Here is a 141,184-nt window from a genome sequence, read left to right on the forward strand (position 1 = left end):
TTTCAGTTCTCATTTGGTAGACAGCAGGTTAGATAAACTGGGACACCATTATTACAGCCCTACTTGTACCCAAAAAACAATTAAATTCAATGTTGTGTGACTAGGAAACATCTGAGAATTTCAGAAATGTATCATGTGTTGTATATGTTGGATAGATAAAAAGTGTAATTTTTTTCTGAATTCATTCAAATAACAGTACTAATAACAGTAAAAATAACAGTACTAATAACAATACTACAAGAAAAAATGAACAAGGTATAGTACTAGAAGAACCAGAACCTTGCCTAACCTAAGTACAGGTATTCCCTAATGTAAACTGGATCTTTCCTCCATTGGAAAAGCCTAGAAGACTGTCCTACTTTAGCTAGCTATGTTTAGTAAAGCGGGACAACAAAAAAGTGCTGAATTACAAAATGTAAACATAATTTTGGCAACTTTTTTTAATTTTAATTTTGATGCACCAGTAGTATGCACATTTACATCACAACTTGACACTGTTCATTATGAGTTGTATGACCTTAACAGAAAAAAGCTATATGTCACTGATATTACTGTGCATTGCAAGGTGAACTTCCTGTTTGAAGCTTGCTCTTGGTGCTTTCAAGACAACTGGGAACTCAGAGAAAAAACGAGGTCAAATCACGACGTCCAGATCGGATATCTAGAAAGAGGTGTGATTTCCCGACTTGGAATTCCGAGTTGAATCACTGTTCAAAACGATTTTCCCAACTCAGAGCAAGTTTTCTTTCGGGAGTTCCCAGTTGATGTGAATTCACTGAAGTCGGAGATTTCGGCCTAGTACCCAGTTGTTTTGAACGTGGCATCTGGCCCCTCTGTGATGTCACACCAACGAAATGATGTGATTTTTATCATGTGGTTGGTCTCTCTGCAAGGGCATTTGTTTACGGTTACAAACTGTCTTTCTACTTGTGCAACTAAACTAATCGGAACTAGGAAACTCAGAAATGTCCGCTTTACTAACTAGTTGAACATGGCTCGTGCATAACTACAACCATGTTGGCAAGTGTGACATTTCCGAGTTTCCTAGTAACATCTGAACGTGGCATTAGTGTTGGTGCTTTCAAGACAACTGGGAACTAAGAAAAAAACGAGGCATCAGTGATCTTCAGGTCGAAAGCCAGAGCTCTAGAAATATGCCAGAGTCTCTGACTTGGAATTCCGGGTTGGATGACCCTTCAAAACGTTTTTTCCCAAGTTCCCAGTTGTCTTGAACGCACTGATGTCGGAGATGTCCGAGTTCCAAGTTGTTTTGAACGTGGCATAACAATAATTTAGATTTTCTCTTGTCAGACCAATAAATATATGCTTCAGGATTAAGCTGCCCCAGTTTATATGATGTTCTACTTTCTGAATTCACCCTATAGGCTTTTACAATTTCGACACAATTCCATTGCACAATATTTTAATTCCACAAATGTTTAAATGAACAAGGAAAAAATGAAAACTCGCACCAACAAAATTTTTTATTGGCTTCAAGCGAAAAGCTTTAGAAATAATATACTAAGGTTATATCTGTAACCGTATCACCCTAAAATGTTTGAATAATAAAATACACAATATATACATAAAGAATCACGATAAAATATTTCTATCCCCTCCAAAATGCTCCTCAGATAATGTTTCTAGTCGCGCGAGCCACCTGGTCCAAAACAAATATTTTCAGACATAACTTTCTTGTCACACTTGGAACAAATGAGATTACAACACCATAAACTTCCTGTGAAGGAAGCTGGGATAAACAGCGACACATTTATTGCACCATTCTCTTCCAGTATGGCAATATAGTCGATCACATGACATTTTTATACACAGTGGAAAACCTGAGTGTGATTTATTTGGTTGTATAGAAGCATGGGATTAAACATTGGAGGCTTGTAACTTTGAAGATTTGATTTAGACATTTACAGTATCATCAGATTCAGTATATCAGTGTTTGTTTGAAAATTAGGAGAGGCATAATAAGACTATACATTTCCACCATGAAGCTGCCAGAATGTGTGTAAACTATGCACCTGTTCAACAATTCCTGTGTAATAACAAGCCTATTCGATGATACAGTATGTTTGCACAATTTTCTTGGAAATTTCAGTCTTCATTTCAGAGCACTAAAGCCTCAACAAGCACTGTCCATATCCTGAGAGAAGATGAAAAGTAATTTCTCTTAATTCTCAATAGTTGTATCAATAAAACTGAAAAATCAACCAAACCAAAGTAATACAAAAAAAGGCAAGGTTCTCCCAATATTGATTTCAAATAAAAGTCAATCAATGATGTATCTATCAGAAGAGCGATACCTCCAGCCCTTGCCGTTCTGATAGGAAACATGTAAAGATTTGGCTGTAACAGTAAAGAAAGTAGTATATAGTAGAGGAGACTGGATGGTTTTGAGTAGCTAGACTAGGCTCTGTAGGTCCTGAAGTGACAGCTGCTGCATCAGAATAGAGAGGTATTTGACTGATGTCAGGCTCTTCAGGGCCTCCTGTACACCGGGGACACCTCTGATAACCTGCAACACACAAACACAATATGGTCAGGAAAAACCAAGGGTTGGGTTATCCTACAAAGCAGGTTTGAGGAGTTAGCGAGGTAACTTTGGTCAACTCTTGAGTTCAACTCGGGATAACCGGTCATTCAAAAGTGGCTCACCTTTTAGCCTGGTAAATTTATATTGCAACGAATCCATCAGAACTATAACCTGCTCTGGGGAAGAGCAACTCACGGCTAATGCCACTTACCCTGAATTAAATGACTGAGCCACGAGTTGAGGACCAATGAAAATCAGATTCCCTCCTTCATTTGAGGAAGACAACTGATTAAATATTTTATTAAAATGTCTGTTAAAAAATACTAATGTTAAAATATATCACATTACCCATTTAGTAATGACAGAAAGCATTTTAAACTTCACGCACAGTAACACTTTTGTATGACCAGAGTGGGGGGAAAGGTGTTTGTGCATTGATAAGCACACCAAAGCAAACCAAAGTCGGCATTAACAATAATAAAATACAGAAGGCACTTCGAAAATACTATTTCACGCCAAAGCTTGCTGAATTTGAAAGAGAAGGATTCTTTAATTTTGATTTCAGCACAAATGAAAATGTGGCACTGACTCGCCCATATATTGACGTTTCAGTATTAAGTCACTGAAGAGTTTGTCGTCCGACTAGCCATGTGCTACATGCACGCGCAGTTACAAACCTGCTAGTTAGCAGCAGGCGGACGAGCAATATCCACCGTCATAGTACGGACGAAGCCAGATGAAATGCGAAGCTAACTGAAGCTGATTAGCTTTAGAAAACCCTGAGTAGATCTAGCTTGCGTCATAGGATTCCCCTCTGGATTCTATCAGATCGCACCTTGTCGGCTATGCACCCTTTGGGCTCCGGAGTGGCGCAGCGGTCTAAGTTTCAACTGAATCTTCTTGACTGCAATCCACTCTAAAGTGATGGGTCACCTTTTGCAACATGGCAAATTACTTTAAAGTAAGGTCTGATAAGCTCTTGAGTGGCGCAGCGGTCTAGAGCCGTCACTACAGACCGTGGTTCGAGTCCAGGCTGTATCACAACTGGCCGTGATTGGGAGTCCCATAGGGCGGCACACAATTGGCCCAGCGTCGTCCGGGTTAGGGTTTGGCCGGGGTAGGGCGTCATTGTAAATAATAATTTGTTCTTAACCGACTTGCCTAGTTAAATAAATGTTAAATAATAAAAACATTAAAGGCAATGTTCCCACGTTTGCTGAGACCGCATTCCATAAATGATACATCTGTCGGCTCAATAGTAAATTACCTTTGGTGCTAGCAAGCAGACTAGATAGTGCTAGGTATCAACAGACAATCCAGAAGGGGCTGGAAACTAGTGAGCATCGATTGGCCAACAGTAACGAGATGTCGCGGAGTATTTGCATAAAGTTCCACATTCCCCAACTTTGGTCCCGCCCTTTTCCAGTCCCTCGCCCACGTTCTTATTGCCCAACGGTACCCGAGCCCACTTCGCTTCTGTCATTGAAAATGAACGTGCTTCTGTTGTTTCATCGCCCCCAACGTGACATGTAGATCTCCTCAGGCATCTATAGTAAATATGTATATGATTTCTGGGTGGCAATATGACTAATCTCCTCAGCAGCACAATGCACATGTTTGTAAAGTCTACAAAGCTGTGTGTTTAAGGGCACACTTTATTTTGTTTAGCCAGTAGGGATGTAAGACATTCCAGATGATATATGTGCCTTTGGTGATGGGAAAAGTATCTCGGAAATAGGCTAACCAGAGGGCTGGTAAATATGTGTTAGGGATACAGGAGCACAGTGTGTATATGTCTCCTGGAGCGTAGCTGCTACCTGGGTCTAGTGTTGCATGAGGCCCATCCATTATTCACACGATTCACCTAACCACAACAACAGAGGCCCGACTAATTACACAGCTGCCATGCAGTAGGTGGGCCTCAACTGCAAATGATTCATGAGATGGATAGTTGGATAGTTGACTGAAATGCTAATGGCTTGGTACTGTTCTATGGTCCTGCAGATATATTGTTAGTAAGTATAAAAATAATGGATAACACTTCGGATAAGTATGTATGCTTTATGATGTGCTTATAATGCAATGTAAGACTTGTCATAAGACTCATTTATCCTTTCTTATAATAAACATTATGAGCCTGACTAAATACGAGACATTTTGAGTTACCGGTAGTTGAAACCATACTGCAGCCAACAGCCAGGTACAACTTTCAATTATTTGTTGAGCACCTCACTCAATAAGGCATGTTCTTTATTATCTACTTATCAGATTGGATGAAGACAACATCTGTAGCCTAGATAAGGTGATATCAACTCAAGAAAGCGTCATCTCTCATTTATTTAGACAGCTATAAATCAGAGCTGAAGTTATGTCCCTGGTCTCCTCTCTGGGGTGGTGTACACAGTGGATCAGTTAGGGACCGAATGGAATGTTTCCCAGGGCGTGTGTGTGTCGCCCCTGGCTGCTGCATCACGGATCTACAGAGGGTTAGGGTTGGGGGGGTAATCAGGTGGAGGAGATAAGGCCGAGAGGCGTCTGTGTGTACACAGACGGGAGCAGCACGGAACTGTCCCACACAGCGCCTGCTAGGCTCACGCCCTGCCACCGACCTGCCTGGGGAAGTAGTGCGCACACACACCACACACGCCATCTGGCACAGGTCAAACAATGCAAGGGCAAGCACACAACGCAGATTGGAGATGCCACACACACACACACACACCACACTGTATATTTCACAGGGCAACATAAAACACAAGGAAACCTTTGAATTGCTGAGCCTGTGGTTATGTGTATGCGTTTTTCATAATAATGAATATACAAATTCTAATTCTATGCATATCTTAATGAAATCATGAGTTTTAACAGGTTGGTATTCACTTTTATGATGTTTAAAATGTACCAAAGAGAGCATCCAAAAGAACACACACACTGCAGTGCACCCTGGATACACACAAGTAGAGATAAATCACTAGGTTAAGTTTGTTGAGAGGGTGTTCCCCCAGGTAAAACAATGTTCCCTGATTTCCTCTGCTGATCCCTGACGGATCCTACTGAGGCACAGGCTCTCCAGCTGTTCCTGCAACAGCACATGACACAGAAACACACACACACACACACACACACACACACACACACACACACACACACACACACACACACACACACACAGATAGAGGAGCACCATAACGATCATGGTCCCCTCTGGGCCTTTGTGAATGATGTTGGTGTTTGTGAACCTGCCATGGGAAAAAAAAGACTGTATAGTAAAAAAATGGCACAGGTCTTGAGAAGCTGAGACAAATTAGTACCGACATCGCACTGCCACCAGGCCTGACATCGCACTGCCACCAGGCCTGACATCGCACTGCCACCAGGCCTGACATCGCACTGCCACCAGGCCTGACATCGCACTGCCACCAGGCCTGACATCACTGATTTTCCATGAAAGAAAAAACACAACAGTCTCTGTCCTTTACTTCAACTTGGCACTGAAAATCTCAAAATCATATTAGCCTAATGTCCAACCATATCAGAGACACCTCATCATATAGATTCAACAATTATAGGTGTTTACTTGACAGTTTGCAGTGTAAGCTCTGGGTGCTGTTCCAGCAGGCCTTAGTAGCTAGCAGAGAATTCCTGGAAACAGGCCTCTCGCTGAAGGTGTGACTCAAGGGCCTCGCTATTAAATCAGAGCTACAGGAAGTCAATAGCACTCTGCCAATCACTACTTCCTGTTGACTGCACCTCAATCAGCCAATCACAGCCCACCTAGTGCCCATGACAGGAACAGAGTTCACCTCTGGCAGTTTGGGGCTACCCTGAAAAGTTCACTCAGTTCGTTGAAGCCTTGTTGCCACATAACTTCTCCATAAATACCAGAGCATGTATTCATAGTGTCTCAGAGTAGTAGTTCTGATCTACGATCATGTGTGTCCTCGTCTCCCGTCCATGTAATCTTATTCACTATGATCAAAAAGCCAATACTGATTCTAGATCAGCACTTCAGAAGACGGTTTATAACTACGGGACCATGTAAATACTGACTGAAATAAGAGTGTAAAATTTCCAATTTCTCTCCCAGACACAGTATTGGATGTTTTTGTAGGAAATGGTGTGTTAAAACAGCAATCTGCAGTGTAATACATCCATTTTTGGACTTATAAATTAACCATACATACCCATTGATTCTTGAAGAATATAACTTATTCTTAGCTTAGTTTAAATGTCATACCCCATCAGAACCCAAAATATAAGCTTGTTTCACTCCAATGTTAGTAAACAAGCATTTAGCTACACCCTCAGTAGCATCTGCTAAATATGTGTATGCGACCAATAAAATTAGATTTCAAATATAAACAAACACTGTATTGCCTCAAAACATGCTTGAAACTCTAGTCTAGGACACTCAGTCCTTGCATCCATAGTTCTGTCTATGAATTTGAGAAGAGTTACATTTCTCCAGGCCCATCCTTCAGCTTTTGACCAAAACAGAGGCGGGGAGGCATTTTTTATTGTTTCAATTAAGGATTGGCCCTTTAACTCTCAGAGTTGACATTGGCACTGACCTGAAGGTCCTGACCAGGTTGTTGAGGTCACTGGAGATGTCAGTCATGGTGAGACGCAGGGAGACCACGATGTTTCTCAGGCTTCACACCACCAAGATGAGGAAAACCGGACATATAAATGCACACACATATACACAGAACTTGGTTTCATTTCTTAAGTTGAGTTCAACAAGCTATAAGACCGAGCTAGTACTTACCAATGCTTCTGCAATATTGCTGGTTGTCAACTATCAGCACATCAGTGACAACATTTTCATTGCATAAAACAGTTTTTTGAACTTTGAAAACCGTAGCAGCATTTTCATACAGACACACACACACACCCTCTAGTGAGCTTCTCAACCATTATGTGTTTCTGTATGAGGTGCTGGGCATGGGGGGGGGGATGGAGAGAGAGCGTGAGAGAAAGAGTGTGAAAGCAGGAGAAAGAGCGTGAAAGCAAGAGAGAGAGCGTAGATGGGAGAGGAGACAAAGAGTGAGGGAAAGAAGTGAGATGAGACATAAAAAAAAAGACATAAAAAAAAACATCTTCATGGTAAAAGCCAACCTCAAAAACAAGACCATCGTCATCATCACGCTTAACATCTCCAATGCTTATACATAGTGCCCCCATCTGGACACTGACGGTTACTACACCACACTTTTATCCCCCACTCACCTCTGAGTCTCAGGGCCCGTTTCCCTGACACCCGGTGGGCTTCCTCCCTTTTGTAGAACTCCCTTACACTCAGCCCCAGCTCCTCTGTATCCCTGCGTATTGTGTCGTAGTCTGGGGATGGAGCAGAGGGTCTCCATGGACCCCCTGGGGACCCGCCGTCCCCTCCATCCCCAACCCCTTCTACAACATCCTCCAGGTTATCTTCATCCAGTTCTTCTTCTTCCTCCTTCTTCTTCGTTTCTACTGTTGTTTTATTAAAGTGGTCTGGGCCATATAGGAACTTCATAGTCTCCTCAGTCCACCATTCGTCGAAGGTCCTCCATAGGCCTTCATCAGCCAGGTTTTGGAGTAGTTTCGTGGCCCTTGAGGAGCCCCTGGGCCCCCCTCCTGCTCATGCCCACCTGGCTGATCCTGAGGCCCGGCTGGGTGGGCTGTGCTGGGGTTGAGTCCCACTGAGGGTTGGGGGTTGGAGCTGGATCTTGATTCTGTACACTGCATTGTGTTGAGGGTTGTTAGTACAGAAGATGTAACCGTGACTGGATCTCTATCCTGCATTGTGACTTGGCTCAGTAGTGCTGCGGCATCCTCCATAGACCGGCCCTCTGGTGAGCCTCTCTCTTCCAGGAAAGGCTGCTGCTCACTGGGGTTGTTTGTATCTGTTGTGTGTTGTTGGGGTCCATCTATGTCATTGATTGTCTTTGTTGGTTCTTTCTGTGATTCTTCTGTATTCTCCTCTGTCTTGTCTTCAGCCTTGTTTGTTTGTTTTGGCATCTTTGTGTCCTTCCCTCCCGACCTTCTCTCCCTCTCCTCGTTCCCTCCCATCCCCTTAGTTGGTGTGCTTGAGCAGACTGCCCCAGCGCACCCTGGGTCCCTGTTGCTGGGAGACCACGCTGGAAACAAAGTGCTGTTCTGTGTCGCTGTGACCGGCTGTGCGGGATCGTCTGGGGTTCTCTGGCGCCACAGAGTACAGAGGTTCCTCACATCCTCCTCTCCAGTGCTACCGCTACAGACAGACAGAGGGAATCAGGTGGAAGTCAGTCAGTCAAGCCACCAATCAATCAATAAATCAATGGATCTATAATTTAATTTGATGTATACAGTCTGTGAATTATTTAATTATTATGCCGTAATGATTGATGAATGGATTCGATAAATGGACAGTTGAATGACAGCTACACATCTTATCAATTAATCGAGACTGTATGAAATTGTAAAAAAAAACAACTAATGTACATACCAATCTCCTTTATTCATTAAGTTTACATCTGGGGGGTTGCAAACAAAAAGAGGAAAAACATGGTCATAAGAAGAGGAGAGTCAACATTTAGGTCATATCTCGACCTAAAGGAAAATGGCGGCCTACCTGAGCACGGCTATATCTGTGGTTAACCATGACTCATTGTAAAGTGAAACGGAACATAATTACCTCTCGTGCTGCCTCAACCACTGAGGGCTCTTTGATATCTGCAGCTCAAAGGACTTGGAGGCTTTGTAGAAGAATTACTGCAGAAGGACTGGGTCAGAAAGGAAAAGGGCATTGTTTCAGTCTTATATCAGTCACGTTCTTCAATGGTGCTGGTCATAACACAACAGAATATCTGATTCTGTACACGTACCTTGCGTTCTGTAATGTCATTGACTTTATTGGTGTTGGTGGAAATGTTTAACTGTTGAGTGGGGACCTATGAAAATAAATATCAGAATAAGTTGGTTTTGACAAAACACTATTTACTCAAAGGCAAGTAAAAAAGGGAGGCCTTTCATAAATAAATGAAACGTTACCTAGCCCAGTTCATTTGAACAGACAGGATAGCCACACAGCTTCACAATAGATCTCTCCTCAACTGTCTTTGTAATTGGCAGAAGTGATCAAGCTTTCCTGCAAAACAAGGACAACATCATGAATACATGACAGATACCGCACACTACCTGAAATAGCGATGTGGTGCTCCTCGATCAACTGATATCTATTGACAGTAACTGTAAAATCTTTCCATGAGGTCATAGATCCTCTTCTAATACTCAAAAGTGGAACCGTTCCAAATCCGCATGTCACCATCTCAGCCACCAACCACAGATAAAAAGAGCAATCTTGTATTTGGATCAGTGTATTTGTAGACCTCAATCTCTATGGTACTCACACAGTCAACCAGGAAGTCCTCCACTACGCTATCCTCCAAGAGACACTCCACCACCTGCACAGGTCTCTTCTCCAGGTCCAGTTTCTCTCTCAGGGTCTCCCTCACTGCCTCTCTCCTGGGGGGCAGGGTTATACACACATAAGCACCAGAAAAACACTAGCCACAAACGTGAGACTAACAACATTGGTAAGAAAATTCATCCAAATATCAGAACGTTTTCAACCTCCACATATGGGGAACATTGACGCAAGCAGGGGGGTGAAAATACCTTCTTGCTTCCTCTGCAGAGGTCTGTGCTTTGACACTTTCCCCATCTGTCAAATAAGTGAAATTAGGTGTCCGTGCTCATGACAGAACGTAATAAGGAAGTTAGCTGTAACCTATACTGTAATTAAATATTAAAGGCTAACGTTCTATGGTTAGCTATGAAACATGTTAGCTAACTATATGTAAACACAACTGTAGCTGCAAGAATGATATCTCCGTTTTCAAAACTTTTTGAGGACTTACAGAGACCCAACAATATCCAAACACAATGTTAATACCGGTCTGATGATGTCTTATAAAAACAAACCCTTTTTCGTTGCTCCTTCTTCATGCTGGTCCAATGTTTTGTGCTAATTTCAACTTTGACCTGTGACGTATTAAATCTACGGCAATTCATCAGGGTCAACGCAGCCGAAACACTTCCGAATCCACGCGACTGACAGTGTCTCCGATAATTGACATGTAAGTAGCAATTCCTCTCATTAATTAAACCGATTAATACTTTAACTATGCCCTTATATTCTTATCCTATGTAGCTTTATGAAACGATTACACTTAGGATCTATTGTTGCCTCGATTTCTCGCCTCAAGGCAAGGCAGCCACAATAATGAAGTGATTTGATCATCATTATCAAATCACTAATGATGGAGTAAAACCAAGATACATTTCTGACATTACATCCATTATGAGTGCCACTCACTCACAGCAAATTAGCTGATGCTTACTAAATAGTCCTACTTTGCCTTGACTCTCTGTTTTGTGTGCCACGGTTTCATACATAAAACAAAACTGTGATGACTGCATTCGAAACGTGTTGTTTAATAACCCGTATTACTGAACACACATTTTTTTCCCTCACAGGAGTGTTTAGTGAAGAGATACCCTCTGTTGGAGTACAGCCGAGACAACGAGGATGGCTCTAGAACAACTGAGTGATATCGTCCAGAGATGTGTAAGTCATAAGAGTCCACATAAGGCAGGGGTGTAAAATTCCATTTAGGGCTTAGTGTCTGCTGGTTTTTGTTTTTTCCTTTCAATTAAGACCTAGACAACCAGGTGAGGAGAGTACCAAATTAATTAGTGACCTTAATGTATCAATCAAGTACAAGGGAGGAGCAAAAACACACAGACACTCAGCCCTGCATGGAATGAGTTTGACACGTGTCCCATGGCAACTGAGTTCACCAGAGCATTGTGTTATGGCTGGTCTCGCTCACCAGACGTCCTCCCCAAGCTGGTCTCGCTCACCCAGACGTCCTCCCCAAGCTGGTCTCGCTCACCCAGACGTCCTCCCCAAGCTGGTCTCGCTCACCCAGACGCCCTCCCCAAGCTGGTCTCGCTCACCCAGACGCCCTCCCCAAGCTGGTCTCGCTCACCAGACGCCCTCCCCAAGCTGGTCTCGCTCACGAGACGTCCTCCCCAAGCTGGTCTCGCTCACCAGACGCCCTCCCCAAGCTGGTCTCGCTCACCCAGACGTCCTCCCAAAGCTGGTCTCGCTCACCAGACACCCTCCCCAAGCTGGTCTCGCACACCCAGACGCCCTCCCCAAGCTGGTCTCGCTCACCCAGACGCCCTCCCCAAGCTGGTCTCGCTCACCAGACGCCCTCCCCAAGCTGGTCTCGCACACCCAGACGCCCTCCCCAAGCTGGTCTCGCTCACCCAGACGTCCTCCCCAAGCTGGTCTCGCTCACCCAGACGTCCTCCCCAAGCTGGTCTCGCTCACCCAGACGTCCTCCCAAAGCTGGTCTCGCTCACCAGACGCCCTCCCCAAGCTGGTCTCGCTCACCCAGACGTCCTCCCCAAGCTGGTCTCGCTCACCAGACGCCCTCCCCAAGCTGGTCTCGCTCACCAGACGCCCTCCCCAAGCTGGTCTCCGCTCACCCAGACGTCCTCCCCAAGCTGGTCTCCGCTCACCCAGACGTCCTCCCCAAGCTGGTCTCCGCTCACCCAGATGTCCTCCCCAAGCTGGTCTCGCACACCCAGACGCCCTCCCCAAGCTGGTCTCGCACACCCAGACGCCCTCCCCAAGCTGGTCTCGCTCACCCAGACGCCCTCCCCAAGCTGGTCTCGCACACCCAGACGCCCTCCCCAAGCTGGTCTCGCACACCCAGACGCCCTCCCCAAGCTGGTCTCGCACACCCAGACGCCCTCCCCAAGCTGGTCTCGCACACCCAGTCGCCCTCCCCAAGCTTGTATCGCACACCCAGACGCCCTCCCCAAGCTGGTCTCGCACACCCAGACGCCCTCCCCAAGCTGGTCTCGCACACCCAGACGCCCTCCCCAAGCTGGTCTCGCACACCCAGACGCCCTCCCCAAGCTGGTCTCCGCTCACCCAGACGCCCTCCCCAAGCTGGTCTCCGCTCACCCAGACGCCCTCCCCAAGCTGGTCTCCGCTCACCCAGACTTCCTCCCAAAGCTGATCTCCGCTCACCCAGACGCCCTCCCCAAGCTGGTCTCGCTCACCCAGACGCCCTCCCCAAGCTGGTCTCGCTCACCCAGACGTCCTCCCCAAGCTGGTCTTGCTCACCCAGACTTCCTCCCAAAGCTCAGATGCTTCGTATAGCTTGTGCGCAGTAGCTTGGGGACGAGGTTAGTAAAGGACAGACCTACCAACCCCCCTTTCCATCTCCCTCTCTCTCTCTTTTTCTCTACCCCTTTCTCATGCAGCAAGCCATCCAGGATGACAACTATACGACTGAGGATTATTCCGTGTTCCAGATAGCTGGACGTACCTGTATAGAGGATGGAGAGAGTGCTCAGGTTCTGAGTATCGTCGTAGATGAGGAAAATAAGGTGAACTAAAGATTGAACCAGACATCTATACCAACTGTTTAGTAAAAAATAAATACAAGTTGTATTATCACATACACTGGATAGGTGCAGTGAAATGTGTTGAAAAAGAGTCGCTCGCTGTGCTGTTTTACAGGGTCAGTCATAGTAGTACGGCGCCCCTGGAGCAAATTAGGGTGAAGTGCCTTGGACATCAACAGATGGTCATTTGGATGTGGTGTGCTGCTTCTCAGCTGAAAGGCTCTCTCTCTTAAAGTAGCCTATATATGTACTTTATAGGGATGTATGGTTGGAACCTGAGGTTTTCCGAACCACATGATCTGACCAGGAAAACCTCTGGGTCATAATTATGGCATATGTTAGTTATTACATAGTGAAGTAATACTACTTCTCCCCCTGTTTTTCTGTAGAACATAGTGAGATGTATGGGCTGGAACCTGCTGGGTCCTCTGGTTCAGATTCTGCTGAAGAAGGAGGAAAATAATCTTCCTCACTGCCTCGCCATCCTCACACACCTGCTGGAGGTCTGTTTACATGTTCTAATTATTATACGTTATTACAAAGGTCTAATACTCTGCGTTTTGACCAATCATATCAGAACTTTACACATAAGCTCTTTTTCCGAGCTGATCTGATTGAAATGGGCTGCCTGTCTAAACGCAGCCATATTGTTGTTTTGGTTATAAAATGTAAATGTTTGCTAGTCTGGCCCCAGATCACCATAGGAGTTGGCAAGATATTACAAACAGATCTGAGATTAGGCTACATGTTTGCATGTCCAGACACGGAAGTGCATTGACACAGAAAAAAAACCACAAAAAAAACTCTCTGTATTCTTGTGTGTGATTGGTCAGGTTTGCAGTCCCAAGGAGCTACTGGTTGGCTTGCTGGAGCAGGTTGAGGAGGCCCACCCTGACTCTATCGCAGAGACCGTCATCCTCCTGCTGCAGCCACTACAGAAAGGTGAGGAACACCTTTCTGTAGTGGCTGAATGGAAAACCTTCAATATTGTTTGACATTCTTGACGATTAAGAAGTTTCTGTATCCTGTCCCTTTCCAATTCCTTAATGCCTACTCTCTGCTACCACTCTCTCAATCTACACATCCCTTATCACCTATCCACTCTCTTACTGCCTTCCCACCCACATCCTCTACTCTCTCTCTCTCACTCACCCTAATGCCCTTTGCCCCTACTCACATTTCCCTGTCTACTCCCACCCTTTTCCCCACACTGACCCTCTCCCTTACTGTCCCCACCTCTCCACCCTCCCCCTCAGTGTTGTTGCGGCTGGGCGGCCGGAAGGCCTCCTCGGTGGGCATGGCTCTCTCCACTCTGCTGGGCCAGGTGGCCAGGCTGCCCGTGCCCCAGACCAAGGAGCAGGAGGAGGACGACGTGTTCAACCTGTGCCGCTGCTGCTCGGCCCTGCTGGTCTTTGTCAGGCCCTTCGTGGAGGAGGCCAAGCAGAGCAGGACGCCCACGCCCAAAGAGGATGAGCTGAGGACTGAGCTGCTGAAGTTGTAGGTCTACATGTTTTATTGGGGAGCTATTGGGTTAAGTGAATGGGGGAAGCTTTGTTAAGATGTGGATTGTTTTATTTGTATTTTTTTACATGGGGACAGATACAATACATCATCATACTGTAGCTTAGCAGATGAGCATTGGATTCTGATTGTTTAATAGTCACATGTACAGGGTTGCAGGTGTGATTGCAGGGTACAGTGAAATTCTTCGGCTCCGAGCTCCAACGTGAAAGTACGGTGCATTAAGTGTCTAGGTGCATGAACAGAGTGTGTGTGTGTGTGTTGTCACCCTAGCTGTATGAAGAGTCTTTGTGAGCCTCTTCTGGAGGTGCAGCTGAAGGATCCTGAAACCCTAGCAGAATCTCCCCTCAGGAACTTTGCCACAGAGATTCTGGTAAGATGCCTGCTCAGATTGTGACCATTGCTCCTCTCATAGCCTGGTTCCAGATCTGTTTGTGTTGTATATCTAAATCATATGGTCATTGACCAGACTATAGGAGACTGTTAATTGTGGCTATATAGCACAAACAGCTCTGGAAACAGGCTAGCTCTTTTTATACTATTCATGAAGATTACATTTGACTTCCATTTAAGTGTTTACATTAGTCATTTTGCAGACGCTCTGGACTTACAGGAGCAATTAGAGTTAAGTGCCTTGCTCAAGGTCACATCAACATATTTTTTTACCTAGTCGGCTTGGGGATTCGATCCAGCGACCTTTCGGTTACTGACTCAACGCTCTTAACCGCTAGGCTACCTGAGTTCTCATACAACTAGGTGAAACTTCATCCTGTATAGGGGTAACTAACTAATAAAGGGCTAACCCTCTCTATACTTTGGTTAACTCTGCTCCTCCTGTGTGTGTGTTTTTTTTTTTTTATTGCAGGGCATCCTGTCGGACATCGGGGAGTCCCTCCCTGACCTACTGTCTCACAGCCTGCTGAGGAGGAGAGAGGTGCCTGGGTTCCTGGAGGAAGAGGTGTGCTACCCCAAAGAGTCTCTGGCCAGCCTGGCCTACCTGCTGTTCGTCCAGCACATTGCCATGGATACTTTCCCCACAGTCTTCAGGTAGGGAATAAAGACTGTGTTTTCAGTTCACATTACTCTGAAAGTACTGTTGCACCTGGCTAAGAAGTTTTTTATTCAATTTGTATTGTATGCCTCGGTGGTACTGGGGTTGGTTGGCTCTTAATGTAAGTGCTAAAACAGTGTTGATTGTCCTAACACTCTTTTCTTCTTCCAGCTCAGTGTTTGTTCTTCAGTGTAATATGGAATACATCAACCTCTTCTTGAGCAGGTACATATTCATTTACTTTTGACTTTCTTTTCCAATTTATGTAAATGACAAAGTACAGCATTTTATAGACTTCTGTAAAGTCTTGAAAATTGGTTTTGATTGTGTCTAAATCCAAACAATATATTTTGTGCTCTTTTTCCCCCCCCAGAACAGAAGAATCCAGGCTGCAGAAAGGACTGGTAAAGGTTCCTCTGTTTAAAAGTCGGAAGACCAGCAATTATTTACAAGTAACACTTTCTCATTGACCTTCTACGACTCTTAATTGCTTGTTTGTCCTTTACTAAGGACCTGTATGAAAAGAGCCTGGTTAGGGTTGAGGACAACAGTCTCCCAGTCCAGCTAATGGAGCTCAAATCCTTCTTCAGTGTCCCTCAGGTAAAACAAAACGTCCTATATTGATGTAATGCCGCAAATACTTGGGATAGCTTGTGTTTAATCAATCAGTAGAGAGGAATTGCTTCATCCCATCTCGCTGTGTGAATCACGATGACATTTTATCCTTCCTTTACATTTTAGAACTTGGTGAAAGTCATGACATTGTGTCCAATTCAGCATTTGGTAAGTAACCTGTATACATATGTTTACCATGACTACTTTGTCCTCTGGAGGTTGGATTTATATATATATTACATATATATATATATATATATATACATATATATTACTAACATTAGCGGTCAAATGTTATTTTCTGTTCACAGAGAATTAAAGGACTGAAAGTGCTGCAGTTGAGCATCGATAAATTTGACACGGAAGCCAAATACAAATTCTTCCAGTTAAGTTCACACCTGTAGAACAATATGGCCGCTCTCTTGTTCTGACACTTTTCTGTAAGATGCTCAGTCTTTTTCTGATAACTTTTCATATCATTTTAGGTGCATGCTGAAGACAAGTCACCATGCAGGAGTAGAGGGCTACATCATCAAGAACATCAAAAACCAGATCGACATTGCCTTAAAGGTATGGCGCTCATGGTTTTGCGCCTTTTCAGATTTACATGGCTAGCAAATGTAAATGATTTGACATTTTTGGGCTAAAACTTCAAAAAAGTGAACTATACCTTTACCAATGGTGCTATATTACCTATGTAAATGTACATATCTCTCCTCGTCAGCCGGACAAGGGTAACGAGTGGTTCATGGGGGCACACCTGTTCCCTCTCCTGCGTCAGGTGCTGTGTCTCCCCCAGGGTCCTGAGACCGACCTCCTACAGAACCTGGACAGGTCAGTCCACTCCACCCCAACTACCAGTAGTTGACAGATGCAATGTTTTCCACCCACCATCCAGGCAATATTCACTACAATAATTGATCGATTCAAACAAGTTTTGCCCAGTGATCAGTAGTAGGGTGTAGTGAGACTAAACGCCTTTGTCTTTCTAACAGGGTGATGGAGTCTCTGAACCTGCTGCGCTATTTACTCATCAGAGACAAAGCGTGGAGGAACCAGGTAGCTACTCCCTTCTGCAATAGCCATATTGCAGAAGGGATGCATGCAATGTTTATGAACACAAAAAGTGTAATTTTGATATAGTGAGGATGACTGATGATGTTTACACTATTGCCTGGTCTTCTTTGGATTAATTGAATGCACACACTAATCATTCTCTGGTGTCCAGACGGGGATCTGGACTGAGCTGTATAAGATTGAGGACTACTACATGAAGCCACTACGCATGGGGTTGAACATGTCCAAAGCCCACTACGAGGCTGAGCTCCAGAACACCAAAGACAACAGCAAGAAGACCAATGCTAAAGGTGAGACACAACCACTTAGTCTCGTCTAGTGCCAGCTGGTATTCTTCCTAACCTCAGCAAAAAAAGAAACGTCCCTTTTTCAGGACCCTGTCTTTCAAAGATAATTCGTAAAAATCCAAATAACTTCACAGATCTTCATTGTAAAGGGTTTACACTGTTTCCCATGCTTGTTCAAAGAACCATAAACAATTAATGAACATGCACCTGTGGAACGGTCGTTAAGACACTAACAGCTTACAGGCGGTAGGCAATTAAGGTCACAGTTATGAAAACTTAGGACACTAAAGAGGCCTTTCTACTGACTCTGAAAAACACCAAAAGAAAGATGCCCAGGGTCCCTGCTCATCTGCGTGAACGTGCCTTAGGCATGCTGCAAGGAGGCATGAGGACTGCAGATGTGGCCAGAGCAATAAATTGCCATGTCCGTACTGTGAGACGCCTAAGACAGCGCTACAGGAAGACAGGACGGACAGCTGATCGTCCTCGCAGTGGCAGACCACGTGTAACAACACCTGCACAGGATCGGTACATTCGGACATCACACCTGCGGGATAGGTACAGGATGGCAACAACTGCCCGGGTTACACCAGGAATGCACAATCCCTCCATCAGTGCTCAGACTGTCCGCAATAGGCTGAGAGAGGCTGGACCGAGGGCTTGTAGGCCTGTTGTAAGGCAGGTCCTCACCTGACATCACCGGCAACAACCTCGCCTACGGGCACAAACCCACCGTAGCTAGACCAGACAGGACTGGCAAAAGGTGCTCTTCACTGACAAGTCGTGGTTTGTCTCACCAGGGGTGATGGTCGGATTTGCATTTATCGTCAAAGGAATGAGCGGTACACCGAGGCCTGTACTCTGGAGCGGGATCGATTTGGAGGTGGAGGGTCCGTCATGGCCTGGGGCGGTTTGTCACAGCATCATCGCAGGCAATCTCAAAGCTGTACGTTACAGGGAAGACATCCTCTTCCCTCATGTGGTACCCTTCCTGCAGGCTCATCCTGACATGACCCTCCAGCATGACAATGCCACCAGCTATATTGCTTGTTCTGTGCGTGATTTCCTGCAAGACAGGAATGTCAGTGTTCTGCCATGGCCAGCAAAGAGCCCGGATCTCAATCCCATTGAGCACATCTGGGACCTGTTGGATCGGAGGGTGAGGGCTAGGGCCATTCCCCCCCCGAAGAAATGTCCGGGGACTTGCAGGTACCTTGGTGGAAGAGTGGGGTAACATCTCACAGCAAGAACTGGCAAATCTGGTGCAGTCCATGAGGAGGACTTAATGCAGCTGGTGGCCACACCAGATACTGTTACTTTTGATTTTGACCCCCCCTTGTTCAGGGACACATTATTCAATTTCTGTTAGTCACGTCTGTGGAACTTGTTCAGTTAACTTATGTTCTTACAAATATTTACATGTTAAGTTTGCTGAAAATGAACGCAGTTGAGTGAGAGGACATTTCTTTTTTTGACAAGTTTACTTCTGTGGTGTCTATTTTGGCTCCCTGGCATCTTAGGGAATTGGCTTTAGATCCATGTTTTCTTCATGTGATAGTAACTTCTGTTTGTCTTAGCAGAGTCCCAGATCCAGGAGTCAGTGTGCTCTTTGACAGTAGGGAACGAGAAGATGCCAAACATGACACCAGAGATGCAGCTTCAGGTAAAACATTTCGATACATCTGTATACAAATATTGTTTGTTGTTGGGTAATTTGAGAATTAGCATGATTTATACATTTCTGCCTACTTTGTATGTAAATGTATTTTTAATATCATGCTTGCCATTTGTCATTGTAGGTTCTGCACTCGGCACTGCACACGTTTGACATGATGGAGAGCGTCTTGGCGAGAATAGAGGAAATCATCGAAGTGAAAGAGAAACCCTGAGCAGCAGTAGAACCGGGTAACAATTTCACTGTGTTGTATTGAGGCCTCATAATTGAACTCCCTCCCTGTTGCCTAGATAAGGGAACAGGTGATCGATAGAAAAGCGATTTGGGTCATTAAGCGGATCACTTGTTTCTGGTGAACTTTCTTTGGATTCTGACAATGTGATTTTTTTATTTTGGCATCGTTACCTAAATATGTCAGGTTCAGGCATAATGACACCAAGACCAGCTTCTTGAATAGCTGCAATAAGAAAGCATGTTGAGTCTTCAACTCTACCAGACTAAATGCTCAATGGCAGTTATTTAAAAATGATTGTCTGCCATTTATTTAGTTACTCAAATGCCACTAAGTTAGATCATGTTGATGGATCTTTGTTAGACAGTTAATAAACTCAAGCCTTTCTAACCATGCTGTGCAAATGGTCTTCATCAGTTCCCAAGAGTGCTTTAATACATTTTATTCTGAGAATGTAAGTACAATTTTTGTATTTAACAAGTCAATCATAAATTAAATGGTAACAAGGAACAATTCAAGTAAATAGCACATCTACACATTTGAAATTCATACAGTCCTTGGCAAAGACAAATGAAAACAGTAATCTCAGAGGTCAGTAAAAAGTGGATGCTGCAGTGCCTGTGTAGCTGTGATGCGTTTGGCTGGATTCAGGTCCAGCAGTCTATCCAGCAGGTCGTAGGCCTCGTCAGGCACCCTGTCCCATCCCATCTCATCCTGGGCCTCAGGCTCTGCTAGGGTCTGGTCCTCCTCTGGGTGGTGCTGTCTAGAGGGCTCCCCAGGGGGATGAGTGGAGATGGGGGAGTCATGGGTGTGGTGGTGGCGTGTGGTAGTGTCTCTGTGGGGATGTGGTGTGGCCTCATCGTCCGGGGATGGTCTCCTTCCTCTGAGGGTTTCACACAGGGTCCTCAGGTCCTGCCGGGGGAGCTCGCGGCTGCACACCACTGATTTACCTGTGGTTGAATAATGGTCATGTTATGGTCAGACTGCTGTACTTTACTCTGGGTTTACGGTTTGTAATATTACCAGTGGCATCCTGCCCTTACTCTTGTAATTCGACTCAATTAAAGCATTTTAAATAGCTTAGCTTTTTTTGTAAATGGCTTTTTATAAAGTTATTAACTAAAATACATTTAATTGGAGCCTCTTATTGCTGTTTAAGTGACATGACTAAGAGGAAATTAGATTATCCAAACAATTACATTGATATCAGTAACAGGTCTTAGGTAGGCCCATTATGACATCATCAAGATACGGGACTTTCCTTCTATGACGTAGGTGAAGTGATGTCACAGTGACAACTTTGCAAATACAATGGCTTGTGACTCAATCTGGTGCTCAGTGTTGCTTCCACAAGTAACGGAGCAACAACCAAGATGTCTTTGTGGCCTCCAAGCATCCTAGTGCACAGAAGAGTCTGAAGAGCAACAACAAAAATACCATGGAGGAAGGAGAGGAAATGATATGACAGACAAAAAGGTCTGTACGAAGATTGAAGAGCAGTTGAGGGTCCAAGGAGATGTGAGAGACCTCGTCTGAGTTGGTTGGGGGCACCTGGGGTGTGGCCTTGCAGAAAAGGGGGCAGAGTGGTAGAGTTGACCACACCCTCGTCCCCTCCAGGGAGGACATGAAAAATTAAAAAAATAATCCGACTGAGACCACTTCTCCTAGATGGATGGGAGGCTTCCTGGCCCTGGGGCTACCTGCACTCTTTCATCCAGCAGGAGCTGACACTGTTTCTCTGGCTGTTCAGATGCAGTGTCTCCTTCCTGCCGGGGAAGACCCTATTGGCTGTCCACATGGCAGCATTGTAAATTTTTTTTATGTATGATATTTAGCATCGAAATCACAGTGCAACTTGGGTAATTTCCCTAGCAACGTTCCGACATTGCTATGTTTCACCTTGGTTACTTTAGCTATACACCGGTACAGATAACCATTTGTAATAGTTGTGGTCAGTATAGTCTGCCTGGCACTAAATCAGAAAATAAACAATGGCTGACTGGGTTGGGAAAGAAACATCTGCAGTTCTTCGGTTTCAGGACGAATTATAAAGGTGAGCCAGCAGACCTGATCGAAGTCACTTGCAGAATATGCGATAATCAGGGCAAAGGATGGACAGACTACAAACATCAACATTTACAAGTTTGCTAAGCTGAGTTTCCAATTGCATCTTATTTGAAAGACACAAGCTAAAATATTTCCGTACTAATTTTGTTTAGGCTACATTTAGATTTTGTACAGTTACATATCCCTTTTTCCTATTTGTTTTTAGCCTAAGCCAATGTTTATTCATTTTTAAGTGTTAAATAATACATTGGTTATCTGATTGTATATTTAGGATTTTTACAGTTCGATAGGCAAAAGGCTTAGCCTAAGCCAATGTTCATTAAAGTGTTAAAGAATGTTATAAACTGGATGGGTCGAGCCCTGAATGCTAATTGGCTGACAGCCGTGGTATATTAGAGCGAATACCACGGGTATGACAAAACATGTATTTTTACTGCTCCAATTACATTGGTAACCAGTTTATAATAGCAATAAGGCACCTCGTTGCGTCATGCCGAAGAACAACCCGTAGCGTGGTATGTTGGCCATATACCACCCCCCCCCCAGGCCTTATTGCTTAATTATAGGCTAAATAATACATTTGTTTTATTTGATTGTTGTTGACTTTTATATGTACAATTTGTAAGCTATTCAAAATAAAGTTGTTTGCGAGACAATTCTGACAGATTCATCATTAAATGTATTTTTTGTTCCCATTTATTGAAAATGCTGCTGCGGGAGCTTATGCCCGATTGCCCGTTGCACAATTCAAGGACATGAATAAACACTGGCAATATTATAAAATGTTAGTTTGTAAGTTTAACTTGTAAAAGTAATATTTACTGCAACTTTTATTGACAGTACCCTAGTGTAGGCCTATATTATTGGCTGTTTGTTTTACAAGGAGGGATTCTCCGACGGCACAATTTATTTTGCCAACACTTTGGTAAAGTAAAGCAAAAACGAAATGTGGACTTCCTGTTCGATTAGTCGACTTCCTATTTGATTAGTCTATCTTGCAATTGTTTGTTCTCTCCCTCTCATTATTACTATACTATGTTTTTATTCAGGCTATTCTGAGATGGAACTCTGTTAGGACTATAGATTCCTTCCATGTTTGATCAAAAAATTAATAGGCTATGCCTAGGTCAAAAAGTCATTCAAATCAAAAGGGAATTGGGGAGAAAAACAGACAAATATATTTAAAAAAGGAAGATTTTAAAACAACAAGCCAGACAATGACAACAGCGTGTCCACTGCAAAAGACCCATGATCATCAGACGGAGGAGGAAAACACGTTGGACCCCATGTGACATGTTCAGCTGTTTGTGCTCTCCTCTCTTTCTACAATCCACATTGACTATTAACATAATGCAAGTGAACAAACTACCACATACGTATTAAACATTTAGGCTATGGGGAATAGGGAATAGGCCATTTGGCACGTTGCCCTGCTTTGTGCTCACTGAGCTGTCATGCGTTGCCAGATTCCAGCGGTAAAGTCAAGTTCAAATATGCTAAACCATCGTTTGTGACATCAAGATGTCGTCACCACCGACAATGGCTGTCAAACATGGTCGATAAGACGAATACACACCGAACGTCTTGGCAGCCTGGATGGTTTCTCTGGAGCCTCGGATGGTCATGATCTGTGTGAGGGCGATGAGGTCGTCACTGGCTTTGAAGAAGGGGTACCTGCCACTCAGCAGGGAGAGCAGGATCACACCAGCTGACCAAATGTCTATGGCTGCAGGAAGACAGGAGTGAAAAATAAACAAGTTGACATGTACTGTGAAATATGATTGAGAACACATTCTTATTTACAATGCAGAGAGCGATATTGCAGTGGAGAGGAGTATTAGTAGAGATGCGAGGTGTAGTACTGCTGAGGATGGTGTCTGTTAGTCTTACCTGTTCCCTGGTTGGGACATTTGGTCAGGACCTCTGGTGCTCTGAAGCCAGGGGTTCCGGCCCTGGGGGCCACCTGCTGTTTCCTGGACATACAGATGTTACAGACTCTGTCGGTGGAGTAGCAGCTGCAGGTGAAGCCCAGGCTGACCGCAGCAGGGGTCATCCTCTGGTTGGGTCTCTGGTTGCTGACAGGGGTCCTGACAGGTACTGGGCGCCGGTGGGCAGAGACAAACGTGCGTGTGGCAGGGTTGTCTGTTTTGGTGGGCTTCACCAGCTGCCCCAACATAGACACAAAGGATTGTTATGATCGGAAGAAAGTCTTTCCAAAAAAAATCTACAGTTCATCATCTGGTTTGTTACTGCTGGAGGGCAGTCTAACTGAGTATCCAGAAACATGTATTTGTTGGTGACAACTCCAAAAGACTAAAACAGAGTTACTGCTAGCTAAGAGAGAACTGAAAAGTATACCAAACTTGTGCGGCAATATGTCTGTCAATCAAATGTGTTCAATACACACTGGACAACAGAGTAGCTATGGATTGAATGTAAGAGGAGAGAAGGCAACCATTTCCTACCTCCATCTTGGGGTCAGTGGTTTTGGTGGGGACGGGGGTAAAGCTATTCAGGTTCCTCTCTCCAAACACGGCCCGCGGTGCTTTACACAGACCTAAGAACTCCTGGTTTAAATTTAAAAAATAAAAAATAAACTAAGTCACATCATGTCACTAACGAACGCCGCAGACAAAGTTCATACAGCAAATATACTACATGCCACCGTATACATTACAACATCCCTGAAGTATGTTTTCAGCTCAAAACGTCTTCAGAGTATCACAACACTGTATGGTCCAATAACTACAAGGTCAATGAGTTAACCTTGTCGCAAAAACTAAGCCTATAGACAAATACCATAACACCACTGTAACCAAATGAAGTGCAAGAGATAGATCCAGTGAAGACAACCTTGGTGTGTTTAGAGCGGGTGGTGGAGGTGAATGTGGAGATCGAGACCCTCTTATCTGGTGGTTTTGAGGAAGTGGAAGAAGAGGTAGAGGAGGAAGAGTGAGGCGCTAAGGTCCTGGGGTGTGAAAGTGATTGTAGAGGTGGGGCTAGGGAGGTTGGTGCCCGTTTCCCCTGTGATGTCTCCGGTTTCCCCGTGGAGCCCCCACTCTTTTGGGTCTTCTGCTTCACCACCTTCAACAGCTCGATCTGGGTGTCGGTCGTGCCCTGTGCCAGCCCAAAGTCCACCAGGGCAAACCTGCAAACCACCATGAAAACAATATATGGTAGGAATACGCACCCCAACAAAATGTGGGGGAGTTGCAGGTAGCAAACATTTAAGGGGTTTATAAATGCTTGAATTTTGGAATAGAGACCATTCAAGACAGGAGATTAATGATCTCAGTCAAATGTGGACGTCAGACCAGAAGACAGGATCTCTGGACCTGACTAACTGAGTCAAGTATTCCAGAGTGTCATATAGAGCTGAAGGTTAGCTCCAGTGATACAGAGGTATTCCGTACTCACATCTTCTCCTGGCGGTTGTAAAGGAAGTTGGTGGGCTTAATGTCACGGTGGATGATGCCAAACTGGTGGATGTGTCGGAGGGCTTTCAGCAGGTGGTAGATATACTGACGCACCTCCTCGAAACTCAGCAGGCCAATGATATCCTGATAGGAGAAAGATTTCCGTCACTTTGCTAGTGTTATGCCACAAACAAGGTATAAACACACAAACCAGGTAACCAACTACACAGTATTGACTCACCACAAAGGTTTGATGCTCCATATAAGGCATAACAATCACACAGTGATCATCCTTTCTGAAGCAGTAGGTCACGCCCATGACGTTTTCTTTTCCACTTAAAGAGGGAAGAAAAACATTGAGCACATTGTGTTGTCTAAACCTGGGGTCTCCAACTTTTTCTAGCATGAGAGATACTTTTAAAAACTCAAACATGTCGCAAGCTCCTTTTTCTAGCTTTCAAATAGTCACATTCTTCTCCTCTCCCCCAGGAGAGGAGTACTAAACTGTAAACTAATGCAGTGCAATCCTATTCATGCATCTGTTGAGAGAATGTTCCCCTACAAGTGGATCAGTCAATGAAAATATTAGTGCTTGTGGTAATATTGTTCCTACACCCAGAGCATGTAAAGTGTGATACTTACCCAGCCACAGTGAGGCACTGGAGCTCTGCAGCGATCCTCACAGGGTGACTGGTGGGGATGAGGTGCTTCAGGGCAAACTTCTCTTTCGTCCCATTGGCCATCAGAGCCTCACCCAGGTACACTGAACTGAAAGTACCTACATAAAACAAAGTATTTTGTTGTTTTGCCATCAACAACAGATATAGGATAACCCTTTAATTGTTAATTGCCAAACTGTGGCTAACCTGCAGTTGTCTGCATATGAAGACATACAGAGTACTACTACATACCTTCACCAATTTTGTCTAAAATGTGGAAAACTGTGGAGAGCTGAGGAACAGCTTCGTAGAGGTACTCAATGTCATTCTCCACATCCACTGGAGAAAAATAGAGAGTTACCATACAGAAGGCATAACATAATTGGTAAAGACAATATCACCGAAACAATGCCCCTACTTCCTGTTGCACGATCAAACTCACTTGATAGTTTTCTCCTTCCAAAGTGCTTGTCGGCTTTGACTTGACTTTCTCTGCTGTTGCCGTCATCGCAGACAGAGGGAATGACTTCCATTTTTTCTGAGGATCTAGAAATACAGATGAGCATTTAAACCAGTAAAAATTCTGACACATGATGAATGTGATGAAATTATAACATGTAATTGGGAAATTTAAGTTGACTAAAGTTAATATTTAGTTTAGAGTGATCAACAATGTTTAGCATATGTCGAGTTTCTGTAATACACATCTTCCTGTGTTCTGTTTGTGACTGTCAAGATGCGGGTTGACTAGAGGCACAATGACCAAGTACACACGGATTATTCTGTAGAGCAACTGTCAGCTAACCAAGTTACTGTGCATGGGATAGCTGGCAAGTTAGCTGACTTTTAGCAATCTGCTAACTCTGGTTTGACAAGCTAACTATGTTGAAACAAGGTTTTTAATAAGGAAACAAGCAGATACAAAAAAAGGTACTTTATGCTGATATTACTCAATTGTATACTATTCAAACAACACAGAACAACTAGCTACAAGCTCAACTAGCTAGCTTCTAGTTTGGAGAATGTACACTGAACAAAAATATAAACGCGACATGTAAAGTGCTGGTCCCATGTTTCATGAGCTAAAATAAAAGATCCCAGAACTTTTCCATACGCACAAAAAGCTTTTTTCTCGCAAATGTTTTGCACAAATTTGTTTACATCCCTTAGTGAGCATTTTATCCTTTGTCAAGATAATCCATCCACCTGACAGGTGTGGCTAATCAAGAAGCTGATTAAACAGCATGATCATTGCACAGGTGCACCTTGTGCTGTGGACAATAAAAGGCCACTAAAATGTGCAATTCTGTCACGCAACACAATGTCACAAATTTCTCAAGTTGAGAGAGCGTGCAATTGGCATGCTGACTGCAGGAATGGCCACCAGAGCTGTTTCCTGAGAATTTTTGGATAATTTCTCTACCATAAGCTGGCTCCAATGTTATTTTAGAGAATTTGGCAGTACGTCCAACTGGCCTCACTACCGCAGACCATGTATAACCACGCCAGCCAAGGCCCTTCACTTGCAGGTTCGTCAGAGGGGGAAGGCGGGTGCTGGGGTGTATTTCAGCCTGTAATAAAGCCTTTTTTTGAGGAAAAACTGGTTGGCTGAAAAACTGGCTCCCAAATGAGTGGGCCGATGCCCTCCCTGGCCCTACCATGTACGTGCCACTGCCCAGTCATGTGAAATCCATAGATTAGGGCCAAATTAATTTATTTCAATTGACCAATTTCCTCATGAACTGTAAATCAGAAAAATCTTTGAAATTGTTGCGTTTATATTTTTGTTCAGTATATATTATAAGACAAATTTGAACTACCAAGCTACTTGCTGATTAGCTAACTTAGTTGACGTCTAGGTTCAAAATATATCCCATCGTCAACCTAGGCTAACGAGCTGAGCTAGCCAGCAAAGTTCTTTGCAAATCGAATTGACGTTACAAAACTTTAATTTACCTTTATCGTACAAATCACTTGTAAAGGATAGCCGATGAGACTAATTGAATACTCTCTGAAACAAATGAAATAAAAAAATAAAAAGATATCCTGGAATATTACAAAGCAGAACTTTATAAAAGACAAGCAAATCCAGAAGTGCTCTCCCCTCTCCTTTTCCGCAAACAACAAACTCCGCGCTAAAAATGTACGTCAAATGACGTTTGACGTGGTACGCACACACGTTGTTCAGGTTTTATATATTTTTCTAGTAATGGCGTCTTTTTTTGTATGCACTAACTGCGCTATGGTTCTTTGAACAAAGCCTATGGAAATGTATGGAGTTCTTGTAAAGTGTTTTGATAAACGCCGAAAATAAGGTCTGTGGTAAACACAGGCTTAGGAGATCTCATACTTTTTGTTCTATGATATAATCGCAATCAGCTAACGTCACTTTTTGTGAATTATGTAATAAATAAAACAAACGCACATAAAGGCTTCATAATTCATAAAGGTCATGCTAACTGACTGTTCTATAGAACAAAACATATTAGATCTCATAAACCTGTGTTAACCTCAGACCTTATTTTCGTCATTTATTTCAAAACCCTATTCTTTCCCCGTTAATTTTGCCCATAGAAATGGTTGAAAGAAAATGGGGATACCTAGTCAGTTGTACAACTGAATGCCTTCAATTGAAATGTGTCTTCCGCATTTAACCCAACAATCAATCAGAGAGGTACAGGGGGCTGCTTTAATCGAAATCCACGTCTTCGGCGCCCGGGAACACTGAACATACCATAATATTGTATAGCTCTACGTACTGTCAGGAATCCACAGATATGTTATTTGACTCACTGAATAATGTTCACTCTATCAGTGATATAGAATCTAAACAGTGTGATGAACCCATCAAAGTTGAGGAGATTATAGAGTCTATCAAACATCTAAAGAACAATAAATCACCAGGTGTTGATGGAATTACATCAGAATTTTACAGATTATTTTCTGAACAAGTAGCTCCCTTCCTATTTGAAGTCTTTTTAGAGAGTATTAAAAACAATGTTCTCCCTCCTACAATGAGTCAGGGGTTAATAACACTGATACCTAAGCCTAAAAAAGAAGTGCTGCTAATCGATAACTGGCGTCCAATTTGTCTTCTTAATAATGACTATAAGATATTAGCCTTACTACTTGCAAAAATAATTAAAGAAGTCCTGGATGCAATCATTGATGAAACACAGTCTGGCTTTATGAGGAACAGACATATTTCTAACAATATCAGACTAGTATTAGACATACTTAACTAATCAGAACTAATAACCGAGGATAGCTTCATATTATTTTTAAATTTTTATAAAGCATTTGACACAGTAGAGCATCAGTTCCTCTTCCACTCCCTTGAGAGACTTGGCTTTGGGGATTTTTTCTGTAAGGCTATTAAGACTCTCTATGCAAATGGTAACAGCTCTATCAAATTGAAATATGGCACCTCACCTAGATTTGAGTTAAAGAGGAATTAGGCAAGGTTGTCCTATCTCTCCGTACCTGTTTTTATTAATCACCCAACTTCTTACAAATTCTTTAAATAATAGTCCTGTACAAGGTATTTCCATAGCTGGTAAAGAAATTATTATAAACCAGCTGGCTGACGATACTACACTTTTTCTGAAAGATGCTAACCAAATTCCCATATCGATCAATGTGATACAATCCTTTTCCAAAGCGTCTGGTCTATATCTTAACATTAATAAATGTGAACTCGTGGCTGTCAAAGATTGTGTGACACCTTCATATTATGGTATTCCAGTAAAAGAAGAACTTACATATTTAGGCATAACCATTACAAAGGATCAGAAGTCTAGAGGCTTACTAAATGTTAACCCTCTTATTAAAAACCCCCAGAAGAAGCTAAATCAATGGCTACAGAGGGACTTATCTTTAAAAGGTAGAGTCCTAATAACCAAGGCTGAAGGTATCTCTAGACTAACATATGGCGCTCTATCTTTATATCTTGACAGTAAAATAAGCAAGGAGATAGACCAGATGCTTTTCAACTTTCTGTGGAGAAACCGTACCCATTACATTAGGAAAACTGTTGTAATGAACACTTATGAGAATGGTGGGCTGAATTTTCTGGACTTTACTACCTTAAATAATACTTTTAAGATCAATTGGATAAAACAATTCCTAAGAAGACCCATTTTATTCCTCATCATGTCTTCTCTACTTTTGGTGGCCTTAACTTCATGTTGTTTTGCTATTATAATATTGACAAAGTTCCAGTGAAACTTTCTGCTTTTCATCGGCAGGTTTTCTTGTCATGGTCCTTAATTTATAAACACAATTTTTCTCCACACAGATATTATATATGGAATAATCGGGATATGTTTTATAAAAATAATTATTTGTTTTTAGAATATTGGTTCCGAAATAATATCCTATTGGTGAGCCAACTAGTAAATGCAGAGGGTCTTTTACTCAGTTATAAGGAATTCTTATCACTTTACAAGGTCCCTGTAACACCTAAAGATTTTGCAATTGTTTTAGATGCCATTCCCTCAGATGTTGCTCTATTATTCAGGAACGTGTCAAGACCTGACCCTCAGAGCCTACCTTCTATTGACCCTGTTGACTCATCAGTAGGAAAGATTTGTTTCTCTTTTGGTCCATTCAACAACAGAGCGATACAAACCTTGTTTCAGCAGGATGTTGTATCTATCTATACCTTATGTCATGCCTTATTGGAATGGATTTATTGATAATATCTGTTGGAAAAAAGTTTGGATGTTGCCACACACATACCTACTTGTTAACAAAATGAAGGAAGTTTCCTTTAAAATGATTCATAAATATTATCCTGCCAACCACTATATGATGAAGTTTAAGGAAAACATCAACTCAAATTGCTCCTTTTGTAATGACCACCCAGAAACAGTGTTGCATCTTTTTTGGCATTGTATTCTTGTAATAAAACTGTGGCAAGACATCAGTAGATTTATATTTGAACACATTTATGAACACACTTACACTATTGTGGAGAGATGTACTGCTTGGATTCTTTACCTACCTACGATAGAAATAAGCTGAAACATTTTTATGTAATTAATTTCATAAATGTTTTGGCCAAATTTCATATTCACAAATGTAAATTTACAAACAAAAAAACACATTTTCTTACCTTACAAAAAGAAATTGAAGCTCAATTGTCCATTGTATATTATTCATATATACTTGTTCCCACATGTACTTCCTGTATTGATTTGTTGTTAATAAAAAAAACAAAGGTAAATCATTTCCGTTTTTTAGGACTACAAGCTGACGAGCTCGTCAGCTTGTAGTTCTAAAACCCAGAAATGAGTTAGCTTTATGAATTATGAAGCCTTTGTGCTTTTTTTGATTACATACATGCTTCACAAAAAGTGATGATAGCTGATGAAGGTTATCTCCTAAACCTGTGTTTACCACAGACCTTATTTTGGAGTTTATCCCCAAAAAAATCCCCTTTTTCCAACGAACCATGACGGAGTTAGTGCCTACAAAAAGACGTCATTTGTGCTGTCCTCACTAAAGCTTTATTCCCTTTAAGCGTTTTTTTTTTTTTATAGCTACACAGTCGTCTTAATCATTAAGTCTTCCATGTTTCCGCCTGGAGACACAGTATCTTTAGTTGATTTAATTCAGAAGTGTAAAACTGCAACACGAGCACACAGGATAGATACAAAAGGTAAGTCGAGTTCCATATCTTAACACATAGGGTACATGAATAGCTGAATAACCTATGACAGTGACAAAACAACATTGTGTGGGTCAATTACAGGTTTGATGAATAATAAAAAAAATTCTGATATAAACATATATTTGCTGGGCCTCCCGAGTGGCGCAGTGGTCTAAGGCACTGCTTCGCAATGCTAGCTGTGCCACTAGAGATTCTAGGTTCGAGTCCAGGCGATGCGTCTTCCGGGTTAGGTAGGGGAGGGTTTGGCCGGCAGGGATGGCCTTGTCCCATCGCGCACTAGCGACTCCTGTGGCAGGTCGGGCGCAGTGAAAGCTGACACAGTCGCCAGGTGTACGGTGTTTCCTCCTACACATTGGTGCGGCTGGCTTCTGGGTTAAGTGGGCATTGTGTCAATGTCAAGAAGTGTCAAGAAGCAGTGCAGCTTGGTTGGGTTGTGTTTCGGAGGACGCACAGCTCTCGACCTTCGCTTCTCCCGAGTTCGTACTGGAGTTGCAGCGATGAGACAAGACTGTAACTACCAATTGGATACTACAAATTTGGGGAGAAAAAGGGGTAAAAAAACATTCAAAAAACAAACATATATTTGCATACAAAGTAGCTAGAATTAGGAAAATAGTAGCTACGAACAGTGCCTTCGGAAAGTATTCAGACCCCATGACTTTTTCCATAATTTGTTACGTTACAGCCTCATTCTAAAATGGATGAAATAAAAAAAAATCCTCGCAAATCTACACACCCCATAATGACAACGTGAAAACAGGTTTTTAGAAATGTTTTACAAATAAACAGAAATACCTTCATTTACATAAGTATTCAGACCCTATGCTATGATAATCGAAATTGAGCTTAGGTGCATCCTGTTTCCATTGATCATCCTTGATGTTTCTACAACTTGATTGGAGTCCACCTCTGGTAAATTCAATCAACTGGACATGATTTTGAAAGGCACACACATGTCTATATAAGATCCCACAGTTGACAGTGTATGTCAGAGCAAAAACCAAGCCATGAGGTTGAAGGAATTGTCTGTAGAGCGCCGAGACAGGATGGTGTCGAGGCATAGATCTGGGGAAGGGTACCAAAAGATGTCTGCAGCATTCAAAGTCCCCAAGAACACAGTGGCCTCCATCATTCTTAAATGGAAGAAGTTTGGAATCACCAAGTCTCTTCCTAGAGCTGGCCGCCCGACCAAACTGAGCAATCGAGGGAGAAGGCCCTTGGTCAGGGAGGCCACTCTGACAGAGCTCGAGAGTTCCTCTGTGGAGATGGGAGAACCTTCCAGAAGGACAACTATCTCTGCAGCACTCCACCAATCAGGCCTGGTAGCGTGGCCAGACGGAAGCCACTCCTCAGTAAAAGGCACATGACAGCCCACTTGGAGTTTGCCAAAAGGCACCTAAAGACTCTCAGACCATGAGAAACAAGATTCTCTGGTCTGATGAAACCAAGATTGAACTCTTTGGCCTGAATGTCAAGCGTCATGTCTGGAGGAAACCTGGCACTATCCCTACAGTGAAGCATGGTGGTGGAAGCATCATGCTGTGGGGAAGTTTTTTCAGCGGCAGGGACTGGGAGACTAGTCAGGATCGAGGGAAAGATGAACGGAGCAAAGTACAGAGAGATCCTAGATATAAACCTGCTCCAGAGCACTCAGGACCTCAGACTGGGGCGAAGGTTCACCATCCAACAGGAAAACGACCCTAAGCACACAGCCAAGACAACGCAGGAGTGGTTTCAGGACAAGTCTGAATGTCCTTGTGTGGCCCAGCCAGAGCCCGGACTTGAACCCGATCGAACATCTCTGGAGAGAACTAAAAATAGCCGTGCAGCAACGCTCCCCATCCAACCTTACAGAGCTTGAGAGGATCTGCAGAGAAGAATGGGAGAAACTCCCCAAATACAGGTGTGCCAAGCTTGTAGTGTCATACCCAAGAAGACTCGAGGCTGTAATCGCTGCCAAATGTGCTTCAACAAAGTACTGAGTCAAGGGTCTGAATACTTATGCAAATGTGATATTTCAGTTTTAAAAAATTATTCTTCTAAAAACCTGGTTTTGCATTGTCATTATGGGGTATTGTGTGTAGATTGATGAAGGGAAAAAAGCAATTTAATCAATTTTAGAATAAGAATGTAACGTAACAAAATGTGGAAAAAGTCAAGGGGTCTAAATACTTTACGAATGCACTGTACATTTGAATGGGGCTAGCGAACAGCTGGGCTAAACATTACATCTCTATGGCAATGGCTAATGGTTGACCGCTAACGGTTAGGACTGTTTGGCTAGCAATCTATTTGATGAGGCAAAAAGTAGGAAATTACTTAATAACATGTAAGCATATAAAAACATACAGGAATGTAAATACTTACAGATGGTGCCAGCATAAGGGCTATCAAATACAGGATGAAGGTATGAATATTTTACATATAGGAATGGTGAACTTTTAGGTAACAACAACCAACTGCTTTCTGGATTCTACATCTTCTCCCATCGCAAGCACAGGAAGTGCAGCAGGATGCTGGATGTTACTGTGAGGCGGATTCAACTCTGAGCCGGATCCTGGATGTAACTGTGAGCCGGATGCTGGATGTAACTGTGAGCTTGATGTAACTCTGATTCGGATACTGGATGTAACTCTGAGCTGGATGCTATACTGTATGTTACATCCAGCTCAGAGTTACATCCCCTACTGTCTTCTCCCATAGTGAGCACAGGAAGTGCAGCTACAAGCTGCAATTTAAAGACAATCCACTAAAGGGAATAAAACGTCATTATATGGTCCATGACACCATTACTATTGCTCTCTACACCCTCAGACTTCCTCTGAATAAATATTGTGTTAATTTAATGAAGTACAAAGAAATATACATTTTTTGGAATCCTGCTAATGACGATTGAAAGTTCATACTCCTAGATAAACATTTTCAAATAGGACCAACAGTAAATTTAACAGTGAATCTCAAACAACAAACAGTATAAATAACAGTTTAAAAAAAATACATACACAATAACATGACAAATCACCATGAAACATTATCATGGAACCAGTCCATACAACTATAAACACTACTAAAATAGTCCATCAAATATCCCCATGAATGCCTCCACTTCCTTACAGTAATCCTCTCCCTGGAGCCTGCAATGATGAAGATTAATGCTGTCTGTCAATGATATAAAGTTAATTCATAATCATGATTTCAATTAGTATGTATGAAAAAAGTTAAGAAAATGAAGTATGTTTTCTCTTTAGTCCCTCCTTACCTTTTGCCAGTCACATTGTCATTGTTTGGGGTAGTCGTCTTTGAGAAGAAATCAAACCGTTCTCCCAGGGTGGGCAAGCTAGTGTCAGTCTGTTTTGGGAAGGAGGGTGGTGCCTTCATGGGGGGTTCACTGAATGTCCTCTGCAGAGGGCAAAGATGTATGTTTCAGACTACTTTTCAAATGTGTACTGAAACAAATGGGCTGCTAAACCTAAAACATAACATTGCTATCTTTGATTTCAAAGCATGTGAATTGTGTGATAAAAGGTAACTTTTCATTCTACACTCAGTGGCCAGTTTATTAGGTACACCCATCTAGTACTGGGTCGGACCCCTCTTTTACTCCAGAACAGACTGAATTCTTTAGGGCATGGATTCTACAAGGTATTGCGTTCAAACTTCGCTCAATTGGAATCAAGGGACTGAAGGTGTGCCAGGAAAACATTCCCCGCACTATTACACCATTGGGCAGGATGGGTCCATGGACTCATGCTGCTTACGCCAAATCCTGACTCTGCCATCAGCACGACACAACAAGAACCAGGATTCGTCGGACCAGGCAATGTTTTTCCACTCGTCAATTGTCCAGTGTTGGTGATCATGTGCCCACTTGAGCCGCTTCTTCTTATTTTTAGCTGATAGGAGTGTGACCCGGTGTGGTTGTCTGCTGCAATAGCCCATCTGTGACAAGTAGGGCCGAGTTATGTGTTCCAAGATGCCGTTCTGCACACCACTGTTGTACTACGCCGTTATTTGCTGATTCTTGCCATTCTCCTTCGACCTCTCATAAACAATTTTTGTGAACAGGGTGGTGTACCTAATAAACTGGACCCTGACTGTATATAAGAACAGAAGCCTTGGCTTTGTCTGCTGTCAGTTTCATGTTGACCTCAGATCCAGCATTGAGATCAAGTCAACTGATACTATGGGTAGATAGTAACTCACTGTGGCCTTGTTGTCAGAGTGGCTCCAGCTAGCATTAGCCTGGGGGTTGTGTGGTCTGACAGGGAGAGTAGTAACTGGTATCTGAGAAACAACTGGGGAGGTCGACCTGAGACACACAAATCATTACATAACATTGATAATCAATTGCTCAGGGTCACATTTATCAAGTATTTGCAACAGTACCAAGTTCCTTCCTACTGACGTCTCTTCAACCAGAAACCAGTTTTGCCCGCTGGGATAGACTATAGATATTTCATTCAGTGAAATGACAGGGGTTTGACAGCTTGTGGAACTGTGAAGTCCTAGTTTGTTACGAGCTGAGCTCACCTGAGTGGGGAATTGGATGTAGTGAAGCGGGGTTTGGGCAGTAAACAAGTGGATGGTAGTGGTGTGAAGTTTCCTGAAACATTAATACATTTAACTATTAAATCATTTGCCCCACTGAAAAAGCATGAACAAAAAAATTATGTTATGTTAATATGTTAAAAAATGGCTCCCTCTTAGAATACCTTTTGGCCTATCACAGTCCAGGTCCACCCTTTTAGTTTTAGCAACAGTGGTGCATGGCTTCTCGTTGGCGTGCACCAAGTTGTCGTCCTCAAAATCGTCCCACTCGTCTCCCAGGTCAAAGGTCACGCTGGGGGTGATTGACGATGAGAAAAAACCACTGTCGTCGGTCAAGTCTACAATGGAACTCTGAGAAAAAGACCTGCTCTGGTTTTGGGGGGTACTGTTACCCCTGCTCTGGATTTGGGCGGTGCTTTTACTCGGAGGGTAACTCCTGCTTTGGGGGGTGCTGTGGCTCTGAGGGTAACCCCTGCTCTGGCTCTGAGAGATACTTTGGGAGTAACCCCTGCTCTCGGGGGTGCTATTACTCTGAGGGTAACCCCTGCTCTGGCGGGTGCTGTGGCTCTGAGGGTAACCCCTGCTCTGGCTCTGGGGGGTGCTGTGGCTCTGAGGGTAACCCCTGCTCTGGTGGGTGCTGTGGCTCTGAGGGTAACCCCTGCTCTGGCTCTGGGGGGTGCTGTGGCTCTGAGGGTAACTCCTGCTCTGGCTTTGCGGGGTGCTTTGGGGGGTGCTGTGGCTGAGGGATCTTCCAACGTAGGCATTGGGCTTCCTCCACATTGAAGTGCCTTAAAACAAAAATATGGATGGGTTATGACTGTGAGAACACGTTATTGTCTGTTTGCAGTAAATTCGAAGGAAGTAGTCTACTAGAAAATAATCTGTGTGTAAATTTGATTGAATCTACAATAGGTCTATTTCACGGAATCGTGGGATATAACAGTTTAAAAAACAACAAGACATAGGATTTTTTTGTAACTGAGACGTCCTACTTTGTGACTCCGTAAGGGTTTGAAGTTGAACAGGTGGTGGTTCCAAATCTCCCGTTGTCTGAGATATGTCTTCCAGGTAGTCATTATACTCTGTAGAGACACACATATGTTCAGTTACTCCTCTCAAGTGTCCATTTAGCACCATTTCACTACCACACTGCTGTATTGAAGGTGAATGGAGTTAGAAGCCTCTAGAAGCATTTCGATACTAAACATACCATGGCCATAGGTCACAACATGAGCCATCTCTTGGGGTGTTGCAAAGTCCTCAGCTGAATCTACACTCTGTGGTCTTGCCAAAGCGCCATACTGGTTACCTTCATACCTTCAAAACAAGTTAAGAAAAGATTTGGAATGTGTCATATACAGTTTGAATTAGTAATCAATTTACTCCAAGCTAATTAACTGCGTCTATGTTTTGGGTAAAGGAGGGTACGTACCTGGAAGAAGCAGGTAGGATTGGCTTAGGTGAATAAGAGAACTGCTGCATGTTCGCAGCTCCCATCCCGCCATTCATTTTCATCTAAAGGAACCAGCAACAGGCAGATGAAACATTAATTCGGGTAAAAGTTCCTCGTTCAGTTAGTCGATGACAAATCAGCTAATGATCATGAAACACGTGTCACTTGTCCTTTAACTTCAATGCATGATTTATGTGACAGTATGAATAAGTATTTTGTTTTAAGCCTCTCACTCTCTCTCTCAAATTAGAATTTTAGCCCAAAGGGGTTATATTTTAAACAACTGCTGCAGCTGTTGTCAGTTGTTCTCCCACCTTGAGGCGTTTGACTGGAGTCTCCGTCAGTGTGTCACTCCTGGTCTTCAGGTCTTGGAGGTAGGAGGTGAAACTCGAATGCTGATTCATCTGCCTTTTCAGAATCCCCAGCCCTCCATTTTTACCTGGGAAATGGATAGGAGGAAATTGAAAAAAACAATGTAATCATTTGTGAATAAACAATTTGAATGATTCTAAGTGTCAATTGAGCAATGGAGAGTTTGAGGACAAAAAAACTTGACTCACAGCAGTCGTGGCCACATTGATCCTTGTTTTTGCATAAGTGGTTACATTGTCTTTTGCCTGGATCTGATTGTGAGGAAAAAAAGATAACGGAAGTTGGGTTAAAAAAACAATAACAGTCCTTGTGAGTCCGCAAGTACAACTTAGCAATAGCTCAAAGTATACAAATGTAAGGTATTGAATATAAGTCTACCCTTTTCTGTGGCACATGTGGATGTGGAGTTTCTCTTCTGTGTTTGCTGAGCTGTTGGCTGTGTTCTCTGTGTTGCTCCCTGTGATCTCTGAGCATTATCCTGTGCTTGCTGCACAGTGTTATGTTGCTCAGGTGTGAGTGATTCAGCTCCGTACCTCTTCGGTCCAGAGAAGAAGGGACTAAACTTCTGTTGAATGTCCAACCCCACTGAAGAGAGGAAGATCTCAATGTAGTTAATAGAATATATTCTTACTTTTCATAAATCTCAATTAAACAATTCCACTCTACTTAAACTGCCTTTTACAAGTTTGAAGCAGTTTGTAGAAATGTATTTGAACACAAATCTATAATAAAAGTGAGAGAAAAATGTCCTGATAGTTAGCTGCCTGACCGTATTCTGAGCTGACCAGATTCACATTGATCTCCTCTCCTTTGGAGGCTTTCGCCACTTCAATCTTCTTTGACCAGCTTCCCGACTTCAACAGCATCAAGTCTCTGGACGAACACACAACACAGTCACTCTCCATTTCATCACTCTTTCCCCTTTCTTGGTCTTGCTCTCTTTCTTTCACTGTTTTCCCTGTCTGAGTATATGACGGTAACACTTTACCTAAAGCCTGCAGGCAGGAATCATCAACTAGATTCAGCCGCGGGACGATTTTCTTTCTCTAGCGGATGGTCAAGGGTCCGGAACATAATTAAGCAATAAGGCCCAAAGGGGGTGTGGTATATGGCCAATATACCGCGGCAACGCAGAGTGCCTGGATACAGCCCTTTGCCGTGGTATATTGACCATATACCACAAATCTCTGAGGTGCCTTGTTGCTATTATAACCTGGTTACCAACAAAATTAGCAGTAAAAATAACTGTTTTGTCATACCCGTGGTATACGGTCTGATATACCACGGCTGTCAGCCAATCAGCATTCAGGCAGGCCTCGAACCACCCAGTTTATAATTACAAATAAATTTTAGACCGCAAATTGACTGCAAGAATCCCAAACAGATATGTTTGATAAAAACATAATCATTTCAAACCTTGTTTACATTTGTATAAGATCACGTGTCTCACTATTATGGGTGGGAATACCTGGAAAGGATTTCTTAAATTAAAACCACTTGTAGCTATTTCTTGGTGTTTTTACAGTGAAAACTCACAACAAAATTAACAGATATTAATATACAGTACCAGTCAAAAGTTTGGACACACCTACTCATTCAAGGGTTTTTCTTATTTTTTTAAACTATTTTCTACTTTGTAGAATAATAGTGAAGACATCAAAACTATGAAATAACACATATGAAATCATTTAGTAACCAAAAAAGTATTAAACAAATCAAAATGTATTTTATATTTGAGATTCTTCAAAGTAACCAACCTTTGCCTTGATGACAGCTTTGCACACTTTCTCTCAACCAGCTTCACCTGGAATGCTTTTCCAACAGTCTTGAAGGAGTTCCTACATACGCTGAGCACTTGTTGGCTGCTTTTCCTTCACTCTGTGGTCCAACTCATCCCAAACCATATCAATTGGGTTGAGGTCAGGTGATTGTGGAGGCCAGGTCATCTGATACAGCACTCCCTCACTCTTCTTCTTGGTCAAATAGCCCTTACACAGCCTGGAGGTGTGTTGGGTCATTGTCCTGTTGAAAAACTAATGATAGTCCCACTAAGCACAAACCAGATGGGATGGCGTATCGCTGCAGAATGCTGTGGTAGCCATGCTGGTTAAGTGTGCCTTGAATTCTAAATAAACCATAGACAGTGTCACTAGCAAAGCACCATGACACCATCTCCTCCATGCTTCACGGTGGGAACCACACATGCAGAGATCATCCATTTACCTACTCTGCATCTCACAAAGACACAGCGGTTGGAACCAAAAATTAAACATTTGGACTCCTCAGACCAAAGGACAGATTTCCACCGGTCTCTCTTCTTGTTATTGGTGTCCTTTAGTAGTGGTTTCTTTTCAGCAATTCGACCATGAAGGCCTGATTCACGCAGTCTCCTCTGAACAGTTGATGTTGAGATGTGTCTGTTACTTGAACTCTGTGAAGCATTTATTTGGGCAGCAATTTCTGAGGCTGGTAACTCTAATGAACTTATCCTCTGCAGCAGAGGTACCTCTGGGTCTTCCTTTTCTGTGGCGGTCCTCATGAGAGCCAGTTTCATCATAGCACTTGATGGTTTTTGCGACTGCACTTGAAGAAACTTTAAAAGTTCTTGACATTTTCCGGATTGACTGACCTTCATGTCTTAAAGTAATGATGGACTGTCGTTTCTCTTTGCTTATTTCAGCTTTTCTTGCCATAATATGGACTTGGCCTTTTACCAAATAGGGCCATCTTCTGTATACCACCCCTACCTTGTCACAACACAACTGACTGGCTCAAACACATCAAGAAGGAAATAAATTCAACTATTTAACTTTTAACAAGGCACACCTGTTAATTGAAATGCATTCCAGGTGACTACCTCATGAAGCTGGTTGAGAGAATGCCAAGAGTGTGCAAAGCTGTCATCAAGGCAAAGGGTGGCTACTTTGAAGAATCTCAAATATAAAATATATTTTGATTTGTTGAACACTTTTTTGGTTACTGCATGATTCCATATGTGTTATTTCATAGTTTTGATGTCTTCACCATTATTCTACAATGTAGAAAATAGTAAAAATAAAGAAAAACCCTTGAATGAATATTAGTATTTTTTTTTGTTGCTTAAACTTGGGGGCCAAATAAAACCCCCCACGGGCCAATTTCGGCCCTGCCTGCAGGTATAATGCTTTATAACTTGTTATCATGTATGAACCTTTAAAACATCTTACAATACGCTTTTAACAAGTTGTCTCTACCGGCAAGCTTTAGATAAAGTGTGTCTCTATGCATGTATCAGTCTGTGTGTGTGTCTGTGTGTGACTCGAAATGTCAGTCCTCCTTATCTTACGTGAGTTTTTGCAGGAAGACCACGTTGTTGTCACAGTCCCCGATAATCATGGTGACATAGTGGTGGTCAGGAGCAGTTCTCTTTGACAGCAGCTGTTCGTGGTTCTTCACGTTCACAGTCACGACAATCTCTGCGGTGGCGACGTTGTATCTTGGAAGCTAAAACGTGAGAAATAAAAAATGAAATCAAAGGTTGTTGGGGAGATGTATTAATTGATCAGTAATTGAAAAGATACTCAGCCGTAATATTAAATGATATAAGTGTGGAAAAAATTCTGTTATGTCCCGACACCAAATATCGCTACAATGATTAATCTTGATCACCTTTTCCGTTCTAACAAAAATTCAACCAAAGCAAAGGTTTTTACCTGCTCCAAACAAACTTCATACTTGGGGAGATTGATGATAGCCTCTCTGATTTGGTTTCCGAATGGAGGATGTCTGTTGACGATCTAGACAGCAAATATTTGCATGTGAAAGCACTTTGTGACGACTCTTGACGTAGAAAGGGGCTTTATGAATAACATTTGACAGACTGATTTAATTGAATGCCATGAAACTGCATTTGTGTTTCAGTGGGTATGTCAATAAACCATGGAGAAATTGAAACAACAGGGTGTTTAAATGAATTACATTTACATTTACATTTAAGTCATTTAGCAGACGCTCTTATCCAGAGCGACTTACAAATTGGTGCATTCACCTTATGATATCCAGTGGAACAACCACTTTACAATAGTGCATCTAAATCTTTTAAGGGGGGGGGGGGGGGGGGGTTAGAAGGATTACTTTATCCTATCCTAGGTATTCCTTAAAGAGGTGGGGTTTCAGGTGTCTCCGGAAGGTGGTGATTGACTCCGCTGACCTGGCGTCGTGAGGGAGTTTGTTCCACCATTGGGGTGCCAGAGCAGCGAACAGTTTTGACTGGGCTGAGCGGGAACTGTACTTCCTCAGAGGTAGGGAGGCGAGCAGGCCAGAGGTGGATGAACGCAGTGCCCTTGTTTGGGTGTAGGGCCTGATCAGAGCCTGAAGGTACGGAGGTGCCGTTCCCCTCACAGCTCCGTAGGCAAGCACCATGGTCTTGTAGCGGATGCGAGCTTCAACTGGAAGCCAGTGGAGAGAGCGGAGGAGCGGGGTGACGTGAGAGAACTTGGGAAGGTTGAACACCAGACGGGCTGCGGAGTTCTGGATGAGTTGTAGGGGTTTAATGGCACAGGCAGGGAGCCCAGCCAACAGCGAGTTGCAGTAATCCAGACGGGAGATGACAAGTGCCTGGATTAGGACCTGCGCCGCTTCCTGTGTGAGGCAGGGTCGTACTCTGCGAATGTTGTAGAGCATGAACCTACAGGAACGGGTCACCGCCTTGATGTTAGTTGAGAACGACAGGGTGTTGTCCAGGATCACGCCAAGGTTCTTAGCACTCTGGGAGGAGGACACAATGGAGTTGTCGATTAATTACTTTGTTTGTTATAGTCATCTATAGAGGCTGAATGCTCACCAGCTCCAGTTCCCTGGCGTTGGTCTTCTCTATCTTATTGAAGGTGGTGAGCCCAGCGTTCACCATGGCGGCTGAAAGAGTCAACCCTGGAACAGATAGTCATTTGTGCCGTTACAGACAAATATAATTATATTATAAATAGAATCTCATTTATCATTTTAAAATCAGCCTCATTATTACATTTCTAATTTAGCAGACTTTGTAGTGAGTGCATACATTTTCATACCGGTCCCCCGCGGGAATTGAACCCACAACCTTGGCGTTACAAGCACCATGCTCTACCAACTGAGCCACACAGGACCACTATATTTATATGCTCACAGCAACTGTACTACTTTAATTTGTCTAGGAATAAATCAGTTGGTCAATGGATTTCTTAAAAAGGGTATCTGAACACAGTAACAGCATAGTAACCATTAACTACACATTTTCAACAAGCATTGACAGTATTTTTTTACATGTTTCAATGTCTTCCTACCTATTTTCTCCAGCTGCTTTGAGACGTAAGGAGAGTTCTCCCACAGCTTGGCACTGAAGCACTTGGCCAGTATCAGGGAGTTGAGCAGAGCAGAGAAGCCTGTCTTGGAGCGCTGGTTTAGAAACTCTGCCAAACCTGGTTCGTAATCAAAACACATCTTGGATCAAAGAGTGTTTTTTCAAAGGAAGCTTGCAAGGCTCAATGCAAATCATCTTCTACTATCAAAATGTTAAGTGATTGATGACTTACATCTGCTGATTCGGACTCCATTCCGGAAGATTCTACCGGTGTCTTGTGTGAGTCCAAACTCTTGGATTGGAATGGAGCCAAACTGGGCCTGAATCAAGCTGAGGTGGAAGACAGGTATAGTGGGAAAGAGATGAAGTTCAAGAAAATACTTTTGAGATTCACCCAAAGAGAATACATGGTGGCGTCAATGTCATCCTCCATCTTCTCATGTTGGTACACTGTACGGGCCACTGCTTGACTTACCAGTTCACCTTCATCTCATTGTTTTTAATCTTTCCCTCCATGGGATACCTGGAGAAAAAAGCCCAGATATGAGCATTTACATTTTTTGTATGTCACTTCACCTCTTCTTACAATGTATCATTGGATTGTACTCTAACCTGATGGTGATCCTGTTCTTGTCCTTGTTCAACGTGTTCAGGGTTCTCTTCTCGTTGACTCTCAGCTGCACGTCAGTGAACTCTCTGCCCTTCGCCATCAATTCTATCTGTGTGAAGAAGAGCCAGCTTCCATCTCAGTGGGAATCTCAATACAAAATCTACTCAACTCATCTATTCTAATTTCCTATGTAACAAACAACACAATACAGAAACTCAATAAAAACAGTGCATGTGCATATGAGACATGCTACAGTGTTACCCTATTACTGTATACCTACCAGCTCAGGTAAGGTCTCAGTGCCAGTCACCTTGCTGAACTGCGTCATGGTGTCAAACGCCACACAGTACCTGGCCATCAACCTGCCTCCCTCTGTAGGGGATGAGCACAATTACACATGTCAAGAAGAGAACAGACTTGAGTACAATGGCTTTTCGATGCTGGAAAGCAAATGTAGGAGATATCTGTATTGAATAACACCAAACATGTACAGGGTTTGTTAGTTGTTGTACACTTCTGATTATAACTAATGAAACAAACAGTAAAAGGCCATAGTAGCCACGCAAAAACCAAAATGGGTTGCCTCTCTCAACCTGTAGCTTTGATGTTGACATCCTCATCCATGGAGACCAGACCAATGGAGGCCAGGGAGTTCAGGTTCTTCAGACAGAGCTCTGGAGCAGAGAGTATGGAGAGACATAATACAGTTAGTTACTCACAAACACATGATAGAGATGTTCTGTGTTTTCAGATACGAAGTCCATATTAACAAAGAAAACACAGGAATGCCACACCTTGCAATTTGGCTTCGATCCCACATCGGTCCAAGTCGGTGGAAAAACCTGCAACAAAAAGTATGGACAGTTGTTTTCTCACGTATGATGTGCCAATGTATGTCTGTGACATTTATGACGTTTGAGAAAGTGTTGTAAGGATGTAGTGAGATATTCTAAGTACATGCTATTAACTGTACTATAATAAGCTAGCATCCATGTTAACAATCTAACTGCTGACTACTGCTGAAATATATTGTTAGCATGGGTGCTAGGCTAACTGGTTAATATTGAAATAGATTGTTAGCATGGGTGCAAGGCTAACTCGTTGATACTGAAATAGCCGAGCATCCATGCTAACGATGTAGCTGACTGGTGCAGAAATAGACTAGCATCCATGCTAACGATGCTGGCTAATTCTAATAATGACTGGGTGATGTCCAGTCTGTGTGTACTTACCGTAGTGTTTGGGGTTCTTCAGTGCTCTGATGTAGAGGAAGGTGGAGCGGATCCAGTCCAGGGCCATGTTGACGTCTGAGATGGTGTGGAGGACGATCTCTGCGTTCAGGTGCTCCACAAGGTGGGTGTGCAGGCTGAGGAGGACAAAAATACTTCAACCTCAATGTGAGCCACAAAGTGTATGAAATCAAACAGAGATTTAAAGAAAGGTACCGGTCTATGTAGTCAAACAATCATCATCACAATATACTGTATCATACAAATTAATGTAAAACCAAATCATATAAGCTACACTCTGAAACAAGAGTTGAGGAACTTTGATTGACACTGTACAGTCGTGGCCAAAGGTTTTGAGAATGACACAAATATTAATTTCCACAAAGTTTGCTGTTTCAGTGTCTTTAGATATTTTTGTCAGATTTTACTATGGAATACTAAAGTATAATTACAAGCATTTCATAAGTGTCAAAGGCTTTTATTGACAATTACATGAAGTTGATGCAAAGAGTCAATATTTGCAGTGTTGACCCTTCTTTTTCAAGACCTCTGCAATCCGCACTGGCATGCTGTCAATTAACTTCTGGGCCACATCCTGACTGATGGCAGCCCATTCTTGCATAATCAATGCTTGGAGTTTGTCAGAATTTGTGGGTTTTTGTTTGTCCACCCGCCTCTTGAGGATTGACCACAAGTTCTCAATGGGATTAAGGTCTGGGGAGTTTCCTGGCCATGGACCCAAAATATCGATGTTTTGTTCCCCGAGCCACTTAGTTATCACTTTTGCCTTATGGCAAGGTGCTCCATCATGCTGGAAAAGGCATTGTTCGTCACTAAACTGTTCCTGGATGGTTGGGAGAAGTTGCTCTCGGAGGATGTGTTGGTACCATTCTTTATTCATGGCTGTGTTCTTAGGAAAAATTGTGAGTGAGCCCACTCCCTTGGCTGAGAAGCAACCCCACACATGAATGGTCTCAGGATGCTTTACCGTTGGCATGACACAGGACTGATGGTAGCGCTCACCTTGTCTTCTCCGGACAAGCTTTTTTCCAGATGCCCTAAACAACGGGAAAGGGGATTCATCAGAGAAAATGACTACCCCAGTCCTCTGCAGTCCAATCCCTATACCTTTTGCAGAATATCAGTCTGTCCCTGATGATTTGTGAAAATGTATATTTGTGTCATTCTCAAAACTTTTGGCCACGACTGTAGAAGTAACCCATCACTATACCTGCTCTCAATAATTTCTGCCCCATTCATGAACTGCATGTACTTGTCTTTGGTGTGAGTCTTGGTCATGATCACTGCGGTTGCTGACGTATCAAACTGGAGAGGAAAATAATTCAGAGTCAAAGCCTTACATCAAATCAATGGACCGTCCACTTTCAGTGACACTGCTGCCATGGATACAGTGCCTTGCAAAAGTATTCAGACCCCTTGGTTACAAAGTGGGACTAAAATCTATTTAATTGTCATTTTTGTCAACAATCTACACAAAATACTCTGTAATGTAAAAGTGGAAGAAAACATTTACACTACTGTTCAAAATGTTTGGGTCACTTAGAAATGTCCTTGTTTTTGAAAGAAAAGCAATTTTTATTGTCCATTAAAATAACATCAAATCTATCAGAAATAAATACAGTGCAGACGTTGTTAATGATGTAAATGACTATTGTAGCTGGAAACGGCAGATTTTTAATGGAATATCTACATAGGCGTACAGAGGCCCATTATCAGCAACCATCACTCCTGTGTAACAATGGTACGTTGTGTTAGCTAATCCCAGTTGATCATTTTCAAAGGCTAATTGATCATTAGAAAACCCTTTTGCAATTATGTTAACACAGCTGAAAACTGTTGTTCTGATTAAAGAAGCAATAAAACTGGCCTTCTTTAGACTAGTTGAGTATCTGGAGCATCAGGATTTGTGGGTTCGATTACAGGCTCAAAATGGCCAGAAACAAATACCTTTCTTCTGAAACTCGTCAGTCTATTCTTGTTCTGATTAATGAAGACTATTCCATGTGAGAAATTGTCAAGAAACTGAAGATCTCATACAACGCTGTGTACTACTCCCTTCACAGAACAACGCAAACTGGCTCTAACCAGAATAGAAAGAGGAGTGGGAGGCCCCGGTGCACAACTGAGCAAGAGGACTGTTCTCAACTGGCAGCTTCATTAAATAGTACCCACAAAACACCAGTCTCAACGTCAACAGTGAAGAGTTCCTCTGTCCAGTGTCTGTTCTTTTGCCCATATTAATCTTTTATTTTTATTGGCCAGTCTGAGATATGGCTTTTTCTTTGCAACTCTGACTAGAAGGCCAGCGTCCCGGAGTCGCCTCTTCACTGTTGATGTTGAGACTGGTGTTTTGCTTTACACCAGAAACTGGGAGAGGAATTCACCTTTCAGCAGGACAATAACCTACAACATAAGGCCAAATCTACACGGGAGTTGCTTATCAAGAAGACAGTGAATGTTTTTGAGTGGCCAAGTTAAAGTTTTGACTTAAATCTGCTTGAAAATCTATGGCAAAACTTGCTGTCTAGCCATGATCCCCCAACACCTTGACAGAGCTTGAAGAATTTTAAAAGAATAACGGGCAAATATTGCACAATCCAGGTGTGCAAAGCTCTTAGAGACTTACCCAAGAAGACTCTCAGCTGTAATCGATGCCAAATGTGTTTCTAATGTGTATAGACTCAGGGAGCTGAATACTTATGCAACGGCTATATTGTAGTTATACATTTTTCTTCCACTTTGACAGTGTATTTTGTGTAGATTGTTGACAAAAAAATTACAACTCAATTTTAATCCCACTTCGTAACACAATAAAATGTGAAGAAATCCAAGTGGTCTGAATACTTTTGCAAGGCACTGTATATTGTGAAAAAACTATGGCTCATTTTCTTATCCAATGCATTCAGATTTGAAAATACAGCATGGGCACTGGCTACAAATCAGGCAAAACTAGTGGAAACGTCATAATGAATAGAACACTTTGTAATTACCTAATTTCAACTCGTTTTTCCCGCTGCATAGCGGGCAACTAATTTTGCCCGCTGGGGCAGCAGGTAGCCTAGTGGTTAGAGCATTGGCCAGTAACCGAAAGGTTGCTAGATCGAGCTGACAAGGTAAACATTTGTCGTTCTACCCCTGAACAAGGCAGTTAACCCACTGTTCGTAGGCCATCATTGTAAATAAGAATTTGTTCTTAACTGACTTGCCTAGTTAAATAAAGGTAAAATATAAAAATAGGAGCTGGTTTTGGACTATGATTTGTACCCTAGACCACTTGACCTCCCGGGTGGCGCAGTGGTCTAGGGCACTGCATCGCAGTGCTAGCTGCGCCACCAGAGTCTCTGGGTTCGCGCCCAGGCTGGGCTGGGTTTGCGCCCAGGCTCTGTCGCAGCCGGCCGCAACCGGGAGGTCCGTGGGGCGACGCACAATTGGCATAGCGTCGTCCGGGTTAGGGAGGGTTTGGCCGGTAGGGATATCCTTGTCTCAGTATGTAAAAATGTAATAAAATGTATGTACTCTACTGTAAGTCGCTCTGGATAAGAGCGTCTGCTAAATGACTAAAATGTAAATGTAGAGGGCGTGTCTGTAATCTGTACCTGTGGCCGGCCTGCTCGGCCAATCATCTGCAGCATGTCGGCGTCGCTGTACTCCTTGCAGGCGCCCCCGATGTAGTGCATGGTGGACTTGATCACCACCAGGTGGGCTGGCAGGTTCACCCCCATCGCCAGAGTACTGGTTGTAACTAAGAAACCACATACACTGCCTTCAGAAAGTATTCATATCCCTTGACAGCCTGAATTCAAAATTATTTTTAAATCCCCTCTCACACATCTACATAATGACAAGTAAAAACACGTTTATTTGTGCACATTTATTGAAAATGAAATACAGAAATATCTAATTTACATAAGTGTTCACACCCCCAAGTCAATACTTTGTAGAAGCACCTTTGGTGGCGATTACAGCTTTGAGTGGTAGTGGGTATGTCTGCATCAGCTTTGCAAATTCTTCCTTGCAGACTTTCTCAAGCTCTGTTAAGTTAGATGGGGAGCGGCGGTGAACAGCAACCTTCAAGTCTTTGCACAGATTTTCAAATGGGATTCAAGTCTGGGCATTGGCTGGGCCACTCAAGTACTTTCACATTCTTGTTCTGAAGCCATTCCAGCATTCCTTTGGCTGTATGCTTGGGGTCATTGTCCCTTTTGGAACATAAATATGTGCCCCAGTCCATGGTCGTTTGCACTCTGATACAGGTTCTCATCAAGGATTTGCCTGTATTTGGCTCCATTCATTGTTCTCTCTATCCTTTCCAGTCTCCCTGTCCCTGCCGCTGAAAAGCATCCCCATAGCATGATGCTACCACCACCATGCTTCACGGTAGGGATGGTGTTAGACGGGTGATGAGCTGTGCCTGGGGCAGGTTGAATAAAAATAAACAATACCTTGGAAAATTTGTGAATCTATTATTCTTGTGCAATTTATATAGGTTACATTGAGGTTTGTCTTTCATTATTTTAGGCTACCAGGTATTAGTACATAAGCTTTAGGGCCTAACTGTACACGCGCTAAATAGCCTACACAGCCAAATAATGCTTTGGGAACGAGCAGAAAAAGTTAACTTCAATCCACAGAGGCAAAAACAAAATGAAAAAACAAAATGAAGCACTAAATGTAGGCAAAATGTGAAGAAATATGATTAATTTATTTCTGCATCTTGAGAGAATGCAATGCTCAGATACCATCTGTAGAGGTGCTCTCTTCATCATAAAAGTTGATGGTATTTCAACCATATTAAATATGCATCGAAGCCGAAACTGAAATCTTATCAGAAACACCTTGGGTTGTTTTCACAGCATTATTTCCCCTTACAACCGGTCAAACTGATGTAATTTGGACATTTTGCACATTAAATCTTTCCCGTGTTTTTTTGTTGTTGCGTTAATGTATTTTCTCCACAGTCCCTAAACGTCTTTGCTCTGCGAAAGACGACAGAAAACTTTACCGATGTCAGCTAGATTGAAGCATTCATTCTATCGATCTATGACATTATTCTGTTGAGCAAGGGTTTATTTAGTCTTCTAGGGCAACATATAATGACAGAAGAGAAGCTGCATGTATCTAATTATAGCCAAGTTGACTAACAAATAGCCTTACAAAATGTCGGCAATTATAAGCAGAAACATATCTAAATCAGGCAACAACAAAAAATCATCCATCCCGTCCAAAAATGTGTTCTGCCGTCTTTGGCTGTAGCCTATAGGGCCTCAGATTTTCACTTTACCACATATACACTATATATACAAAAGTATGTGGACATACAGTTGTGGCCAAAAGTTTTGAGAATGACAAATATACATTTTCAAAGTCTGCTGCCTCAGTTTGTATGATGGCAATTTGCATATACCCCAGAATGTTATGAAGAGTGATCAGATGAATTGCAATTAATTGCAAAGTCCCTCTTTGCCATGCAAATGAACTGAATCCCCCAAAAACATTTCCACTGCATTTCAGCCCTGCCACAAAAGGACCAGCTGTGTGAGTGTTGACGAGGACAAGGCTGGAGATCACTCTGTCATGCTGATTGAGTTTGAATAACAGACTGGAAGCTTCAAAAGGAGGGTGGTGCTTGGAATCATTGTTCTTCCTCTGTCAGTCATGGTTACCTGCAAGGAAATACGTGCCGTCATCATTGCTTTTCACAAAAAGGGTTTCACAGGCAAGGATATTGCTGCCAGTAAGATTGTACCTAAATCAACCATTTATCGGATCATCAAGAACTTCAAGGAGAGCGGTTCAATTGTTGTGAAGAAGGCTTCAGGGCGCCCAAGAAAGTCCAGCAAGCGCCAGGACCGTCTCCTAAAGTTGATTCAGCTGTGGGATCGGGGCACCACCAGTACAGAGCTTGCTCAGGAATGGCAACAGGCAGGTGTGAGTGCATCTGCACGCACAGTGAGGCGAAGACTCACTGGGACAGACTGATATTCTGCAAAAGGTATAGGGATTGGACTGCTGAGGACTGGGGTAAAGTCATTTTCTCTGATGAATCCCCTTTCCCATTGTTTAGGGCATCTGGAAAAAAGCTTGTCCGGAGAAGACAAGGTGAGCGCTACCATCAGTCCTGTGTCATGCCAACAGTAAAGCATCCTGAGACCATGCATGTGTGGGGTTGCTTCTCAGCCAAGGGAGTGGGATCACTCACAATTTTGCCTAAGAACACAGCCATGAATAAAGAATGGTACCAACACATCCTCCGAGAGCAACTCTACCAACCATCCAGGAACAGTTTGGTGACAAACAATGCGTTTTCCAGCATGATGGAGCACCTTGCCATAAGGCAAAAGTGATAACTAAGTGGCTCGGGGAACAAAACATCGATATTTTGGGTCCATGGCCAGGAAACTCCCCAGACCTTAATCCCATTGAGAACTCGCTTCAAGAGGTGAGTGGACAAACAAAACCCCACAAATTCTGACAAACTCCAAGCATTGATTATGCAGGAATGGGCTGCCATCAGTCAGGATGTGGCCCAGAAGTTAATTGACAGCATGCCAGTGCGGATTGCAGAGGTCTTGAAAAAGAAGGGTCAACACTGCAAATATTGACTCTTTGCATCAACTTCATGTAATTGTCAATAAAAGCCTTTGACCCTTATGAAATGCTTGTAATTATACTTCAGTATTCCATAGTAACATCTGACAAAAATATCTAAAGACACTGAAGCAGCAAACTTTGTGGAAATTAATATTTGTGTCATTCTCAAAACTTTTGGCCACGACTGTACATACTTTTTGTATATATAGTGTATATGTATGTGGACACCCCTTCAAATTAGGGGATACGGCTATTTCAGCCACACCCGTTGCTGACAGGTGTATAAAATCAAGCACACAGCCATGCAATCTCCATAAACAAACATTGGCAGGAGAATGGCCTTACTGAAGAGCTCTGACATTCAATGTGGCACCGTCATAGGATGCCCCCGTTCCAACAAGTCAGTTCCTCAAATTTCTGCACTGCTAGAGCTGCCCTGTCAACTGTCAGTGCTGTTATTGTGTATTGGAAACGTCAAGGAGTAACAATGGCTCAGCAGCAAAATAATCTGTCCTTGGTTGCAACACTCACTACCGAGTTCCAAACTGCCTCTGGAAGCAACTTCAGCACAATAACTGTTCATCGGGAGCTTCATGAAATGGGTTTCCATTGCCAAGCAGCCGCACACAAGCATAAGATCACCATGCGCAATGTCAAGCAGCGGCTGGAGGGGTGTAAAGCTCGCCGCCATCAGATCTGGAGCAGTGGAGACGCGTTCTCTGGAGTGATGAATCACGGTTCACCATCTGGCAGTCCGACGGACGAATCTGAGTTTGGCCGATGCCAGGAGAATGCTACCTGCCCCAATGCATAGTGCAAACTGTACATTTTGGATGAGGAGGAATAATGGTCTGAGGCTGTTTTTCATGGTTAGGGCTAGGCACTTTACTTCCAGTAAAGGGAAATCTTAACGCTACAGCATACAATGACATTCTACACGATTCTGTGATTCCAACTTTGTGGGAAAAGTTTGGGGAAGGCCCTCTCCTGTTTCAGCATTACAATACCACCCGTGCACAAAGCGAGGTCCATACAGAAATGGTTTGTCGAGATCGGTGTGGAAGAACTTGACTGGCCTGCACAGAGCCCTGACCTCAACGAACACCTTTGTGATGAATTGGAACGCCAACTGCGAGCCAGGCCTAATCGCCCAACATCAGTGCCCGACCTCACTAATGCTCTTGTGGACACAAAGATCAATGAGTAGATTTAGATAGCGGGAATAGATGAAGGGTTGATTGATGCAGTTGAAATTAATAACTTTTAATTTGTATTTACTAAAAATAGTCAAGTAACCTAAGATAACTCAAGAAATCTGTCATAAATATTGACATTTTTGCAACTGTCTAGGATGTTTGGTGTAGTATTTCTCAAGTGAAAAAATGTGCATGAGGACAAGTCGTCTCTCGTTGAATGACAACAGGCATTTAATTGAAGAAGCCCTACTGTTGACCAAAACAAAAGAGCAGGACTTGCAGCGCATTGAGCTTCACAAATAGAACCAAGTTCTATTTTAGCGCCTGGCTACGCAGACGCTCGAGCAGTGTGTGTGCAATGATTGAATAACATGTATGTGTACATTTATTTTGCAACGCTCGAACATGCGACGCGGTCAGCATGTAAAACGCATCGCGCTGAATGACGGGCAGACGAACGCTAGATCCACATTCGTTGCGATGTGTGAGTGCCTTTACACAGTACAGGCAGGTCTCCCATGGTGAAGGTCCTAATGCTTACACAGTACAGGCAGGTCTCCCATGGTGAAGGCCTCTTCAATCACCTTCCTGTCTGACAAGTCTACCCCAGCATGGTGGAAACCAACCCCAAACGTCACCAGGTCTGGAATAGAGAAAACGCAGGGCTAGTGATTTCACATTCTAATGCAATAATAGTTATATTCAAATCAATGAGAAATGTTTGCCTACATGATACAGAAGAGAAGGAATATAAATTATTAACCCTAAATTATCCACCAACCTCTGAGTTTTGAGTCCAGGAGAGAGTTTGCATACTTCATCAACCTGCAAACAGAAGATTCCAACGATTCAATCAGATCTAACTAAACAGCAAGACATTTGTATTGAGTACCTGTACATCTGTAGAGAATAAAAAGGTAAGTAGCTCAAACCTTTGTTTGTGCTCAATCCTCATGATGAACCTGGCATCTTTGGCCAGAACAGAGGCTGACTGCTGGACTCCTTTCCTTGTTGAGCAAAACTGTTTAAAAAAAATCCCATGTGTGAGCTATTAACAATGGCAATACTTACAAATATGGTGCTGGTCATGTCTACATTTCAGACACACAAAGAGAGTTCCTCACAACAAGGGTTGGTTTCTGGTCCGAGTAGGTCTGGATGATGTTGGCCATCTTGTAGTTGAGTGACAGGTCGAACTTGAACTCAGTCTGGTTGCTGCTGCAGGGGAAACCCAGCACTACTTTCCTCAGTTTCACCGGTCTGTGACTCTCATCCATCTCCAGACAAGTAGCAGGGCCTCTGTTGTCACACAGCCAGTCTGCTATCTGCCATGTCAAACCATTGAACACAGTGAGTAGAGGGAATTTCTTAAAATAAATGCTCTGTTTAATGATAATTGGTAAATAGCAATACTTCCAAGACGCCTCCTCCTCTCCTTCCCTATTTCCTATTCCCTTACTCTTTCTGAAGGAGACAGGACGGGAGAGATAAGAACAACATAATATATGGAGATCAGTGGAGGCTGAGGAAAGGACAGCTCATAATAATGGCTGGAATGGAGTCAATGGAATGGTATCAAATATGGTTTCCATGTGGTTGATACCATTCCATTGACTCCATTCCAGCCGTTGCTATGAGCCGTCCTCTCCTCAGCAGCCTCCACTGATGGAAATCAGTGGTGTAAAGTACTTAAGTAAAAATACTTTAAAGCACTACTATCTGTACTTTACTATTTATATTTTTGACTCTTTTACTTTACTACATTCCTTAAGAAAATATTGTACTTTTTACTTCATACATTTTCCTTGACACCCAAAAGTACTCGGGACAGGAAAATAGTCAAATTCACTCACTTATCAACCAAACATCCCTGGTCATCCCTACTGCCTCTGATCTTGTGGACTCACTAAACACACATGCTTCGTTTGTAAATTAGGTCTGAATGTTGGAGTGTGCCCCTGGCTTTCCGTAAAATAAAATAAAAAGTAAAAAAAATGGTGCCATCTGGTTTTCTTAAAATAAGGAATTTGAAATTATTTATACTTTTACTTTTGATACTTAAATATATTTTCAACCAAATACTTTTAGACTTTTACTCAAGCAGTATTTTACTGGGTGTCTTTTACTTTTACTTGAGTAATTTTCTATTAAGGTATCTTTACTTTTACTCAAGTATGAGAGTTGGGTACTTTTTCCTCCACTGATGGAGATGCATGTATCAGAAAGGGAAAGAAGGACTAGTGAAGGAAACCTCTTTAGAGTATTAGAATATGACCAAAGTGTGCCATCACCCTCTTGGCCCCTCAGCCACTTACATCCTTGATATTGGGAATGGTGGCAGAGACAGCCACAAATCTCATGGAGAGGTCCTCCTGGGGGTTCTCTGCTGCACGGTAGGCATGGACCGCCTTCATCCTGCTCACCACCACCTCTAGTGTCGCTCCACGCGTAGTGTCTTTCACCACGTGCACCTAGAAACAGAGCCAAAATTGAGTATATTTAGTTGTCAATGAAACACATAACATAATACTAGACAGATACGCACTACTAAGTACAATGACAAATTAAGAAAATTAAGAAACAATAGAACACAATCAGTCTGTCCAAGCTGTTTCAGAGTGTTATTTGACCAAGTCTACGGTTGCAGTGATACCTGAGGGAATTTTTAACAGACCATGAATTAGCTACTTAGACATATCCACTGACCTCGTCAATAAGGAAAAGCCGGACCAACTGCAGCAGGCAGTTATCCCTCCACTTCCTGGTCATGCTGTCCCATTTTTCCTGGGAGGAACAGAGAAATGTGTCTGAGCTTTATAGAGAACTGGTTAATGAAGTGTTAAATTAACAGTTGGTCAGTTATTGTTTTTTTAAATGAATATTCTAATCAATTATCTTGATATAACACAATGCATCCACGCACCCTCAAAACAAAAATGTATCTATTCTCGTATACCCAAGCCCTGTTTGCATGACAAACATGGGAATCCTGTCTGCTTGTTCTTCAATGGATGGTTGCTATGGTCACAGGATCAGCCACATCATTCTGCTACATATTACACAGAAACAAAATGGCTGCTAGTGACGTGCTTTAATGCGACATGTACACTGGGATACATTTTCACTTACAGGTGTGGTCATGATGATATGGGCGTCCTGAATCTCAAAGAAGTCGTCGATCTCTGTGTCTCCTGTCAGCTCCTTGCAGCTCAGGCCCAGAGGCTCGAATTTCTTCCTCCAGTCCTCAAAGCGCTGGCTGCATAGAGCTTTGATGGGGGCCACTGAAGAGAATAACATTCAATTAAATTTAATAAACAGTTTTCATTTAATAAATACTTAAAATACAACATATACATTTTGAACACTTTGAAAGTGTGAATGTAAATCAGGTCAAAAATGACATATGTTAGCTAGCTTAACCCATACAGTAGCTTTAACTGGTTCTTGGTGTTTTAGATTGGCTGTTGATGTCTTAGTACATGTAATCTATTGCTTTTTAAAAGGATACTAAGAAACGGGTGGTCCTGATGTGACATTACTTACTATAAACAGCTTTGACGTTTCTCCAGGGCTCTGTGGTTTCCATCAGTAGGCGGATGATGGCCAACTCAAAGAGCACTGTCTTACCAGAACCAGTAGGAGCACAAGCCACAACGTTCTTTCCTGTGTAAAGAACCTGCAAAAAGCATTTTGTTCCAAGAAATCAATCACAGATATTGTTTTGATGATAAAGGTTGAAGATTGAATAAAGTGTAGATGCACTTACATCGTCCAGGGCTTTGGATTGGACGTAGTTGAAGTAAGGGAACTCTCTGAAGACAGATCTGAATTTTGCATCTGTGTTACTTTGATTAAGTATACAAACATATTCCAACTAAAATAGATTTGTAGATTTCGTTAAGTTTAATGTATTTCAGCAGTAATTACTTGGGCTAAGGGTGAGAAAGGATACGGATTTCAGAGACTGGTCGGAGTATCCCAGGCCCAGAAGTACCTGATATGAAAACAATAAATCTGTATTTATGTATTTATATTTCAATATCCAAACCAATTCCAGTCAAAATGGGAGATATTGGCCACCCCTAGTGGTAATTGTGTGCTATTACAGCCAAGAGGGCATTGGGTAGGGCTCACCTCGTTTCACCTCATCAAGCCCTCAAGAACAGTGACAGCTGCTGCCATGACCATTAAACCTGAGTACATTCTTCAGCTACAACACATCATAGCTATATATATATATATATATATATATATATATATATATATATATATATATATATCAAATTGATCAGAAACCGTGTAGACATTGTTAATGTTGTAAATTACTATTGTAGCTGGAAACTGCAGATTTTTTATGGAATATCTACATAGGCGTACAGAGGCCCATCAGCAACCATCACTCCTGTGTTCCAATGGCACGTTGTGTTAGCTAATCCAAGTTTATCATTTTAAAAGGCTAATTGATCATTAGAAAACCCTTTTGCAATTATTTTAGCATGGCTGAAAACTGTTGTTCTGATTAAAGAAGCAATTAAACTGACCTTCTTTAGACTAGTTGAGTATCTGGAGCGTCAGCATTTGTGGTTTCAATTAAAGACTCAAAATGTCCAGAAACAAAGAACTTTCTTCTGAAACTCGTCAGTCTATTCTTGTTCTCAGAAATGAAGGCTATTCCATGCGAGAAATTGCCAAGAAACTGAGAATCTGGTACAACGCTGTGTACTACTCCCTTAACAGAGCAGCGCAAACTGTCTCTAACCAGAATAGAAAGAGGAGTGGGAGGCCCTGGTGCACAACTGAGCAAGAACATTAGCGTGTCTAGTTTGAGAAACAGATGCCTCACAAGTCCTCAACTAGCAGCTTCATTAAATAGTACCCGCAAAACACCAGTCTCAACGTCAACAGTGAAGAGGCGACTCCGGGATGCTGGTCTTCTAGGCAGAGTTCCTCTGTCCAGTGTCTGTGTTCTTTTGCCCATCTTAATCTTTTATTTTTATTGCCCAGTCTGAGATATGGCTTTTTCTTTGCAACTCTGCTTAGAAGGCCAGCATCCCGGAGTCACCTCTTCACTGTTGACGTTGAGACCGGTGTTTTGCGGGTTGAGGACTTGTGAGGCGTCTGTTTCTCAAACTAGACACGCTAATGTACTTGTCCTCTTGCTCAGTTGTGCACCGGGGCCTCCCACTCCTCTTTCTATCTGGTTAGAGACAGTTTGCGTTGTTCTGTGAAGGGAGTAGTACACAGCATTGTACGAGAACTTCAGTTTTTTGGCAATTTCTCGCATGGAATAGCCTTCATTTCTGAGAACAAGAATAGACTGACGAGTTCTTTGTTTCTGGCCATTTTGACCCTGTAATCGAACCCATAAATGCTGATGCTCCAGATACTCAACTACTCTAAAGAAGGCCAGTTGAATTGCTTCTTTAAATCAGAACAACAGTTTTCAGCCGTGTTAACATAATTGCAAAAGGGTTTTCTAATGATCAATTAGCCTTTTAAAATGATAAACTTGGATTAGCTAACACAACTTGCCATTGGAACACAGGAGTGATAGTTGCTGATAATGGGCCTCTGTATGCCTATGTAGATATATATATATATTTTTAAATCAGCCGTTTCCAGCAGCAATAGTCATTTACAACATTAACAATGTCTACTGTGTTTCTGATCAATTTGATGTTATTTTAATGGACAAAAAAAACTTGCTTTTCTTTCAAAAACAAGGACATTTCTAAGTGACCCCAAACTTTTGAACGGTATATATATATATAATTTCTGTCTGTGCTGTACTACCTTGTATCTGAAGGGGCTGGGGTGTCATGGGGAGGACGTTAGCCCTCTTGGTGCCCTTGTCCGGTGTATGCGGTGGGGGTCCCCGGGCTGCAGCCGGTCCCAGCCCGCTGAGGGGGCTGGGGCCTGCTGCTGACTGGCTTGCCAGCCGAGGCTCTGTCGCCATGGAAACCCGGTTGAAGGTTTGCTGCTCTCTGGGTCTTGCCTGGCTGTGGCGGGTGTTCAAGTCTGCGCCACTGTTCAGCACCTGACCAATGAGAGGTTTGAACAAACTGTAACGAGAACGAGATGATTTCATTAACGGGCAGATAGATCATAAGTGCTTGCAGTAATATCCCACATATCATGATGTAACTAGTACAGCCATATCTTTGATAAAGAAGATTACATTTCAGACGGGCTTTGGCAAATGTACGATAAAGGGATTTTTTTTTTTACACTCATTACATTGCAAAACAATAGTCGCTGAATAAGACACATGATTGGAGAAAAAAAAGACAGCAACTGACATTTACTATGTATTCTGAATGCAAAGTATACACACTCATTAGCTTCATTTGAATGGTTTACCTTCTCCGTACAGGTGGACTTTGGCTGAAGTCCAGAGGAAAATGTCTCTGCTCCAGCGCATGACCAGAGTCCTGTGGGCTTTCAGTTCGATCTCTGCTGACCATTGTGGAATACTGGGATTTGTTCATGAAGTCTTCCTGAGACCAGAGAGCACACCCACCCTGGCCCTCAGGTTCTTTTCCTCCATCACTGGGAATCTGATTAAAATCTGTGTTCTTTTGTATGAAACCATCACTGCCGACTGTTCTTTTCAAAGGGGGAATGAATTTCTTGGACCTCTGAGAGAAACCTGCATTGGAGATGATAGAAGACATGATGATGTAATGACTGACAGGGACTGACATAACTTGAAACAAAATCCTGACTCCTAGGGCCGGTGTCAAACCCAGATTAAGCATAGTCTTAAAGAAAAAAATTACGGTAAATGCATTTTAGTCTAGGACTATGCTTAATCTGGCTCCGGGAATCTGGCCCAGGGCCTTACAGTATTGACTGAATTGACTAAAATGATTGAATCACCTCAAATGTAACTTACTGAATGATGAAAGATCCTCTGCCTCTTTCTGGATGTCCTGAGTGGCTGGAATCTGGGAGAGGGATGGAGGGGGTTCCAACTGCCAAGAACTCTGCTCTTGACAAAGTGGCTTTCTGGAGACAGGACCAAGGCAGGAAAAGTTTTTAGCAAGCGTCCTCCATAACAAGAGCACAGTTCCTAGCTAATTATACATTTAGGAGGGCATGACTGTGGGATGCAGGTTGTTTCTGACAACTCACACTTTGTGGACAACTGGCCTCTCAAAGAACAAGTTATCCAGGGACAAAGTACACTCTTCTGAGTCCAACATCTTGTCAGTTCACGTAACAGTCATCTGTAGAATTACAAAGTTAGACGTGGGCACGCTTTCATCCGAACGTGAAAATACTGCCCCCTATCCCAGAGAGGTTAGACGTAATCATGGTATATGCAGCAGACACCTGACAGCCATTTCAGGGAGATGTTGCCACAACAGGAGTCTTTATAGGTTCTGCCTAGGTTTGCAGCAACTGGGAGGGATTGAATCAGTAGCCTGACTAGACCTCATAAAATATCCTAATTGTCGTCATACTTTAAACCATAAATAGTTTTTGTGCTAAGGCCTCAGGTTGTTTTCAAAATGTGTTGAAGAAACTACATCAGATCAACGCAAGATGGCAGTCTTGTAATGGACCTAACAGTTCCCTAGCTAGCAAGCTAACGGTAGCTAGCTAACTAGCTAGGCAGGCTAGTTCGCTCGCTTTCATGTAAGCGACTTATTTGACAAAATAACAGTTTAATATGACCATACGGATGAGAGTATGTTAATTCGTATTCCATTTCAAACACTAGTGGCGTGGAAAAAGATAATTCCGGTTGCTAGCTAAGTAAAGTACATTTTAGCCTACCTGTTTCGGTGTGGGCTAGCTAACTAGTCTTGAGCCTAGACTCCCAATGCTCTATCTTCGCTCCGTCCGGGAGTTAGGCCAGCTCAGATGATTGATGGGGAACTCAAACGATGCCTAACTAGTAATTATAATTAATATATTGTAAGGATTGATTTAGAATCAAGCCGCTCAATAATGTACGATAGCTAGCTAGCTAGACAGTTCGTTTATGTATCTGACAACTAGCTAGCTAAGCTAGGCTTGAGCTAGCCAGCTGGTGATTGTCAGTTTATTGATTGTTGTGCGCGCGCTGCGTCTGCCTCTTGACGCCAAAACGACTGACAGGTTTCAAAACAACCTGCTGTCAGATATAACCTAAACATTCGGTACATTAACATTTATATGGTATTTCAATATCCTATAAGATTATGATTGAAACATCTGCACAACTGACTGTAACATTAAAGCCACAGTCTGGGATTCGAAAAATAATTAAATCTACGCCCCGCCACTTGTCTTGTTAAACAGCGGAGAAATGGGGTGAAGAATTGTAACCACTTTCAAATTCATAGGCTGCGCTAAGGATGCGAGGGCCATCCATCATGATCAACATTCTCATGTTTTGAGGTACACAGCATTTGTTTACAGACAGTGGAGTAAAACAAGCTTTTATTTTGGGTTCTGGTTGTGTTAAACAGTTGAACTAAGCTCATAAGGCATTGTTATAGGCCTTTATACCATGTCCATAAATGGATGTACAAATCGCAGGCTGTAGTTTTAATTACTTAAATGGCAAATATGACAGTCTGCTTGTACGCATTATTAAGTTGCTACATCTAAAAATAAAACGAGAAAAAAGATTCGTCGGGATTGCTAGTAATCTTGTGCTATTATATTGAGGAGTAACTAACTGTATGACCCCCAAGGTGTTCCCAAACACCAAGGTGATCCAGACAGAGGAAAAGAGAAAGAAAGACATATCTACATCGAATGGAAATTACCACCTAACATGTCAATTTATTATATGTTATTCAATTTAAAGCCGACTATCAGTATCATTCACCCAATCTTCCACCGATAACTAGGTAGATGATCATCAACTCGGGATTTTTCGTGCCGTCTATCTGGGACAAACCACTTTTTCTTGTAGGTGAAGCTTATGACGGTGACACAAAGTCAATGATCGATCACGGACGTATATTGAAATCATTAATTACACTGTGAATTATATAATGTGTTAGTATTCCTAAACTGGAAAAATGTTGAGCAATTCAAATGTGCATTTGCATTAATGCAATTGTTTTGTTATTGTATTCCCTCTCACAAAAATGGTTTAACTTTACGTAGACCAAGGAAAATGGCGACTGTGGAATGGCTGGAAGACGAAAGTGAGCAATAATTCAATGTAACGATTAAAGTGCATATCGTTTGCATTTGCACCGTTCTTCGGTAACGTTTAACATCTTATCTTACGACATTGTCATCTTTCGGTATTGTTGAAACATATCCATTTTTTTTGTGTGGTCTTGGTGGGGGTTTTGGTATGGAACAGTATGGACTGTAGTAGGCTATTGCAAAGCATCCAACAACAGGATGATTTAACGAGAAGTAAAGCACCTTTGGAGCTTTATGGGGCTCGAGGAAGACCACAATTAGCTCGCTATGTTTGTGCTTTTGAAATCAAAGATTGCGTTTCGTTTTGTTTTTGCATAGGTGGGCAGTGCTGCAACACATAACTAGAAAGTTTGTAGCTACCATCGAATGCAGAACTGTCTACTGCGGTTTCCACTAGCTGGCACAGCCACAAACTCAAAATTGACTATATCGTAAAAATTCAACAATTAGCTTTTGGTCATAATTTAATGTTAGGGTTAGGCACAAGTTTAATTTAAGTTTAGGCATAAGGTTAGCAGTGTGTGGTTAACTTTAGGTTCAAAATTAGATTTTAAGAAGATACATTTTAAAAATAGGCGGGGTTTATGACTTTGTGGCTGTGCCAGCTAGTGACGACCGTCTGTCTACTGCTCATCAATAGTCATAACGTTACCCATCGGTCTTGAGTAAGGGGTGATAGACTAGCATTTTATTGTAAAGCATATTCTGATCAGACATGCATGCATTTATGGCTTGATTGACAGTTGTCTTTAAATTGGAATACCCATAGCCCACTCATTGGTCATGTTGATGAAAATTCTCATCTTTTCTATTAAATTAATTTTTTTCATATAGTGTTGTGGGGATTCAAATCCTCATGGGTTTTTTACCAATGTATGTTATCTTAAATATTAAATTGAAGTGAGACCGAGGGGTGAATCTCAATAGTATAGTAGCTTGATCTCCATCTTTTCTCTGTACAGATGTGAAAACAGACATTCTGGTGGATGCTCACCTGGGGGGAAATCATTATGGAAACCGTTTACCATTTAAGAACCAAACAAAGCAAAACCAGGTTTCTATTGGACAAATCCCCCCCCCCCCCCCCCCCCTGTTTGGTTCAAAGCAGATGGAATTAAACAGAATTAACCAGCAAAGGACCCATCAAGATTTTATATTTAAAATTTAATCTAAAAGTATCAGTGTAAAAAAATATATATTTTTTTACAACTAGGCTAAATAACATCAGATGTTTTCCCTGTTGTAAGTGTTTACAAATGACAAAGTGATCTTTATCTACACATTCTGTTCAAATTACATAAATACAGTTGAGATATTTTGCAGTAGCTCTCAGAAGTAATATTGGACTGCTTTTTTGGTTGTTGTTGTGAACTAATAGCAGGCACCACTGGTGGTAGTAGAGAGTTCTTAAAGGAGTGGTACCATATCTGGCAAGAGTAGCCAGCTCAGATGATAGATGGGCAAAGGCAACATCTTTCTGATGTTTTCATTTCTTTCCTAGGGTTCAGCTACTGAAATGTCTGATCTGACCGGTATTGATGAAGAAGAAAAAGATGCAGATCCTATGATGGACCCCTTAGATCTCCTTCATGATCCAATGAGAAATCAGATGCCCTTGTTTATGGAGATGTTGGACAGACCTCAGACTTCTCCAATGAGAGAAAATAGCAATGTCCTTGATGTTCTCTCAAACACAAATGTGTTGTCTGTGAATGGACCTTCTTCACACCAGATCTTCGAATCAGATGAATTCAACAGCTTGTCAACAGAAAAGGAGGAGGAAAAGAGTATTACTCAGTTGAAGACTGTGCAGGACATTGACACTACAGGGATATGGGGTTTCGATGTGGAATCTTCTGAAAACTCAATGGATACTTATGAGGGTCCCCTAAGCTGGGACCCTCAGAGAGAATTCATGCAGTTTCTATGGGACAACCATGATGATTCTCCTGTGGAGGAGCCACCAAAGGCAGATCCTCCCCCAAATAGCCAAAGGAGGAGGAAACGCAAAATGGACATGGTGGTCATGGTAGATCCCTCAGAGGAACTTTACTCTGATTTGAGCCTCAAGTCAACAAAAGACATATTTGATGAGGAGGATCAAGAAGACCCTGTTCCCATCAACAAGGTCCAATTATTAAGAAAAAGCTCCAAACCTCAATCACCGACAGTGAAGAAAGCCCAGTATCCCAATGGAACTGTAGAGGCCATCAAGCAACTGATTTTCAGTGCGCCAGCAAGAAATCCACATGAGCAAAGCGTGGCTCACAAGCTTACGCCATTGAATGGGAAACCGCAGACAGACCATTGTTCAGAGGAAGAGCCATTGTTTTTTCCTTGCACAAAGTGCAACATCAATTTCAAGGAGAAGAACCATTTGCACCGGCACATGAGGACTCACACAGATCCGCCCAGTCCTATCAACATGCCAAAGCCTTTTATATGCAGGGAGTGTGGACAGTCGTTCCGCTTTCGCAATGCCCTCCTTCGGCATATGACCATACACCAGGAGAGAAGGGAGAGACTCATGGAGGAAATCAAGGGCATGAATGAATTGAAGGATGAGGGCACAGATGCAAGGCTACAGTGCCCCCAGTGCGCTTTTGGAACAAATTGTCCAAATACTTTTATTCAACATGCTAAGACTCATGAGAAGGACAAGCGGTACTATGACTGTAAGAAGTGTAACTACATGGCTGTGACAGTGTTTGAACTTGAGAGACACATGAACAAGGAGCACGGTCTCTGTAAAAACCAGGAAGAGCCGCCGGAGAAACCCAGTATGTTAAAGTCAAAGGAAGATGATGAAACGCATCATTCTTACTCCTGTAACTGTTGTTCTTATGGCACCTCAAGCAAAAACGTATTCAAAAATCATCTTGCGATTCGTCATAATCAGACATACGAAGAATATGAAGCTTTGCAGGGTAGAGAAAGAAAGGAGTATGCACAACCACCTTTTGAGAAGCACCTCCCCATTAGGAAACTCCCAGTAGTAGATTCCTTTACTTCAGAGCTGACATCCAAATTCTCTGTAAAAAAACAGGCTTTCAGAAAAAGAACAGATTCCCCTTGTGATTCAAATGACATTTCCGATCTTTTCAAAAAGGATAAGATTGTTCACAGAGCACAAAGGGGATTCAAGTCTCAACCCACGGAGTCAAAACTTGACAAGTCAATAAATAATCTGCTGTCTCGACAAAGACGTGACAAGCAGAGGAATGAAAAAATTGATGTCACCACAGGTTTTTCTTTTATCGAGGACAGAAATGGGGACAACAATGATCATGATTTTGGAAGAACATTGTCAGGAATTTCAGAAAATCCAAATTCTTCCTCTAATAGCCACAAATATTTATTGGCATCTAAGTTGGAGAATAATATATTAAATTCTGTCTGTGAAAAGGCAGTTATGAAAAAGTCCCCTTCCAAAAGAAAAATGTCCACCCCTTATCGCAATACTGTTGACCAGGACTCTTGCTTCATTTTACCCCAAAATTTGCAAAGTCCAAAGATGCTAAATATGGTGGAAGATATGGAAGAGGAAGACCGTGATGATAAGGATGTGTTCCAGTACAGTGACTATGCCACAGATGCCAACACTAAACTTCTTGATAAAAGTGAAATCAAGCAAGATAAACCGTACATTGTTAATTCCTTTAGCAGAAGAATGTCTATGAGGGGAGTCCTTGGAACCTCTGAAGACATGTTTGAGAAAGGTCAAGACTGGCAGTCTCAGCAGAAGCTTGTTGTCAAGGAAGAGTGCATCGAAACACATATTTTTGGAGAGACCCTTGCGCCTAACTCAGTACCTCTAAGTGAATCCTTTTTAGATCCTGATTCGGAAGGTAGTGGGGAGCGGAAGACCTGCCCTTACTGTCCTGCAATGTTTGAGTCAGGTGTGGGATTATCCAATCACGTGAGAGGTCATCTTCATAGGGTTGGACTGAGTTACAATGCACGCCATGTGGTATCAAGGGAGCAAGTGGCTTCTCAAGATCGGAAGCCCCGCATCCGTCGAAAGATGGTAGCAATACAACGACTGAAAGGTACTAATTTCCTTTATTTTTCTATCTTATATTTTGTTGCATGGATGGCTATATTCTAATCCTTCAATATAATGTTCAACAGTTCTGGTCACCTTCATGTTGTTATACAGATGAGCCAGGGGTCAACCATTTGGCTTCACAGAAACCTCCTCCTAAATAGAGATGCATATGTTTTTTATTAGCTACATTTACATATTAGTCATTTAGCAGACGCTCTTATCCAGAGCGACTTACAGTAAGTGCATTCATCTTAAGATGGCTAGGTTGAACAACCACAAGTATATTTTTCCTAAAATTAGCTATAGCAAAGTCAGAGCTAGTAAGGGGGGAAAAAAGTAACGTGCAAGTGTTTAGTTCACAAAAGGCTTTTTTGGAGGGGGCGGGGGGTGCTGTGGGATTATTAACTTTGAAGAGGTAGGGTTTCAGATGTTTTCAGAAGATGGGCAGGAACTCTGCTGTCCTAGCTTCAGGGAAAAGCCTGTTCCACCATTGGTGTGCCAGGACAGAGAAGAGCTTAGACTGGGCTGAACGGGAGCTGCTCTCCCGCAGGGGTGGGAGGGCCAAAAGACCAGAGGTGGTAGAACGTAGTGCTCGGTTGGGGTTTAAATAAAGGAAGCTAAATGTAGTATTGTAAGAAAAAGATTACACACCTGGTTAGATTGGAGAAGTTTACATTATTCAACATAGGCAAATTCATCAATTTGGTAATAATTTGTAGGTTGTTAATGTCATTACAATGTGTTCATGATGTGTTAATGTATCACGCTTGTGTGAAATACCACACCTTGAAGTTATTCCTGTAGTACTAGCCTCGCCATGACACATTTTGGCGTAGTCGGCGGGATTGGGTACACTGCTAAGTTCTCAATAAATATTTGTTTTTAATTTTGAGTGGGGATGGGAACTAATTTCTTTGGCATACAAAGAATGCTTTGACCAATTATTTCTGCTGTGTTGCTATTATTTCAGTGCCCAAGTTGGGGTTCGAGGACTCTCCGGTCCGAGGGCACTCCTGTCCATTATGTGGGGACTCTTTTGATAATAAGACTGGGCTGTCCAACCATGTTCGGGGCCATCTGAAACGGCTCGGCAAAACCATCGCCACTAAGTCCAAGTCCCCAATGTTGTTGCTCCGGGAGCTGATGCGTGACAAGAGAGAGTTCCAGAGAGCTCTGCAGATTCTGGGCAAAAAACGGATCCCCTCCCATTCCAGAATCCCCTCAAAGCAGGCCATATCTAATCATCTGACACCTCCTAAACGGAATCCCATCCAGAACCTCTACAACAATGCCAAATCACTGGTGCCCACATATTCTCTACCAGGGGAAACATTGGATAAGAAACAGGCAGAGACTAAGTTGGAGGTGAAAGGTTCACTCTCGAGTGCTTTGATAGGAATTCTGAAGAAGAGGAAGTGTCAGGTGGACTCAAAGTTGAGGACTTCCTCTCTAACTGCAAGAAACGCCCTGGCAGTTCCCCCCAGTACAGAGCACAGTAGAGGAGCACAAGTAAACTCAACACTCTCAAACTCTACATCAGGTAACACCAAGGGTCAATTTAAAGTATGGTATGATGGGATGTTAACCAAAGACAAAATGTTAGCATGAAGGTTATGAATCCCAAATGGAGTGTGCCTGTATGCATGCAAAACCATGGCTGATGTGGTCAAAAATGTGATTGATTTTTGTAAATATTGTTTCACAGAGAAAGGTGAATTCAACAGGAAGGTGTGTGTCCATTGCAATGCAACCTTCCACAGCGGTGTTAGTCTGTCCAATCACTTGCGGGCATACGCAAAACGAAAGAGAACTGCCTTGCTGGAGGGAACAAGTAAGTGCCTTCCCGTCATCATCAATGGCACATGTTCACAAAGTAATATCAATACTTTATACTGCTTACAGCCTCACTACTGTAAAGTGAACACAATGATTTCCTCAATGTCACTGCCTCACACAAACCCACTGCACATTTGCTTACAGCCTCACTACTGTACAGTGAACACAATGTTTTCTTCAATGTCACTGCCTCACTCAGACCCACTGCTTCAGTACACACATGGTCACCAGTCAATACCAAACTTATCTGAGCCTATTGTTCTGGCTTGCCCTGTTCTTAATGTTTCAGCGTATGACTGTAAACAAAGGAGGCAGAGATCGAGGCCTGGTTCCAAGAAGAAGACATCCCCTACTACGCCACACGCACCAGAGGAGATGTATAGACTAACCTGCAGGTACTCTGACCACACTGTCTATGCCGTTGGTGTAAATTATTGTATTATTCGTTGACATTTTTCTGATAAACACTAAGATTTAAGTTGGGGCAAAGATCTAATCAATGTATTTGTAGTGACGCTTTCAAATGGATGTTAAGTTGACCAAAAATATTTGCATTCAAAGAGATTTAAGACCCAGGTTGTAGCTTATACTGTCTTTGAGGGCCACTTCTGATTGGGGGTCTTACTGTGCTTGGATCCTCTTTGCAGATTCTGTGACCTAGTCTTCCAGGGCCCTTTGTCGGTCCAGGAGGACTGGATAAAGCATCTACAAAGGCACATTATGAATACCAGTGTCCCCCACACAGGGGCAGGCATGAGGGAGGTCACCTCATTGCCAAAGGACCCTTCCTTCTCCACCACCACTGAAAGACAGACCCCATCACTGGCAACTCACACTGCCTCCTAAGCCAAGGGACCTAGTTAAAAAAAAAAAAAAAAAAAAAAACTATTTTGGTCCTGTGCGTGTATGTGTTTGTACATTAGATGTTCCTTCACAGTTTTATACAGTCATAATTGAAAAATGCTTGCCACTATTACAACACACAATTTCAGAGGATTATGGCTACCTAATCTCTTAAAACACATTAGACATTTTGGATATTCTTACATTTTAAATGTCCCATGTTACGAATATGATTCCATGTGGGCTGACTGTTTTCTTGTGTTTATGCAGTGATTAGTGTGGAACCCATTTCCAAGAGACAACTCTTACCTCAGATTCCTAAAAATTCTCTGTCCATTTGGTCAAGTTTGGAGCATCTTTTCTCTGTATGTTGATATTTACATTTATGCTACACATGAAAACAAAAATGGGACAAATACAATTCTGTATTTTTAACATGTATTGAAATCATGATCATATTGCTACGATTTGTGTTTGCAGGGAGGGGGGTTCTGAGTAAGAAAATAAATTGATAGTCATCAACTAATCTTTAGGTAGATTTCTTATCAATATGGGTAAGTGTGGCTTGCAAGTTAATCACAGAACAAAAGGTTTAAAACATGGATGCCAGTTTGGTGGTTTCATACTGCGGTTATCTGCATATTAACTCCTAAATGAATAGGGTTTATCAGTCAGTTTTTGTTCTCGATGATGCAGTCACAGCGCTTATTGTTGCTGCCTTTCATGAATAACTGTTGCCTATATTTAATGTTTTTTAACTGTTAAAAAAAAATTGCTGTTTGTCTTTTTAAATAATTTATGTTTAAATGTATATCATACTGATATGATGCTGAAACCATTTTTGTGATGTTCTAAAAAATAAAAACCAGTTTAGTCAACTGGATTGACCTGTGGTGTTTCCTTTAGCAGTCTCCCACCATTAGTTTGTCAAGGATGGACCGATTTGCTTTCATCCACTAACTAATTCAAATCATACCTGAAACTTAACTCATTCAGTAATTTTATGATACGTCATCTGGTGAATACATTCTACAGTGGGATACCGCAGGAGTGTACATGTGTGGGAGACTAACGCCTAAATATATGATGAACCCCTCAGCTACTTGATCTGGAAAACAGACTTATGAAGTTCCAACTTAATAAAAGGAATCTGTATTCACAGGATATCAAAGGGCACTGTTATTCTAAAGAAACTGAAAATATTTCCTTTTCAAAACAGCACAATTTTAACCTTAAGCGACAGTTGGTATCTCAAATGGCTGGTTTGCATATACTGTAGATGAACTGTTGTACCAGATTAATATCACAATGGTAACCTTGACAATATTTGAAAATGGGTCAACCGTCTCTGTTACTGTTTATAAAAGGTTGTTTTATATTCCTGTGAATATCAGTCACACATCAATTCATTTTTCTTTAAAACATTTATTGTTTGGGTATTATTTTTAAATGATTGTAAGAAATTACAAAGTTGGAAAGCCTGTAAGGACCATATTTCTTCAGGAAACAAAACATTACAGTATTTCTATCCTTAAATCTCAATGAATCAAAGCAGGTGTTCTAATGGAAAAAAAGAATTGTGGGAAAAACATTACAAAATGTGCTTCAATATCTATTGAAATTAAATCAATTTCCAACTGAAAATTAAAAAGGTCCAAAATTACAGATGGATGTTCTTACGTGAAAAATGTCTACATCAAACACAAAATGACTACAAGTTCTCAACTATGTGATATCTAGCTAATGGATGCTCCACACTCAAGGAAAACCGGTATTCTGTATTAGTTAAGATTATCCTGTATTAGTTTAGAGGTACATAAGACTGAACATCAACACTCAGGGCACAGACTATGTCCATTTGGTCTTTGTCTAGTTGATTTTGATAGGTGGTTGTTGGCTGTCCATAGTTGTCCATAGCCAGTAGCTAGCAGTTCACATCAACTGTTTATCTATTCTTCATGGCCCTCATGATGACTGTTCAAAAGGATCCTTGCCCTGAAATACAACCAATTATTTGTAATTTAAATTCAAATTAAATTTGTTTTTGTCTACAGTTTATAGAATTAACACACTTTAAAAAGTAATACAAAACTTTGGTATTCTATAGATAAATAGCATTAGTGTAATGTATAGCAAATGCCTGTTCAGATTATTTACCTCACAGAAGCTTGCATACTCAGTATTCATTTGTTTCATGGTCGCCTTCGCAAAGTTCACACTTTCCCGCAACTGTTTCGTTCTAAATTCCTTCAGTGGTAAACACAGTAAAGTCATAAACATGAAATAGTAAGTACACCCACTTGTATGTTGCAGTGAAAGAACAGATTTCAAGAAAATAATGTAGCATCTATCGCTTTGATGTTTGTTTCTTTAAAGAATTGACAGACAAAATTCTAAATCAAACACAAATCGGCCAATTTGTCCAACTTCATGTTGCATCTCAGCTAACACTACAATGACTTTCAAAACAATATCAGTGAGTGACCATTGCTTTTTAAAGATATATCATGTGTTCCATTATTCACTGATGATATGAGGTGTGAGATCTGCTGTAGCAGCATAACGACTGCCTTACCATTTTGTTCCTCAGGTGGTCTTTGGAGCTCAGGTGATCCTGCAGTGATGATGGATGTACGGAGACGTAGACTTGGCAAGGAGCACAGTGGAAAATATCTAACTTTGTCATGTAATCCTTGTCCTGCAATGCTGAAAATGATAGGGGTGAGATACAGAGGTCAAATCACAAGTGTAGGCTTAATGACACCAGGTAGTGATACGTTGTCCAAAGCATACAAGTACATTTAGAATCAATAAGTTCTGTTTCTATTGAGGAAAGAAACAATACCTCAACATTGGTGAGTTTACATTTAGCCACCTTTATAGTTGGACACAGAGGGGGAGTCAGGCAAGTGGGAGAATAGTAGGAGGGATAGACGCGGGAATGAATCTGGTCGGGAACAGTATGTGTGACTAGCCAGGAGCATTAGCGATAGACCCCAGGCTTTGCACGTTAAGCTACCTCTAAGGCTATGTCTGTTCATCTGCAGTCTATCACCTTGCCGGACTTTGGTTAACACGGCCTCCTGAAACGTAAAGAGAAATAAATTTCCCTTAATCGTCATACAGATTGATAATCCCACATTTAATTCCATCTGAGAGAGAATGTATTTGCTTGACGTACATGCAAAAAGGCGATTGCCGTGTCGTCGTAGTTGTTTTGATTTTGGATGTGCTCCAGGGTCTCCCAGTGACTATTGCACTTCAGATGCACCTCAAGGGTGCTCGCTTTATGGAAATCCAAGTTACACATGTCACAGGTGAAAAAATCACTGAAAAGACAATAGAAGGGGATTTGTGTCAACTCAAATCAAAGTTTATTGGTCGCGTACATGGTTTTGCAGATGTTATCGCAAGTGCAGTGAAATGCTTGTGTTTCTAGCTCCAGCAGTGCAGTAATACCTAGCAATAAAAATTGTATTAAAACATTATACACATAATCCAGAAAAATGTTAAATATCAGAAAAGGCAGTCAGAGACCAGAATATAAATATATATACACATATAATGGTGTGTCAATATTATTGTGCATTTTAGTAAGGTCTTTCCAAAAAAACATGATAAGTTAGATGATGGCTCCTCCAATCATTTCTTTACCTCGGTATGTCCTCATTTGGGCTTCTGCTTCTCTTCTTTGTGACCTCTGAGGGTGACTTGGTTTGGTCCCCTCCTAAAAATTGACATTTAAAGACATACTTGATTTGAGGATAAAAAATAAAAAAATTGACACACTGAAAACTTCAAGGAGTAGGACATTCAATAAGTTGGTCTGATGGTGACTTCATGATGTCATTGGCCTCCCCCTTGCTTGAGGAACAATAGAGAACCCGCACCCCCAGGAGACTGGAACAGGACTTAACAAATCACACACTTTCTCTATCCCTTCACAACTCTGCCAGACCATTAGCAAAACAACACAGTTACAATCCTACCTCTTCCACTAGATTCTGATTGGCCATGAATGGGGTTGGTATCCCAGTGGGACCGGGTAAACCCTGGTGGATTTCTTGTCTGCAGACAACAGAGAAACATCACCATTACAACGCTGCACCAGTGCAAGCCTCAGCAACATCTTTCTACCTTTTCCCACCAAAATAATAACCTGACTGCAGTGAATTTCTTACCTCTTTGCCAGGTACTGTGGTTGTGGACATTTCTCTCCCATTTTCCCCCTGCCCCCAATATGCATTGAGGGGTAATAGTGGGGTTTCTGTCGTGGGCAACGGCCGTTCTGAGTGGTCATGGCTAGACCGGTCAGGTATGGAGCCATGGCTCGACTGCTCATGTCTGGTACCGGGCCGAGAGGATAACAAATCCCAGTTGAAGCCATCATGATGTCCAGCTACTGAAGCAGAGCCTTGATATCCACTACTCAGGCGGCTGCTCCCTCCACTAACTCTGTGCCTGTGATGGTCTTCCCTGCCTTTGGAAGGCTCCAATTCAGAGTCTGATGATGAGCCAGGATCAGGATCATACGGGTCGTAGAGCTCGGCTCTGGAGAAAAAAACAAGAGCATTTCAGCCATTTCTATGGTATAATTTTTAAGCAGGCCTTACACTTGGGTCATCACTAGCTTCTATAGCCACAAATTCATAAACCCTGCCCAGTTCTACAATTTATCTTGTTAAAATGTGATTTTAAACCTAAGCCTAACCCAACCACACTGCTAAACTTATGCCTAACTCTAACCTTAAATTTAGACAAAAAAGCTCATTTTGACTTTTTGGCTGTGGAATCTGACTTTGTGGCTATATAAACTTGGGGAAACCTTACACTAGGACTAGGCCATGTCTTAAATAACCACAACGTGCTAAGCGATGTTCCAAACAAGTCTAAATCACATTTTGCGGGAAATCCTCTGCTTGATACATTTAGAATGGATAAATCAAAAGCAAAACTGCATATCTTACTTTTCTGAGTTGCTTGTTCGCTGAGAGTTGTAGGATGCTGGGTTTACGGTCGAGTGTCTTGTGTGGTGGGTATAACCATGGGTTGTTTCTGTGTGGAATAAAATAAGCTTTGTTAATTGAAATGAAAAACAAAAACAGAATGTAAGAAATGGGTTTCCTATCCCTATCAGACAGGTATTGCAAATATTGGGCCAAAGGTAAGCAGAACTACCTGCACTTCGCTGGGTTGGTGTGATGCTGTACTCGAATAAAGAAAAGAGATTAAGACTGATCCACTCAACACAACACATAATAGCTAACTGAGCAGCTAACGATAATTTATCGCATGAATTATTTTTCTGGCATGCTTTCTCTTTTCAACAAAAAAACAGCAAACGATTTGTATGTTTATAATCAACTACATTACATTATTTGATTAGCTAACTAACAACGAAACAACTACTAGCTAGTAAACAGTTAGCTAAATCATGTAACTTAGCTACTAGCTAGCTTGATGGCTACAGTGGCTATTAAGTTAGTGGCTAGCCTACCTTCCATGAGCAGTGTATGTATTCGGCGGTCCATAATCAGAAAAAGAGTGATCATTTCGTCGACTCATTCTCGTCCTCTTGTAATTCACTATTAATGCCTAACGAACGTTCATATTTTTGTTAGATTACTGTCTCGTTTACGTGACTGCTGCTACCTATAAGTCTAGCAAGCGGTCATCATACTACAAATAAGCTACAGAACACCATTTTCTATTCTTACCTGCAGGGGGCCGCATTTTCCTACTGTGACAGTAGTCAACGAAGAAGCTGCTTCTAGGGTCTAAAAATGTATGATAACTGCCACCTATCGTGCTGGAGTATGAAGACTAATCTGTAATGAATTTCTAAACAACAGCTTTTTATTGATGATTCAACTTGCAAGTTGCAATGTTGAATAAAAGGTATGTACACTATGACTTATAGCTAAAGGGTTTAAAATGACAGAGATCTCCACATGCCAAGCAGATATTTGTGGCTTTCCTGGCTTTCTTGTAATGTGTAACTAGGAGCAAAAAGCAAGTGCCAACATGCCCCAAGTGCTGGAATTTATTTATGCCATCATCCTTGAAGAGAAATACAGAAAGTCACACACATAACTCAACTTGACTATATGTTATAGAATTACTAAAGTACTGGCAAGATAATGTTCGCTGCAAAGCCTGAAATGTCTGTGACAAATGTATCTCATCTGTCTGGATGTCAGTTACAGGCATTGACCTCCAGATTGTATTTCAAAAGTTGTCTTCAATTGCCCTATTGTTTTGGCATGACATCCTCCCTAAAGATGTAGCGTAAGTTGTACCTTGCTTGATCATTCCCCTCAGTTAATGTAATGCACAGGTTATAACAATATAACAATATAATATAGGTCGCAGTTGTAAATGAGAACTTGTTCTCAACTGGCCTACCTGGTTAAATAAAGGTGAAATAAAAAATATATATATGCCATTTAGCAGACGCTTTTATCCAAAGCAACTTAATCATGCTAGCATACATTTTACATATAACAAACCCTCAACAAATAAATAATTTTGTACAGCAGCTTACCAATTATGTTATTCTTTATACAGATATAAATGCAGCAATGTACGGTAATGACCAATTACCATTGAGAAAGGCATTGAAACAGAGAGAATAAAAACAATAAGAAAAGTGTATCTAAGATCTAGTTTTATTGTGCCAGAAATGGTATGCTTGCAAATGTGAACCGTTTATGTACAGTACAGAAATACATTGGAAAAAGGCAATATAACAATCTTGTCCCATGTGTACACTTAATTGATGCTATTGTTGCCTAATTTATTTTTGGTGTAAAACATCGCCTCCCTTTTGTCAACCCTCCTTTATTTTCAATCACACACAAATGCTTATCATGGTCTGTGATAGGGGAGTGTAATCCATAGTAAACATTCAACAATATAACAAAAAACAAAGCAAATATTGGTTGTGCAAAGTACTTCCCATTTCAAGCGTAATCCCCAAAAGTTAATTACTACTGAAAATAGCATTTGTTATTTTACTGAATGGTGTTGTGAATAATGACAGGTAGTGTATCGACAAACTTGAGAGCTGTTTAGTCTTTTCTTATGAACGCCCTCACTGAGAAATAGCAGCAGTTAAGGCAAAATTATGGTTCCCAGGGTTAACATTATACCTGAGTAGCTAATACAATATTTGTTATTAAGTCTAAAAATCTATTACTGCTAACAATATTATTTCATAATACCCTATGAAGCAACTAAAAGCTTTTTTTATCTTGAACATTCTTAAATACTTGATGAAATTATACTTTGAAATGATATTACATTATTTATAGAGCTATACAGTCTTTGTTGAGGAGAAGCATTCTCTCTCACTTTATTAAGCAAAAAATGTATAGGAACTACCCATATAGGGCATTGATAATCAATAAAACATGGTTCAATATCCTGCGAAAGCAACCGCCCCGTCTGCTTTACTTCCGGGTCATTTCCCCTAATCTTTTGAATGTGCTTGAAATTACATCATCAAATTCGTGAAAACGTGATCGTTTAAGATATACCTGTATATAAAATTATATTTGTGTTTGTGGATGAATTTACTTTACGAAGTATTTGGCTTCAAGACCATTGCGCTACGTTTTTGCCGATTAAAGAGGATTCAAAAAGCCTACAAAAGTTATAAAAAACTACAAGACTAGTTCCTGGTAAATAACGTGTTACTTTCATAGCGTATTGCTTCAGTGAGTAATATACATTTCAGTTAATCACTGTACCATAAGGGTTTAAGATATCAGAAATTATAAACTATAAGCCACTTGCAAAGGACACATTGGTCTCCCGACTAATGCTCTCCTTTACCTCTACAGGCAAAGTGTCAAAAAGGTGGTCCTCAACAATGAGGCTGTTTTTACGTAGAAGGCGACAGTTCCCCAGCAGTGAGGGAAGGCGGTCCAGACAGTTACCCCTCAGCTCCAGCTGAGCAAGATGCACCAACTGACCCACTGTCTCAGGCAGGTTGGTGAGGCCATTATTGCTCAGACACAGGACCTTCAGCTTGGTGCACCTGAACAGCTGCTTGGGCAGCACCTCCACCTTGTTTGCATTGATGGCGAAGTGCTGGAGGTTCTGCAGGAGACCCAAGTCCGGCGGGATCACTGTGATGGAGTTGTGACTGACATCCAAGTGCCTCAGCTTGGGGAGGTGGAACAGCGCCGGCGGGAGCGTCTCCAGTTTGTTGTGCGAAAGGTGAAGTGACTCCAAACACTTGACCTGGCCTATGGAGGCTGGAATGGTGATGATTTTGTTGTGCCACAGTTTGAGGCAGGTCAACCTTTTGAGGTGCTGAAAGCTGATGACCTCCTCGATGGTGCGAATGTTGTTGGATTTGAGGTCCAGTTCTTGAAGGTTGGTTAAGCTGAAAATAGCATGGGGGATCCTCTCCAGCTCACAGTTGTGCAGCTCCAGATCGGCGAGGTTTGTCATCTTCTTGAGGCTGTTCAGTACAAGTAGTTTAGTACCATCGTTATGCACCACCAGTTTGATCAGGTGTGGGGACAGCTCAGTGAGGTTTGAGGGGATCTTGGTGAGGTTGCTCTTCAGATATAATGTCTTAAGATGTTTCAAATCACGCATGCACTCTAGTCCAATCATTTTGTTGTTTTCTGAGCTTAAATTCCCTACTAAGTTTAGCTCCCTCAAACTCCTCAACAAATAAACCCATGCTGGGATCTCAGCGACGTCTGTGAACTTGACATGAAGGCAGCGGAGGTGGTCACGGAGAAAGACAAAGGCAGTCTGCTCAACTTTGGCAGGGCAGTGGCAGAGGTGCAGCTCCTGCAGACTGGTCATTTGGGAAACCTTTGCCGAAAACCTGACCTCAGGAATTAGCTCTAGTTTAAGTATTTCCAGGTCGGTGAGGTCAAACACTGCATTGGGGAGACCAGAAAGCATGAAGAGGTGGAGCTCCTGCTGGTCTTGGGGATTTCGGGTCACAAGCTGTCTGAGCTTCTCGAATGTCCACTCGTGGTTCAGACTGATCTCCCTCAGCTTGTTCTCGCTGACCTCCGAGAGGAAGACACCAAACCGTTTGGAATACAGCTGGTCGTACTGATCGACCATGTGCAGAAGGAACGCAAAGTCGTTCTTCACATCAGGAATGTCACTGAAGCTACTCTCCTCTCTGACTTTCTCAAATGAGTACTCTTTAAGGGGGCGCCTGAACAGCCAGTGGAGGGAATACAAGCAGACCATCCCATAGATCAATATGAGGGCCATGTAGCTGAGGAGGAGCTTTTTCAACATGAAAGCCATGTTGTGGGTACAAAAGAACTGCTCATATCCGGTTAAGTGTTTGATTTTGGGTTCACATGTGTGGTGAAAGTCGATGGCAGCAATAAATGTTGACGTATAGGACAGAATCAAAATAAACTTGACAGTTTTGACCACAGTCTGAGCTACATAGAGCTTGTAGATGAAATCGCTGTCCTCCACATGGGCACGGAATTTCCGCACCTTCTCAAATAGAGCCTTGGCCTGCTCTCCATCTTTCTTGTCCAGGATAGTCATACTTGGGGCTTCAGCAACAGGCTTATCTGCTGAGAACTTGACTCCTGTATTCCCAAGCATAGGGGTAGATGAGTTTGCAGCATTTTCATCTTTAGTTTCCTGTGATATCTCTCTCGGTGCTGAAGTGGTGCCAGTCAGTCTCTGTTTGTTCTCCTCAGAATCCTCACAGGCTGTCTCGGACAAAGCCTTTGTAGTCCACGGAGACTCAAAGCACCGTCCGAGAATGGACACAAAGTGTTCAATCTTTGAGCTTGTCTTGGGGTATTTGAACCAGAAGTTACTACTGACCATAAGCACAAGGGTGTGGATGAGAGAGAGGTACGGGAAGTACTTTGAGTACCAGGGCAAGGCAATATGGTAACACATTTGGTTGACAAAGACATACTGCTGATAATCTAAGTTGGTTTGGATCCCTGTGGGCTTGGGTTGCTGCATTTTGCTCTCTCGCTTCACAACGATGGGCTGGGTGTTGTGGACCTCGTGTACTGCACTGTCTGGTAGATCTTTAGTGGCCATTGGTGTAGCAAGCACTGTCGTTATGCTAACTGCTGATGAGGCGGTTTCTGGTGGACTTTGGGATGTCCAAGAGTTTGGCCCTGCCGCCGCTTCCTCCAGGCATGGAAGGCACGCCACCTGGTCCTTTGTGATCTGCATCGTCATGGCGAAGATGGACAACATGAGCATGACCACCCCCAGGTAGTCCATGAAGACGTCCCACCATGGTTTTAGGATGCGGTAGGTCGGCTGGATGTCATTCAGCGACGCTAACTCTGTGATGGTAAACATTCCTGCAATGGAAGGAGACAGGGAATTTAGCTAATAATGAGAGTACTTGTTTGATTTTGATGATTTTAAAAAGGAACTTTTTAAATGGGTTTTTGTTCAGTAACAAATATATTTTTGTTGGTAAATGTTTGTACTTGGGTATGGTTAAAAAGGTAATAAAGATTGATCCATTTATTTTGATAACTAATTTGAATGGCTCTCCATGTCAAAGTGTCTCATGAAAGACAAAGCAGCATTAGTAATGACATAGGCTTATTATATTTGTTTCATATTGCATCTCTCTTTAGATTTTGAAAACATCTGATGACAAAGCCAAAAGTCTATGCCTGACCTAGTGCAAAGAATTTCCCCTCCTGGGCGTTAATTGGTTTCCCCTCACATCAAGACTAGTTAAGACATGTGGATACTGGAATGGCAAAGGTTCCTTTGATGTTAGTCTCTACCTATTGTGAGTCATTGAGGCACAATATTGTCCATCTTCAGGCTTGTTATTTTTTACTCGTTATTGTTAATTATTCAATGTGTATTTATTCTTCGTGTCACTATTTATATACAGTGCCTTCAGAAAGTATTCAGACCCCTTGACTTTTTCCACATTTTGTTACGTTACAGCCTTATTCTAAAATGGATAAAAAAATTAATCCACAGCAATCCACACACAATAACCCCATTATGACTAAGCAAAAACAGGTTTTTAGACATTTTTGCAAATGTATAAAAAAATATATAAACAGAAATACCTTATTTTCATAACTATTCAGACCCTTTGCTATGAGACTCATTATAAACAGAAATACCTTATTTTCATAACTATTCAGACCCTTCGCTATGAGACTCAAAATTGAGCTCAGGTGCATCCTGTTTCCATTGATCATGCTTGAGATGTTTCTACAACATGATTGGAGTCCACCTGTGGTAAATTAAATTGATTGGACATGATTTGGAAAGGCCCACATCTGTCTATATAAGGTCCCACAGTTGACAGTGCATTTCAGAGCAAACACCAAGCCATGAGGTTGAAGGAATTGTCCGTAGAGCGCCGAGACAGGATTGTGTCAAGGCACAGATCTGGGGAAGGGTACCAAAACATTTCTGCAGCATTGAAGGTCCCCAAGAGCACAGTGGCCTCCAGCATTCTTAAATGGAAGAAGTTTGGGAACCACCAAGACTCTTCCTAGAGCTGGCCGCCTGGCCAAACGGAGCAATCGGGGGAGAAGGGTCTTGGTCAAGGAGGTGACCAAGAACCCGATGGTCACTCGGACAGAGCTCGAGAGTTCCTCTGTGGAGATGGGAGAACCTTCCAGAAGGACAACCATCTCTGCAGCACTCCACCAATCAGGCCTGGTAGAGTGGCCAGACGGAAGCCACTCCTCAGTAAAAGGCACATGACAGCCCACTTGGAGTTTGCCAAAACACCTAAAGACTCTCAGACCATGAGAAACAAGATTCTCTGGTCTGATGAAACCAACATTAAACTCTTTGGCCTGAATCCCAAGTGTCACATCTGGAGGAAACCTGGCACCATCCCTACGGTGAAGCATGGTGGTGGAAACATCATGCTGTGGGGATGTTTTTCAGCTGCAGGGACTGGGAGACTAGTCAGGATCGAGGCAAAGATGAACGGAGCAAAGTACAGAGAGATCCTTGATGAAAACCTGCTCCAGAGCTCTCAGGACCTCAGACTGGGGCGAAGGTTCCCCTTCCAACAGGACAGCGACCCTAAGCACACAGCCAAGACAACGCAGGAGTGGCTTCGGGACAAGTCTCTGAATGTCCTTGTGTGGCCAAGCCAGAGCCCGGACTTAAACCCGATCTAACATCTCTGGAGAGACCTAAAATTAGCTGTGCAGCAACACTCCCCATCCAACCTGACAAAGCTTGAGAGGATCTGCAGAGAAGAATGGGAGAAACTCCCCAAATACAGGTGTGCCAAGCTTGTAGCATCATACCCAAGAAGACTCAAGGCTGTAATCGCTGCCAAAGGTGCTTCAACAAAGTACTGAGTAAAGGGTTTGAATACTTTTGTAAATGTAATATTTCAGTTTTATTTTATACATTTGCAAACGTTTCTCAAAACATGTTTTTGCTTTGTCATTATGGGGTATTATGTGTAGATTGATGAGGGAAAAAAACAATTTAATACATTTTAGAATAAGGCTGTAACCTAACAAAATGTGGGAAAAGTAAAGGGGTCTGAATACTTTCCGAAGGCACTGTGTGTGTGTATATATATATATATAAAATAATGTTTTATCTTTAATTGCCTTGTTGAAAAAGGACCCATAAGTAAGCATCTTACTGTTAGTCTACACCTGTTGTTTAAGAAGCATGTGACAACTAAAATTTGATTTGAGGAGTTTAGCATGTTGGTGTGCCATTTTGTGAAGCAATGAATGGTTAGTATGCCCAGTTTCAACATGTGGGCTCACTTCCTCTATTTGCCGGTGTTGTAACTAACTAACTCTGTTCCCCTCTCTGATCCCTTTCCTCCAGGGTAATAAAACTTTTAAAGTTTTAAATGTTTTTATGAGAGTTATTTAAAACAACAATGAAAATACACTTGTGTCACATTGCCCAAACTAGGTACATAATGATCACTACTGTTAATAATATGATTATTACTGTTACTACACTATTAAGGCCAGGCCCCACAGGCTGAAATGTAAAGAAACGTGATGTAAATGTATATTTTCTTTGCTTTATCATACTACCATCATCAACATTTTATGAATTTTTAACCACTTTTAAATGGACATCCATAATTTCAAAGCTCACTACATTGAATCACACATGATTGTAAAGCCCATTTCATAGTGAATGTTACAAACTGGACTGTATGTAGTAACTTACTTTGAAGAGATGGTGATTGGGTCAATATAGGCGTTTCCCGAAAGTAAGACTCTTCCCACAAGCCAACTCATTTTTCTCAGCTTCAGAAGAATCTACATTCCCCAAAGTTTGTGTAGTTATCCTTAGATATATTCTCCAGACTTACTCAGAGGGAATTGTTGATATGTTGTCAAAATTGTATTCTATACTGAAATAAAATATAAATTCAACATGTAAAGTCTTGGTCCCATGTTTCATGAGCTGAAATAAAAGATCCCAGAAATGTTCCATACGCACAAAAAGCTTATTTCTCTCCAATTTTGTGCAGAAATTTGTTTACATCCCAGTTAGTGAGAATTTTTCGTTTGCCAAGATAATCTATCCACCTGACAGGTGTGGCGTATCAAGAATCTGATTAAACAGCATGATCATTGTGCTGGGGACAATAAAAGGCCACTCTAAAATGTGCAGTTTTGTCACACAACACAATGCCAAAGATGTCTCAAGTATGCCCTTCCAGTCATGTGAAATCCATCAATTAGGGCTGAATTTATTTATTTCAATTGACTGATTTCCTTCTATAAACTGTAATTCAGTAAAATCTTTTAAATTGTTGCATGTTGTGTTTATATTTTTGTTCAGTTTTTGATAACATTTTCTTGGAAAAATTTGCTAAAAATAATTTTTATGTACATGTCTTTATTTTACTGATAAAGATTTTTTTTTAAGTATTTATTCATAATATGGTCAAAGAAAGTTCGGTCCTGGAGTGTCTTAAAAAAATGAACAAAAAATATTTAGGCTGACTTCATCCAGTGTCCAGAAAAATGGATGTGCGTTCAAAGAAAATATGCAAATGAGATCGCCTCATTAGCATAACGTCTCATTTGCATAACGTATACAATATTTCAGAAACATTTTTATATAAAACGGCATTATATTTAAAAGTTGATTGTGATATGATTAAGAATTTTTTTAAATACCTATTAGGGTGTGGTACCTGGCCATAAGAGTGATTTTATTCCATACACTTTTTCCTTGCCACAAATATGGACACTTGATTTATCACCAATAAAACTTAAGATGATATTTGCTTTCATCAATAATTTCCGTTCATAGCTGAACTAAATAATTACAGTAATATATTTTTGATATTATAGGCTATAGCCTATTGGCTATATTTATAGGTATGATATTATTAAAACATGCTTTATGATAACATCCCAACAAGCCATCATCAATGACGTTTTGCATATAGGCCAAATCGAAGTGGGACGAGAATCAGCAGAGACAACTTGTAGACAACACTGGTTCTAAGAAAGAGACGGGGAGCAGAGAGACCAGTTGTGGAATAAACCTAGGCTACTGATTAAACACATTTACAGTAATTTAACTTATAGGAAATATTAGATAAATGTTAAACCCTTCAGATGTTTTTCTTGCGTATTACTCTTCTGTTGTTGTCTGACTCTGAGGTCAGGTGACTTGCTGTAACTGTAACTTTTTTTTTATTGTCTGTAACTCAACTACAACATGTGCCCGGAGTTAAACATTTACAGTGCAGTAACAATGTATTATCTGGCTACTTGCGTTAAATAAACTGCCCTGGGATAACCGCACATTATGAAAATCAACATCAAATAAATGTAAATTATGACTTTACAGTTTTTACAGCGTGGTAAATCCGAGGAAAACGAGCACACTTACTATCTTGGTGACCTTATCTATTTAGATGTTCTGTACTCCATTTCCACTTTTGCGCTCCAGACAATTCCTTCTGACGATTCAGCTCAATCCATTAAACTATGGAACAAAGCTTGTGACCAAGAACATTTGTTCGTGACAATGCGAATGTCGGCACCATCCTCAATACCAGCGGTTCTGCATACCTGAGCGTCGTGGAGAATATGCGCATAACGTCGACCACTGTACGCATGTAATTTGAAGAAAGGGTGGTCCAATTTGAACATGACACCGCTATTACCGGAGTTTCTTATTGGTGGACGCCACAGATCAACGTACTAAAGACACAACATTCTTATCTATCTCAAACAGCTTCACAGTTCTTTCCAGCTAGGTCTCACTCAAATGCCACCAAATTGGAAATAATGATGAAAACTGGGGCACCACCGACCGCATACTGTACTACGACTTGATCGAATGTGTCTTCCGCATACTGTACTACGACTTGATCGAATGTGCACATTCTGTTACATATTAATATAACTCACTCGGAAGCTTTGAACTGTAACCATCTATTCAGTAACTATGTAGTAAGTAACTCCTAATATTAAGGCTATAAATTAATACATTGTATCTGGCACATCATATCTGCTGCACCTGTAGATTGTAGGCTACACAATGTAATGTAAATTCTCGCCATCTCTCTTCCTGTTTGTCTGTAGCTACGCTATATAGCCTAATTGTGAAAATGAAGACAGGAATATATGTAGAGCACTTGGTGAAAGTCGCTACCTCAGATGTCTGGATTTGGTTGCACACAGCACACTCTTGAGGAAGTGTCTCTTGAGTTTGGTACAGGTTCCAACTGGTCCAGGCTAGATAATATAAAAATAGTTGGCCACACTCTGCTCAATGTAACCAGAGAACTGAATAAAAATAACAGCCAGGCCAGGTTCATGAGGCCAAACAACTTTAGTCAGTGATTATTTAAAAAGGTATTCATTATAATCAATGACATTTTCGTTTATTACACAGTTGAAAGACTGTTATAACATATAAATATTATACACTTCCTAAAGGGAGAATATGGTGACCTGATACGGATTGTGATTGTGTAACAGCAGAGATCTGATTACAGACCTGTAGATGGCGGCAGACACACAGAAGAGAAATCTGACAGTGGGTCATATAGTTGGGTGTGAGGGCAAGAGCGGTGTACAGGGTTGTGGTCGTGGTCACAGCAATGGGGAATAGGTGGATCTGTCGTGTAATTTGGGCCTGTCTACGGGGCGGAAGCAGACATACAGAGGTAACCCCCACATGTACTTAGCAACCAGGTCATTGTATTGAAAAGGTCTGAACACAGTAAATGCAAACCCAATCCCAGACAGACACACCTGTTTCCATGACAATTAATGACTAGTAAGCACCACGTGTCCCCAATCCCAGTATACCAGATTGTAATATGATTAATAATAACACCAACTGACTACAGCTACAGCCTTATATTCACAGTCACTGATACTGTATGTCTATGCATGTTCATGTTTTTCGAATGAGGCTGCCTGAGACGGTCTGAATCAGTAATCTTGTCTAGCGCCTTAGGGGGCTCAGGTGAGGAACAGACAGGTGATATATAGGCTAATGTAGGAAGACATACTGCCTACCTGTAGGCTACACATTGTGTTTATGGTGTTCTGTGTGACTCATTGAGAGTGTTGTTTGTGTTTATCAGTGCAGATGCGGTAATAACCCCTGTGGTGCTGCTACTATATGCAGTGGATCAAATACAGGTCCCTCAGCTGGGACTCAGAGACTCACACCACACAGTGCTGGCAGAATATGGTGCTTTCAAGACAACTGGGAACTCAGGGGAAAAAACAAGGTCAAATCATGACATTGTCATTAGTGTGTGACTAGCTATGCCCAGCTGAAGATTTTGTTGAAACTGATTAGTTTGATTAAAATTCCTTTGAGAATCTCAAGCATTCAGAGGAATTAATATTTACATTATTGATATAAATAAATGATGTATGTTAATTTATCATGACTTTATTACAATCATAATATGAATTATTATTTAGCATTTGAAAGCTTGATAGATGATGGCCTTATCTGACATATTGGGATTTAGCTCCACCTGCTGTTGTACATGGACATGCATTCTATTCACCTAGTGTTCAATGTCATTGTGCAATTTAATAAAATATGTGCTGCTGACAAGGCTTGTTTATTAATTGTAATCAGTGAAATCCAAACAGCTCAAGGTGCTTGCCACAGTCGATGTAATTCAGTCATAAATTATTTGTTAAATATTGGATTTCTCTTGAAATTCTCTATCAAAGGATGTCTGGCCAAGTGAAATGACTCATTGTTTGGTGGTTGTCGAACCAGAGCTGTTGAGGTCAGTGGTACAGTGGGTGTGTGGGCGAGGCGCAATCAAGGCAATACAGTCCGAGATTGGCACAAGGATAGGGCACAGACTGGCACACAGAGACAATGCCATCCCTGACAGTTTCATAAACAGGCCTGTCTGCTATGGCTCTTACAGTGAGACTGCTATATTGGCTACTCAGAGTTGAGTCAGTTTGTTGAATGGGGTTAAGTAGGGTTATGCTTCCACTTGCCACTGCCATTTCTGATTAAACATGTTTTCTTATGTAGGCTACACATAACCAACCATTTAAGTGCTATTTTTCTTTAGTGGCTGGCAGGTGGAAATATTACCAACCATGTTATGTTCCAGCTACTCTGCTTGCAGGGGTGTTGGCTAGGATCCATTGCAGCAATAAGCATGTAACAAAAGTTTGAGTGACACAAATAAAACAAAAATCCACACATTTGTTTTTCCTTTTCACTCGTTTTGGTTTAACATTTGATAATTTGCATAATTGTATTCACTTAAATGTAATTCTGTGACTAAAGGTGACACGGTCAGGAAGTCATATGATTTAATTAGATAAGTATAATAATATAATATATAATAAATAATATATGTCAAAAGCATTGTTCTGTGACTTGGGAGTACATTACTCTTTTATAAGTAGCCTACGTCCTCTGTCCTCATATGTCAATCGCTTTTTGAAGATCTAGTTTGAGCTTTTTGCCGTTCCGTCGTCATGTAAACACGTGGGCCGAAAAAGCCATATATAGAGGTAGAAGACGCCATTGTTCGAAACTGTTCACCACTGGCAGAAGTATAAAGAAGCAACTAACATGGCGTCGACTAGCCGGTGTGTAAACCATCTATTCTAAGCTGTGTTTTGGAATATTATGTTTTCATGTGGGGTACGGTTATTGATCAAAGAGTGGGGGGTGGCCATCAACACATAGATGTTTGTTTCTAACACGACTCACCGTGTTTTTCATTATAGCCGCCGGAATGTCCGTACTACTTAACCTTAACTAACGTTAGCCTACCAGAAAACACTCACATCAGTTTGACACATTGTATCGATCGTATATCATGTTAACTTGATCATGTTGCTCATGTAGAACGTCGTCCTCGCACATGCGATTGTCAATGAGCGATGTAATGTTTTTAAAGATGGGTGATGTCGGGCCATCACAGCTGGCTAACTCCAATTACTCTAGCTAACGTTATCTAATATATTTTTACAGTAACAGTGTCAACGCATGACACCTTGACAGTGATCTAATCATTACAAGTTAAGCCATTGATAAGTTATAAGGACACTGCAAGTTTATTTGGTGGTTTTACCAGCGATTTATTCTACTGTCAGATGTTAACTAGCTCAAAATAAATAGCTTGTTTTCGCTTGCCTGAACGAAGAGAAACCGAATGTTGACGTACCAGTAGGCAGAACGCCTTTGTCAAAGAACAGAAACCCAGGGGATTGGAAGAACAGTTTGTGCCAGAATTTCGGATAGATAGCTATATGGGGTATGTATCGGTTTTGGTATTAACGTTATAGAATCGAATTGGTGTCGAGGATAATTTCCAAACCGCTGGATACCCATTTAATGGGTTCGGTGTTCCCACGTAGGACAGTTTCGAAGCGCTTTTGGCCACATCAGCATAATTTCGGTTGGAAATTCGTCTGGGTACAAGTTAACACAATCTCTGGTGGCTTCTGCACTAACTAGGTTTGCAGTGCTTCCAGTCCAGTTCTTGTAGATAGATAGCTATATCTATATCTATCTATCATGTGAATGTGTATGTATTTGCTTGTGAAAATTACAAGTTAATGTTTTAACTTTTCTTAAGTGCCTTTTGTTTTAAAGATCTTAAAGGTAGCTAGCTATTTTCCTATTATTTCCCTGATCAAGGGGAAAACTGACATGTTAAACAATTTGAGCAGAATTTGAAGGCCTGTAAGATTTGTCATCATAATTTTCCAATTCAAATGTCACAGTAAACAATCGGCTTTAACTGAAGTGTATAGAGTAAGTGAACTAATAACACTAACTTGACAGTAAACCAGCTTTATGGTTATAACTACAGTCACATCCAATTCTGGGGTAACTCTCACTAGGCAGGGTCAGAGCTTCGAGGTCATTGTCGGCTGACCTCTGGGATTTCTTCTTTCCTTGCAGCGGAGATGTCCTGGCCCTTCCCAAGGTGCAGTGCCCCAACCACCCAGATGCCATGCTGGTGGAAGACTACAGAGCAGGGGACATGATCTGCCCCGAGTGTGGCCTTGTAGTGGGTGAGGACAGGCCACACACACGCACAGCTTTGTATTACTCTTTGTATTACTATACTTGAGGACTTTTTTACCCTAACCCTAATTCTAACTCAACCTAACCCCTAAGCCTAAAATAGCCTTTTTAGAAGTTAGCACCGGCCAAATGTCCTCACTTCTCTGAATTGGCCTTGGTTTACCATAGTTGCGAGGACTTCTGGTTCAGTATAGTAAAACAAGCGCACAGACACACATTACCTGTCAACAGACTGACATAAAGTCTTATGTGTAGGGGTGAGAAGTTTTTCCATTAGGTAAATAGCATAACTTAACATAAACCAACACTTCTATAGACACTTACTGAAAATACTAACCTCTAGTTCAGAGGGAGGGAGGGAGGGAGGGAGGGAGGGAGGGAGGGAGGGAGGGAGTGATGTGACAGTGTTTGTGCTGGTATTATGGGACTCGAGCAGCAAGATGTCATGTCAGACCTGCCACATGGCTAGAGTACATAATAATATGTAACATGATACCATGAAATTCTAGAAATGACAACATCCTCGCAAAGATGCAATAGAATCAAATCTGTCCACACCTTCCTTAGACAGCCTTGGAAAGCCACCCTAGTTACAGCAACAGATTAAATTACAGGGCTCTATCTGAACGTAACATAGCAGGTCTCCCATAATGAGTCCCATAGGAAACACTTAGCTAATCATATGGGGGTATAGTGGGTAAGTGGGTGGATTCAGTGATGTGAAGCTAGATTGTATCCCATAGCTTTGCCATAAGCAGATGAACGTCATATTAGTACTCGATATTAGTGTGATTTATCTATGGGAGGGTTTATGGGATTAAGGTGAAAAATCTAATCCCTGACCCTGCTAGTTTCCAGGAAGAGGCAATAAACGAGAGAAAATATTGGACAAAGGAAAGTGTCTAGTTCCCGAGTGAGAATGCCATCTTGTGGCATGGTCTGGGAAGTGCAGGGTGTAATCAAATCTGTGACCGGAACAATGGAGATGAGACACATTTGGTTGATTGTGTCCTGGTTGTATCATTAGACCTCGTTACTATTCTCATTTACATAAACATGTTCAAAGTGGTGGCCTGGGTCTCACTGACCCTCAATACTGATTACTTTCTTAATAACGATTTCCTTCGTCTCCTTTTATCACAAAAGGAAGGACTCACTTGGTGAAAGCATTATACTATGATGGTAAAATCAATACAGTGGGTGCTTGATGTTCATCACTTTTACCTCCTTTATCCATAAATGTCACTGTCAGTGCTCAAGGAGACAAAATAGAGTAAAAATGAAGAGATTTTAACATATTGGAACGTGGCCATATGCGGTAATGTCTGGTTCCTCAGGTTGAACATATTGGAACGTGGCCCCATGCGGTAATGTATCTGGTTCCTCAGGTGACAGGGTGATTGATGTGGGTTCAGAGTGGAGGACCTTCACCAATGAGAAAGCCACCCAAGACCCGTCCAGAGTGGGCGACGCCCAGAATCCACTCCTCAACGGGGGAGACTTGAGCACCATGATCAGCAAGGTAAGTACACACAAAGTTAACACTTACAGGGAAAGATGCTCTAAAACTATTTGTTTGTGGTCAGTGGCTAGATGTTGATGCCTGACAAGAGAAGGACCACATCTAAATATGGCCCGGGGAGCCAGACAAAGAAATGCAATGACAAGAAAATCTCTGCACCCCTTTTTGTGTGACATGGTCGTTATCAGGTTCCTCTGTTCTCCATAAAATAGACTTCATTGTCATAAGATTTACTGGTAGTAAATGGATTATGCTAATAAAGGGGTCAGACATCGCAAATGTGTTTAATTTGAATTATAATAGCTTTTTTGTATAGTTTTATTTCTCATGATACCGTCTTGTTGTATTTGTATAATTAATTCCTTGTTATGTAGCTTGTATTTTCTGCTGCAGGGTTCCCTGTGAAAAACAAAGGTTAAATAAAGTCTTCATCGCCTCAATTGGTTCCAACCATTCTGTTGTCACCATAGGGAACAGGCGCGGCAAGTTTTGACGAGTTCGGCAACTCCAAGTACCAGAACCGGCGGACCATGAGCAGTTCAGACCGCGCCATGCTAAACGCCTTCAAAGAGATTACCACCATGGCTGACCGGATCAACCTACCAAGGAACATCATAGTGAGTCCTGTTCTCTCTTCCAATTGTTTAGATTTGTGGAACCTAGTAGCTAGCTAACTTCTCATTTCTACCTACATAGGATTAATATATTTCCAAAACTCAAGTTATTTAGCAGGTTACTCTAAATATGGGGTTTTCTCTTAAAGGTGCACTATGCATAAATAGCTCTGCCATTTCCTGGTTGCTAAAATTCTAACAGGTAGCCTAATTTCAGTTTGTGACAAAACAAGCAATGCATAGTGTAGAGAACAAACCCGAAAGTAAAAGACACAAAAACAAAACTTGAGAACAGGAAGCATAGACATAGCGCACATAGAACAGATCTACTACTGCTTCTGATACTTGCTTTCAATGAGAATTAGATCTATAACTCCCATTTCTATGTGAATTTGCCCAAAAAGGTACAAATTGCAGCTTTAACCAAACTATGATAATGTCTGCAGCATTTTAAGAGATTTTGCACTGACCTAAATGTTGTATTTGACCTGCAGGACCGAACAAATAACTTATTTAAGCAAGTGTACGAACAGAAGAGCCTGAAGGGGCGGGCCAACGACGCCATCGCATCAGCCTGCCTCTATATCGCCTGCAGACAAGAGGGTGTGCCTCGGACATTTAAAGGTGAGTTCTTATAAAGAGGATGTTTAGGGCCTCCCGAGTTGCGCAGCGGTACAAGGCAGCGCTGGAGGCGTCACTACAGATCCGGGTTCGATCCCGGGCTGTGTTGCAGCCGGCCGTGACCAGGAGACTCATGAGGCGGCGCACAATTGGCCCATTGTCGTCCGGATTAGGGGAGGGTTTATCCTCATGGGATGTCCTTGTCCCATCGCGCTCTAGCGTGACAACTTGTGACGGCCAGGCACATGCATACTGACTTCGGTCGCCAGCTGTACAGTGTTTCCTCCAACACATTGTTCCGGCTGGCTTCCGGGTTAAGCAGGCAGTGTGTCAAGAAGCAGTGCGGCTTGGCAGGGTCGTGTTTCGGAGGACGCATGGCTCTCGACTTTCGCCTCTTCCGAGTCCGTATGGGAGTTGCAGCGATGGGACAAGACTGTAGCTAGCAATTTGGGGAGAAAAAGGAGTAAAAAGTACAAAACAGACAAAAGAAACCTGAAAAGGATGTTTAGAGTTCATATTAGGATGAACAAATATTTCATGCAACACCTTGGAATGAGTGTCTGTTGCTGGTTGCTACAAATTAAAACCAAGACTACATCGTTATAATAAACTCAGCAAAAAAAGAAACGGCCCTTTTTCAGAACCCTGTCTTTCAAAGATAATTCGAAACAATAAACATTGTTTCCCATGCTTGTTCAATGAACCATAAACAATTAATGAACATGCACCTGTGGAAAGGTCGTTAAGACACTAACAGTAGGCAATTAAGGTCACAGTTATGAAAACTTAGGACACTAAAGAGGCCTTTCTACTGACTGAAAAACACCAAAAGAAAGATAACCAGGGTCCCTGCTCATCTGCGTGAATGTGCCTTAGGCATGCTGCAAGGAGGCATGAGGACTGCAGATGTGGCCAGGGAATTAAATTGCAATGTCCGTACTGTGAGACGCCAAAGACGGTGCTACAGGGAGACAGGACGGACAGCTGATCGTCCTCGCAGTGGCAGACCACGTGTAACAACACTTGCACAGGATCGGTACATCCGAACTTCACACCTGCGGGACAGGTACAGGATGGCAACAACAACTGCACGAGTTACACCAGGAACGCACAATCCCTCCATCAGTGCTCAGACTGTCCGTAATATGCTGAGAGAGGCTGGACTGAGGGCTTGTAGGCCTGTTGTAAGGCAGGTCCTCACCAGACATCACCGGCAACAACGTCGCCTATGGGCATAAACCCACCGTCGCTGGACCAGACAGGACTGACAAAAAGTGCTCTTCGCTGACGAGTCGCGGCTTTGTCTCACCAGGGGTGATGGTCGGATTTGCGTTTATCGTCGAAGGAATGAGCGTTACACGGAGGCCTGTTCTCTGGAGCGGGATCAATTTGGAGGTGGAGGGTCCGTCATGGTCTGGGGCGGTGTCACAGCATCATCGGACTGAGCTTGTTGTCATTGCAGGCAATCTCAACGCTGTGCGTTACAGGGAAGACATCCTCCTCCCTCATGTGGTACCCTTCCTGCAGGCTCACCCTGGCATGACAAGAATGTCAGTGTTCTGCCATGGCCAGCGAAGAGCCTGGATCTCAATCCCATTGAGCACGTCTGGGACCTGTTGGATCGGCGGGTGAGGGTTAGGGCCATTCCCCCTAGAAATGTCCGGGAACTTGCAGGTGCCTTGGTGGGAGAGTGGGGTAACATCTCACAGCAAGAACTGGCAAATCTGGTTCAGTCCATGAGGAGGAGATGCACTGCAGTACCTAATGCAGCTGGTGGCCACACCAGATACTTACTTTTGATTTTGACCCCCCCCCCCCCCCTTTGTTCAGGGACACATTATTCAATTTCTGTTAGTCACATGTCTGTGGAACTTGTTCAGTTGGTCTCAGTTGTTGAATCTTGTTATGTTGATACAAGTATTTACACATGTTAAGTTTGCTGAAAATAAATGCAGTTGACGGTGAGAGGACATTTCTTTTTTTGCTGAGTTTATATTCCTGGGTTGTTCGTTAGGCACCAAAGGGAAGAAAATGGACAAACAGGGAGGTAGCTACCACCTGGAATGGTCCAAAAAGAAAAGCTTATTTTCTTGCATTTTAAAATGTTCTCTGTTGCATGACTTATTAGAACGATCCTGATGGTGTATCACTAATGACTCCCTTGTCACCCATCCCTCGCAGAGATCTGCGCCGTGTCCCGTATCTCCAAGAAGGAGATTGGCCGCTGCTTCAAGCTGATCCTCAAGGCCCTGGAGACCAGCGTGGACCTCATCACCACCGGAGACTTCATGTCCCGCTTCTGCTCCAACCTGGGCCTGCCTAAGCAGGTGCAGATGGCGGCCACCTACATCGCCCGGAAGGCCGTGGAGCTGGACCTGGTGCCCGGCAGGAGCCCCATCTCTGTGGCTGCCGCCGCCATCTACATGGCCTCTCAGGCCTCTGCCGAGAAGAAGACCCAGAAAGGTGAGGTGGGGGATAGGCTTTTTCAGGTGGTCATCACTTAAAGTTCTTTATTGGCTGAATCTGAACTACACTACCAGAGGTATGTGGAGACCTGCTTGTCAAACATCTAATTCCAAAATCATGGGCATTAATATACAGTTGGTCCCCTATTTGCTGTTATAACAGCCAATCTTCTGGGAAGGCTTTCCACTAGATGTCGAGACATTGCTGCGGGTAGTGGCTTACATTCAAGCCACAAGTACATTTGTGAGGTTGGGCACTGATGTGGGCGATTAGGCCTGGCTCGAAGTCAGTTCCAATTCATCCCCAAGGTGTTTGTTGGGGTTGAGGTCAGGGCTCTGCAGGCCAGTCAAGTTCTTTCACACCGATCTCGACAAATTATTTCTGTATGGACCTCGCTTTGTGCATGGGGGCGTTGTCATGCTGCAACCGGAAAGGGCCTTCCCCAAACTGTTGCCACAAGATTAGAAGCACAGAATCATCCAGAATGTCATTGTATGCTGTAGTGTTAAGATTTCCCTTCACTGGAACTAAGGGGCCTAGCCCGAACCATGAAACACAGCCCCAGACCATTATTTCCCCTCCACCAAACTTTATAGTTGGTACTATGCATTTGGGTAGGTAGTGTTTTCATGGCAACCACCAAATCCAGATTTGTCCCTCGGACTGCCAGATGGTGATGCATGATTCATCAATCCAGGGAAGACGTTTCCACTGCTCCAATGGCGGCGAGCTTTACACCACTCCAGCCGACGCTTGGCATTGCACATGGTGATCTTAGGCTTGTGTGTGGCTGCTCGGCCATGGAAACCCATTTCATGAAGCTCTCGAAGGAACAGTTATTGTGCTGGCGTTGCTTCAAGAGGCAGTTTGGAATTCAGTAGTGAGTGTTGCAACTGAGAAGAGGTGATTTTTACACGCTTCAGCACTCGGTGGTCCAGTTCTGTGAGCTTGTGTGACCTACCACTTTGTGGCTGAGCCATTGTTGCGCCTAGACTTTTCCACTTCACAATAACAGCAATTATACTTGACCGGGGCAGATCTAGCAGGGCAGAAATTTGACAAACTGACTTGTTGGAAAGGTGGCATCCTATGACGGTGCCACGTTGAAAGTCACTGAGCTCTTCAGTAAGGCCATTCTACTGCCCATGTTTGTCTATGGCGATTGCATGGCGGTGTGCTTGATTTTATACACCAGTCAGCAACGGGTGTGGCTGAAATAGCCAAATCCACTAGTTTGAAGGGGTGTCCACATACTTTTTCACAGCACTTTATACACAAAAGCATTTGCCCCCTTTCAAATTGTATCTACTTATGCATATTTTTGATACGTAATTATCGCAGACCAATGGTCAAAGATGGTGGTACTGTGATGGTTTGGGGATGCTTTGCTGCCTCAGGACCTGGACGACTTGCCTTAATAGAAGGAACCATGAATTCTGCATCAGAGAATTCTACAGGAGAATGTCAGGCCATCCGTCTGTGAGCTGAAGCGCAGCTGGGTCATGCAGTGAGTTAAAGCCGTTATGCATGGAAGAGTGAGCCAAAATTCCTCCACAGTGACGTGAGAGAATGATCAACAACTACAGGAAGTGTTTGGTTGGAGTCATTTCAGCTTAAGGTGGCACAACCAGGTAGTGTAAGGGGGCAAATACTTTTTCACACAAGGGCGTTGGTTGGCTTTGTTAAAGAAATAAAAATATCTAAAACTCAGACTCCCTTTTTATAATAGGTTTTGGTTGAAGATCTGGTAACAATCGGTATCAAAAATATAGAATCATTAAGGGGGCAAATACTTTCACAGCACTGTATAGTGTATATATGTAGTATATTTGTGTTTGTAAGCTTTACAACATGCTTCAGTACATTTCAGGCATGAATAACAGTGTGACCATCATAAAGGTTCAGGAACTCGTATTTCTGATAGTTCTGAGAACAAGTGCAGCACCAATGTTCTGAAGACTCTTAAAGCAGCAGTTGTCATTTCTTCAAATCCTTCCACAGAGATTGGAGACATCGCCGGTGTGGCGGATGTCACAATCAGACAGTCGTACAGACTCATCTACCCCCGCGCTGCCGACCTCTTTCCCCCGGACTTCAAATTCGACACCCCCGTGGACAAACTGCCCCAGCTGTGATGACCTGCTCGTCCCAACAACACATTCTTCTCTACTGGGTTCTTTTTCTATTGAATTTCTATGATTTTTTTTTCTCTCCTCTGTTCCCTTGTTAATTAAGCCTTTGGGCCTTTGTCAAGGCACTTTTTTTGCAGGAATACAGACAAGTACAGGACACACATTCCATTGCTATAAGAATTAGATTGCAAACTGTACAGTATTTCATTTGAGTGTGTATATATACTGTATATATGTCCAAGTGAGAATGTAATTGGTGCTTGCAATATTAGGCTGATTTTATACTGTATACACCTACTTTTGTAGGAAATTAGCAGGTTACATTTTGTTAGCTTATTGGCAATATATTAAAGTAAATTTAAATGCTTTTCTGAAAAGCATATTGAACACCTCATGCATTGAATAACATTAAACTTTGTATGGAATGTGTTTGCTGAGTGTGACTCTAATACTGCTTTTTATTTTATCCTTTGAAGTGTTCATTTTTCTGTATTAATACACTTGAGTTCCACTTGGGAGTACATTGATCAGTAAGTCTTTGCCCTTTACGGACAGCCACACAAGTTATAGCTAGTCTCATCCCTCCCGCCGGGTGTACAGTTGTGGGCCTGGTATAGCAATAGAAGCATGAATTCAACACCATTGCTTTTGTTTTGAAAATCTGCTATTTCTAATGGTCAAAAGTCATTACATGAAGTAAACTCAGCAAAAAAGAAATGTCTTTTGACTGTCAACTGTGTTTATTTTCAGCAAACTTAACACGTGTGAACATAAGATTCAACAACAGACAAACTGAACAAGTTCCACAGACATGTGACTAACAGAAATGGAATGTGTCCCTGAACAAAAGGGGAGGGGGGGGGTCAAAAGTAACAGTATCTGGTGTGGCCACCAGCTGCATTAAGTACTGCAGTGCATCTCCTCAGGAACTGCACCAGATTTGACAGTTCTTGCTGTGAGATGTTATTCCACCAAGGCACCTGCAAGTTCCCGGACATTTCTGGGGGGAATGGCCCAAGCCCTCACCCAACAGGTCCCAGACGTGTTCAGTGGGATTGAAATCCGGGCTCTTTGCTGGCCATGGCAAAACACTGACATTCCTGTCTTGCAGGAAATCACTCACAGAACGAGCAGTATGGCTGGTGGCATTATCATGCTGGAGGGTCATTTCAGGATGAGCCTGCAGGAAGGGTACCACATGAGGAAGGAGGATGTCTTCCCTGTAACGCACAGCGTTGAGATTGCCTGCAATGACAAGCTCAGTCCGATGATGCTGTGACAGACCATGACGGACCCTCCACCTCCAAATTGATCCCGCTCCAGAGTACAGGCCTCAGTGTAACGCTCATTCCTTCAACGATAAAGGCGAATACGACCATCACCCCTGGTGAGACAAAACCGCAACTCGACAGTGAAGAGCACTTTTTGCCAGTCCTGTCTGGTCCAGCGACGGTGGGTTTGTGCCCATAAGCGACGTTGTTGCCGGTGAGAACAGGCCTACAAGCCCTCAGTCCAGCCTCTCTCAGCCTATTGCGGACAGTCTGAGCACTGATGGAGGGATTGTGCATTCCTGGTGTAACTCGGGCAGTTGTTGCCATTCTGTAACTGTCCCGCAGGTGTGATGTTCAGATGTACCAATCCTGTGCAGGTGTTGTTACACGTGGTCTGCCACTGCGAGGATGAGCACTGTTTTAGGCGTCCCACAGTACAGACATTGCCATTTATTGCCCTGGCCTCATCTGCAGTCCTCATGCCTAAGGCACGTTCACGCAGATGAGCAGGGACCCTGGGCATCGTTCTTCTGGTGTTTTTCAGAGTCAGTAGAAAGGCCTCTTTAGTGTCCTAAGTTTTCATAACTGTGACCTTAATTGTCTGCACGACCATTCCACAGGTGCATGTTCATTGAGCAAGCATGGGAAACTGTGTTTAAGCCCTTTACAATGAAGATCTGTGAAGTAATTTGGATTTTTACAAATTATCTTTGAAAGACAGGGTTCTGAAAAAGGGACGTTTATTTTTTTGCTGAGTTTATTTGCAAAGTTGAACATGACAAAGTTATACTGTAGCTTAACAAGGGGAACTTGTGCTCAATGCTTCACCTGGATTAAAGGTAAATTAGTCTCTTTACTATTCTTCCAGAGGTTTTGATCCTTCTACGTGAGATCATGTTTTAGTTATCCACTTACCTCAAAGCCAGGTCACTCCTTGTTATTTCTTCTAAGTGCTCCAGCTTGGTCTGACTTCAGTAAGATGCACTCATGGGTCATGGATGAACAGTGGACTGCTGTAGTATGTTCATGGACAGTTCTATTGGGCATGTTGCTCTTCACACCATGGAAGAGATTCTCAGAGCAAAGAGACCAAGACATAGCATGGGCTTGAAAGTGATGTGCTCATGCCAATAGAATACAATATGCAAAAGTAGCACAACTATTAAAACATTTAATTTGTGCATTCATGATAGGCGACAACCCCAACAGCAAAATGCTTCTTTACACCAGGGCCAACAGGGTCTTGTAACTTCAATGTGGTGTACCATTCAAAAAAGCTTGTCTGTTTTTGCAACACGCTCAAGCGGCCATTTAAGCACTGGGAGAAATAACTTTGTACAATCTATTTTCATAATTACACTAAACATAGATCATAAAAAAATATCTATTGATAGTGCTATAAACTTAATTGTGTGTACATACATATATGCCCTCCCTGTAGTGATTCATTTACATAGTCTGCACAAACTGGCACTAAGTTTAAGCTCCAGAGTTTAGTTTCCCCTGGGTAAAGATCTAGGGCCAGCTTCCCCAATCCTCCTAACCTGGAGGCAACTTCACCCTACACATAGGTTGATGTCAGTTTGATCATACATCCATTACTGTTTCCATAGTCCCACTGTCAGGACTGAATGGATGAGTTTTGGTAATCAGCTGTATCAGTCACTTCAGATCCATCATTTGACCAACTCCAATCATTGCAGGCTGTGACGTCTTCTGGTATCTTCAGTTAAAAGAATTGAGGTATCGAGGTTGGAATCAATTCTATTTCAAATCAGTTAATTCAGGTAGCGAATGGAAGTTTAACAGAATTCATACATTTTCTGCATCGAATTGAATTATAATGGAACTGACCCACTGTTAGAAATGCTAGAGTAATCGATTCTATCCACAAGAGCACAACATTGCTAGCTGAATGCATTGTTATCACCCAATAACTAAATCTGGGGCTGTATAGCTCAGAGTACGAGTGCTGATCTAGGATCAGGTTCCCCTGTTCATGTAATCCTTTTCATTGTGATCTAAAAGACATAACTGATCCTAAATCAGCACTTCTACTCAGACACTTGATTCATATGCTTAATGGTGCTAGGAACCCACCAGAGGGAGCCATGTCGGATATGTGTCCATATTGTGTGCACCTTACAAATGATGACTTTTAAAGCGGCAGTCGCCTTTGATGTCTCTAGAACTCAGTACTGCTTAATTATTTTCCCTCCAACATCCTTATAGCATTACATAGTGAAACACATCCCTGTATGCTAGTAAATGAGGGATAGTTGCAGTACCATGAGGGCTAACACTGGATGCACTGCTTTGTCTAATGATCATCTGTTTAAAAATAAAAAAAATTCTGCACTATTTTTTGAGAGTGAGCCAGCTCTTAGCTTTGCTAGCAGAAACAGGAAGGCATTCTTTAAAAACGGTGGGAGGGTTCTCCCTGCATTGTTGCGAAGGGCCCGTAACTAGGCCCGTAACTAAGCATTTCACTGTTAGTCCACACTGGTTGTTTACGAAGCATGTGACAAATAAGTGTGGGTGGGGGAGATGACAAGGATCAGCTAAAAGGGAGCCCTTACTTTGGCTTTCAAGTCAAAAGGCAGTAGTAGTCAAGATGTGTTGTTTTTAACCTCACGTGACAGTTCAGTGATTATTGCTTAAAACACTCATAATACAATATGGCAGACCTTACAGAGAAAAGTCATTTAGTTATGGCTTGAGAAATGACTCGTTAATACGGATGAATAATATTCTGTACATGATAAAAAATAAAAGACTGACTATGAATAACATGATGTTGCCGGCGTTTCCTTTGACATAGTTCATATGAAAACCTTCTCAGTGGTCAGACAATAGACAACATGCGCTGGAGGCCTCCTTCTCCCTCTTCTCTCAAAATTCTCAGAAGAAAAGCAAAATGTAATCTCTCTCTCTGTTAAAGAAAGTTCTTCATTTTGTTAAAAAATAAACAAGGGTGTTCAGTTGTGGAGTCGGGGGGGGTCTTTCAATGGCACAGAGTGCGCCCGAAGGCTGGAAGAGCGATGTTTTCCCTTCACTCAACGTTTGTTTGGGAAAAAGGCTTTTTTCCAAATGTGAGCTACAGTCAGTCAGCGCTGTGTTGTTTGGTTCACAGTGTGTGTTTGTTCAACGTGTTAGGAGGAGGGAGAAGGGGGGGGGCTAACACCAGTCTGCGATGTAGTCAAAGTCTGAGAACATGTCCTGCTCATTCTTGCTGAGCGCCCTGGGTTCTCTGGGCGGGGTCAGGATGGGCGCTTCTGAGGTAAATTCGTTGTCGAAGTTGCTGACGTCGTTGGAGTCCTGGATGGTCGGCACAAACGGAGGCTTCACCTTCTTGGACAGTAGTCCGTTCCAATCCATATTCTTGGGGGGTGAAAGGAAGGAGAAAATTGATGAAAGAGTGAACTTATGTCAACTATCAGGACAGACATGTATTGAATCGTCTACCTTTGAGAAAAAAAGCTAATGACAACCAAGATAAGTAGACAAGTCTAATGAACATTATAAACTGGGTGGTTTGAGCCTTGAATGCTGATTGGCTGACAGCTTAGGTATATCTGACCGTATACCATGGGTATGCACAAAACACATTTTATATTGGCCATTAACCACACCATCTCAGGCCTTATTGCTTAAGTACCCTACATATGTAATGATAAGGTGTCCACATTACCTGTAATCAAGGCTGTTTTGGTTTACAATATCAAAACAGATCAAATATATACACAATTTAAAGAAAACCACTTTCAACTTACTCTGAAGAACAGATGTTTCTTTACTTCTTCTGCGTCTCGTTCTCCTGCCCCAAGACGTCTTTCTGGACTCCTCCTCAAAAGCTACAAACAAAAAGAGCAAAACAAAGCAGAGTAAACATTAAAGCTGTGTTTCAATAACGCCATCGTCTTTGGTTTCTTCTCAGTTCACACTTTCTGACAGCTGATAGCAGTCACTTGAGGTGTTGTGTTTCAGTAAAGGTCAATCTGAAGTGACTGCACCATTTGAAGTTAGTAGTAGAACTTCACCAGAACCCACCCTTCTCATGATGGAGATGGCCTCTGTTGAGAGGAACCTTGGGTAGCGGACTTCATCGTTGACAATGCTGTCAAACACCTCCTCCTCATCGTCCCCAGGGAATGGAGACTGGGACAGGAAAAAAAACACATATTTTTGCACATACAGTCAATGATTGAGAAGTCCATATAAAAAAAAAAAAATGGCAAAGTACTGACCAGGTCAGCTATGTACAGTTGAAGTCGGAAGTTTACATACACTTAGGTTGTAGTCATTAAAACTCGTTTTTCCACTCCAACCACTCCACAAATTTCTTGTTAACAAACTATAGTTTTGCCAAGTCGGTTATGACATCTACTTTATGCATGACACAAGTAATTTTTCCAACAATTGTTTACAGACAGATTTCACTGTATCACAATTCCAGTGGGTCAGAGGTTTACACACACTAAGTTTACTGTAGCTTTAAACAACTTGGAATATTCCAGAAAATTTATGTCATGGCTTTAGAAGCTTCTGATAGGCTAATTGACATCATTTGAGTCCATGTATTTCAAGGCCTACCTTCAAACTCAGTGCCTCTTTGCTTGACATCATGGGAAAATCAAAGGAAATCAGCCAAGACCCCAGAAAAAAAATTGTAGACCTCCGCAAGTCTGGTTCATCCTTGGGAGCAATTTCCAAATGCCTGAAGGTACCACGTTCATCTGTACAAACAATAGTATGCAAGTATAAACACCATGGGACCATGCAACCGTCATACCGCTCAGGAAGGAGACGCGTTCTGTCTCCTAGAGATGAACGTACTTTGGTGCGAAAAGTGCAAATCAATCCCAGAACAACAGCAAAGGACCTTGTGAAGATGCTGGAGGAAACAGGTACAAAAGTATCTATATCCACAGTAAAATGAGTCCTATATCAACTAAAACTGAAAGGCCACTCAGCAAGGAAGAAGCCACTGCTCCAAAACCACCATAAAAAAGCCAGACTACGGTTTGCAACTGCACATGGGAACAAAGATCATACTTTTTGGAGAAATGTCCTCTGGTCTGATGAAACAAAAATAGAACTGTTTGGCCATAATGACCATTGTTATGTTTGGAGGAAAAAGGGGGAGGCTTGTAAGCCGAAGAACACAATCCCAACCGTGAAGCACGGGGTTGGCAGCATCATGTTGTGGGCGTGCTTTGCTGCAGGAGGGACTGTTGCACTTCACAAAATAGATGGCTTCATGAGGAAGGAAAAGTATGTGGATATATTGAAGCAACATCTCAAGACATCAGTCAGGAAGTTAAAGCTTGGTCGCAAATGGATCTTCCAAATGGACAATGACCCCAAGCATACTTCCAAAGTTGTGGCAAAATGGCTTAAGGACAACAAAGTCAAGGTATAAAGTGGCGATCCTAACTGACCTAAGACAGGGAATTTCTACTTGGTTTAAATGTCAGGAATTGTGAAAAAGTGAGTTTAAATGTATTTGGCTAAGGTGTATGTAAACTTCCAACTTCAACTGTATATAATGTTAGAATGGTCATGACAATTGTGGTTTTGTGATAATGTTTTTTTTTGCCATTATCATCTTGTCAATTCAATTCTAAAAATGTAATAACAATATATATACATTACCAGTCAAAAGTTTGGACACCTACTTATTTCAAGGGCTTCTTCATTTTATACATTGTGGAATAATAGTGGAGACATCAAACTATGAAATAACACATATGGAAACATGTAGTAACCAAAAAAACTATTTTAGATTCTTCAAAGTAGCCACCCTTTGCCTTGATGACAGCTTTGCACGCTCTTGACATTCTCTCAACCAGCTTCATGAGGAACGCTTTTCCAACAGTCTTGTAGGAGTTCCCACATATGCTGAGCACTTGTTGGCTGCTTTTCCTACACTCTGCGGTCCAACTCATCCCAAACATCTCAATTGGGTTGAGGTCAGGTGATTGTGGAGGCCAGGTCATCTGATGCAGCACTCCATTACTCTCCTTCTTGGTCAAATAGTCCTTACACAACCTGGAGGTGTGTTGGATCATTGTTCTGTTGAAAAACAAATGATAGTCCCACTAAGCACAAACCAGATGGGATGGCGTATCGCTGCAGAATGCTGTGGTAGCCATGCTGGTTAAGAGTGACTTGAATTCTAAATAAATCACTGACAGTGTCACCAGCAAAGCACCATCACACCACCTCCTCCATGCTTTACGGTGGGAACCACACATGGAGAGATCATCCGTTCACCTACTCTGGGTCTCACAAAGACACGACAGTCGGAACCAAAAATCTAACATTTGGACTCATCAGACCAAAGGACAGATTTCCACCAGTCTAATGTCCATTGCTCATCATTCTTGGCCCAAGCAAGTCTCTTCTTCTTATTAGTGTCCTTTAATAGTGATTTCTTTGCAGCAATTCAACCATGAAGGCCTGATGGGGCTCCCGATTGGTGCAGCGGTCTAAGGCACTGCATCTCAGTGCTAGAGGCATCACCACAGACCATGGTTCGATCCAGGGCTGTATCACAACCGGCCGTGATCAAGAATCCCATAGGGCGGCGCACAATTGGCCCTGCGTCCGGGTTAGGCAGTCATTGTAAATAACAATTTGTTCTTAACTGACTTGCCTAGTTAAATATAGGTTAAATAAAAAATAAAATAAACAGAATTCACACAGTCACCTCTGAACAGTTGATGTTGAGATGTATCTGTTCCTTGAACTCTGTGAAGCATTTATTTGGGCTGCAATCTGATGTGCAGTTAACTCTAATGAACTTATCCTCTGCAGCAGAGGTAACTGAGTCTTCCTTTCCTGTGGCAGTCCTCCTGAGAGCCAGTTTCATCATAGCGCCTGATGGTTTTTGCGATTGACTGACCTTCATGTCTTAAAGTAATGATGGACTGACTATATTTTCTCTTTGTTTATTTGAGCTGTTCTTGCCATAGCATGGACTTGGTATTTTACTAAATAGGGCTATCATCTGTATACCACCCCTACCTTGTCACAACACAACTGACTGGCTCAAACGCATTAAAAAGAAATTCCACAAATGAACTTTAACAAGGCACACATGTTAATTGAAATGCATTCCAGGTGACTACCTCATGATGTTGGTTGAGAGAACGTCAAGAGTGTGCAAAGCTGTCATCAAGGCAAAGGGTGGCTACTTTGAAGAATCTAAAATATTCCATGTGTTATTTCATAGTTTTGATGTCTTCACTATTATTCTACAATGTAGAAAATAGTAAAAATAAAGAAAAACCCAGGATTGAGTAGGTGTTCTAAAACTTTTGACTGGTACTGTATATATAAATTTTAGAGTTGTTCAAATATTGGCCAGCTTTAAGAGCCATAGTATTGAGTAGGTATGCATCCATATGACAGGTGAGAACCACTAACCTCTCCAACCAGCATCTCAAAGACGAGGACCCCCAGACCCCACCAGTCCACAGCACGCGTGTACGACGTCTCCGTCAGAACCTCTGGGGCCAGGAACTCAGGAGTACCACAAAACGTGCTGGTGCGGTCCCTGAACCCCATTCCTGCCAGAATACACAGAACCATGATACATGTATGGAGACTTTACGGTCCACCCTGACATGGAAATCTGACACCCATATAAGTTTCAGATCAGCATACATACAGTGCATTCAGAAGGTATTTAGACCCCTTGACTTTTTCCACATTTTGTTACGTTACAGCCTTTTTCTGAAATGGATTAAATAGTTTCCTCCCCTCAATCTACACATAATACCCCATAATGGCAAAGCAACAAAGTAAAAAAAAATTGTAACATAAACTGAAATATCACATTTCTATAAGTATTCAGACCCTTCAAATCAGTACTTTGTTGAAGCACCTTTGGCAGCGATTACAACCTCGAGTCTTCTTGGGTATGATGCTTCATGTTGGCACACCTGTATTTGGGGAGTTTCTCCCATTCTTCTCTGCAGATCCTCTCAAGCTCTGTCAGGTTGGATGGGGAGCATCGCTGCACAGCTATTTTCAAGTCTCTCCAGAGATGTTAGATCGGGTGTAAGTCCTTGCTCTGGCTGGGCCACTCAAGGACATTCAAAAACATGTCAAAAAAGCCACTACTGCGTTGTCTTGGCTGTGTGCTAAGGATCATTGTCCTGTTGGAAGGTGAGCCTTAGTCAGAGATCCTGAGTGCTCTGGAGCAGGTTTTCATCAAGGATCTCTCTGTATTTTGCTCCGATCATCTTTCCTGACTAGTCTCCCTGCCGCTTTAAAACATACCCACAGCATGATGCTGCCACCACCATGATTCACCGTAGGGATGGTGCCAGGTTTCCTCAAGACGCGACACTTGGCATTCAGGCCAAAGAGTTTAATCTTGGTTTCATCAGAGGTCAGAGTCCTTTAGGTGCCTTTTGGCAAATTCCAAGCGGGCTGTCATGTGCCGTTTACTGAGGAGTGGCTTCCATCTGGCCACTCTACCATAAAGGCCTGATTGGTGGAGTGCTGCAGAGATAGTTGTCCTTCTGGAAGGTTCTCCCATCTCCACAGAGGAACTCTGGAGCGCTGTGAGATGAACATCGGGTTCTTGGTCACTTTCTTGACCAAGGCCCTTCTCCCCCGATTACTCAGTTTGGCCAGACGCTCAGCTCTAGGAAGTGGTGGTTGGTGGTTCCAAACTTCTTCGATTTAAGAATGATGGAGGCCACTGTGTTCTTGCTGCAGAAATATTTTGGTACCCTTCCCCAGATCGGTGCGACACAATTCTGTCTCGGAGCTCTGCGGACAATTCCTTTGACCTAATTGCTTGGTTTATGCTCTGACATGCACTGTCAACTGTGGGACCTTATCTAGACAGGTGTGTGCATTTCCAAATCATGTCCAATCAATTGAATTTACCTCAGGTAGACTCCAAATCAAATTGTAGAAAGAGCTCAAGGATGACCAATGGAAACAGAATGCACCGGAGCTCAATTTCGAGTCTCATAGCAAAGGGTCCGTTTACATATGTAAATAAAATATCTTGTTAATTTTTAAATAAATTTGTTACATTTTCTAAAAACCTGTTTTTGCTTTGTCATTATGGGGTATTGTGCTTAGATTGATGAGGACATTTGTTTATTTAATCCATTTAAAAATAAGGCTGTAACGTAACAAAATGTGGATAAAGTCAAGGGGTCTGAATACTTTCCGAATGCACTGTAGACCTTATATAGAGTTATTATACATTTATTTTACATTCAATGGTGTTGGAACAGTGAGAGATGGCATTAAGTTGAGGTTGTGTGGTTTTTGTCCTATTTACCCTCTTTGCAAAGGCCAAAGTCAGCTATTTTTACATAGCCCTCAGTGTCCAAGAGCAGATTGTCAAGCTTCAGATCTCTGAAAGTAAAACAAAAATAAATAAATCATGAGAATCAGTATCAATATACTACAAGAGTATAATTTCACCTAGTGAATGGAATTATTCCTACCTGTACACAATCTTATGTTCGTGTAAAAACTGTAATCCCAATACGACACAAGCTGCATAAAATCTACAAGAGAGAAAAAAAGTGGATTTCAGCAAGAAATCAGAGAAAATTTGAAGAGAATCCACTTTATGATTTAGCGTACCACTGAAAACAAGACAGTGGATGTAGAGGTGAGCACTTGAGATACTATTTCAAAGCAAATTGCACCAGAAAATAATCTTGGCACAGAAACAAACGCTTTGGTGCTCACAAAGGACGTGAACCTTCATATTACTACTAGACAAAAATACCTTAAAGATGAAATTCACAGTAGGGGAAACCGCCCCACTATCTGCCCCATGGCCATTAAGGTTTTTGTTTTGTTGACAAAGCAGAGCTGGGGAGCGTCGCAGTAAAAAAAAAATGGCAGTACATATGCTGCTGTTCTATCACATGTGCAATGATGTCAGAGGGGGGAAAAACAACTGTGGTTTGCAGTAACTTCTGTTGTTGTAATATCACAAACAGACGTGGCAGTTTCATTATTAAGGATTTTAGCTTTTACAAAAAGGGGAAATCTGCAGTTGCTACATCCATTTTTGGACTTATAATTTAATGATATGTACTGATTGATTCTGGAAGAATATAACATATAAATGCCTCGAACTTAGTTAAACTGTAATACCCCATCAGAACCCAAAATATAAGACTGTTTTACTCCAAAGTTTGTAAAGAAAGTAAATGTAAAACAAACATTATAAAACCTCAACATGGTTAAAACTATAATTTTTATATAATGGATGGTCAGTCCTTGCATAGGTCTATGAATTTGAGAGTGATTACATTTCTCAAGCCCCATCCCATAGCTTTTTTAACAAAACAGGGGCGGGAGAGGCTTTGTTATTGATTTCAGCTTTAAAGCATGTAAAAATAAAAAATAAAAATGGTGTCACTCACATGGCCCTGGGCTCGGAGAAGACATCAGAGTGGATGTGCATCATCAGGTCTCCTCCGGCAGCGTACTCCATGACGAAGCACACGTGCTCCTGCGTTTGGAAGCAGGCAAAGAGGTTGACCAGGAACGGGTGGCGCACGCTGTTCACCGTCTCAAAAATACGCTTCTCACACATCAGACTGGGGGGGGAGACCGAGAGACAAAGATGTAAGCCACTGATGCCTGGGCAAGAAAATCTATTTAATGCTACTTAAAATCCATGTGTAAATCAATTCCTGAAATGAAAGGAAATCAGACCAAACTTGTCTGAGCTGAGCTAATATCTTTTCCAGCATCAACTGTTAAAGGATTAATATGTAGAAATCGCTCTGCCAGTGTCTGGTTGCAAAAAAACGAACATATTCACTTAATTTCAGTTTATTTGACAAAACAACCAATGTATAGTGTAGAGCAGGGCTCTAAAACCCTGTTCCTGGAGAGCTACCATCCTGTAGGTTCAATCCAACCCTGTTCCTGGAGAACCACCGTCCTGTAGGTTTTCAATCCAACCCTGTTCCTGGAGAGCTACCGTCCTGTAGGTTTTCAATCAATGGATTGAAAAACTACAGGAGGGTAGCTCTCTGGGTACAGGGCTGGATTGAATAACTACAGGAGGGTAGCTCTCTGGGTACAGGGCTGGATTGAATAACTACAGAAGGGTAGCTCTCTGGGTACAGGGCTGGATTGAAAACCTACAGGAGGGTAGCTCTCTGGGTACAGGGCTGGATTGAAAACCTACAGGAGGGTAGTTCTCTGGGTACAGGGCTGGATTGAAAACCTACAGGATGGTAGCACCCTGGGTACAGGGCTGGAGAGACCTGTTTTAGAGAATCATTGTACCACCTAAACCCCTGTGAAATGTCTTCAATAACCAAAAATATCTTGTGTACAAAACCGAAAGTAAAAAGACGCAAAAAACATGAAACTAAAAGGACATAAAACGGACCTACCGCTTACCAGGCTTCCTTTCCATGAGAATGAAAAGTCTATAGCTCACCTTTCTTTGTGAATTTGGTCAGTTTGCGTACAAAGCTACATATTGCGCCCATATCAATGGACTTTCTTTTTGCTCGTAGTCAACTCTGAACTGAATTACACGGCTAAACAAAGGTATACTGTTCAGCTCATCAAACAAACAATTCAAAAGACATCAGTATCTGGCCTACTTGGTTGAAGTGCACAGGTTGAGCCCCTTGGTTGAGCCCCTTACCTGTCCACCTCGTCACGAGCCACAATGTCTCCTTTCTTCAGGGCTTTGATGGCAAACATCTCTCCTGTGCTTTTATACTCGGCCAACAATACCTGTGTGGAATGAGGGAAGAGAGAAGGCATTTTAGGAAGGCTGGGTTGAGATTTTCAGTAAGAGCACATTTCTCTAGAGCAGGGTTTCCCAAACTCAGTCCTGGGCGTGTGCACATGCCGCCGCCCCCCCGAGTGCACGTTTTTGTTTTTGCACTACACAGCTGATTAAACTAATCAAAGATTGATGATGAGTTGGTTATTTTAAATCAGCTGTGTAGTGCTAAGGGAAAACTAAACATGCACCTAGGGAGGGTCCTAGGACCTCTAGAACAGGGACGGGTAACTCCAGTCCTCCGGGTTTTGATTGACTCCAATAATCAACTAATCATGATCTTCAGTTTAGAACGCAATTAGTTTAAAATCAGCTGTGTTTGCTAGGGATGGGGAAAAAAGTGAGAGACCACTCTAGAAGGGCTGAGAAAGAGGGAAGAGCAGGACTCTCCAACCCTGTTTCTGGAGAGCTACCCTCCTGTAGGTTCACTCCAACCCTGTTCCAGGAGCGCTACCCTCCTGTAGGTTTTCACTCCAACCCTAATCTTGCACACCTGATTCTAATAATAAGCTGGTTGATAAGATGAATCAGAAGTTACAACGGGGGTTGGAGTGAAAACCTACAGAAGGGTAGATCTCCTGGAACAGGGTTGGAGCGAAAACCTACAGAAGGGTAACTTGCCAGGAACAGGGTTGGAGAGCCCTGGGATCGAGAAATGGGTTGGGTGTGTGCCACGTACCTTTCCGAAATGACCACGACCAAGGACTGCAACACATTTAAAGTCTCTGAGACTAAACTGAAATTGTTCTTCTTCCCTGGAAATGGAGGTAGATATCATATATTCAATAGAAAAATACAGACAAACTAATGGTGTCCTGTGTGGCTCAGTTGGTAGAGCAAGGTGCTTGGAACACCAGGGTTGTGGGTTTGATTCCCACAGAGGACCACTACTGTAAGTCGCTCTGGATAAGAGCATCTGCTAAATGACTAAAATGTAAAACATTTTATTGCTTTCAATAAGAAAATAAATAACCAATCAATTAAGAGGTAAAAACATGCACTTCCTCATGGAAGTTGGGAACAATACACTGCCCCCAATAAATTATAACCAATCAAACAAAAACAAACACCTATTTATTAAAAGTACATCATGAATGCATCAGTTTCTTCCAAAAATGTCCTCAAACAGTTAAAACAATTTTTGAGTGACAGATATTCACCCTATTTGAGAGTCAAAGAATCGCTGCTCTTGATTACATAATGAGTAATTATTTAGGATCTGTAAATCATGATTCTGCGCAGTTCAACTGCAATGTAGTCGCCAGTGAGCTCTACCTTATCTCCTTCTGTATGGCTGTGAGCTCCAGGCCTGGAGGCTGGATCTCCTGCTCTGTAACCTTGTCTAGTCTGTCTAGGTCTGACGACTTCACAGCTATGCTGTTCCTCTTGTTCAGGAAATCAAACGATGCCAGGGCGTCCTGCAACAGCATAACACACTTTTTAGGAGGATGGGGCAGCGTGGTTATGTTCAGTGTGGCACACTGTAACAAAATGTTTTGCAACGGAAAAAGTGAATGTTCGGATTCAGGCAGTACAGCCCAGCTTCAAAACGTTTTCATTGAGCAAGACCCAGGTTTCCATTGACCCAGGTTTCCATTGACCCAGGTTTCCATTGACCCAGGTTTCCATTGACCCAGGTTTCCGTTGTTTAATGTTTTTGAACTGGGATGACCATTCCCACTATCATAACCATTATCATATATGACCACATGTGCACTACTTCCTCTATCAGGCATCTCAATGGTAACCCCATATCCGTACCTGTACTTCCTCCTTGTCGGGCAGTTTGTTGTCCTGTGCCAGTGGTTCTCTGATTCCAACGGGTACAGGGTAGTGCTTGGGTCCCAGGGTGGGCTCTTTGTCAAAGTCCAGCTTGGTCACCAACGGTTCACTGATGGGACTGGAAGGAAAGGTGCCACATCTTAATGAGAGAGTCTACAGACTGTGTGAAGATGTTATGAAAGTCTCTGGCATTTGTGACAGTGTGCGTGTGCATACAAACACCAGTGTGAATTTATGCCTGTTATATATATATATATACACACACACACCTGGTGGGTGTTGGAGATCCTGGCAGACTGCTGGTCCCGGTCTCAGCCACCTGTGGGCTGACTGTGGGTAAGGCCCTTCTGACCAGGCGGCCCCAGGTGGCAATGTTGATGTTCATCTGAGGAGCACGCAGGAACGTCTTCCCTGAGGAGGGACACAGGATAGGTCAATGACACCACTAACCTTCTTAACAGCGGTCACAAAGCCAGACGGGGAACACTAGTCCTCACAACACCCCTACAGACCCTATGACCGGGGGTGACCGTGGAAATCATCACCTCACCATTATTTGACTACCGATATTTAGTGTAAGAGACTGAATTAAGCCGTCCAAAGAGGACAATAAATAGTGTCCTGAAAACCAAAGCAACTATGTGATTTCTCAGACAAATTTAGATGTAATTAATATTTTCCATTAAAACCAGTTTTTTTCTGTGGACCTCCTGTTGAGTATGAAGTCAATTGTATTCTGCTTTGGGCCCTATTTTTGTGTTCTCAGAAAATGACGAGTTACCTTGCTGCTTTGAGAAGATCTTTTTTTGTCTCTGCAGTTTGGGTCGCCGCTCAATGACAGGGGTGAAAAATGTGACCTGAACAAAAATCCATAGTTTGGAGGAGACATACAGGACACCAAGCAAACAGGCTTCATCATAGGAAGGTATTGATAACTGGGTGGTGTTCATTAGGGCAAACACGGAAAACATTTAAAACCGCTAGCACCAAAAACTAAAATGAGCGTTTCTTATTGGACAGGTCCAGGTAGTCCCCTTCAGTTAATGAACACAACCTTGGTGTAGTGTCAATGTGGGATACCTCTGCAAACAGGGTTCCCTGAGGTTCCAGGTAGAGACACATGCCGTGACGCTGGTTGTCCAGGAAGTCCTCCAGTCGCAGGAACTTGACAGCACACAGCGAGCGCCAGTCTCTCCAGTACACCGAGATCTCCAGCTCACGAGACTGCAGGTCAAACAATGCACACAAGGTCAAGCGCACAAACACACAAGCAAAGTCAAGTATTCACAGGGTAACATTTTCGTGGTGCATTGTGATTTCATTTGAAACGATGTGAATTACTAGGAGGAGATTATTTAACTAGTGTCTAGTGAACTGAGGAATCCACTAGTCTTCTCCTCATAACAAATAATGTTGTAGAAAATACCAAAATTAAACTGGCTGCCAGATAATGAGGTTTGCAATATGCTTATAAGTTAACTGTGTGTGTGTGTGTGTGTGTGTGTGTGTGTGTGTGTGTGTGTGGTACCCTGTCCAGCTCCAGTGTAAACTTCTGATCCCAGGACTGGTTACTGACAGGTCTCCAGTTGGTCTGTCCCACCACTGTATTGTCCAGCTTCAGCACAGCACTGATTTCATCTGGAGAGTAACAAAGATTTAATACCATTTCCTGCCAAAAACAAATACATGTATTGTTCAAATGACATTACATTTAAATGAACACGGTGATCTTCCTTTAGGATACATTACATATAGAGTGCTGTGGTTTCTGTATATTTATAGTTCTGCTACAACTCATGCTCTCAAGCGGAGGGGATGATGGCAGCGGTAATCAGTCACTTGACAGGTTTCAGGTTTCTCCAATGTGCTTTTGTAAAGTGTGTATATGGCGGTGTCTGAAATGGGCCCTATATAGGGAATAGGGTGCTATTTCAGACAACTATGTATAAATATTGTACATCGTAAATTCCTGGTTTTCTGACGGTGACAAAAAAGCTATCAATGGATTAAGTTTGATTAAGTTTGATGGAGGGCAAGTAGGAGAGACTGTTGGTGTTAGGAGACTCACTGGAGAGGTCTTCACTCTTGGAGAGGTTCCGTGCGCTGGCGCCTCGGTTGCGATTCCCCCGGCTCATGAAGGAGGAGCGCGTCTCGCTGGGGCTCCAGCCAGGCAGCAGCACGGAACCGACTTTGGAACGACCCGGAACGTTCTCCAGCAGGTCCTGGCAGCCCATCAGCCTGACATCTAACGTGCCTGTGGGAGACGAGAGATTTTTATCATAAAGTGATAGATTTTATGAGCCCTGGCTAAGCACAGTACTACAGCACTACTGTCATGATATATTGGTAACTGCATACTTTAAAGACTGAAATCCCAAAATGCCAGTACATAAAAGGCTAGAACTTGAGATCTTTGTAAGTCAAGTTTTCGCACAAATCTTCTATTGACAAGATTAACAGGCGCATATCTCAAGTTAAGATTCAGCTCTACATTGAGGTTAACCGCATGCAACTGATGACCACTGCTGTGGGATATAAGGCCTTTTACCTGTGAGTGCGGCGGGCTTGGCCACGGTGCTGTATTGGTTCTGGTTAGAGATGATGCTGGAGCGCGGGCTGAGGGCGGGCGAGGACATGAGGGACAGCTCCTCCACGATGTTGCTGCTGCGAGGGTGGTTCTTGGGCAGCTCACTCAGCCTCTGCTCCAGGGAATACTTGAGCAGGTCCAGCTTTTGACTGGACTCGTTGAAGCGGGCCTGGGCCTGGGGAGAACAGCAAGGTCAAGGGTCAAAACAGGGGCATCTTCAGTTGGCAATAAATGGGTGAAAACTCAATGTACAATTTTGTTTGTTTTTAATTTCAAAATGTGTTTGCTCTCATACTGGTTTCTACAGAATGTGGTCCAGGAAAAACAAGTTCACAAACAGAAAGGGTATTTTGTATAGAGTTTGTCCAACAGGCACGCCCAGACATTTTGAAAGCGTTTGCTCCCATTTTGGGCATACGTTTGTTGAGCAGTGACTTGGACTAAGGGTTTAGGAATAGCTTTCGTAAAAACATATTTTTTTTGTCTAGTTGTTTTTGGGGCCAGGGTAGGAGTGCTGACCTAGGATCAGTTTAGCCTTTTAGATCATAATTATATAGACTAAGGGACCTGATCCTAAATCAGCACTCCTACTCAACTATGGCTGTGGTCTGTACCTCTGAGTGTGCCCTCTTCTCCGTGACTTTGCCAGAGCCCAGGAGCTTCATTACGTTCTTGGCGCCCTCGGCCACGGCTGACTCTATCCTGGCGTGGTGACACAGCTCCTCTACCCGCAGGTCCAGCGGGCTGATGATGGGCTTGGCTGGAGGAAGAGGACCTTGTTAGAGAGACTATCAGGGCATTTCAGGGGATCAGTTTGAGCAAGAGGTGCAGAATCACTCATCTGGATCACACAGTGAGTAAATATTTAGGATTGAAGGTAATCTTTAGATCAGTGATTCCATGTAGTGAATCCACTGTGTGTGTGTGTGTGCGCTTGTGTATCCGCGCTTGTGTATCCATGTGTCAAAGGGGATAACACAGGACAGGAAGCCACGGCCAGAATGAGTCACAGGCAGGTGTGTGCGTCTCACCCATGACGTCGTTGTTATCGAAGCTCAACTCGCTGGCCTGGCTGCCCTTGAGGATCTGCATCCTGATGAACTCAATCTTTGTCTTGCTGTCCTGGAGCATCTGTTGAGCAGTCGCTAGCAATTTCCGGTCCTGGGCAGAAAATAAAGACACTCACACCATCACCAACAGGTACACAGAGACGTCTATAACAGAAAGTAACTCACTGGACTGTGTGATATTGATCAACATCTGATCTAAACATCATTTCTTCATGAGTAAAATAACCCAAAACAACTGACCCAAATTCCACATCATACTTCAGACAGAATGTGTGTGTGCGTGGGTTACCCAATCGGAACACGGTCTCGTCAAATCATGACCTTAAGTGGAGCAAAAGTTTTCAATGAACGCATGGAAAAAGTTATTCACCGCAGGCGAAAGTAGAATGTCATTGTGTTGTTGTGTTATCGGTGACCCTCGAGTTGACGCACACACTGGCCCGTGGAGTAAACTAGTCGACTCCACCCAGAATTCCTTTGGTGGAGGAGCGCGCTATGCTATTCCGTGCCGGCGTAGAGGGCAGGAAAGGCTTCCAGTCTGACAGGCATTTCCTGGCTGACATCATCAGACCATGCCATTTCCCACAGGATGGTGCCACTTTCTCCAGGCACTCCAGCAGGGGAGCGCTGACCAGGGGTTGCCAACATTCCACACCTTGATATTATACAGTGCTCAGAGTCAGCTATGGCTGATTTTAGCAAAGGGCACCTTCGCAAATAGAACGAAGCTAATACGCCACATCTTGCATAAAATGCTGTGGTTAGTAGTTAGCACTGAGGTTGCTAACATTCCACACTCTAGCGTTAATATCCCTATTGTATTAGTGCTGTATGATTTTAGCTGAATTCATCAGCATTCTACACCTTAGCAACCAGTGCAGAGCTAAATACGGCCTGATAATACTCTGTTAATATGGCTGGGGTTACTTAACATGATTCTGCACAGGGAGTACTAGCTAGTTCTGTTAATACCATGTCTGGTGTCACTGCCAGGGACACTATCTTGTAGGTTAGTCCTACCATACACCATATTTATAATGGTGCTAACTGAGCTCAACATTTTGAATAATGGATTTTGTGGTCTCTTAAAAAGAAAATACCACTTAAAAAACTATAATTTGGTATTTGCTCCATTAGTCCACTGTTGATACAGTCCAAAAATGTTTTGCATGTCAGCAATCAAGTTTTCAAAATACAGAACTTTCAAAATACAGATATGTGTTGCATCATACTGTGACACTGGAAAAACCCTACCTGCTCATTTCCAAGAAGGATCAAGTGGACAAGAGACTGCAAGGAGGGACTACCTGGAATTAACCAATAGGACACGCTCATTTTCGTTTTCTGTAGAGTTAAGTGCCCTAATGAACATGACCCAGAGGTCACAAACTGAAAATAACTGTTTGTGAAGGGCAAGAGGTCAGAGGTCAGTGGGCATACCTTGGAAGAGCCGTTTGAGTACATCTGGATCATGTTCTCTGCCCCCTGTTTGACCTTCAGCTCAATGTCGTTCTGCTTCTTCAGGGCGGCCAAGCGGCTGTTGCTGGTGCACATCCTTGCCTCGCTAGCTGGGGTGTCCGGGGTCAAAGGGCACTCTAGAAACAAAGGTAGAAGATCAGAAGGGAAGATATGAGGCTTGGATATTAAAACGTTTACAAAAACAATAAAGTTTGCATGTTCATTAGCTACAACATTCAAAGGCTTGTATGGAAGGTCTTAGAGTTGGCCATAATGCATTTCTTATCTTGTTCAATGCAGCCATATTCACCAGGTTGTTGTTTACCATCTACAACAAAGCAATTTGTGTAAAAACAGAAAGCCTGTTGGCAGGGATGGAATTGAAGGATTTTGGACACTGGCCAGCCGGGGAATCAGACTGAAATCTTTACTAGCCCGGGTCGAATATCTGTTCCATGCAATATTTCAAAATACTAAATGTCACTATCCTGCGAGCTAGTTGGGCACATTTTCTACCAGCCCGGTCTGAAAAGTAATTTCCACCCCTGTCTGCTGGTATGAAAACTACTGATGACGGGGAATTATTGTATGTACACTTAGATTCTTTACTAAAATTCCCTGAAGAGTTGGGATTTCTGTTCCAAACAGCACAGAAGTTAGGGGAACCCTGTAGCGGTCTCTGGAGAAAAACAAGCACAAACTTGCTCAAGACAAGATGTGAAGTTACTGTACATGCAAATATATGGTATGACTGACAGGCCCTTGTTGCTAAAAGCCGGCGTTGTGTTCATTAGGAACAAAACATTAGAAAATGGACAAACACGGAGGGACTACCGGAAGGTTTCCAATAAGAAACGCTCAAGTTCATCTTCCGTTGCAAAGCGCTTCGCTACAGTTTTGCCACCCAGGTACTCTGTGCTCTTGTCCTGCCCCAGGGGCTGTTGGGTCTGGTGCTGTGCACACCTCACGTATTCTCCTTCCTTCCCTCCAAAAACAAAAGTGTCCTCTATCATTTCAGTCAAGCTGCGGTGCTGAGGGATGAGCTCACTGGTTTTCATGCCTGGGCAGAACCCCTCCTCACCGCTGCACCCCTACTCACCGCTGCACCCCGAGACGAGTGCTGAGCAAATGCTCGCTTCTTCACACACAGGTGGGCAAAAACCTGCCTGGCTGACTTCTACTGTCTCTTACCGTCATCTTGGTGACAGTTTGAGGTAAACTGTACTCATTTTGAGGGTTAGATTTCATTTCAATTTACAGTTCAATTAGAACAGAAATAAGAGGTCCAATATTCCGCTCCAGCCATTACCACGAGCCCGTCTTCCCCAATTAAGGTGCCACCAACTTCCTGTGCTGAAATGGCTCCACAGCTGACCAACATATCCCTACCGCTAATAGCTCTAGGCCTATACCCAGTCAACAGCGCTAACCATAGTTAGCATTCAAATATCACACACACCGCTTTAGCATGAGAAGCACATCCTGTTAAACATTGGCGTCTCTGGAGACTCCTCAGGAGGTCGCCAATTCATTCTAACAGAGAGTAATAATTAATTTAATCAGCCAATAACCTGGCAATGCATATGAAGGAGAACGTCAGGTTGCTAGGCAGCACCAGAGTCATAAAGTTGTTAATTTAACACTAACGAGAATGATTATGGGTCCGCAAGATTCCTCCGACAATATGTTTAATCTGTGTTCAAGCTCAGACTGAGTGTAAGCAGATGCAAATATAAACGTTGGATACTCAGCTATGTTGTGTGTGTACGGACTGTATTGCAGTCCTAACTGACATTCAATTATCAGTGTGTGCGTGTGTGTCTATCCGTGTGTGTGTGTGCCTGTGATCCAGGGCTTCCCTCCAGAAGAGAGGGGTTTGGTCGGGGTCAGGACCAGTCAAGGGCCCCCTCCACACAGCTCACGCTGGGCCAGCCGACAAGTGCTGAGCTATTGAATATGGTCCCGTGTGGCTCAGCTGGTAGAGCATGGTGCTTACAACGGCAGGGTTGTGGGTTCGTTTCCCACGGGGGACCAGTACAAAAAGTACCAACATGTATGCACTCCCTATTGTAAGTCGCTCTGGATAAGAGCGTCTGCTAAAATTACAACAAAAAAAGTAAATGAATATCAAGCAGGGTGATGTCACTCCTGGAGCGCTGACAGGGAAACCAGCCCAACGTCTGATCCCAGGTCAGCCACCGACAGGGTAGAACGCAACACATAGTTACATCGTCATTTAAGAACTGACCTAAGACTTGTTTAGTGTTTTGTCATATTGTTGGGTGTGAAAAAAGGGGAAGGTGATCTGACATCAGTTGTGGAGGACAGAACCCTCCCCCCGTTGCTCTAGAACTTGGCCTGAGGTCAGTTCCCAGTTCCGCGACATAACACTGGCAATGCATCCCTGAACAAAACACCTTTCTCGTCAGATAAGGGTTCAATGAGTCAGGCTAAATTTGTTCCCACTTAAAGTTACATTATAAAAAGGTTTTGTATAATTTCAGCCAGTAGTTTTGAATGTAGCTCTCACGAAACAAAATGGGTCCCCGAAAATTGTGCACAATTATGAACAACGTCATCCATTTTGTATGCTATGTTTTGTCCTGAAAAATGCTCTAATTCGTACAATATGTTACAAATTTGTAAGTGCTTTAGATCCAGTTAAAAATCTTTATGACTTCCATTACATACAGAAAGGCAGCCCCCATTTCCAATGTCTACAACTAGGGAGTAAGAAATGCCATAGCAGCAGACAGACAAACCCAGTCCTTCTCTCTCCACCCACTATTAATAAGATCAACTATTCCCTGCACATCCACTGAAACACTTACCCGTGTTCCAGTAACGTGCTAAAAATCCATTGTTGTTCACAAATTCATGGTAGCAGGTTCCAACAGCCTCGAAAATAACTAAACGGAGCCCTATTGTAAAACAATAAGGAATATGCCAGTGTCAGCTCCTAGAAGATGAGTCACCAAAATAGAGGGCATTCATTGTGTGTGGGTCCTATTTGTGTATTATGTGCTGTATCATGTATTGAGTGTCCTTGTACCAAGAAATACCACACCTAAAGAGAGCATAGTACTGCACTAAATTCCGTTTAGCCTATGTGAAACAGAACAGAGGGAAAGCATTCAGTACATACACCTCATATCAAAAGAAAGGTTTCACATAGGCTACATCCCCTGAAGTTTCCAGGTTTTTCAAAAATCCCTGTTGAAGGATTCCTGAAATCCGGAGGGAATAAGCAGCGAGTGAATCCTCCAACCAGGGATTTCTGAAAAACCTGTGGAAAGTTTCAAGAGTTTGGCAACCCTAGTTACTCCCACTCCCCGTGAAAAATAGCCATACCTAGTAGGTCGTCGGGGTCCTTGACCACAATGTGGGCGTTGAGCTCCTGGAGCTCCTGGTGGAGCTCCTCCACCTTCTTGTTAGACTTCTTCAGCATGTTGTCCACATAGGCCAGGCTCTTCTTGTCCGTGGTGACCTTGCGCAGGTTCTCCGCACCCTCCTTGATCTTCAGCTCTTTGCGGATCTCGCGGCGGATCTGCTCCTTGATCTCGTCCAACTTCTGCTGCACCATGGTGTCCGACAGGTCCAGGTTGTGGCCCAGGCCCAGCCGCTCCGACACCAGCTGGCCCCTGGCGTCGCCCTGGAGGACAACAGAGAAAATAGGTGGGGGTTAGGATTCATAAGGAAATGTAGGGCTGTCCCCAACTAAAATAAAATCTTGGTCAACCAAGAGTCGTCTGTTCTTTCGACCAATCGTTTTGTTTAAATGTTAAAACGTGTATTTTTCCGTATATAGACACATGGTATGTTTTAATCAAATCAACTAAACTCAGCAAAAAAAGAAACGTCCTCTCACTGTCAACTGCGTTTATTGTTATCAAACTTAACATGTAAATATTTGTGTGAACATAACAAGATTCAACAGACAAACTGAACAAGTTCCACAGACATGACTAACAGAAATTGAATAATTTGTGTGAACATAACAAGATTCAACAGACAAACTGAACAAGTTCCACAGACATGACTAACAGAAATTGAATAATGTGTCCCTGAACAAAGAGGGGGGGTCAAAATCAAAAGTAACAGTCAGTATCTGGCGTGGCCACCAGCTGCATTAACTTTTTAGTATAGGGGGCAGCATTTTCACTTTGGATGAATAGCGTGCCCAGAGTGAACTGCCTCCTACTATGTCCCAGATGCTAATATATGCATATTATTATTACTATTGGTTAGAAAACACTCTGAAGTTTATAAAACTGTTTGAATGATGTCTGTGAGTATAACAGAACTCATATGGCAGGCAAACTTCCAAACAGGAAGTGGAAATTCTGAGGCTGGTCGATTTTTAACTCATCGCCTATTGAAAACACTGTAGGATATGAATTTGTTTGCACTTCCTACGCCTTCCACTAGATGTCAACAGTCTGTAGAACGTTGAATGAAGTTTCTAGTGTGATGTGGGGCCGGATGGGAACTGTTTCAGTCAGTGGTCTGGCAGAATGCCAGTTCCTGGTCATGCGCATTCCACGTGATATCGCCTTGCATTCCATTACTTCTGTAGACACAAAGGAATGCTCCGGTTGGAACGTTATTGGATATTTATGATAACAACATCCTGAAGATTGATTCTCTACTTAGTTTGACAAGTTTATTCGACCTGTAATATAACTTTTTTAAGTTTTCGTCCGAGTTCGCCAGGACCTGCGCGAGCGTTTGGACATGTGTACTAAACGTGCTAGCAAAAGTAGCTACTTGGACATAAATACCGGACATTATCGAACAAAACAACAATTTATTGTGGAACTAGGATTCCTGGGAGTGCATTCTGATGAAGATCATCAAAGGTAAAGGAATATTTATGATGTAATTTCGTATTTCTGTTGACTCCAACATGGTGGGAAAATGTTGTTTATATCGGAGCGCCGTCTCAGATTATTGCATGGTGTGCTTTTTCCGTAAAGTTTTTTTGAAATCTGACACAGCGGTTGCATTAAGAACAAGTGTATCTTTAATTCTATGTAAAACATGTATCTTTCATCAAAGTGTATGATGAGTATTTCTGTTATTAGATGTTGCTCTCTGCAATTTCTCTGGATATTTTGGAGGCATATCTGAACATGGCGCCAATGTAAACAGATTTTTGGATATAAATATGCACATTATCGAACAAAACATACATGTATTGTGTAACATGATGTCCTATGAGTGTCATCTGATGAAGATCAAAGGTTAGCGATTAATTTTATTTCTACTTTTTGTGACTCCTATCTTTGGCTGGGAAAATGGCTGTGTGTTTTTTGGACTTGGCGGTGATCTAACATAGTCATATGTTGTGTTTTCGCTGTAAAACTTTTTTTTTTTTTTTTTTTTTTTAAATCGGACACGATGGGTAGATTAACAAGATGTTTATCTTTCATTTGCTGTATTGGACTTGTTAATGTGTGAAAGTTACATATTTCCCCAAAATATTTTTGAATTTCCCACGCTGCCTTTTCAGAGGAATGTTGTCAGGGGTTCCGCTAGCGGAACGCATGGCTTAATGACCGTTGTTCCACAGGTGCATGTTCATTAATTGTTTATTGTTCATTGAACAAGCATGGGAAACAGTATTTAAACCCTTTTCAATGAAGATCTGTGAAGTTATTTGGATTTTTACAAATTATCTTTGAAAGACAGGGTCCTGAAAAAGGGACGTTTCTTTTTTTGCTGAGTTTATATTAACTTAGCTTGTCTCATTCTTTAAGCACACTGTTTGATTAAATAATTAAGACACACAAATGACTAGAGGGAGTCCGACCAGCAATTGATTTGATTGTGCTGGGCTCAAACTTGCAACGCTGTGTAAAAAAAAAAAAGACAGCGAATGACTGTGACAAACACCTGTTGTCCCTCTCTCTCCTCCCTGCTGCAGCGACCACCAGTTATCACGCTGTACGCGTTGCTGCGGCAACCACCAGTTATCACGCTGTACGCGTTGCTGCAGCAACCACCAGTTATCACGCTGTACGGGTTGCTGAAGCTGCAACAGTCATTTCTGACTGAAAAGCTCTGTTACCAAAATCCCTAATTTTTTTAGGGAAAACATTCCCTATTCCCTCAACCCTTGTTCTCTTTATGTGACATGTATGCATCGCATGCACGTGACCAATATGGCCTGACCTATAGCATATCATAATCACATCAATAAAATGGTCATAACAAACTCCAAACATCATAACAGCAAAATGGATGCAGAGGACGTGACAAATAAACTCGAAACGGGGAAATGTTTACTGGTTGCTCAGGAGGTAAAGGGGAAGTCAGATTTGTGGAATACATTTGACTAGTTGTGGAAAATACTGGATATGAAGAAAAATAAAAGTTAAGGAGCAAGCTCTGCGTGCATATTATGTATGCCTAACAGGTGCTGTTAGATTACAATAACATTTTTCTGACCGTTTGGAACAATGTAAACAACACTAAATAAATTATACGCATACCTGTGGTAACGTTTTTATTTAAAAAGCCTTTATAACAGCAAAGACTAAAAACATTCACATTCATTCGTTAATGCAATTTCCGAAATGGAACGGTTTATTTATTGTTTAAGCTAATTATTTAAGGGTCACTTTCTTTTAAAACTAAAATGCTTGACTGCATTTCAAATCATGAATGACTCATATGATTGATACAGTAGCCTATATAAGTCTTGAAATATAGGCCTATGTAAGTTAGCCTTAATACCGTAAGCAGGAAGCGCTCTTAGGCTTACAGCTGGATGGTAGTTATAGAAGGCTGCTATACTAACACTACTAATGATAATGACATCACTTATTATTATTATTAGTAACAATATGAAGGAGATCAAGAAAAAGGAGCGTTAATAATAATATTATATAAAAAAATATTTTTTGTTGTTGTTGAAATAAAATTGGACAATTTGGAACAGTGTAAACACTAAATAAATAATAAATATTACCAGAAAGGCCTAAAAACAGACAAATGTGAATTAAAAAATATATATTAATTTTTTTCCCAGGGGGTGTATCAGCTTTAATATTGAGGATAGATTGTTGCTTCCAACAATGTAATTGTCTGCATCATTTCCAATCCCCCATATTTTTTGGGTAAATAAATATATATATTTTTTGGTAAATAAATAAATACATACACACTTTTTAGAATATACCTTTATTATTCCCTGCAAACCCTACCACCCTTCCCCCAATTGGAGTAAACTAATAAGCAATAACACTTAGGCTTCTACCTTCAGTTTATACATCTTATACACATTTTACAGACAATCTATTTTACAATAGTTATATTTTGTTTGTTTTCAGTCCTTCCTCTATTTCTGATGTCCATCCAGTTTGATTTCTATTTGTAACTGTGCTATTTCAATGTTTCTGAACCTATATACATTTTACAGAACCCATATGTTTTAGATTTGTTATCTTAATAAGTCCCACCTTTCAGCTCCATTCAATCCCTCCCATCTATCGCTTAACACCATCCATTTTGGATTTCTATTTGCCATATATTTTTCAACTGTGCTGTGATGCTTCACAAAAGTACTGAACCTTTCTATTCTCATAGCTTCTGCAGATTGTAAATTAAAGAAACATTTTTGCTAAAATAATTATTATAGTATTGATCGATTGACTGTGACTTTTCACATTACCCAGTATTGCTATCGGCAGCATTAGTTCTAGGTAAATGTTGCAATTCTTCAGCCACTCCAAAAACGAGCTACATATGGACAGTACCAAAATAAATGATCTAACGACTCTGCCTCCTCGCAGCAAAATCTGCAGAGCTGAGAAGATTGTATCCCCTATATCATTCTATTGGTTGCAAGAATTTTGTATAATAATTTTAATTGAAAATGTGAAGTTTTGAATCCGTCGTCATAATGCGTGTCAATTCATAAACCATGTGCCGTGGAATCGGTACATCGAAAATCTCTTCCCAACTATTTTGCAATCTATATGGCACAGCTGTAAAAAAAAAATGTCCTTAAATGAAATTGGTATATATATATATATACACTGCTCAAAAAAATAAAGGGAACACTAAAATAACACATCCTAGATCTGAATGAATGAAACATTCTTATTAAATACTTTTTTCTTTACATAGTTGAATGTGCTGACTACAAAAATCACACAAAAATTATCAATTGAAATCAAATTTATCAACCCATGGAGGTCTGGATTTGGAGTCACACTCAAAATTAAAGTGGAAAACCACACTACAGGCTGATCCAACTTTGATGTAATGTCCTTAAAACAAGTCAAAATGAGGCTCAGTAGTGTGTGTGGCCTCCACGTGCCTGTATGACCTCCCTACAACGCCTGGGCATGCTCCTGATGAGGTGGCGGATGGTCTCCTGAGGGATCTCCTCCCAGACCTGGACTAAAGCATCCGCCAACTCCTGGACAGTCTGTGGTGCAACGTGGCGTTGGTGGATGGAGCGAGACATGTTGTCCCAGATGTGCTCAATTGGATTCAGGTCTGGGGAACGGGCGGGCCAGTCCATAGCATCAATGCCTTCCTCTTGCAGGAACTGCTGACACACTCCAGCCACATGAGGTCTAGCATTGTCTTGCATTAGAAAGAACCCAGGGCCAACCGCACCAGCATATGGTCTCACAAGGGGTCTGAGGATCTCATCTCGGTACCTAATGGCAGTCAGGCTACCTCTGGCGAGCACATGGAGGGCTGTGCGGCCCCCCAAAGAAATGCCACCCCACACCATGACTGACCCACCGCCAAACCGGTCATGCTGGAGGATGTTGCAGGCAGCAGAACGTTCTCCACGGCGTCTCCAGACTCTGTCACGTCTGTCACATGTGCTCAGTGTGAACCTGCTTTCATCTGTGAAGAGCACAGGGCGCCAGTGGCGAATTTGCCAATCTTGGTGTTCTCTGGCAAATGCCAAACGTCCTGCACGGAGTTGGGCTGTAAGCACAACCCCCACCTGTGGACGTCGGGCCCTCATACCACCCTCATGGAGTCTGTTTCTGACCGTTTGAGCAGACACATGCACATTTGTGGCCTGCTGGAGGTCATTTTGCAGGGCTCTGGCAGTGCTCCTCCTTGCACAAAGGCGGAGGTAGCGGTCCTGCTGCTGGGTTGTTGCCCTCCTACGGCCTCCTCCACGTCTCCTGATGTACTGGCCTGTCTCCTGGTAGCGCCTCCATGCTCTGGACACCACGCTGACAGACACAGCAAACCTTCTTGCCACAGCTCGCATTGATGTGCCATCCTGGATGAGCTGCACTACCTGAGCCACTTGTGTGGGTTGTAGACTCCGTCTCATGCTACCACTAGAGTGAAAGCACCGCCAGCATTCAAAAGTGACCAAAACATCAGCCAGGAAGCATAGGAACTGAGAAGTGGTCTGTGGTCACCACCTGCAGAACCACTCCTTTATTTGGGGTGTCTTGCTAATTGCCTATAATTTCCACATTTTGTCTATTCCATTTGCACAACAGCATGTGACATTTATTGTCAATCAGTGTTGCTTCCTAAGTGGACAGTTTGATTTCACAGAAGTGTGATTGACTTGGAGTTACATTGTTGTTTAAGTGTTCCCTTTATTTTTTTGAGCAGTGTATTTTTTCTCCCACAATTTTCTTTAACCATTTTTGCTCTTTAATGCAGAGCCGACAGACAAGTTCCTTACTTTTTCATCCTTCTACTTGCCTCTTCCATTTTTGTGGTAATGCTGCAATTAGTTATAATTTTGGGTAGAGCAGACATTTCCATATGTCTGTGTTAGCTGCATGTGTGACAACTCCACCAGTCCTATTCATGATATAATTTACAAACAGTATATATATATATTTTTTATATATCGAAAAATCATTAAAAAAAAAAATCAATTAGTATATTTGAGTTTAACCACAATATTTGTGGTATTATTTGTTCTGTCTTTTCAGGTGGATTAAACTGAAATTGCAAAAAAAAAGTGAGCAGCTGTAATTTGAATAAAGGGAAAAAGGCCATTCTTGAACATGGGGTGAGACATTCTTACTAATTTACTAGAGAACCATTTCGCATTTAAGTATAACTTTTGTATGACTGATGCATTCCGTGAGAGGTCTAATACTTTAATATTTAATAATGTCTTCCTTCCAAATTCATAATATAAATAGGCCCTTTTAATTTTGTCTGGCTTGCCATTCCAAATAAAATGTAATATTTTTTGTTCATATAATTTAAAAAGCAGGTCACTAGGTGTAGGTAAAACCATAAGCAAATGGGTAAACTGTGATATGACTAAAGAGTTAATCAGGGTGATTTTTCCACAAATAGACAGGTGTTTTCCTTTCCATGGTAGCAAGATCTTATCTATTTTTACTAACTTTCTATAAAAATGTATTCGGGTGAGATCATTTCTTTCTTTCTGGATATATACAGTGCCTTGGAAAAGTATTCACCCCCTTGGCATTTTTCCTATTTTGTTGCATTACAACCTGTAATTTAAATAGATTTTTATTTGGATTTCATGTAACAGACATACACAAAATAGTCCAAATTGGTGAAGTGAAAAATAACTTGTTTCAAAATATATTTTAAAAAAAATACAAAACGGAAAAGTGGTGCGTGCATATGTATTCACCTCCTTTGCTGTGAAGCCCCTAAATAAGATCTGGTGCAACCAATTACCTTCAGAAGTCACATAATTAGTTAAATAAAGTCTACCTGTGTGCAATCTAAGTGTCACATGATCTCAGTATATATATACACACCTGTTCTGAAAGGCCCCAGTCTGCAACAGCAAGGGGCACCACCAAGTAAGTGGCACTACGAAGACCAAGGAGCTCTCCAAACAAAGTTGTGGAGAAGTACAGATCAGGGTTGGGTTATAAAAATAAAAAAAACTCTGAAACTTTTAACATCCCACGGAGCACCATTAAATCCATTATTATAAAAATAGAATACGGCACCACAACAAACCTGCCAAGAGAGGGCCGCCCACCAAAACTCACAGGCCAGGCAAGGAGGGCATTAATCAGAGAGGCAACAAAGAGACCAAAGATAACCCTGAAGGAGCGGCAAAGCGCCACAGCGGAGATTGGAGTATCTGTCCATTTAAGCCATACACTCCACAGAGCTGGGCTTTACAAAAGAGTGGCCAGAAAAAGAATAAGCAAACATGTTTGGTGTTCTCCAAAAGGCATGTGGGAGGTTCCCCAAACATATGGAAGACGGTACTCTGGTCAGATGAAACGAAAATTGAAGTTTTTGGCCATCATCGAAAACGCTGTCTGGCGCAAACCAAACACCTCGCATTCCCCCGAGAACACCATCCCCACAGTGAAGCAGGGTGGTGGCAGGGTCATGCTGTGGGGATGTTTTCATTGGCAGGGACTGGAAAACTGGTCAGAATTGAAGGAATGATGGATAGTGGTAAATACAGGGAAATTCTTGAGGGAAACCTGTTTCAGTCTTCCAGAGATTTGAGACTGGGACGGAGGTTCACCTTCCAGCAGGACAATGACCCTAAGCATACTGATAAAGCTTGAGTGGTTTAAGGGGAAACATTTAAATGTCTTGGAATGGCCTCGTCAAAGCCCAGACCTCAATCCAATTGAGAATCTGTGGTATGACTTAAAGATTGCTGTACACCATCCAACTTGAAGGAGCTGGAGCAGTTTTGTCTTGAAGAACAGGCAAAAATCCCAGTGGCTAGATGCCAAGCTTAGAGACATACCCCAAGATACTTGCAGCTGTATATGCTGCAAAAGGTGGCTCTACAAAGTATTGACTTTGGGGGCGGGGGAATAGTTATGCATGCTCAAGTTCTGTTTTTTTTGTCTTATTTCATTCACAATAAAAAAAATATTTTGCATCTTCAAAGTGGTAGGCATGTTGTGTAAATCAAATGATACAAACCCCCCAAAAAGCCATTTTAATTCCAGGTTGTAAAGCAACAAAATAAGAAAAATGCCAAGGGGGGTGAAAACTTTTACAAGCCACTGTATACTGAGTATGTCCACATCCCCGTCAGACCATTTTATTAGTAAACTACACGGTCATGTAAAAGTTGCATTTTTCAGTGATGAAATTTGGTTTTAATCCAGAGAGGTTAGCAAAAGTATCTAGATCCTCTATGAGGCTGTGGAGGGATTCTAATTGTGGTTTTTAAAGAAAACATGAATCATCAGCGTACAATGACACCTTTGTAATTCATCCACAAATTTCGAATCCCTTAAAATTAGATCTAATAATATCAACAGCTAACATTTCAATGGCAATAATAAATAAATATGCCTATAGTGGACAACCTTGTTTTACTCGACAGTTTAAAACTTTGAGATGTAGCTATTATTTACTATTTTACACCTAGGGTTACTATACATAACTTTAACCCATTTTATAAGAGATTCTCCAAAATTGAAATATTCTAGGCATATATATATAAACTCCAGTCATACTTTATCAAAAGCCTTTTCATAATCAGCTATGAAAACCAGGCCTGGTTTCCCCGATATTTCATAGTATTCTATTGTTTCCAGTACTTGTCTTATATTATCTCCAATGTATCGTCCATGTAAAAAAACTGTCTGATTAGGATGAATAATATCTGACAAAACCTTTTAAATTCTATGCGCCAAGCATTTAGATACACTTCAGTGTTGTGATGCAAAAATTGTAAGAGGCCTCCAATTTTTTAAATGGACTGGATCTTTATATACACACACCACTTGGATCCTGTTTCAGTAATAATGAAATCAGACCTTGTTGCCTGTCTGATAATCTACCGTTTATATAGGAGTGGTAAAAACATGCTAATAATGGTCCTCTGAGTATACAAAAAAACTTTTGTATACTTCCACTGGTATGCCATCCAGCCCTGGAGTTTTCCCATCCTTAAAGGCTTTAATTGCATCAAGAAGTTCCTCTGTAATTTGGCCTTCACATGAGTCTTTTTGTACAGATGTTAATTTTACATTATTAATAGGGTTAAAAATCCATACAATTAGCTTTGGTTAGTAGAGATGGAGACGAAACCATTCTTAAGGTGCTTTACTTCCTCTTTCAAAATATTGTTCAGTGAATCATGAGTGATCATTTGTAACAAGTTTCAATACATTTTTTGGGGTAGCATTTCTATGTTGAAGATTGAAAAAGACTTGTGCATTTTCCCCCATATTGTTTACTTGACATGTCGTTGTGTGAGGTGTGGTACACACAGAATCAGTAGGGTATTAAACAAACACTCAAATAGGCAACAGAAGCAGGATCTGTCTTATTTCTGTAGATATACATGGATGATTTATAAAGCCAGGCGTTTTTAACAGTTAGGCTACTGATTATAGACAATTAAGTTGGGGTTTCCTCTCTCCTCACCTTTCTTAGACATTAAGGCAAGGGCTGTTTTCTCATCTCATTCTGCTGCATTGTTCTCAACTCCAACATGCTGGTTAACTTTGCTATTATGCACATAACATGGTCTAGGAAAAGGCGCCAATTCAACAGCGCACTGATTGGTTTCAGAACCGTCGACAGCGACCACTATCCAATGCGGGAGAAAGTGCATTTGTTATAAAATACTATTTTTTATTAGTGTTGCACCATTGTCCTTATGTAATATGACCATATACAAGTTCAGAAGAACTTCTTAGAGAGTGATGGACTATGCCATCCCTACGACCTCCACAATGGATTGGTCCACTCAGACAGGTGCAAATCTGACAGGTGTCTTGTACACATATACAATACCAGTCAAAAGTTTGGACACACCTACTCATTCAAGGGCTTTTCTTTATTTTTACTATATTGTAGAATAATAGTGAAGACATCAAAACTACGAAATAACACATATGGAATCATGTAGTAACCAAAAAGGTGTTATAAAATATATTTTGATTTGTTTATTTGTCAAAGTAACCACCCTTTGCCTTGATGACAGCTTTGCACACCCTTGACATTCTCTCAACCATTCTCTCAAAAAAGCATGAGGAATGCTTTTCCAACAGTCTTGAGGGAGTTCCCACATATGCGGAGCACTTGTTGGCTGCTTTTCCTTCACTCTGCGGTCCAACTCATCCCAAATCTCAATTGGTTGAGGTCGGGTGATTGTGGAGACCATGTCATCTGATGCAGCACTCCATCACTCTCCTTCTTGGTCAAATAGCCCTTACACAGCCTGGAGGTGTGTTGGGTCATTGTTCTGCTGAAAAACAAATGATTGTCCCACTAAGCATAAACCAGATGGGATGGTGTATCGCTGCAGAATGATGTGATAGCCATGCTGGTTAAGTGTGCCTTGAATTCTAAATAAATCACTGACAGTGTCACCAGCAAAACACCCCCACACCTCCTCCTCCATGCTTCACGGTGGGAACCACACATGCGGAGATCATCCATTCACCTACTTTGCGTCTCACAAAGACATGGCGGTTGGAACCAAAAATCTCAAATTTGAACTCATCAGACCAAAGGACAGATTTCCACCAGTCGAATGTCAACTGCTCATGTTTCTTGGGCCAAGAATGTCTCTTATTATCGGTGTCCTTTAGTAGTGGTTTCTTTGCAACAATTCGACCATGACGGCCTGATTCACACAGTTTCCTCTGAACAGTTGATGTTGAGATGGGTCTATTACTTTAACTATGTAAAGCATTTAATTTGGGCTGCAATCTGAGGTGCAGTTAACTCTAATGAACTTATCCTCTGCAGCAGAAGTAACTCTGGGTCTTCCTTTCCTGTGGCGGTCCTCGTGAGAGCCAGTTTCATCATAGCACTTGATGGTTTTTGCGACTACACTTGACTGAACTTTTTCCGGATTGACTGATCTTCATGTCTTACAGTAATGATGGACTGTCGTTTCTCTTCGCTTATTTGAGTTCTTCTTGCCCTAATATGGACTTGGACAAATCAAAATCAAATCCAATTTTATTGGTCACATACACATAAGTTAACAGATGTTAATGCGAGTGCAGTGAAACTTGTGCAGTAATATCTAACAATTCCCCAACAACTACCTAATACACACAAATCTAAAAAAGGGGTGAATGAGAATATGTACATATAAATATATGGATGAGCGATGGCCGAGCGGCATAGGCAAGGTGCAATAGATGGTATAAAATACATTATATACACATGGTATGAGTAATGTAAGATATGTAAACATTAAGTAGCATTGTTTGAAGTGACATTGTTTAAAGTGACTAGTGATCCATTTATTAAATTAGCCAGTGATTGGGTCTCAATGTAGGCAGCAGCCTCTCTGAGTTAGTGATTGCTGTTTAGCAGTCTGATGGCCTTGAGATAAAAGCTGTTTTTCCAGTCTCTCGGTCCCAGCTTTGATGCACCTGTACTGACCTCGCCTTCTGGATGGTAGCGGTGGGAACAGGCAGTGGCTCGGGTGGTTGTTGTCCTTGATGATTGTTTTAGCCTTGCTGGTCTTTTACCAAACAGGGCAAAAAAAATGTTTACCTTTATTTAACTAGGCAAGTCAGTAAAGAACAAATTCTTATTTTCAATGACGGCCTTGTTCAGGGGTAGAACGACAGATTTGTACCTTATCAGCTCGGGGATTCGATCTTGCAACCTTCGGTTACAAGTCCAACGCTCTAACCACTAGGCTACCTGCCGCTATCTTCTGTATACCACCCCTACTTTGTCACAACACAACTGATTGTCTCAAATGCATTAAGGAAAGAAATTCCACAAATTAACTTTTTCCAACGCACACCTGTTAATTTAAATGCATTCCAGGTGACTACCTCATGAAGTTGGTTGAGAGACTGTCAAGAGTGTGCAAAGCTGTCATCAAGGCAAAGGTTGGCTACTTTGAAGAAACTCAAAAATAAAATATATATTTTGATTTGTTTCATACTTTTTTGGTTACTACACGATTCCATTTGTTACTTCATAGTTTTGATGTCTTCACTATTATTCTACAATGTAGAAAATAGTAAAAATAAAGTTTAAAAAACTTGTGGTACTGGTACTGCGTGTGTATATATATATATTTTTTTTTTTTTACTACAGCTCTACTAAAGAAATCTCATTCGACCAACAGCCTATCGACGAAACAATCGACCAGTCGACTAAATGGGGTCAGGCCTAAGGAAATGTCATGGAGATTGCTATATAAAAGGATCTGGAGGACAAAAAGGTTATACCACAATTGGCGAAGCACCAGAGAAGGACCCTTTGTATCATGATCATACTTTATGCAGGCTAGTTAGCAAGACATTGCTAACAAATGATTAAAGCATCTATAAAGCGTTCAGGAATACATTAAAGGATGTATTCCGCCCCTTTTCCTCCCAATTTTCTCCTAAAATGACATACCTAAATCTAACTGCCTGTAGCTCAGGACCTGAAGCAAGGATATGCATATTCTTGATACCATTTGAAAGGAAGCACTTTGAAGTTTGTGGAAATGTGAAATGAATGTAGGAGAATAACACATTAGATCTGGTAAAAAATAATGCAAAGAAAAAAATTCGGTTTTTGTATCATCATCTTTGAAATGCAAGAGAAAGGCCATAATGCATTATTCCAGCACAGGCGTAATTTAGATTTTGGCCACTAGATGGCAGCAGTGTATGTGCAAAGTTTTAGACTCATCCAATGAACCATTGTATTTCTGTTCAAAATGTTATATCAAGACTGCCCAAATGGTTTATTAATAACTTTAAGTTCAAAACTGTGCGCTCTCCTCAAACAGCAGCATAGTATTCTTCCACTGTAATAGCTACTGTAAATTGGACAGTGCAGTTAAATTAACGAGAATTTAAGCTTTCTGCCAATATCAAATATGTCTATGTCCTGGGAAATGTTCTTGTTACTTACAACCGCATGCTAATCGCATTAGGCTACGTTAGCTCAACCGTCCTGTGGGGGACCCATCGATCCTGTAGAGGTTAATGCTTTATAAAGTTTTTATAAAAAAGTTGTAGTTTGTATACAGTGGGACACATTTAATTGTATCAGCCTGTAGCACCATTTGAGGTGCAACAGAAAGAAATGCCGAGCAGGTAAACACCAAAGCCTGTCAGGCGTACAAATAGCAGGTAACAGCAGGTAAACACCAAAGCCTATCAGGCATACAAATAGCAAGTAACAGCAGGTTAACACCAAAGCCTGTCAGGTGTACAAATAGCAGGTGACAGCAGGTAAACACCAAAGCCTGTCAGGCCTACAAATATCTCTGTAAACGATACTTAAATTATAACTTGATACAAATACCAAATATTGGCTTATGCCACACTTTTTAGCACACTTTTCAAAAACTTTAGGGAAAATAGAATGGGCATACAATTGACAATTTCATTTCACTCGGGATGACCCCTTTCCTAGAACTTGTGTATAATATTTATTTCAAATTGTAGCAAAAAAATAAAAGTAAGCTCCCCCTGACATAGTGAAACCATTAAAAGCTTAAGGCACTTGAACTGAGCTTAGCTTACTGCTCCATTCATAGACAAGGCACAATGAGCCCACAACACCAGAACATGTTACGCCTATCTACACCCCATGTTGCATTCTGCCCTTGTTGCATTCTGCCCTTGTTGCATTCAGCTAACACCGTAACGTAATCCACACACGGGTGTTTTACAATTCCTACAGTGGCTATACAAATCTATGTTCCTTACCATCACATCATCAATTTCCATCAACCTCGTCTCCATTGCATCTGCTACAGATGCCGTCCACGTATGTTTTTAAGTTCTGCTTTGTTCTTCCTCTCACAACAAAAACAAAAGTTCTCCCTTTTTCTAAAAACAGAGTTTGGCCTAAACTGTCTGAGGAAGGGGCAGCCAAATCCTGTTAGCCTCTCGCTCTGTGAGGTCACATGAGACGAGAAAGGGACCTATAATCTCACTCCGGGGAGCGAGATGAGTCTTAAAAATAAACTTTGGTAAAAAATATATATATATTAAACGCCAGAGTTCCAATGGCCTCCCCTGTGGAGTGACGTGTATGGGAGCAAGAGGAGGATCAGTTGTGTACAGCTACATGTAAATTAATACTTCTAAGGTTGAGATTGGGAGCCTCGGAAAGAGTTTGTAACGTAAAAACATTTTTTGCCTTGTTGGTTTCCCAAAACTGTATACATATTTTAGTACAGTTAATTAATCAGTATTTGGCCAATGAAATAATCGAATCCACTACTTCGGTGAAGCAAGCAAGCGCCACAATTCAACCAACTGAGCCAACGGAATAATATACGGCGCTTTGGAACGGTTGTATTTGAGTCAAAGTAGCCTACGTTTATTTCTCCCTAACTGCTATACTCTTATTGACACCTAGGCTTAGTGTGCATTTGAGATTAGACTGCACGGTGGTTCCCTGTTCTGGGTGACTAGTGGCCAAACCTTTACAGAGGAAGTATGTGTTGGCCTATTAGGCCTGCGTCTCAGTCCAGAGGGAGAGAGGCTCCGCCTCCCTGTATGACTCACAGGTAAAATGGAGGTCACAACTGCTGGAAGAGGTAAAAAGACAGCTCAACCCAATTGGTTTCTGTAGCTGTGTTTGACTACCAGTGTGAAGACGATGCAAAGCCATGGACCACCCTTATTTTCCACTCTAAGCAACAACATAGCTATGAAAATCTAACTGACTGAGGAGAACATTGAACTTGGACAGGCTTGCATATAAGTTTGAATCAACGCAAATGATAAAAGCTTGTGCCCTTATTCCTTAACTTAGTTTAACCTATGCACCTACAAGAATCCAACCAAAGCAAATATTAGGGCATGAACTTCCACTGTAAGCAGGCTAAATAGCCTTAAGCTCAAACTCCAACAAAAGCTAAATTCGAGGGACAATGGAAAAGTCAGACAGGCGAACGTTAACTTTTGCTAAAAGACTGACTTTAAAAACCAAGACTATTTAGGTTTAAGGTAGAGCGCAATGGTAACTGCTTTTTTTAAAGCCCAACTTAAACCTAAACAACAATTGAACCTAAACATCACCAATTCCTACCCCAAACCGAATTTATTACATTTGGTTTGGTAGCTGCATTTATACCAGAAATGGCACATAAGCGTGAACACAATCACCTCCAAGCCAGACAAATGCATTTAAAAGACTGCAACGCTTGTAAATTACATAGATGACAGGTGTACACCGAACAAAAATATTAAAGCAACATGTAAAGTGTTGTTCCCATGTTTCATGAGCTGAAATAAAAGATCCCAGAAATGTTCCACATGCACAAAAAGCTTATTTCTCTCAATTTGTGCAGAAATGCGTTTACATCCCTGTTAGTGAGCATGACAAGTGTGGCAAATCAAGAAGCTGATTAAACAGTGTGATCACTACACAGGTGTACCTTGTGTTCAGGACAATATAAGGACACTAAAATGTGAAGTTTTTCACACAACACAATGCCACAGATGTCTCAAATTGAGGGAGTATGCTGACTGCAGAAATGTCCACCAGAGCTGTTGTCTGAGAATGTAATGTTTATTTCTCTACCATAAGCATTTTAGAGAATTTGGCAGTACATCCAACCGACCTTACAACAGCAGGCCGCATGTAACCATGCAAGCCCAGGAACTCAACATACGGCTTCTTCACCTGCGGGATCGTCTGAGGTGGCGGGGGTAGGTGGTAAGCAGTATTCTGTCTAAGAAAAACTAATTCTGATTGGCTGAACCTGGCTCCCAAGTGGGTGGGCCTATGCCCTCCCAGGCACACCCATTGCTGCGCCCCTGCCCAGTCATGTCAAATCCATAGATTAGGGCCTAATGAATTTATTTAAATTGACTGATTTCCTTTTATGAACTGTAACTCATTAAATTCTTTGAAATTGTTACATGTTGCGTTTATATTTTTGTTCAGTATAATTACAGCCCTGGTCAGTCTAACTGGACGTGTCACTCTTACATCACAGGCCAAGGGCAGTGATACCTAGGAACAGTGTATGTTTTGCCTGTTTTTCTTGGCAGGGTTACAACACAAGACACAAACTACTGATGACCAAAAGGTTATGGGGAATAACACCACTGTCACTCCTATACATGCACTAGTCCTTTGTCTAGTCGTCAACAGCAACATAATCAATTCGACAAATACCAGATATAGTCACCAACTCACTGTCCAAACAATCTCAGCGATCACCAAACACAAGAGTCTTGTGAAACGATGTCTGCAAAAAGACAAGTCTGAATTCATGAGTGGGGCTGAGTGGGTACACATAAGGTTCCAAAGAGTGACCTACCTCTAATCTAATCACTGAAACTGCAAACAAAGGCAATATGTTCACAGGTTAGTGTCCTGGAATACAGAAGTTTGAGAGAGAAAAATAATGTAGCTACATGTTCCGCAGGACACAAAGTTATGGTCAGATCACATCATTATGCGTCCACGCTACATTGTTGTTCGCTAGACTTTTTTTCCTCTCTCCCCAATATACAAATTACCAGATTTGACAGATGACGTCACCCCAGTCAGCAGTGACCACAAACTTTTTTTCGGAGTAATTTGTTGCGGTTGAGATTTTATTTTAATTTTTTTTACTTTCTAACGTTTTTTTCACAAGATGTGAAGTTTCAAAATGTTGTAATATCATTAGAGTTACCAGTTTCAAATTCAAATTCAATCATGTATCAGGGAATGCTCAACCTTTTGGAATTGAAAAATATTATACTTGCATGTCTTGGAACATTATTTTCAACTAACTTAGTACAAGTATTGTAGCCTAGTAAAACAAGTTTTTATTTTAATAGACACCTTTGGGCTTTAACACGCGCCCACTTGACTGGGTCACTGTTTACAAAGGACCTTAAAATGGAAAATGTTTTTCCATGCGTTCGAAACTACGTAATTTTTCTTCCAAAACGCTCAACATTTTACTATCATAGTCGATATTCAATTGATTTGTCATTAAAATATACAACAGATTAATTCAGTTGTTCAGCTGGTGGGAGCTCAAGTGCAAAATTACACAAACTTTTGATATTTTGATAAATGTTTTCCAGGCCTCAATCTATAATTCCCAGACAATCCTTCGGAAGCGGGGGACAAAATCCCTAAGAAATGTATTAAACTCAAAAGATTTGAATCCACTGCAAATTGTATATAGAATAAAGTTATTTACCAACTTGGAAAGCGCACTTTACAACAACTTTACGCATTTATTGCAACAGTTGTCAACTTTTCATACCTGCACGGAATCGGCGGCCATCTTGGCTTTTGACTTTGAATCAAACTGTACGGAGACAGGGGAGGTGGAACTCCAAAAACAGCCTTGTTTTAAGTTTCCCTCTCGTGCGTCAAAAATAACCTATTTGGTGACCAAACCATAGGTCATATTGGAAATACTTGACTTTCCATGGCTTTCCTTGAGTCCTTGCGTCTTTTTTCGCTGAGGGAAGAAAAGTTGTTCTGTAGTCCACATATATGAAGCAGCAACATAAATAAATGTCCCACTGCTTTCACTTTGGGAGCGAGAGGCTGTGGTTTGTGTGGAAACACATCAGCGTCCGCCCATAGGAGCTATGCACCAACTCAACCCAGAGCCCATTCTCTCAGCCAGATTCTATTCACACTCTCTCACGTGATCATAAAACTTCTCACACGCACGAGCCTCGCACTCTCCTGTAAGAAATCATGTTTACACAATATAATAGCGTGTGACAATTCTAAAAGTGCACTAAAATGATGAAGATCATGAGCTGGATACTACTTGTTCCAGGTTATCCTATAGTTGAAACTTAGTGGTGTAAATTATTTAAGTAAAAATACTTTAAAGTACTTCTTAAGTAGTTTTGGGGGTATCTGTATTTTACTATTTATATTTTTGACTACTTTTACTTTTACTCCACTACATTCCTAAAGAAAATGATGTACTTTTTACTCCTTACATTTTCCCTGACACCCAAAATTACTCGTTATATTTTGAATGCTTAGCAGGTCAGGGAAATTGTCTAATTTACCCACTTATCAAGAGAACATCCCTGGTCATCCCTACTGCCTCTGATCTGGCACTCACTAAACACAAATTCTTTGTTTCTAAATTATGTCTGACTGTTGAAGTGTGCCCCTGGCTATAAGTAAATAAAAACAAACAAGACAATCGTTACGTCTTGATTGCTTAATATAAGGAATCTGAGTTGATTTATACTTTTACTTTTATATTTTAGCAATTACATTTACTTTTGATACTTAAGTATATTTAAAACCAAATACTTTTACTCAAGTAGTATTTTAGTTTAATCAAGTATGACAATTGGGTCATAGAGGTTTCACTTCTGATTGACATCATCTTCTTCATCATCATCATTCATCATAATAGGATGCCTGAAAAGAAAATGGAAAAAAAGGTGGCAGTAGTATAGTATATAGCGGTAACCTAATACACTGTAGTAGTACAGAAATAGCTGCAACAAGACAGAAAGAAGCAAGTCCATGTGTAAGCTCAAGAAGAGGGAATGAAGAGGGCACGAATAGTTGTGAAGAGGGCACAACAAAACCTTTACCCCTCAGGAGACTGAAAAGATTTGGCATGGGTACCCAGATCCTCAAAAAGTTCTTCAGCTGCACCATCGAGAGCATCCTGACCGGTTGCATCGCCGCCTGGTATGGCAACTGCTCGGCATCTGACCGTAAGGCGCTACAGAGGGTAGTGCGTACAGCACAGTACATCACTGAGGCCAAGATTCCTGCCATCCAGGACCTATATACTAGGCGGTGTCAGAGGAAAGACCATAAAATTGTCAGAGACTCCAGTCAACCAAGCCATAGACTGTTTTCTCTGCTACCGCACGGCAAGCGGTACCAGAGCACCAAGTCTACGACCAAAAGGCTCCTTAACAGCTTCTACCCCCAAGCCATAAGACTGCTGAACAATTAGTCAAATGGCCACCGGACTATTGACCCCCCCCCCCCCCCCTCCATTTGTTTAGTACACTGCTGCTACTCGCTGTTTATTATCTATGCATAGTCACTTCACCCCTACCTACATGTACAAATTACCTCAACTAACCTGTACCCCCGCACATTGAAAAGTTGAAGTTACATCAGACCTCGCTCAGTCTCATAGATGACACTGTAGACTAGCCTTCATTACAGGTCCTGGATCAATTTGGTCATTTCACAGATGACAAGAGAGAGCACACTATTTAATCTCATGAAGCAGGCCCCAGATCAGTCTGGGAAGTAGCACAAAGGGAGAAAGCATAATGGCACTCAACAGGGGTGTTTCCATTCTGCTGATTCTGTTGCAAAACATTTCTTAAACTGAAGCAAGCGGAACAAGACGGGGAGGGATTTACCTGAATTTGTCCAAGAGAAACTCCAAACAGTTGCAAAACGTTCCATTGTGAACCAGAATTGTTGGAATGAATACACCCCAGGGCATTACCTGTTGAGACAGTTATGGGAAAAACAGACAAGTAACTCTTAGAAATAAAGATGCTATCTAGAACCGTAACGTTTCCAGGCAGAACCTTTCCACCCTACGAAGAACCCTCAAAGAACCTTTTACGAAAGAAACGGGGGTTCTACAAGAATTCCATCAGGCCTAATTGTGGCTTGAACAGAGGGTAGGGAAACCCTTTTTTATTGTGTCACATTGGCAAATCCAGGAATCTGTCGTAGGCTACCTAACGATGGGATTACTGGGAGATTGGTTCAGTAACTGATGACTAGCATAAGATTACCTGGGCCTGTCTGGGTAGAGTTTAGTGGAACCCTGGGCCAGGCTGGGTAGAGTTTAGTGGAACCCTGGGGCAGGCTGGGTAGAGTTTAGTGGAACCCTGGGCCTGGCTGGGTAGAGTTTAGTGGAACCCTGGGGCAGGCTGGGTAGAGTTTAGTGGAACCCTGGGCCAGGCTGGGTAGAGTTTAGTGGAACCCTGGGGCAGGCTGGGTAGAGTTTAGTGGAACCCTGGGGCAGGCTGGGTAGAGCTTAGTGGAACCCTGGGCCAGGCTGGGTAGAGGTTAGTGGCACGCTGCTTCGACCATAGAAACATTATTAATTATATGGCTTCAACAGTGTGCATCAGCAGCCCTGGGTTGGAGCCAATATTTTCCCTAGTTTGGAAACCCCTGTGTCTCGATTATGGATTTCAACCATGGATTGCATTTTATTTGATTTATTTTTACATATAGATATTTGATCTCCATTGCAACACTATTGACAGATAAAGGTAACCTAGAAAAGCAATTTCCTTGTGCAGAAAAAAACAAGTACACCCCTAGCATGAAATATCGTCATGTAGGCGTTTCTTGTAACTGTCTATCAGTCTCTTCCTTCGACTGGGAGGAATTTCTGGTCACTGTTCCTTACAGAATTGCTTCAACTGTGTGATGTTTGAGGGATTTATTGCATGTACAGACCGCTTCTAGTCCCCCCACAGCATTTCAATAGGATTGAGATCTGGGCTTTGATTCAGCCATTCCATAACCCTCCATTTCTTATTTTTGAGCCATTCAATTAAGGATTTGCTGGAGTGTTTTGGATCAATTGTCCTGTTGCAAGATCCAGTTTCGGTTCAGCTTCAGCCTTTTGACAGATGGCCTCACATTCTCCTCAAGTATTCTCTGGTACAATGTGAATTGATGGGTGATTCAATGATGGCAAGTTGGCCAGGCCCTGAAGCAGCAAAGCAGCCCTAAACCATAATGCCCCCTCCACCATGCTTTACGGTTGGTATAAGGTTCTTCTGTTCAAAGGCAGTGTTTTGTTTTCGCCAAACATGACGTCTGGCATTGCGCCCAAACAACTCCACCGTTGACTTGTCTGTCCAGAGCACATTGTTCCAGTAGTCTTGTACTTCACCCAGGTGTGGTCTGGTAAACTTCAGTCGTCCATTTATATCATTTTTTTGAAAGCAGAGGCTTCTTTCCTTCCTGACCTCCCATGTAGGCCAAGTTTGTGCAGTCGCTTTCTGACAGTTGACTCATGCACTTCGACATTGATTGTTGCAAGATGCCTGTAGATCCCTTGATGTTGCCCTGGGGTTCTTAGAGACTTCTTTGAGCATCTTTCGGTCGGCTCTTGGGCTGAATTTGGTGGGACGGCCTGTCCTAGATAGATTGCCAGTGGTCTGGAATTTTCTCCATTTGTAGATGATCTGTCGGACAGTGGAATGATTGACTTCAAATTGCTTGGAACAGGCTTTGTAACTCCTCCCAGACTCTAGTCATCAACAATCTTTCTTCGGAGGGCCTCAGAGAGCTCTTTTGATCTTGGCCTATTTATGTATTTAATTAGGCAAGTCTATCACACACCTGTATCGTTAAGACCAAACCAGACCACGTTTCTGATCTTTATGTACCCTCCAAGTTACTCTGACTTCTAATCATTTGCACCTGTTTTGGTGCACCGGATTCTAATTTTAGCCATTTGATGGGATGATACAGGTAGGGGTGTACTAACTTTTTCCACACAAGGAAAATTGGATTTCTGTTTATTTTAATTGCATAAATGTGTTATTTGTCACTGTTAAATGTTCTATTAGGTCTATTTGTCAATAGTTTGAAATTAACATTAACTATCCATATGTCCAAATATATCAAAGACATACTTTTTCACAGCACTGTACATACACAATTGCATGCATACCTCATAACACTATTGGCAGTTGCCAGTGATGGTATAGGGAGGGTTGGATCTGGTCTACACTAACAATACAAGCATTGCAGTGGTGCAGTCATATGACCTCAACCTATGGAACAAAGATTTGATTTGAGGCTAAAGCTATTTTGAGTAGCTGTTTTTTTGAAACACCTAGCCTGATTCATCTCTTTTAACTTACAGTATCCAAGTGTTCATTTGCTGTTTCCATCACACACACCACATCACCATGGACTGGATAGTGTCTCCCGTAGATGTCTTCACTCCAGGCAGGGTGAAGACACGATA

The 141,184-nt window shown here is 42.0% G+C and overlaps 8 protein-coding genes, 1 long non-coding RNA gene and 2 other non-coding genes across 19 annotated transcripts; 4 read left to right on the forward strand and 7 right to left on the reverse strand.

Moving 5' to 3' along the window:
• Positions 1–1,466: 1,466 nt before the first annotated feature.
• LOC120020522 lies at positions 1,467–10,547 on the reverse strand. 2 transcript variants are annotated; one of them, XR_005472444.1, is made up of 10 exons: positions 10,490–10,547; positions 10,184–10,229; positions 9,916–10,030; positions 9,557–9,653; positions 9,391–9,456; positions 9,201–9,288; positions 9,012–9,039; positions 7,775–8,777; positions 7,117–7,197; positions 1,467–2,527 (listed from the first exon to the last, which is right to left on the reverse strand). It is a non-coding gene; the product is annotated as an uncharacterized LOC120020522 (long non-coding RNA). The 2 variants fall into 2 exon arrangements; XR_005472445.1 differs by lacking the exon at positions 1,467–2,527 and adding an exon at positions 3,671–5,784.
• Positions 10,548–10,578: 31 nt separating this feature from the next.
• On the forward strand, positions 10,579–19,861 carry glmna (glomulin, FKBP associated protein a). 3 transcript variants are annotated; one of them, XM_038964225.1, is made up of 19 exons: positions 10,579–10,644; positions 11,045–11,135; positions 12,851–12,976; positions 13,384–13,497; positions 13,828–13,936; positions 14,251–14,491; positions 14,789–14,888; positions 15,381–15,562; positions 15,738–15,791; positions 15,940–15,970; positions 16,077–16,166; positions 16,308–16,349; positions 16,493–16,566; positions 16,667–16,751; positions 16,906–17,015; positions 17,177–17,240; positions 17,410–17,548; positions 19,123–19,208; positions 19,345–19,861. In XM_038964225.1, the coding sequence occupies exons 2-19, from the start codon at positions 11,097–11,099 to the stop codon at positions 19,432–19,434; spliced, it is 1,776 nt and encodes a 591-aa protein (XP_038820153.1). In that variant the 5' UTR covers positions 10,579–10,644; positions 11,045–11,096; the 3' UTR covers positions 19,435–19,861. The 3 variants fall into 3 exon arrangements, with proteins under 3 accessions (XP_038820153.1, XP_038820154.1, XP_038820155.1); XM_038964226.1 differs by having other exon boundaries at positions 19,126–19,208; XM_038964227.1 differs by lacking the exon at positions 12,851–12,976.
• Positions 19,862–19,887: 26 nt separating this feature from the next.
• On the reverse strand, positions 19,888–27,703 carry cdc7 (cell division cycle 7 homolog (S. cerevisiae)). Its single transcript, XM_038964228.1, has 11 exons — positions 27,551–27,703; positions 26,037–26,140; positions 25,847–25,933; positions 25,578–25,713; positions 25,177–25,270; positions 24,937–25,079; positions 24,373–24,667; positions 23,985–24,086; positions 23,410–23,683; positions 23,096–23,245; positions 19,888–20,402 (listed from the first exon to the last, which is right to left on the reverse strand). The coding sequence occupies exons 2-11, from the start codon at positions 26,125–26,127 to the stop codon at positions 20,038–20,040; spliced, it is 1,737 nt and encodes a 578-aa protein (XP_038820156.1). The 5' UTR covers positions 26,128–26,140; positions 27,551–27,703; the 3' UTR covers positions 19,888–20,037.
• Positions 27,704–35,781: 8,078 nt separating this feature from the next.
• LOC120019897 (probable ATP-dependent DNA helicase HFM1) lies at positions 35,782–59,069 on the reverse strand. The gene is made up of 32 exons (XM_038963308.1): positions 58,966–59,069; positions 58,399–58,667; positions 56,558–56,599; positions 56,372–56,442; positions 56,149–56,281; positions 55,735–55,886; positions 55,312–55,389; positions 54,921–55,076; positions 53,730–53,930; positions 53,538–53,626; positions 53,387–53,430; positions 53,147–53,248; positions 48,415–48,560; positions 46,029–46,123; positions 44,801–44,934; positions 44,363–44,410; positions 44,162–44,242; positions 43,849–43,940; positions 43,571–43,677; positions 43,434–43,481; positions 43,191–43,288; positions 42,942–43,076; positions 42,464–42,549; positions 41,334–41,417; positions 40,967–41,124; positions 38,411–38,514; positions 38,020–38,226; positions 37,584–37,708; positions 37,249–37,331; positions 37,027–37,133; positions 35,981–36,604; positions 35,782–35,798 (listed from the first exon to the last, which is right to left on the reverse strand). The coding sequence occupies exons 1-32, from the start codon at positions 59,067–59,069 to the stop codon at positions 35,782–35,784; spliced, it is 4,020 nt and encodes a 1,339-aa protein (XP_038819236.1).
• On the reverse strand, positions 42,690–42,765 carry trnat-ugu. Its single transcript has one exon. It is a non-coding gene; the product is annotated as a tRNA-Thr (tRNA).
• A 2,649-nt stretch (positions 59,070–61,718) lies between the features above and the next one.
• Positions 61,719–69,366, forward strand: LOC120020527 (zinc finger protein 644-like). The gene is made up of 6 exons (XM_038964230.1): positions 61,719–61,815; positions 63,263–65,810; positions 66,780–67,349; positions 67,515–67,640; positions 67,935–68,040; positions 68,293–69,366. The coding sequence occupies exons 2-6, from the start codon at positions 63,278–63,280 to the stop codon at positions 68,489–68,491; spliced, it is 3,534 nt and encodes a 1,177-aa protein (XP_038820158.1). The 5' UTR covers positions 61,719–61,815; positions 63,263–63,277; the 3' UTR covers positions 68,492–69,366.
• Positions 69,367–69,893: 527 nt separating this feature from the next.
• On the reverse strand, positions 69,894–74,215 carry znf326 (zinc finger protein 326). Of its 4 annotated transcripts, none has more exons than XM_038964232.1 (11): positions 73,986–74,213; positions 73,667–73,692; positions 73,456–73,543; positions 72,670–73,039; positions 72,478–72,556; positions 72,143–72,215; positions 71,670–71,817; positions 71,544–71,571; positions 71,064–71,194; positions 70,646–70,735; positions 69,894–70,483 (listed from the first exon to the last, which is right to left on the reverse strand). In XM_038964232.1, exons 1-11 carry the CDS (start codon positions 74,051–74,053, stop codon positions 70,454–70,456), a joined length of 1,131 nt encoding a protein of 376 aa, XP_038820160.1. In that variant the 5' UTR covers positions 74,054–74,213; the 3' UTR covers positions 69,894–70,453. The 4 variants fall into 4 exon arrangements, with proteins under 4 accessions (XP_038820160.1, XP_038820159.1, XP_038820161.1 ...); XM_038964231.1 differs by having other exon boundaries at positions 71,508–71,571; positions 73,986–74,212; XM_038964233.1 differs by lacking the exon at positions 73,667–73,692 and having other exon boundaries at positions 71,508–71,571.
• Positions 74,216–75,138: 923 nt separating this feature from the next.
• Positions 75,139–83,615, reverse strand: LOC120020530 (volume-regulated anion channel subunit LRRC8D-like). 2 transcript variants are annotated; one of them, XM_038964235.1, is made up of 2 exons: positions 83,354–83,615; positions 75,139–78,819 (listed from the first exon to the last, which is right to left on the reverse strand). In XM_038964235.1, exon 2 carries the CDS (start codon positions 78,815–78,817, stop codon positions 76,271–76,273), a length of 2,547 nt encoding a protein of 848 aa, XP_038820163.1. In that variant the 5' UTR covers positions 78,818–78,819; positions 83,354–83,615; the 3' UTR covers positions 75,139–76,270. The 2 variants fall into 2 exon arrangements, with proteins under 2 accessions (XP_038820163.1, XP_038820164.1); XM_038964236.1 differs by lacking the exon at positions 83,354–83,615 and adding an exon at positions 81,668–81,744.
• A 2,856-nt stretch (positions 83,616–86,471) lies between these two features.
• On the forward strand, positions 86,472–96,088 carry gtf2b (general transcription factor IIB). 2 transcript variants are annotated; one of them, XM_038964239.1, is made up of 7 exons: positions 86,472–86,562; positions 87,887–87,999; positions 89,401–89,534; positions 90,005–90,151; positions 90,643–90,772; positions 92,951–93,232; positions 95,237–96,088. In XM_038964239.1, exons 1-7 carry the CDS (start codon positions 86,546–86,548, stop codon positions 95,368–95,370), a joined length of 957 nt encoding a protein of 318 aa, XP_038820167.1. In that variant the 5' UTR covers positions 86,472–86,545; the 3' UTR covers positions 95,371–96,088. The 2 variants fall into 2 exon arrangements, with proteins under 2 accessions (XP_038820167.1, XP_038820168.1); XM_038964240.1 differs by lacking the exon at positions 86,472–86,562 and adding an exon at positions 87,135–87,233.
• A 1,705-nt stretch (positions 96,089–97,793) lies between these two features.
• Positions 97,794–136,826, reverse strand: pkn2 (protein kinase N2). The gene is made up of 22 exons (XM_038964241.1): positions 136,484–136,826; positions 118,696–118,996; positions 115,327–115,481; positions 113,848–113,977; positions 113,431–113,576; positions 112,778–112,991; positions 112,298–112,483; positions 111,758–111,867; positions 111,310–111,453; positions 111,011–111,086; positions 110,499–110,640; positions 110,209–110,347; positions 109,723–109,865; positions 109,127–109,202; positions 108,304–108,395; positions 107,057–107,233; positions 106,121–106,183; positions 105,952–106,028; positions 104,070–104,212; positions 100,689–100,796; positions 100,412–100,492; positions 97,794–100,019 (listed from the first exon to the last, which is right to left on the reverse strand). Exons 1-22 carry the CDS (start codon positions 136,502–136,504, stop codon positions 99,816–99,818), a joined length of 2,928 nt encoding a protein of 975 aa, XP_038820169.1. The 5' UTR covers positions 136,505–136,826; the 3' UTR covers positions 97,794–99,815.
• trnav-uac lies at positions 117,303–117,378 on the forward strand. Its single transcript has one exon. It is a non-coding gene; the product is annotated as a tRNA-Val (tRNA).
• Positions 136,827–141,184: the final 4,358 nt, after the last annotated feature.

The sequence above is a fragment of the Salvelinus namaycush genome, chromosome 25 (assembly GCF_016432855.1).
Source record: "Salvelinus namaycush isolate Seneca chromosome 25, SaNama_1.0, whole genome shotgun sequence".
In the NCBI taxonomy this organism is placed as follows: Eukaryota; Metazoa; Chordata; class Actinopteri; order Salmoniformes; family Salmonidae; genus Salvelinus; species Salvelinus namaycush.

What these genes read in the sequence shown, in the direction of transcription:
- gtf2b (XM_038964239.1), top strand. An exon ending in TGTGCCTCGGACATTTAAAG is followed by an intron (nt 90,773 to 92,950) that starts GTGAGTTCTTAT and finishes CATCCCTCGCAG; the next exon opens with AGATCTGCGCCGTGTCCCGT. An exon ending in CGAGAAGAAGACCCAGAAAG is followed by an intron (nt 93,233 to 95,236) that starts GTGAGGTGGGGG and finishes ATCCTTCCACAG; the next exon opens with AGATTGGAGACATCGCCGGT.
- LOC120019897 (XM_038963308.1), bottom strand. Translation starts at nt 59,069, where the DNA reads ATGGTCAGCAGAGATCGAACTGAAAGCCCACAGGACTCTGGTCATGCG. An exon ending in GTCTTCCTGCAAAAACTCAC is followed by an intron (nt 38,515 to 40,966) that starts GTAAGATAAGGA and finishes GTGTTCGTCCAG; the next exon opens with AGACTTGATGCTGTTGAAGT. An exon ending in ATCCTACCTGCTTCTTCCAG is followed by an intron (nt 37,134 to 37,248) that starts GTACGTACCCTC and finishes CTTGTTTTGAAG; the next exon opens with GTATGAAGGTAACCAGTATG.
- pkn2 (XM_038964241.1), bottom strand. Translation starts at nt 136,504, where the DNA reads ATGGCCGCCGATTCCGTGCAG. An exon ending in CGATAACAACGACGTCATGG is followed by an intron (nt 113,577 to 113,847) that starts GTGAGACGCACA and finishes CTCTTCCTCCAG; the next exon opens with CCAAGCCCATCATCAGCCCG. An exon ending in CAAGCCCGCCGCACTCACAG is followed by an intron (nt 112,484 to 112,777) that starts GTAAAAGGCCTT and finishes CGTCTCCCACAG; the next exon opens with GCACGTTAGATGTCAGGCTG.
- cdc7 (XM_038964228.1), bottom strand. Translation starts at nt 26,127, where the DNA reads ATGGAAGTCATTCCCTCTGTCTGCGATGACGGCAACAGCAGAGAAAGT. An exon ending in TGGAAGGAGAAAACTATCAA is followed by an intron (nt 25,934 to 26,036) that starts GTGAGTTTGATC and finishes ATTTTTCTCCAG; the next exon opens with TGGATGTGGAGAATGACATT. An exon ending in ATGTCCCAACCAGGGAACAG is followed by an intron (nt 23,246 to 23,409) that starts GTAAGACTAACA and finishes GTCTTCCTGCAG; the next exon opens with CCATAGACATTTGGTCAGCT.
- LOC120020530 (XM_038964235.1), bottom strand. Translation starts at nt 78,817, where the DNA reads ATGTTTACCATCACAGAGTTAGCGTCGCTGAATGACATCCAGCCGACC.
- glmna (XM_038964225.1), top strand. Translation starts at nt 11,097, where the DNA reads ATGGCTCTAGAACAACTGAGTGATATCGTCCAGAGATGT. An exon ending in CCTTCTTCAGTGTCCCTCAG is followed by an intron (nt 16,167 to 16,307) that starts GTAAAACAAAAC and finishes TTTACATTTTAG; the next exon opens with AACTTGGTGAAAGTCATGAC. An exon ending in ACAAAGCGTGGAGGAACCAG is followed by an intron (nt 17,241 to 17,409) that starts GTAGCTACTCCC and finishes TCTGGTGTCCAG; the next exon opens with ACGGGGATCTGGACTGAGCT.
- znf326 (XM_038964231.1), bottom strand. Translation starts at nt 74,053, where the DNA reads ATGAGTCGACGAAATGATCACTCTTTTTCTGATTATGGACCGCCGAAT. An exon ending in ATCAGAATCTAGTGGAAGAG is followed by an intron (nt 72,216 to 72,477) that starts GTAGGATTGTAA and finishes GTCAATTTTTAG; the next exon opens with GAGGGGACCAAACCAAGTCA. An exon ending in ACCACCTGAGGAACAAAATG is followed by an intron (nt 70,736 to 71,063) that starts GTAAGGCAGTCG and finishes TTACCACTGAAG; the next exon opens with GAATTTAGAACGAAACAGTT.
- LOC120020527 (XM_038964230.1), top strand. Translation starts at nt 63,278, where the DNA reads ATGTCTGATCTGACCGGTATTGATGAAGAAGAAAAAGATGCAGATCCT. An exon ending in TGCCTTGCTGGAGGGAACAA is followed by an intron (nt 67,641 to 67,934) that starts GTAAGTGCCTTC and finishes TTAATGTTTCAG; the next exon opens with CGTATGACTGTAAACAAAGG. An exon ending in ATGTATAGACTAACCTGCAG is followed by an intron (nt 68,041 to 68,292) that starts GTACTCTGACCA and finishes TCCTCTTTGCAG; the next exon opens with ATTCTGTGACCTAGTCTTCC.